This window comes from Mobula birostris, chromosome 1 (assembly GCF_030028105.1).
Source record: "Mobula birostris isolate sMobBir1 chromosome 1, sMobBir1.hap1, whole genome shotgun sequence".
Taxonomy (NCBI): Eukaryota; Metazoa; Chordata; class Chondrichthyes; order Myliobatiformes; family Myliobatidae; genus Mobula; species Mobula birostris.
Genome location: NC_092370.1, coordinates 64113943 through 64258121, shown reverse-complemented (window position 1 = coordinate 64258121; position 144179 = coordinate 64113943). Strand labels below are relative to the sequence as shown.

The following is a 144179-nucleotide window of genomic DNA, read 5'->3' as shown; positions in this document are numbered from 1 at the left end:
AACTTCCTCACACTTTCCAATTGTTTTATCTCTATGAACCCTCCAAGTAAGTCTTTCATCAAACCAGATGCCTAAAAACTTGAATACCTTGACTCGTTCTAATGGAGAGTCATAAAGATACAATTCACAATCAGGAATCTTTCTTCTAAAGCCAAAAATCATGTATTTGGACTTAGAAGCAGAAATCCTAAAACCCCATTTATTAGCCCAGTTTTCAACTGATCTTAAAACCCTTTGTACCTGCCTTAATATATACTTGATGTTTCTTCTTCTTTTCCAGATTGCACCATCATCTGCAAACAATGATTTGCCAAATCCTGTCCCTACCTAATCAAAGATATCGTTTATCATGACATGAAAAAGAACTGGACTAATGACACTTCCTTGAGGGGTATCATTACCTATTTTAACTGACTTGGAGCTTGTTCCACCTACTTGAATTATCCTTTCCTTAAGGAAATCTTTGATCCAATTAAACATTCTACCTCTAATTCCCACATCATAGAGTTTAATTAATAAGCCATCCTTCCATAGTGAGTCATATGCTCTTTCAATATCTAGAAATACACTTCTCTATTTTGAAACGCTTTTTTAATATCATGATCTAAAAGGGCAACAGATTCCATTGTTGATCTTCCAGTTCTAAAACCATTTTGATAGGCAGCAAAATGTCCCCTATTTTCCAAAAAATAAACAAGTCTGTTGGTGACCATTCGTTCCATAGCTTTACAAAGCACTGACGTTAAAGCTATAGGCCAATACGAACTAGGACTAGAGGCGTCCTGACCTGGCTTTAAAACTGGAACCACCACTGCATGCTTCCATTCTACTGGTAATTTTCCTTCTTTCCACACTGAATTAAACAATGCTAGAATTTCTATTAATACAGAGTCATCTAAATGCTTGAGCAATTCATAACATAGTCCATCCCTACCAGAAGTGTTTGAACCTGATTGGACAGCTTCCTGCAATTCCTGAAGGGAGAAAAACAAATTTATGGAGCTATTATCATCCAAACTCCTGTCCAATTTCCAACTTTCCTTTAACATAATTTCCTTTCTCAAATCACCTAACTCTCCAGAACTGTGTAACACTTGGAACACCTCTACAAACATATCAGCCTTTTCCTTATTGGTTACAGCTTCAATATCTCCTTCCAGCAAAGTTGCGATAGATGGTTTCCTATATATCCCTGACATTCTGTGAATGATCATCCATAGCTGCTTTATAGGTGTCTCAGGGCCCAGGGTTCCACAAAATCTTCTCCAACTATCCCTCTTTGCATTTTTAATTACTCTCCTTGCTACTGCTCTTTCCCTTTTATACTCCATAACATTATCTAACACTGGGTACTTTCTTAATCTCCTGTCAGCTCTATTTCTGTTTCTTACTGCTATATCACAATTGTTATTCCACCGTGGAACTAATGCTCGAACCTTAAGTACATTCCGTAGCGGAATAGTCAACCGAGCAACTTTATGAATTATAGAAGAGGGATTCATTCCAATCATCTATGGAGCCCTCGCTATTAATCTCTTCTATTATATCCACAGCTTTCTCCTGGTACTCATCCCAATGGGTCAACGAAAAAATTATACCTAGCAGACCTCTCCTCAACTTCTACTATCAAATTTCTACCAAATCGACATAATATAGGATAGTGATCACTTCCTAGTGTGTACCTGTTGTTACGTACCCCGTAACTGGGTTGCCAAACCAGCATAAATGGATCACTCAGTTGGAGTCTGGATTACTAGAACTAAGAAAGTTTTATTAAAGAAACAAGCAACACAGTACTCTAATCAAAAGGATAATGAATGCAACAGTTCAGCAATGATAAACACACATGTACACAGAATTAAGATAACAGGATCAATCAAGCTCTATCGTTGTCTAGGGGTAAATGACCAGTTTCAAAGTGACGCAAAGTTCAGTTCAATTTAGTTCATTTCAGTTCGCAGTAATCGCTGCCATGGGAGATGGACAGTGTGGGGGAAGGAGAGAGAGAGCAAAACAAATGAATATTCAAACGGCTTCCACACAGACCTTCGCAGTCAGCTTTCGTGCGAGCCCTTTATGATGTCATCTGAGGTCACCGACCGTGACCCCTCCTTTTCCAGATACGATCGTTTCTCTGCAGTGAACCAGGCACCCAGGCAAGAGTGGACACACACCAGGTTCCCGCCGATCGTGCCTTTCCACCCTGTGCGTCTATGGCTTGTCCCGCGACCAGCCGTCCAAAACTTCCCACCGACTTGTGGGAGACGCACCGCTTCCAGGGTCTCGTTACCTCGGGGTGTCGTGTGTGTCTTGCCTTAGCGAACTTGTCCCTTTTTATCCCCCTGCTGGGGTATCACCTGTCCATCACTTCAAACAGTTCAGGGTTCAAAGGGGGAGCCGATCTTGACAGCTCTCCTTCCGTTACTCTCTCCCGTCCCTTCATTAACATCTCCAAATGCTGCTCCATTGTTTTCCTTATCTCTCTCTCTCCTGAAGACAGGTGGCAGACCAACTGCTGATCCCACTGGTGCCAGCACAGGACAGCTAACATCTTAATCTATGTGTATTCTTGTCACACTGTCCATAACATCCCATTCCCAAACCCTAGCTAGGTTTAAGGAAGTGATAGATAAGTCTAAGTGACTACATGTATTCTTTACAATATTAAATCTTGTAGGCCTTCCGTCATTTAGCAGTACCATGTTGTATTTATCTAGAAACTCCTCTATTACCGCTCCATTACTATCTTTACTTTCACTACCCCATATAGGATTATGGGCATTGAAATCTCCAACCCAGATTACTGAGGATCTTACCTTATTCATAATTTCATTCAAATCTGATAACATCATATTACCTGGATTATAAAATTTAATCCAAGTTATTTGACCATGAGAGCTCCAAACCTCCACAGCCATAATTTCAAGGTTAGATTTAATATCAAGTCTTCTAAACTGGAGTCCTGTTTTTATGAAAGTTGCACACCCTCCACCAGATTTACCTGTTCTGTCAGCTCTCAAACTATCATATCCAGGGATCACAAAATCTAAATGAGGCTTTAACCATGTCTCCTGTATACAGATCAAATCAGGCTTGTCTTTAAAAGTTCCAACACATCTTTTTAATTCTTGACTATTTGCAGATAAGCTTCTTGCATTCCATTGTAATATTAAAAACATCGAAATACTAATTATTGGCCTCTTCGTCCACATAAAGCTCCTCCGTACCCTCTGACCCCGACAACTGGGAAGTATTCAGTGATTATTTGTCTGTCATACACTCATGTAATTTTTCCGGTGAAATCTGTTTTATACCAAGGAATCTCTCTGCAGCTCCAACAACTACTTTTATCATATCCGACCTCTTTGCTGTAGTTTTAGCCCCAACCAGTACGTCAACAACAAATGCCAAAAAAGACTCTTTAGTCATCAACAACATGCCTGAAGGAACCATAGTTGGAGGACTCGGAATGAACTGACTCCCCATCAAGCAACTGAAGCTGAACTCAGAAGCTGTTTATGTAGCCAGCCCAAAATGAGAATCATGTGCCTCAATTAAGGCACCAACAGAACAAGAAAAATCAGAAAACCTGGAATAAGGATCGATAGACTGGTCTGTGAACCGGAATGCGGACTTCATGGACTGGACCATGACAATGCTGGGGTAGATTCTGAGTCAAATTATTTTTATATGGATTCAGGCTACCAGGGTACATATCTAGCAAGCAAGACCCAAATGTGCTTCAACTATTTCCTATTTGACCCTACAACAGAGACCAAAAAAGCAAATTTCTTTGCTGCTAGATGCATTAGAGGTCCTATCAGTTTTACAAAACCTGAAACACCCTATGACCTGGGGTTCATGACTAAAGATGTGTCCAAGTAGCACCAGGTATTCTACAACTAACACAGTAACAACATATTGGAGACTTAAGAAACTGCAGAGGGTGGAATTTGGAACAATACACAAAATGTTGGAGGAAGTCAGCGGCTCAGGCAACACCTGTGGAAGAAAATGGACACTTAATTTTTTTTAGTGCAAGATGCTCCATCTGGATTCTATAAATCCAGATTAAAGATGACTGAAATGATTTTATTTGGGATAACGGGGAAGATCATTGATATACAAAATATGCCATTTTGTCTGTCTATGCTTTGTTGGTCTTCCATCACTATATTTACTGCCATACTTATTATTTCATTATATACTGTTTACTCTGTGAACTTCATTGGAGCAAGAAATTTCATCACACCCTGGTATTAGCTCTAATTTGATCCTTTAAATTATTGAATAATAGGATTTATCCCGATGAAGGGAAAATGTTTTAAAATATACAGAAATCCAAACTAGAGGTTATAAGTGCAAATTAGTAACTAATTAATTGAATATTACTATTCAGAAGAAAACTCTTCAAAAGAATGTCAAAAATATGTACGTACCCTTTAAGTAGTTGAGATGAACAGTGGATATTCATGAAGACAAGGTTATCACGGTTATGATAGGCGGGTTTGGAGGGCATTATCAGTGCGGGTGAAAGTCTGGGGTGTGTATTCACGGTTCATCAGGTGAGCCGGCGGAAGGAGGTTACCTCGACTCATGTAAACGGAAGGAAAATGATTAATTGAAGTGGCAAGAAGATAATCATGCAAAGCGTAATAAAGACATAAGTAAGTTACTCCAAAAGCTAGTTTCGTTGGTTTTAGTAATCTCATATACTTACTGCACTGCCTCTTAGCAGTACATTTGTGCAACACATGGCTATATTTTTGTTGTTAAGGAGATTCGGTTGTTAATTTATCACGAGCGATTGGATATATGCCCGGAGGTTTAATCACATGATCCTCTGTATGCCACACCACGCACCCAATTCTTTCCAACTATCTCCGAATAATCGCGAATAATAAAAAAAAAATGCCCTCACGATAGTCTTCAAAGTGTGCCAGTAGTAACGTCTGGGAGCATAATTTTAATCCGAGAGATTCCAGGAAAATACTGGAAGTTGATAAATAATTTTCCTGCCTGTATCCAATGGGCTGGCAGTGGGCGGTGACCCGCTCGCACACCTCTCTTCTGCTCTGGCAGAGTTTATTAATTTGTAACGAATGAGCTGGAGGCTTGTTGATTTTTTTTGGAGTAGGCAGGTCACACGATGAATGGAATCCCAAACTACCGGATGCAAATTTGGTGGCTGTGGTGACGCAGCAGGCGGTGACTGCGGGAGCTCGGTGAACCACTTGTTCTTATCAGTAAGTGTATGGTTTGGTGATCTGGAGTTCTCCTCGCTGGTAGCGGAGGTAATGGGGATTGGCCGTTGGTTGCTGGAGTTTGCCGCGACATTGCCGCTGGTGCCTGCAGCAGGCGGAGCGCGTGATGCCGTTTGTTTGGGCCATTTGTCACGCCCCGTTCCACAGCGCGAGCCGCGGCTCCCGGCCGACGTTGCAAACGGGCGGCCGCCAGTTCCCGCGGGCCCCTACTCCTCAGGTCGGCCGCAGTGAGCGGGGGACTGCTTCCGAAGGCTCTGTCAAGCGTTTGCATAAGCCTGGTTCCTGCCAACCCCGTACTCGATTACTATAGCGATGCACTGGACTAGAGGGTCTCCTGACCGGAGTGCAGCAATTGAGAAACGTAACGTGATTACATTATTAGACTCGCGGGGTTGTGGAGTGTATCGCACTTCGCATGACCGAACATGAACGCATTCGACGTGGGGAATGTATGGCATGTTAACACGTGTAATCTTACAAGTTTAGTTTGGTATTTTCGGGTATTCATGAAAAGATTTGCCCCCCCCCCTTAAAACGTGCGTGTGTTTTTCTAGTTTCCCCGACCTGGGACTTCACAAAAGCATTATGGGTTTGAAAGATGGCGTGTATTGACATATTTGAACGTCAGACAGGTAGCTTGGTGCAAGGGGATGAATAATGTCATCTATCTACCGCATCGTTTATACCCGGGTCAAGATGGGGTGTCAAAGATCTTGAAAGTTTACAATCCTGTTAGATGTACCCTCTATTGAGGTATTTTAAAACCAAGCCATAGATTTTGTCCTAGTTCCCCAAAAATACCTTGGATAGTGCATTCATAACTTCCCCATTCTTGTAAGCTATTCTCAATTGAGGCTTTTTGTCTGATTTCCATTATTATTTTGTTATTGGTTCTGTTTACACCTGCCTAGGTCTGGAGCTTTGTCATTAAAACAGGATACGGCAGAAGTACTCATTAGGTAGCAGCTGTGTGGTGAAGTGTGTTAGTTAACATTGTAGGTCTCTCATCAGTGAAGACTGCTGAGTATTTCCAGTATTTTCTGTCATGTCTTCATACTTTTTGCTTTTCAACTGCTAGTATTTGCTGTCACAGTACAAATGTCTTTAGTAATGTGATTATACTCCCTTTATTGGACCAGAAAGCAAAGGAGTGGAATTGGGCCATTTGGCCCAGTGAGTCTTCTCCACCATTTCTTCATGGCTGTTTTCCCTCTTAACTCCATTCTCCTGCCTTCTCTCCGTAACCTTTCACACACTGACTAATTAAGAACCTATCATTTTCCTCCTCAAGTATACTCAATGACATCCTTCACAGTCATCTGTGGCAATGAATTTCATAGATTCACGATCCTTTGACTAAAGGAATTCCTCCTCTTCTCCATTCTAAATGGATGTCCCTCTATTCTGAGACTGTATCCTCTGGTCCTAGACTCCCCCACTATAGGAAACATCCTGCCAACATCCACTCTATCTGGGTCTTTCAGCATTTGAAAGGTTTCAATGAGACTCCCCCCCCTCCCCCCCACACCCCACACTCTAATTTCCAGCGAGTACTGGCTCAAGCCATCAAATGCTCCTCATTTCATTCGCTAAATCATTCACATGAATCTCCTCTGAACCCTCTCCAATGTTGGCACATCCTTTCTTAGATAGGTGCCCTAAACTACTAGCAATGTTCCAAGTGAGGCCTCACCAGTGCCTTAAAGCCTAAGCATTACATTCTTGCTTTCGTATTCTAGTCCTCTCGAAGCTTTCTCACAGAGCCATGACTAAAAGGCTGATCCAGGAGATGAGCTTCATATTGCAGGTGATTTTTATATTTTCTTCCAAAGCTTTGGACTTCAACAGCAGAAGGCTCAAATGTGAATGGTGGGGCTTTTAAGTGTGTGTGTGTGTGTGTGTGTGTTTTTTTACAAAGATACAGTTGAGGAGGGTCTAGACAATTAAAGTCATTAGTTTTCAAAATAAGTAGACTTTAAGACTTGCACTTACTGAAAATATAAATTTAGGGAGAACAGAATTGAGTGTACTGAACTGTTTGCGGTGGAATTTTAACTAATCTCAGGCGTGAGTGAATGGTGGAAGGTTAGCATGGATCATATTGGAATAGTCAAGTTGATGGAATGCAATATAATTTGTACAGTGAATGTAGAGGAAGACGTGCATGTGTATATTATAAATAGTGCATCTTTGAACCAAAGCTTGGATAAGAATTTGGTGAGCAAGTGGATAATCTTGCAGCATGAATTTGTCTTGAGCAAAATTCTGAGCTACTTAGTTCAGAAAGGAAAATAATAACTTCGAAGAATTTGTAATTCTTGGTTGTAATATGCAGGTGGAGATTCCTTTTTGTCGATCACTGAGATAGAGCTGGGTGTTGGTCAGTAGTTTTGCAACAACTGAAATGATACCTGAATAACCAGCCAAAGACAAGTATATATAAAAAGTGTCAAAGATCTCCTGGGGGCATTTGAGGAAATGGAAAGAAAAGCCATTGTAGCTGATTCTGAATGCTGCTTCACAGAATAATAGAAATGGGAAACTAATTTCACACGCATTGAAAATCTACAAAGGAAGAGGGTAGTTTGACTTTAAAAGCTGCGCGGGGATTCAGAGGTTCCCACTAGTGCAGATGAATTAATGCCACCATGGACCTCGCATTCAAATGGGGTTGGTTACCTGAATTTTTGATTTTGGTGGCAGGGTTGAAGGATTCTGACTATCAAATAGACATTTGGAAGATTTTCCAGAGGAAAGAAATGTTCAAAAAGTTTTGATTCTGGTCAAGAGGGTGCCTGTGTACAACAGCAGGATAGACCATGAAACCATATTTCACCTTTGTCTTCTATGTTTTTCATCTTGAATTTGATTGTGGAATTGTTGGAACCTGAGATTTGCAGTTTGGAGATCATTTGGGTGTTTTCAGCACCCTGCAGTCTCCGAGAGGATTCCCAGAGACGGGGTTGGGGGGGGCGGTGTGGTGTTCGACTCCATTTTGCTGATTGAAACTTCCATTGTTCGATTAAAGTAATGAGGGAGATTGAAACATTGAGGCAAATGTAGAAGGTGAGTGCCAGCTGCCTGCCTTTTGATCACTGGTGCCAGAGAGGGAGGACCTTGCTGCTATGCCCGGAGAATGTTACCCAGGTTTTCTGCATTTTGGATATGGGCTTGGACTATAGACCTTTTTCATGTTTATAGTTAGTTTTTTTGTTGGATGTTTCTTGTTTTGTATTGTGGAGATGGGTGGTATTTGGGGGGGTGATGAATGTGCTGCCTTTTTTTGTTTCATGGCTATCTTGAGGAAGAATTTCAGAGTTGTATACTTTGATAATTAACCTTTGAACAAATGGAGTTGTGGAGCTTGGTTTACTTTCAAGCTCAGTGTCAGATAGAAGCAGGATTATTTCCCTGTGGCGGGGGTTGGGGGGGACGGCAGATATGAAGAATGAGAATAGAATATTTGAGAAGGAGAGCTGCTGGTGTACTGGAGACAAAGAGTGCAAGGTTTGAATAGGGCAGAGATCTTTTACAGCTGGCAGACACTAGGTGTCAGCTATTTTGTAAATATGTTTATTGAAAATGTATGAAGCATGCTATTCAGCCAAATGTCTGCCAGTTGCAAAAGAGGTCTTAACCATGTTTAAACCTTCAACATTTTGTCAAGGCTCTTAGTTATGCAATGTTCAATGTTACTCAAGGCTTCCAAACACCAACGGACATAGTTTACGCCTGCCAAGAATGTCTCAGCAAAAATATCCTCTTAAGGATTGGGCAGTTCACATTGAGGAACACTTGTATTGCATGTTGCCTGGATTAGGCCAGGAGCACACCAGTGAGTAGGTCCCTCCAAGAGGCTGAAGTACAGGCAGAACTTGAATAACCCTTTCAGATACTTCAGTTGTAACCTCGTGCATTTCATTTGTTCATTTGTCTACTTAACTAGGCTGCAGAAGCAGCTGGAAACCTGTTAGTCTGGTGGGCATTGCAGAGACCGGAGTGCTTCCTGGATGCAGTTCCCATGTGTTTATAGTTAAAACAAAAAAAGAACACGCACATTGCTGGAGGAATTGAGTGGATTGGCAACATTGATGAAGGGAAATGGAAGATAAATCTCTCAGGTTGAGACACTTCATCAGGATTCGAACATCAACTAACATTTCTGTTCGTGGATGTTGCCTGACCCAGCATTTTGTATGTCACTGCAGAGTTCCAGCATTTGCAGTCAGTCTTGTGCCTCTACAAGGAATTATAGTATGGGTGTTCAATTACACATCTAAAAATGGTTTAAATGTGAGGGGTTTCTACCTCAACTTCCTGTTTCCAACTTCTCTATCAATTGCTTTAAGTTTTTATAAAATCATTTACAGTGTAGACAAGGTGCATGGTCAACTTTCCCAGGGTAGTGAAGTCTAAAACTAGAGGACGTAGATTCGAGGTGAGAGCGGAAAGACCCAAGGATACACATTTTTTATGCCGAGGATGGTGAGTTAATCGACTGAGCTGCCAGGGGAAACTATTGAGGCAAGTGCCGATACATCTTTTAGCAGACACTTGGACTGGTAATTGGATTAAGAAAACAGTTTACAGTGATATAGCCCAAACACCGGCAAATACCTTGATGGACAAGGGCTGAAAGACCTGTTTCCATACTATGTCGTTCTGAGGCTGAGAGCTGTTAACGAGTAGACGGATTCAGAATTGGTGAGGAGAAGAGAAAGGGGAGTAAGAGTCCAGGATCATTGGCAAGATAAACTTCAAGGGTGCTGGAGATTTGGGCTTGCGTTAGGAAGTGACCTTTTCTGCCAAACAGCCATTGATTTAACTGAACTTTTATTCAGAGACATGAGACTGCGAATGGCAGAGCAAAAAATAAACTTCTGGAAGAACTCTGCGTTTAAGCAAAATCTGTGGAGGTAAATGAATGGTTGACAGATCTGGTTGAGATCCTGCACAAGACTTTTAGTCATTTGTCTTGATGTCATTTTTTTTTTTAATGCTCTGTAAAGTGCCTGAGGAAGTCTAGCTATGTAACTCAAGTTGACTTGATGGTCTATTTGGAATTATTTTGAAGGGGATTTTCCCCCAGCAATTTAAGTGCAGATCATTGATCTCGGGGAGGTTGCTTGCCCTTCCCTCTCCTGTCCAATAAGAGATTGCACTTATTTTTAGCAAATTCCCAAAGCTAGTTTGCTGGCCTTCCCCTCAGAGTACTTGGAGGTGCAAAGTCAACTGACCATGCCTCCAAATTAGTCCGCCTGTTAAACCAGTTTAAACAATATTACTGATGTGCAGAACTGATTAGGGGACTGCTTCATTGAGCACCTTCACTCCATTCACTGTGGCAGCCGGAGTATCCCCATTACTAGCCTTGTTACTTCTACCTCCCATTCCCATACAGATGTCTATCCATGGCTGCTTCCACTGCCAGGTCGAGGTTAAAAGTAAATTAGAAGAACAGCACCTCATATCCACCTGGTGTAGTCTCCAGAGTAGTAAATTCTGTAACTCCAAATAGCCACTTCCCTGTCCCTTTTCCTCCTTTATTCCCTTCAGTCCCACAGGGGACTGTCTTGTCTCCCTTTCTCTTCACCATTTACACCTCGGACTTCAACTACTGCACAGAGTCTTGTTATCTTCAGAAGTTTTTGGATGACTCTGCCATAGTTGGATGCATCAGCAAGGGAGATGAGGTTGAGTACAGGGCTACGGTAGGAAACTTTGTCACATGGTGTGAGCAGAATTATCTGCAGCTTAATGTGAAAAAGACTAAGGAGCTGGTGGTAGACCTGAGGGGAGCTAAGGTACTGGTGACCCCTGTTTCCATCCAGGGGGTCGGTGTGGACATGGTGGGGGATTACAAATACCTGGGGATACGAATTGACAATAAACTGGACTGGTCAAAGGAAACTGAGGCTGTCTACAAGAAGGGTCAGAGCCGTCTCTACTTCCTGAGGAGACTGAGGTCCTTTAATTCTGCCGGACGATGCTGAGAATGTTCTACGAGTCTGTGGTGGCCAGTGCTATCATGTTTGCTGTTGTGTGCTGGGGCAGCAGGCTGAGGGTAGCAGACACCAACAGAATCAACAAACTCTTTCGTAAGGCCAGTGATGTTGTGGGGATGGAACTGGACTCTCTGACGGTGGTGTCTGAAAAGAGGATCCTGTCTAAGTTGCATGCCATCTTGGTCAATGTCTCCCATCCACTACATAATGTACTGGGTGGGCACAGGAGTACATTCAGCCAGAGACTCATTCCACCGAGATGCAGCACAGAGCGTCACAGGAAGTCATTCCTGCCTGAGGCCATCAAACTTTACAACTCCCCCCTTGGAGGGTCAGACATCCCGAGCCAATAGGCTGGTCCTGGACTTATTTCATAATTTACATATTACTATTTAACTATTTATGGTTCTATTACTATTTATTATTGATGGTGCAACTGTAATGAAAACCAATTTCCCCCGGGATCAATAAAGTATGACTATGACTATCCTCTTCTCCCTCTTCCTGCTTCAAGCGCCCCCCCCCCATGTCCTATGCTTCCAGACTCCCTTCTCCATGTCCTTATCTTTATCTCGTGCTCCACTGTTCTCTCCTCTCAGATTACATCCTAAGCCCTTTGTCACTCCTCTACTACCTCCCTTCTGTCTTCTGCTCTTCTCCCTCTGACTTCTGCCCTTCTCTCTCCCTCATGTCATTCCCCCTCCCCCCCCATGTGGATCCACTTATCACCTGTTACCTCTCATTCCCCTATCCCCTCCACCTTTTCCTACTGACTATTTCCCCTCTATTACCTGTCGTAGGGTCTTGACTTAAAAATATTTGATCTGAGTATATCCTGGAAATGAGGACAGGTGAGGCAGAAAGAGAATTGTGCAATTAAAATTGTAGTGGATTTTTTTTTCATGTCCCTGAGGTGGTCCCTTGTTACCTTGAATTGCACCCCTTTATATTTGCTTTTTGATTTGTGTGCTAGATTAATGCTTGAAGACTTTGTTAAAAATAACAGTGCAGGTGCTACAAATATTTGGTCAGATAGCATCTGTGGATAGAGGAATGGGTTTGTGTGTAAAATTGGCATGCAGCAGATGTTGCCTGATCTGAGTATATCAAGCATGCTGTTTTTGACTAAAGTACAGGCTGTTTTCAGTCACATCTATTTGTGAATTGTAATAATCATTGACCTTATGACATGACTATAAACAATGCATCCCTTTTAACTTTTTTCCTGGTGAATGATCTGTCCCAATTTATGTTGAGATAGGCAATAGTTAAAAGCAATATAATATTTTACTACTTACTACATACATCAGTTCAGTGCTCTTTATTTAAACATTAAACTAGATTTCATTTGTAAAGGACTTTCACCTGATAATTTAAGGTTGTTGCAGCCATCTGTATGTGTAGAGTATGTGGGTGGCTCAGTAATGTAGCTAGTAGAGCCACTGCCTAGCTGGGTTCAAACTACATCTTGTGCTGTCTTTGTGGAGTTTTAACTGATTGCACAAGTTTTCCCTGCGTCCTAAAGCATGTATCGGTTGGTAGGTAATTGGTGACTATAAGTTGCCCTAGCAAGCAGATTAGTGATGGAATTGAGGGTGTCTGTAGTTAAGCAATTGGAATTAAGGTTGAGATTCGTGTAGGTGTATAGAAAATGTGGACTGAAGGTGCTGTTTCTCGTTAAGATCAATGACTATAATCTGCATGCTAATTTTATTCCGTTGTGGCATTTATAAACATGAATAGTGTTTGAAAGTGAAAATGCATGACCCCAGACTACCTTCTACATATTGAACATCTCAGACTGTAATCTCCCAGATCATTGATTTTTGGGTTTAAAAGTCCTTGTGTTTCATTATTAGTTGTAGAAGACCCATTGTTGCTTTTATCAAAAAATGGAAAAATATTACTTGTAAAAATTCTGTATGTTTTGACATTTAATGTTTTTGTAGTGCTTTGAGTTAAAAAGCTAAAGAAATTTGATATGTCATGTACAAAACTGTCAAAGTTGATTTTTTTTCAGTATGACAATTATATAAATTTATAAAGTTTTTATAAGTTGGTCTTTGTGTAATGGACATTATGCTTAAATTACATTTATGATTTTTTCCCTTTTTTTAATATACAGTTCAGAGGCCACTTTGATTTGCCTTCTGATGCCTGGTAGGGAGATACTGGTTGCAGAATACTGCTCGATAAAAGGATGACGACATCATTCGTACCTGTACCCTTGCCTCTGGGGAATCCCTCTGGTGGAACACCTACAAATCGAAGTCGGAGAAGTTCTTCCCTTCAGTCTTTGGACAGTGTATCCACCAGTTCAAACTCATCAAAAGGTCAAGGGGATTGTTTACACTCTGGTGGATTTAGAAAGACTGTCACTTCTGAGCACTTGGCTTCTACAAGCTTGATAAATAACAGTCCTTCATTAAGAACTAGACTCAATGGGTCAAACCCAACAATTGAATATTTATCAAGACCTGCGGATTCTGAGAGAGTGACTGATTCAGCAAATTGGGAAGAGAGACCTCCCACGCCTACTATGTTAGGATATGAGGTTATGGAAGAAAGAGCAAAGTTTACGGTAAGATTCTGAAAAACATAAGGATGTGCAAATTCCTGGGCCAAGACAGGATACACCCCAGGTGACTGAAAGAAGTAAAGGAAGTGATTGGAGGGGAGTTGACCATCTGTGTCCTTCCTGACTACAGGAGTAGTGCCACAGTGTTGTTCAAGAAAGATAATTGGATAATTCTGGGTATTATAGACCGATATGGCTTACATCAGTGGTGGGCAAACTGAAGCAGAGGACTCTCAAAGACAGAATTTACAAGCATTTGGAGAGGTATATTCTTATTAGGAATAGGCAGCATGGCTTTGGATGGCATGGATTTTTAGCAATGTGGGGTCCAAATCCATAGATCCTTCAAAGTTGCCACTCGAGTCAATAGGTCATTAAGAAGATGGTTGATGTGCTAGTCTTCATTAGTTGGGACATTGATTTTTTTTTTAAAGAGCTGCGGGCTTATGTTGCGGTTGATAAAACTTTGGTTCGACTTGGAGTATTGTGTTCTGGTTTCCTTGTTATAGGAAGGATGCTGAATTTTTAGAGAAGGTGCAGAGGAGACTTCCCAAGATGCTGCCTGGATTCATGAGCATGTATTTTGAGGAATAAGCTAGGGGTTTTCTCTTTGGGGTGAAGGATGTTGAGAGGCAGCTTGATAGAGGTGCATAAAGTTGAGATTCACAGAATAAATAAAGGGCCTTTTTCCCCAGGGTGGGATAACCAATATCAGTGGACGTCAGTATATGGTTAGTGCAGTAAAATTTAGAGGCGATGTCTTTTGTACTGCATACTAGGTACCTGGACACCACAACTGGGCATGTGGTAGAGGGTAATACAGTAGAAACATTTATTGTAAGAAACTCTTAAGATGGGTACATGGATGCAAGATAAATGGAGGGTTATGGACTGTGTAGAAGGGAAGGGTTAGATTGATAGTGGAGTAGCTTTATATAGGTCGGCACAATATCGTGTGTGGAAAGGCCTCTGTTCTATGTTCTGTGATGCATTTGACCATGTGGATGCTTATGGATAAGGAAGATTGTCTGAGGCTGCAGCTAGCTAAAAACTCAAATAGATTAACAAGTGGAGAATCTGCAGATGAAATTTAATCTGACAGCTGTAAGGTGATGCATTTGGGGAAGTTGTAAGGGGAGAACATTACAGCACAAAAGGTAGGGTCCTAGATGAACAGGGGGGACCTTGGGTTCAAATCCATATTTCCCTACAAATGGCCACATGGTTGTGAAGGCATATAGCAAGCATGACTTCACAGGTCAAGGCATAGAATATAAAAGCTGAGATGTTGAGTTTATACATCATTGGTTAGGTAGCATTGGACCTCTAAAGGAATGATTTTACTGTGGGTGATATTTGGAGCTCTTTGCTGGGAGTGGTAGAATTGAATATACAATGGATTCTAGTTAGTTTAGGCAGCAGTTTATTTGACCCAACTCTTAAAGAACAAACTAAATCAAGAAAATAACCGGGATTCTCTGGTTATTTCAGACATTTAGCTGCTTAATTGAGGCAGGAAAATGTTGCCAAACAGTTTCTAACTACAGTTAGTTGCGTGCATTTGTGCAGCCATTAAACACAGTACATCATGCTAAGAGCGATCAGTTTTTATATACCATCAGTTGTGTGTTTCTGTTCAAAAAGCAGTGATTTTTTTTCCCTACACTGATAGTTGGCGAGGAATAAGCAATAAGACATTTGGAACTGTTTTGCTCACCGTGGTTTCAAGCATGCAGGCTTGGAGATGCTAGAAACAGCTGCGAGTGAAAATGAAATGATTTCACTAGTTCAAGTTAAGAATTACAAACGTATTGACAATTATCTTGAATGTTACCGTGAAAATGAATATTAGGAGGATGCATTTGTTTATATCATTGTATCAAGGCAGTCCATTATCTGCACTAGGAGTCTGCACTGATTTTGTTCATTTACAGTTAATCAAGTGATCACGACCAAATTTCTCGGTCAATATCTATTAGGAACAAATATTTTTACAGTACTGTGGAGGTATTAGTAGTGTTCTAATTTGTTCTGTATTTCATTTAAATGCATAACTTGTTACTCAGTTAAATGGTAGCTAGTATTTTTATACCATTTTAAATAGAAACTTCAGCTAATTAGGACAACAACTTAATTGGGCCAAAATGTACTGATCCTTGTGTGTCCTAATTAACCAGAATCCACTGTAATTATTGTTTATTTGACATTAACACTGGTATTTAAATAGGCAGGTCAAAGAAAGATATAACCTCATGAGCACAAATGGGATTGTTGGATATGTCAGCATCTGCATATTCCAAAGGGTGAGGGGGTGGGAATATGTTAATTATACATTTCCTAATTGGGTGCTTCAGATGAAAATGCTTACTGTAATGTTTAAGCTTTCATATCCTGGTTTGGGTGCTTATATAATGTGTTATACCACCCACTTGTTTACAAAACCTGCTTGTTTTGTTTTCAATTGGTTGGCTCACAATTATTACCGTAGCTCTGGTTTCCTACTGATTTGGCTCAAAATGTGCTGCAGGTCCCTATGGCTCTCCACCTATTTTGATTGCTGGGAGGTGTAAGGAAGAAGGATTTAAAAAAAACAATAGTGCATCTGATAGCAGCTAGAAACTTGTTCTGTAGACATTTAGCACAACTGTGCCTTTTTCTTGAATTTGTTATTTTTGCTCTTGGTTTGATTTGGAAACCTGGCAAGAAGACAGCAGTGCTTTGAAGAGAATTTTTGCGTGTGGTGGAGTTTTGGATGTCTACAGGCTTTAAGATGTAGGCTGTTTGGGTTTCAGTAATCTTTGTACTAGGAAGTTTGTGAAGCCTTTAGAATTCCCTGTTTCTGCATAAATGACCTAAAATGTGATCGGATCTTCACACAAGCCCTAAAACTAATAAAGCAAACCCAATTAAAAATAACTTGAATCATACTTTTTATTGAGAAAAATGATCCTATATTACATGTATTTGTTAAATGTAGAAGTACAAACGTTCACTTTACGAAACCTCACTGTTACGAAAGGCCTACATTAGTACCCTGTTTTGGCTTTCAGAAGGTGTTTTCAGTGTTACGAAAAAAAAATCGCAGGAAAAAATCAACGTGCGATAAAAGGCAGTGCGCGCCCCGAGCAGCCGCTGTCCCCCGGATTCGGAACTGCATTCTCGCCGGCATTGCTTAAACACGTGCCTGTGAGCAGCCGTTAGTAAGATGAGTTCTAAGGTATCGGGAAAGCCTAAAAGAGCTCGTAAGGGTGTTACACTTAGCATAAAACTAGACATAATTGTGCGTTTTGATCGTGGTAAATGAAGTAAGGACTAAGTGAGTTTGGCTTGTGGAAGCTGACGAAGATGATGTTGAAGAGGTTTTGGCATCCCATGACCAAGAACTGATAGATGAAGGGCTGATGCAGTTGGAAGAGGAAAGGATAACAATGGAAACTGAATGCAGTAGCGAACGGACCGAAAGTGACTGCGTGAGATTTTCGCTGCAGTGATAACGTAGGACTTTAATTTTGAAAGGGTACATAGGTTTAGGGGATATTTGCAGGATGATTTGAGTCCTTATAAAGAACTGCATGATAGAAAAATGCGCGAGGCTCAGCAGTCAAGCAAGCCTTCCGCATCCACAGCAGACAACGAACCTCGACCTTCAACATCGAGGCAGGCAGTCATAGAAGGTGAGCTGCCTGCTCTAATGGAAACAGACGATGAGATGACACCCCAGTGTTCCACCACCCCGCGATTCGAGGAGAAATGTAGCGGTAGCCAGGAGGCACACAGCACATCTTTAAGAAAAAAGCTGAAATAAACATGCTAATTAATTAGGTGCTGCCCGACACGTAATTAATTAGCATGTTTATTTCGGCTTTTTTCTTAAAGATGTGCTGTGTGCCTCCCGGCTACCGCTGGACCCCTACAGGCTTCGCGGTTTGGTGTCTGTCGGTGGCCCGGAGGGTGGGGGCCACTGCACCACCCAACCTGCGATGACTCAGTCTAACACACCATCATCGGTGTGCTCGGCGCTGAACCAATTCCAGTAAGTGATACTACACTGTACATACATTATTTCTACTTTATATAAGTTGTGTATTTTTACGTGTTATTTGGTATGATTTGGCAGCTTCATAGCTTAAAGGTTACTGGAGAGCGCTTGCGCCGTGTTTTTGCCAACAGCGCTTGCGTGAGATTTTCGCTACGGAGAATAGTTCAGTAATGATTGTGGAAAAGTATTTCTACTTTATATAGGCTGTATGTTTATCATATCATTCCTGCTTTTACTATGTTTTACTGTTGTTTTAGGTTTTATGTATTATTTGGCATGATTTGGTAGGTTATTTTTGGGTCTGCAAACGCTCACAAATTTTTCCCATATAAATGGTAATTGCTTCTTCGCTTTACAACATTTTGGCTTACGAACCGTTTCATAGGAACGCTCTACCTTCAGATGGCGGGGGAAACCTGTATGTGAACCTTTGCTTTCATTAACTAGTGTGACCCCCCCACCCTCACCATACAGCAATAACTTCAACCATATGTTTCCAATAACTGATCAGTCCTGCAGATGGGCTTGGAGGAATTTTAGGCCGCTCCTCCTTACAAACCTGTTTCAACTCTGGGATGTTGGACTGTTTGCTTCAGGTCATTCCACAACATTTCTCTAAGATTAAGGTCAGGACTTTGACTCAGCCATTTCAAGACGCAGTTTTTTCTTTTTAAAACATTCTGATTTACTTATCTTTCAGATTATTGTCTGGTTGCATTATCCAACTGCTATTAAGTTTTAGGTGATGGACTGCTACCTTGATATTGGGTAATACCATTCCGCCTGACCAGAAGTGCACTGAGAGCGGTAAGCAGCATGAAGGAGTGGGGTGCTTACTGATCTGGCTAACAATGGATGGTGCAATCCGGGGTATATTGCGATCGAGGAACGTGTTTGCAGACTGGATATTGAACTTTTTACTTTTGGACTTCGGCCACATTCCACCATGATACAACACTTGGCGGCACGGGAGGTCGTTCCTGCTTGTGGCCATCGAGCATTCAGCTCCTCCCGTGGAGGGTCAGACACCCTGAGCCAATAGATTGGTCCTGGACTTATTTTCCATCTGGCATAGTTTTGCATTTTGTTGTTTGATTGTTGGAGTTTTTTGTATTGCTATATTTACGCTCTATACTTGGTTGGTGCGGCTGTAACGAAACCAAATTTCCCTCGGGATTAATAAAGTATATCTATTGTTACGTACCCCGTAACTGGGTTGCCAAACCAGCAGAAATGGACCACTTTGTTGGAGTCTGGATTACTGGAACTAAGAAAGTTTTATTAAAGAAATAAGTAACACAGTACTCTATTCGTAAGGATATGAATGCAACAGATTAGCAATGATAAAATACACATGTACACAGAACTAGGGTAATAGGAATCAATCAAGCTGTATCGCAGTCTAGGGGTAAAATGATCAGTCTCAAGTGACACGGAGTTCAGTTCAGCTTAGTACAGTTCGCAGTAATCGCTGTTGTGCCGTGAGAGAGAGAGAGAAAGATATGCAAATCTGATTCAGCAGACCTTGATGTTCTTCGCAGTTAGCTTTCGGGCGAACCCTTTTATGTCTTCCGTGGTCACCGACTATGACCCCATCCGTTCCGGATACGACCGTTCTTCCGCAGTGAACCCGGCACCCAGGCAAGGGCGGACACACACACCAGGTTCCCGCTGATCGTACCTTTTCACCCTGTGCGACTATGGTCGGTTCCCGCAACCAGACCTCCAGACTCTCACCAACTTGTGGGGGCACACCGCTCTTCCAGGGTCTTGTTATCTCGTGGTGTCTGTCGTGCCTTAGCGAACCTGTTCTTTTTATCCCCCTGCTGGGGTATCGCCTGTCCATCAAACTTCAAGCAGTTCAGGTTCAAAGCAACCGGTCTGTCAATACTCAGACTGGTGTCTCTTTCTGTTATCTCTCTCTCCTCTCTCATTAACACTTTGAACTTTTCTCCATTTGTCTCCGTTATCTCTTTCATCAGCATCAATCTTCTGATAACTTGGTTTGCCGTCACACTATCTATCTGTATTGTCCTGTAAAATGTCTTGATACAATTTTGAATGCATTGTTCCACCAACGATTGCAAGCTGTCCAGGCCCTGAGGCAGCAAAGCAACCCAAATCATGATGCTCCTTCCACTATGCTTCACAGTTGGAATGAGGTTTTGGTGTTGGTGTGCAGTACCCTTTTTCCTCCAAATATAGCAGTGTGCACTTCTGCCAGAACGTTTTTAACTTTTGTCTCATCTGTCCACAGGACATTGTCCCAGAATCATTGCAGAACATTCAGATCTTTTGCATACTTGAGATGTGCAGCAATGTTTTGTTTTGGAGAAGAGTGATTTCCTCCATGGTGTCCTTCCATGAACACCATTCTTGTTCAGTGTTTTTCTTATAGTGGACGTAGGAACAGAGACTTTAGCAACACTCACAACATGCTGGAGGAACTCAGCAGGTCGGGCAGCATCCGTGGAAATGATCAGTCAACATTTTGGACCGGAGCCCTTCGTTGGGACTGAAGAGGGAAGGGGCAGAGGCCCTGTAAAGGAGGTGGGGGGGGGGGTGGGAAGGAAAGGCTGGTAGGTTCCAGGTGAAAAACCAGTAAGGGGAAAGATAAAGGGGTGGGGGAGAGGAAGCAGGGAGGGGATAGGCAGGAAAGGTGAAGAAGGAATAGGGGAAAGCACAATTGGTAGTAGAAGGAGGCGGAACCATGAGGGAGGTGGTAGGCAGCTGGGGGAGGGGGCAGAGTGGAATGAGGATAGGGGAAGGAGGGAGGGAATTACCAGAAGTTGGAGAATTCAATGTTCATACCAAGGGGCTAGAGACTAACTAGACGGTATACGAGGTCAAGGTAGAGACTTCAGCAGGTTCTGGAGTTTTTATGCAGGTCTTTTGCTGTTATCTTTGGATTCTTTTTCACTTCAGCATTGTGCTGCTGGTGTGATCTTTGTAGGCTGCCCACTCCTAGGGAGAGTAGCAGCGAACTGAGTTTCCTCCATTTGTAGGCTCTGTCAGTAATGGACTTTGTGTATTTTTTTTAAAAGGACAGGGCACCTCTGCAACCCACACCTCCAATCTCAGCTCATTGTTTGGACCACCTAACTCCAAATGGCTTTTGTAGAAGGCATTGCCACAGAGGTTCACATTGGTTTTTTTAGGAAATGCATGTAATACTGGATCATTTTGCTCAATAAATGAACAAGCATAATGTTTTATATATTGGGTTTTTATGTAGTTTTAAGACTTGCATGAAGATCTGAATTTGGGCTTTAAAATCACATTTTCAGTCATATTTGTGCAGAAATGGATAAAATTCTACAGAGTTCACAAACTTTCTAAGGCTGCTGCATAGATCCAGATAGTATTATCAAATTAGTATTATCAGTACCCTTGTAATAAAGTTGCACTTCGAGTTTGAATTTGTGGACCTGAGCATCAAGATGCTTTGAAAATGTGTGTATATGTTCTCTTTCTGAGACAAACTGTGCAAACTAATAGTGCAGTCTATCAGGTGCGAGTACCAGTGCACAAGTTACTTGACACATTTGTCATAAAGAAACTTCTGAAGCATAACTGAGATTTGATTCTATTAAATTGGAAGTGTCAGTAGTAGCTAAGTGAATAGCAGACTTGTAGGTTGGTTTAGGTCCTCAACGTGGTGGCTGTAGGTAAGCTGTAATGTCATCCTACTGTGTAGAGCTTACTCATGCACTCAGCCAAGACAAGTAACTTTAGAAAACTAACATGCTGATTAAAATAGATGTTGAATGTGTTACTGTAGGAAGATGTATTATGCAAACGATTGACAGTTGGATCTCAAATTTGAGTAATGGATATCATACATTATTGTCTAGCTTGAAGTATTATTTAGTGTTTTTTTTCATTTGTAAGGCAGACTGGTGTAGACACAGTTTGAATTGTGTGTTTGAGTTACTTCTGCTGATAAAAGGGGGATGGTCTGACTTATTTGCAGATTGACTTTTGAAAACAGGCACTTGGTAAAAGAGAATTTTATGCTTAGATTATAAACCTTTGATGTGTTGGGAGGGGTGAATTTGTTAATGTGTGTTTCTAAAAGTGTTTTGAACTTGATTTTTGTTTTAACCTTGGTGCTTTCACAAAGAAACATAGCGGGATTTCATTGTTTTGAAACAATTGAGCAAGTTAATTTTGTGATATTTGGTGGAGTTAAACTCCTATGTATGTTGGAAATAATTATCAATGCTGCTTTATATTTAATAAATACTGGAATGAGCAAGTATACTTAAAAGTGATGAAGAAGTAAATATTCTTTTAATGGCATTTAATTAACAGATGCAAAAGTCTCCATGTGCACTGAATTTCCCAACTATTGGTAATACAGATGGCCAGATAAAGGATCTAGTGTTTCGTGGCATATGTGACAAATAAGCTTTTCTCAGGCTTCAAGTTGGGTACAGGTATTTATTATTTAAGCCTGAGAAGAGTGTATTCATCAGAATGTCAGTGATTTGTTTTCTATGCATTTATCACTCTGCAGTGTGTGCCATTGTAAATGTATACCATGTGGTGTGGAAGGCTGAGGCAAATCTAACTGAGTATTTCATAGATCAACCTATTGGGGTATTTTTATTCTTATCAACATTTTAGTGAAAACTTTCTGCCTGGAAGGTAGAAAGTGACACGCAGGTATGTTGAATGGCATTTAATGTACACTGTTTTGAAAATACTGTGAAGGGTGGAAGAGCCTAATATATGGAAGTGCTCTACCGAATAAGCAGAAAAATGGGAGTGAACCAATGCCAAGCACTATTATATTCAATTAATCTATTTCTGTTGTTGTATATCTGCATCTTTATTCCCAGTGACCATCATCCAATAGGGACATCAGAAGTTTTGAGAGGAAGGGATTTCATTTGGGTCCACTGCCCCGAGAAGGAAAGGGAGCAGCAGGTCGCTGCAGCTTCGATCAGTGGCCAATCTGCACCAGAAATTAATAGAGAAACATACAATACAGGCTGTGTTGCCCTTAAGGCATTTATTTGACTTTGTTGGGTCTACGCTTCAAATGATTTGTTTGTAACTATTTTCTAGTCAAAGGTTGATAATTAAGTTACAGCATAACAAAGATAAATTGATTGTCTATGGTATATCACGGCATGTGATAACGTCGCCTCCGGTTTCGCCGTGTCTTATGTGTAACCTCCGGTTCGGAGAAGGTGTGAAGGTGGGTGCCATGCAAGCAGCATGATTGAGAAGAGCTCAGTTTCTACCCACAAAGAACCATTATAGAAGCAATGTCGTAAGTTCATAAGAATGTATTTGAAGTAATAATATTAACGCGGTTTCTGTTAAGGAAGCGACGGTTGGGGCGGTGCACGTGTCGGCTTTTCAATATCAAACGCAGGGTCGGTTCAAGCCCAATGGCGGTTTGATGTGACCCCCCCCCCCCCCACCCGCCCACTACTTGGGGCAGCTGGAGACACTCGCTAAAAGAAGAGAGCGCACGTAGTCTCCAGAATGAAACAGACGCTGTATATGTTTGTATTTTTTTTTAATCAACAGTTTTCACATATGATGTCAATGTGGAAGAGTGCATAGTAAATGGTTAACCTTACTACGACTCTGTCTTCATTGGCTCCGGTTTAACTTGGTGTTTAGTCAGAGTTTCAACACACTGCATGAGAACACTACAGAGGCCCTTCGGCCCACAGTGCTCTGCGGAAAAAAGGTAAACGTCAGCTGCTGCTCACTGGACTTGCCATACGCTCAGAGACTGTTGCTTGGAAAACAAGACAGGTTGTCAACACCAATCTTGGACCTCTTTTCCCCCATCCTGAGGCCGCCACCACTTCCTGCTTCCCTGTGGGCCACCATCTTCTTGTGTGCACCAATCAATTGGCCAATTTTGCTGTTTTTTTATTACATGAGCAAGCTAACGAATATTTCTGAAGATTTTGTTGGAAACTTGCATCACAAAGACAAGAAAATGACAATGATCTCTGTTAACACACTGATAAATTCAAATCAACTGGTGTCTTCACATTAGTATTCAAATATGCAAATCCAAACATTGTTAGTTTCACTTTGGTCTTCTGTGGTGAGTGCTAGCTTTTTATTGTTAGTTGCAAAATCTATTTTATTGCTAATTAGTGCCTTTAAAAGTGATTTGAATTTTAAAATAAGTAGTTTTTAAGATGCTCAAGGGTGGTGTGGCTGTGTAGCAGTTTGTGTATCACTTTACAACACCAGTGACCCAGGTTCAATTCCTGCCACTATTTGTACGTTCTCCCATGACTGCGTGGGTTTCCTCTGGCTTCTTCAATTTCCTCTCATATTCCAAAGATATACAGGTTAGTAGGTTAATTGGTCACATTAGCAAAAATAAATTCAAGGAAGGCAGGGTCTAGTGGCGTCTGAGTGGACAGAGTCAGAGTGGTGATCTTCAGACCAACGAGGAGACTTCAGTCAGAGAAAGCAAAGACAGGAAAACTAGGTTAAGTTTTCTTTCTCTGTTCTTCCCCCCCCCTCCCCCCCAAAATATCTGCTTAGTTACAACAGTAGAGATGCCAGGCAGGATAGTTGAATGCTCCTCTTGAGGGGTGTGGGAAGGCAGTGAGACCTCTAGTGTCCCTGACAACTACAACTGAGAAGAGTATGCAGCTGCAGCTTCCAATTATTCACGTTAAGGAGCTAGAACTGGATGAACTCCGGATTATTTGGGATGCTCAAGAAGTGAAACATTGGACATGTATAAAGGTAGTGACACCCAAGGTGCAGGAAACTAGGTGACAGGAAAGAGGTTAAGGAGCCAGTGCAGAGTATCACTGTGGCCATTCCACCCCCCCCCCCTTAACCTAACAGAGGAAAGTCACAATGGTTGGGTCTCTAGCACTGTCCCCCTGTGACTTAGAAGGGACAGGGAAGTAGAGGTACACTGTGGTGATAGGATTTGTTAAAAGAATGGACGGGAGGTTCTGTGGGCAAGTACGAGATTCCTGATGGTATGTTGCTTCCTGGGTGCCGGGGTCCGGGACATTGCTGAGTGAGTTCTCGCATTCCTAAATGAGAGGGTGAACCTCCAGAAGTCATAGGGAGTTGGGTGCTAAGTTAAATGGCAGGAGCTCCAGGGTTACGATCTCAGGATTGCTACCTGTGCCACCCTAGTGAGACCAGAATGAGGAAGACTATACAGTTTAATACATGGCTAAGGAGTTGGTGTAGGAGGGAGGGCATAAGATTTTTGGATCATTGGGCTCTCTTCCAGGGAAAGTGGAACCTGTACAGAAGGGACAATTTGTACCTAAACTGAGGGGGACTAATATCCTAGCTGTTTGTTAATACTGTACAGTAGGGTTTAAATGGGAGTTGCAAAGGGATGGGAACCAGAATGCCAGAACAGTTAGAGGAGAGGTTTTGGTCAGACCGCGGACAAAATTGGGAATCAAAAGGTTGAGTATGGTGCAGCTAGTGTCCTGAGCTGCCTATATTTAAATGCAAGAAGTATCGTAGGAAATGTGGATAATGATGCTGAAAATGACATTGCTAATTTACAAAGAGGCAATATGTAGTAGATGCCAAATTGTAGTCACCAGAATAAGTTGCCACATAAAAGGCAGACAAAATTGAAAAGGGTGACTACAGGATCCAAGGTGCTATTTTTGAAAGTACACGGAATAAGGTAGATGAACTTCTTGTGAAGTGGCCTTTGCCCTGCCTTGTGTCGCTGGATCCTGGACTTGCTGTCAGATCACCGGTAGGTGCTAAGAGTGGGCTCCCTCACCTCTGACCCTCAACATAGGTGCCCTTCAGGGCCGTGTCCTAAGCCCCCTCTTTACTCTCTATATACCCATGACTGTGTCGCCACCCACAACTCCAATCTGCTAATGAAATTTGCTGATGATACTACACTAATTGACCTAATCTCAAATAATAATGAGCCAGCCTACAGAGAGGAAGTAATCACTCTGACACAGTGGTGTCAAGAAAACAACCTCTCCCTCAATATTGCAAAAACAAAAGAGCTGGTTGTGGACTACAGGAGGAATGGAGACAGGCTAACCCCTATTGATATCAATAGATCTGGGATTGAGAGAGTGAACAGCTTTAAGTTCCTTGGCATACACATCACTGAGGATTTCACGTGGTCTGTACATGCTAGCTGTGTGGTGGAAAAAGACAGGCAGTTGAAGTTTGGTATGGGTCCCAAATCCTAAGAACTTTCTACAGAGGCATGATTGAGAGCATCCTGACTGGCTGCATCACTGCCTGGTATGGGAACTACTTCCCTCAATTGCAAGACTTTACAGAGAGTGGTGTGGACAGCCAGTGTATCTGTAGATGTGAACTTCCCACTATTCAGGACATTTACAAAGACAGGTGTAAAAAGAGCCCAGAGGATCATTGGAGACTGGAGTCACCCCAACCACACTGTTCCAGCTGCTATCATCCGGGAAATGGTACTGCAGCATAAAAAGCCAGGACCAACAGGCTCCGGGACAGCTTCTTCCATCAGGTCATCGGACTGATTAATTCAAGCTGATACAATTCTATTTCTGCTTTATATTGACTGTCCTATTGTACATACTATTTATTATAAATTACTAGAAATTGTATGTTTAAATGGAGGTGTAAAGATTTTTGCTCATGTGTATGAGAGATGCAAGTAATAAAGTCAATTCTGATTGGCAGGTATGATGTAGGCATCACTTAATTGTGGCTTAAAGAAAATTATAGCTGGGAACTTAATGTCCAAGGATACACGTTGCATTGAAAGGACAGGCAGGAAGGCAACATAGTTTTTACTAACAGAACAGAAATCAAATCATTAGAAAGAGGTGGCATAGGGTCGGAAGCTTTTGAATCATTGTGGATGGAGTTAAGGATAAACAAGGGTAAAAAGATCCTGATGGGAGTTGTATGCAGATCTTCAAACAGAAGTAAGGATCTGGTTTGCAAATTACAGCAAAAGATAGAAAATGAATGTCAGAAGGCCAATATTACAATAGTTTTGGGGATTTCAGTATGCAGGTTGGGGAAAATCAGGTAGGGGGAATATTCTAAAATGCCTATGAGATGGCTTTCTAGAGCAGCTTGTGGTTGAGCCCATTAGGGGATCAGCTGTTCTAGATTGGGTGTAGTGCAACAAACTGGAATTGATTAGAGAGCTTCAGGTAAAAGAGCCCTTAGGGAAAGTGATCATAATCTGATTAAATTCATCTTGAAATTTGAGAAGTTAGTCAGATGTATCAGTATTACAGTGGTGTAAAGGGAATTAGAGGCACGAGAGGAGTTGGCTGGAATTGATTGGGAAAACAACGCTGGTAGGGATAACAGTGGAGCAACAATGGCTGGAATTTCTGGAAGCAATTCAGAAGGCACAGAATATACTATATCCCAAAGAGGAAGAAGTATTCTAACAGCAAGGTGACACAAGTGTGGCTAACAAGGGATGTCAAAGAGAGCAACAAAAAATAATATTATTAAATGGTGGAGCAGACCCATTGGGCCAAGGCCTAATTCTACTCCTATGTTTTGTGGTCTTATAATAGAGCAAAAATTAGTGGGAAGTTGGAGGATTAGGATGCTTTTAAAAACCAACAGAAAGTCATTAAGAAGGTAAAGATGGAATATGAAAGTAAACTAGCTAGTAATATTAGAGGATACCAAAAGTTTCTTCAGATATTTAAAGGAGAAGAGAGTGGATATCGGACCATGGAAATTAATGCTGGAGGGGTAGTAATGGGGGGGGGGGGTCAAGGAAATGGATGAACTGAATCAGTCTTCACTGTGGAAGACACTAGCACTTTGGGTGGATGTTCCAGGTGTCAGGATATGAAGTGGGTGAAGTTGCTATTGGAGAGGATTCTTCAAAAACTGAAAGGTCTGAACAGATGGGGTTCTGAAAGAGGTGGCTGAAGAGATTGTGGAAGCATTGGTATGATTTTTCAGGAATCACTGGATTCTGAAATGGTTCTGCAGAATGGAAAATTGCAAATGTCACTCCAGTCTTCAAGAAGGGAGAGAGGTAGAAAGGAAGCTATAGGCCAGTTAGTCTAACCTCAGTGTTTTGAAGATGTTGGAGTTGATCATTGGGGATGAGGTTTCAGTGTACTTGGAGGCACATGATAAAATGAGTTGTAGTCAGCATGGTTTCCTCAAGGGAAAATCTTACCTGACAAATTGTTTGAATTCTTTGAAGAAATAACAAGCAGGATAGACAAAGCAGAATCGGTTGATGTTGTGTACTTCATTTTCAGAAGGCCTTTGACAAGGTACCAAACAAGGCTGCTTAACAAGCTACAAGCCCGTGGTATTACAAGAAAATATCTAGCAGGTGGCTCATTGGCAGGAGGCAAAGAGTGGAAATAAAGGGAGCCTTTTCTGGTTGGCTACTAGTGACCAGTGTTGCACAGGGGTCTGTGTTGGGAGTGATTCTTTTTACACTGTACATCAATGATTTGGATGAAGGAATTGATGGCTTAATTGCAAGGTTTGCAGATGATACAGGGATGGGGGAACAGCAGGTCGTTTTGAGGAAATTAGGTTACAGATAGGCTTGGACAGATTAGCAGAATGAGTAAAGAAGTGGCAGATGGAATAGTGTTGAGAAGTGTATGGTTATGCACTTTGGTAGAACAAATGAAAGGGTTAATTATTTTCTAAATGGAGAGAAAATACAAAACCTGGGGCACAGAGGGACGTCAGCCCTTGTGCATATTCTCTAAAGGTTAATTTGGATATTGGTTCAGTGGTGAGGAAGGCAAATTCAAAGTTCACATTCATTACAAGAGGACTAGAATATAAAAGCAACGATGTGATGTTGAGACTTTATAATACACTGTTGGGACCTCAGTTGGTTATTGTGAGCAGTTTTGGGCCCCTTTAGAAAGGATGTGCTGAAACTGGAGAGGGCTCAAAGGAGGTTCATGAAAATGACTCCAGGATTGAATGGCTTGTCATATGAGGAGTGTTTGGCTCTTGGGCTGTTACTCACTGGAATTCAGAAGAATGAAGAGTGACCTAATTGAAACATAACAAATGATGAAAGGTCTTGATAAAGTGGATGTGGAGAGGATGTTTCCTCTGGTGGGAATGATTGGGACCAGAGGACACATACTCAGAATAGTGGAGTGTCCTTTTAGAATGGAGATGTTCCTTTAGAGTGGTGGGGGGGATTTCTTTAGCCAGAGTGAATCTGTGGAATTCTTTGCCACAGGCAGCTGTGGAGAGCAAATTTTTGTGTATATCTAAGGATAGAGGTTGATAGATTCTTGATTGGTCAGGGCATGAGAGGATACAGGGAGAGGGCAGAAGATCGGTGGTGGGGGGAAAGGGCAGAAGATTGGGGCTGAGAGGAAAATTGGATCAGCTTTGAGATGGCAGAGCAGGCTAAATGGACCTTGTGGCCTAATTCTGTTAATTTAAGCAGCTGGCTCTGAGAAATTCATGTGTAGTATAACTATTGAAATAATGAAAGACCAGTAAGTACAGTACTGAGCAGAAGTCTTGGGGGCATGCAACTTTTGCACAATACTGTTACAATTCTATGTATTGCACTGTACTTTGGCCATAACAAAAACAAATTTCTTTATGTGAGTGATGATAAACCTGATTCTGATGTGAGTTTCTATTGTATACCAAGTGGGAAGGGGATAGGGAGAGGGGAATCATGGTTGGGGAAGGGAGAGGGGAGGGAGCGAGAAGCACCTGAGAGATGTGCTGTGATGATCAAGAAACCAATTATTTGGAACGAAATGACTCCTCCTGGGGTCTCAGAGCTGGGTGTGCCTGCACCTGCGCCACTCCTGCCCCAGCACTCCCCTGCCACCTGTTCCACATTCCTCCCATGGTGTGCTACCCTTGATTTACAATCTCTCTGCACTACATTAACACCCTTGATATATACTTGCATCTAAAACTTCTGCACAGTACTGTATAATTTAACTTGCCATAATTGACTTCTAAAGAATGGTTTGAGGAAATATTAATTGCTACCTGCTAGCAGAAGCCAGGGGATAAAGGAGTTCTTTTCAGGATGATGGCTGGTGGAATTCCACGGGGCAATGTTGGGACTACAGTTTTTTTCACTTGATATGTTAATGATATGGATGAAAGAATTGATGGCATTGTGGCCAAGTTTGCAGATGATTCCAATACAGGTGGAGCAACTGGCAGTGTTGTGGAGATGGGGAATCTTTTGGAAGACTTGGAAAGTGAGCAAAGAAGTGGCTAGTGGAATACAGCATAAGGAATTGCGAGGTTGTGCACTTTATAGGAAGAGTGGCAGTGTAGTTTGTTTTCTAAAAAGGGAGAAAATTCAGAAATTGGCAGTGCAAAAGGGCTCAGATTCTTAAGTTAACAAACCCCTTGAGGTTAACTTGCAGGTTGAGTCAGTAGTAAAGGGAGGAAATGCAATGTTGGTATTCATTTTGAGAAGGCTAGAATATAAAAGCAAGGATGTGCTGAGGCCTAGAAGACATTGAGACTGCATTTGGGATAGTGAGCAATTTTGGGCCCTGTATCTGGGAAAGGATGTGCTGACCCTGGGGAGAGTCCAGAGAAGGTTCACAAGAATGTTCCTGGGAATGAAATGCTTAACATGTACGTGTTTGATGTCTCTATACCTCTAGTTGCTGGAGTCCAGAAGGATGTGGGGAGTCCTGGAACAAGTGGATGTAGAAATAATGTTAACATTTGTAGGAGAGTCTGTGATCAGAGGGCACAATCTCAGAATAAAGGGATATCCCTTTAGAACTGTGAAGAGAAACTTCTGTGTCAGAGGTTGGTAAATATGTGAAGTTTGGTACTACAGAGCTATGGATTTTAAGGTATTTGAGTATAAGTAAAGCTATGATTGACAGGTTTGTGATTAGCTAAAGGTTACATCTTCGGTCTCTCTTTGCCGCAGTCAGACATTCCTACATCCTTCATAGGGGCAATAATCATCAGTACTCAAGAAGAGCAGGGTGAGCTGCCTCAATGACTATTGCCCAGTGGCACTCACATCTACAGTGATGAAGTGCTTTGAGAGGTTGATCATAGCTAGAATCAACTCCTGCCTTAGCAAGAACATGGACCCACTGAAATTTGCCCATCACCACAAAAGGCTGACAGCAGATACAATCTCACTGGCTCTCCACTCGTCCTTGGATCACCTGGATTGTTGTAGCACCTATGACAGGCTGATGTTTATTGACTATAGTTTAGCTTTCATAATAATCATGTCCTCAGTTCTAATCAATGTGCTCAAAAACCTGGGCTTCCACTACCATCTGCAACTGGATACTTGACTTCCTGACCAAGAGACCACAGTCTGTGGATTGGAAGCAACATCTCGCTGACAGTCAACGCTGGCACATGTGTGCATAACTCACTGCTGTACTCTCTCTGCACACACAATTGTGTAGCTAGGCCAAGCTCAATGCCATCAGTAAATTTGTTGACAACATAACTATTGTTAGCGGAATTTTAGATGGTGGTCAGGAGGAATACAGGTGTGAGATAGATCAACTGGTTGAGTGGTACTGCAGCAGCAAACCTGAACTCAATGTCAGAAAGACCAAGAAATTGATTGTGGACTTCAGGAAGGGGCAGTTGAAAGAACACACACCAATTCTCATTGATGGATCAGCAGCAGAAAGGGTGAGCAGTTTTCAGTTCGTGGGAGTCAACCTCTCCAAGGATCTATCCTGGGCCCAATACTGATGCAATATCGAAGAAGGCATAACAGTAGCTATATTTCATTTAGAGTTTGAGGAGACGGTGTGCCATCAATGATAGTTTCTACGGATGTACAGTGCAGAGCATTCTGACTAGTTGCATTGCCTTCTGGTATGGAGGGGCCACAACACATGATCAGAGAAAGCTGTGGAAAGTTGGAAACTCAATTCGCTTTATTGTGGGCACTAACCTCCCCAGTATCCAGGACTCCTTCAAAACGTGATGCCTCAAAAAGCTGGCATCCATCATTAAGGGCCCACATCACCCAAGATGTGCCTTGTTTTCATTGCTACCACCAAGGAGGAGATGCAGGAGTCTAAAGGCACACACTCAACATTTCAGGAACAGTGTCTTTCCCTCTGCCATCAGATTTATGAAAGGAGGCCATGAACGCTTCCTCAGTGTTTTTGTTTCCTCTTCTTGCTCTACTTTATTTCATTTATTTTTTAAATACATAGTATATACTTATTGTAATGTATAGTTACTACAATGCATTGCAATGTATTGCTGCTGCAAACCAACAAATTTCACAATATATGCCATGATATTAAATCTGATTCTAATTCATGGAGAAGGTGGAATAATGGGGTTGAAAACAAAAATCAGGCATGCTTGAATAGAACAAACTTGATGGGGTGACTGGTCTGGTGCTGCTCCTAAGTTTGTGTTCTTGTATAGATTTTGAATTTAAATGGGTAAATGATGGAAGGAGGCTATGGAGATGAGATGCGGATGAGCCAAACATAGAATGGTAGTAAAAGCTAAGGTTGAAAGTTTTGCTTCTATTTTTTTTTTGCACACTTTCAGTTCCTGTTTGCATTTAAATTTTAGGACTGAATTTTAAAGGACCTTAATAGTATTTAGGAGCAGAAGTATTTTTTTATTACTGACATAAATGAAAGCAAGAGCCAAAGATTTGTTGCAAATGAAGATGCTCTTAAAAATGGATATGAAAGTGAGTTGGAAAACTTGGATTGCTCAGTTCATTCAAACCAGACTTTGTAGGTAGGTAAAAGTATTCGCTGTGGCCAACATGCTGGAATCAAATGTGTAAGAACTCTATGTACTGCTTAACTGGTTGAAGTTTGCTGTGGTTTCTATTCTGAAATTAGCCACGATCAATTTGTCATTTGATTTCCATTTGCATTGACAATAGTACATTTGGATTAAGGTAGATCCCAGTTAATTGGGACACATTGGGACCAGTGCGTTTTGGGCTAATTAAGCGGTTGCTCCAACTTGCCGAAGTTTTAGTGGAAATAGTTAAAAAGGTTTTTTAAAAAAAACTGAGTAACAAATTCTATATTTAAATGAAATAGAACAAATTAGAATACTACCAATGCTACTACAGTTCTGTAAACTATATTAGTTCCTGATACTTCATCCATGCCGCTTTCTTTTGACTGTAAATGAGCAAAATCAGCGTGAATACCCAGTGCAGATAATGGATTACCTTCAGACAATGCTGTTGACAATTGCATCCTCCAGATCATTGTTTTCACTGTAACATTCAAGTTGATTGTCAATACCTTATTCTTTGTAGTTCCTAACTTGAAATGAAATTTTTAGTTCCACTCCTGACTATTTCGGGCATCTCCAAGCCTGAAGTATCCTGGCCGCATGGAGTACCTAGCTGAGTACTGAAGACCTGTGCTGACCAACTGGCTGCTGTATTCACAGATAACTTCAACGTCTCGCTCTAGCAGTGTGTAGTACCCACCTGCTTCAAGCAGGCTTCGGTTGTACCAGTGCACAAGAAGAGCATGGTAACCTGTCTAAATGTCTATCATCCAGCGACACCTGCATCCACAGTGTTTTGAGAGGCTGGTGTTGAAGCATTTAAGCTCCTGTCTGAATGGTGATTTGGGTCTGCTCCAATTTGCCTACTGAAGCAACAGGTCTACAGCAGATGTGATCTCATTGGCTCTTCACCCAACCCTGCAACATCAGGATGCTCTTTACCGATCACGACTCAGCATTTAACACTATCCCCTCAAAATGAATGAGTAAAATCCAAGACTTAGGCCTCAATACCCCTTTTGCAATTGGATCCTGGATTTCCTCACTTACAGACAGCAGTCAGTTAAAATTGGCAAAAAAAATCTCCAGCACAGGAGCACCACAGGAATGTGTACTTGGCCCCCTGCTCTACTCACTCCACACCTATGACTGGCTCAGTACAGCTCCAACGCAATAAAAAAAAGTTTGCTGATGGTACCACTATTGTAGGCTGTACTGAAGGGAGTAATGAATCAGCATACAGGAGGGAGATTGAAAGCCTCTCACTCTTTCAGTAAGACCAAGGAACTGATTGTAGACTTCAGAGGGAAACCAGAGGTCTATTAGCTAGTGATCGGGGGTGAAGAGGGTCAGTAAGTTTAAATTCATGGGTGTCACTATCTCAGAGGACCTGTCCTGGACCCATCATGTAAATATTATTGTGGAGAAAACCCAATAGCACCTCTACTTCCTCTGTGGTGTTTGGCATATCATTGAAAACATGGCAAACTTTATGTGTGTGGTAGAAAGTGTGCTAACTGGTTGCATTACAACCTGGTATGGGAGCATCAATGCCTTTGAGTGGAAAATCTTACAAAATGTAGTGGATTTGGCCCAGTACGTTATAGTTAAAACCCTCCAACCATTGATGATTCACGCTAACGTTCCATGTAGATGTGCTCAAAGATCTTCATCCACCCAGGCCATGCTCTTTTCTTGCTGCTCCCATCAGGTAGGAGGTACCCAGCAGGACCAGCACCACAAGATTCAGGAACAGTTACTACCTCTCAACCATCAGCCCCTTGAACAAAAGGGGTAACTACACTCATTTAAGGACTCTATTTTGTTATTTCATGCTCATTATTTATACTTATTTATATCTTCATTGGCACAGTTTTTTTTTTACAGTTAACATTTCCTGATATTTACAGTTACTGTTCTATAAGATTTGCTAAGTCTGCCTGCAGAAATAGCATCTCTGGGTTGTATTGGTGACATGTATGTACTCTGATAAATTTTATTTTGAGCTTTCAAGCCACAGGAAAATCAGTTCTGAATTGTTTTGGACTGCTTATTCGTTGCCAACTATCAGTACCAAAAATCAACTGCTTTTGAACATGCACGGACATGTTTGTTCAAAGTACTGTGTTGACTAACAGCTGTGCAAGCACATGTGACTGACACTAGTTTAAAAACTATTTGGTAATTGTCTCCTGTCTCAATTAAGTGGCATAATAAAGGGAATCTCAGTTGTTTTCTCAGTTGAGATTTTATTCTTTAAGAGTTGTCCCAAGTAAGTGTCTGTCCCAATTAACCAATGGCTCAACTCTCAGAAAGTGTGCATTATAATTCTGTATGTTGATATATTTTTGAGATCAGTAGCAAAGCCTTTCTGTAAGTACACTGCACTTAAGTGGTAGAACTGCTACAAAATCTTTGTGCATATTATTTTATGTTGATGGGCTCCACCTCTGCCTTGGTTGTACTTTGTGCTTGATTTGGTTTTTGTTTGTAGTTTGTGACTCATTCAGATTGGTGTTGAAATGTTATTTTGCAGAAGTTGCAGAGTGCAGACCATAAGACAGCAGCCCATCAAGTTTGCTTTGCTATTCCATGGCTGGTTTATTAACCCTCTCAACCCTACTCTCCTGCCTTCTCCCTATAAACTTTGATGCCCTCACTAATCAAGAACCTATCACTGTCTGCTTTAAATATACTCAGTGTCTTGGCCTCCACAGCCTCCACTTTAGTGATCCCGGGGGAAATTGGTTTTCGTTACAGTTGCACCATAAATAATTAAATAGTAATATGTAAATTATGCCAGGAAATAAGTCCCAGGACCAGCCTATTGGCTCAGGGTGTCTGACCCTTCAAGGGAGGAGTTGTAAAGTTTGATGACCACAGGCAGGAATGACTTCCTTTGACGCTCTGTCCTGCATCTCGGAGGAATAAGTCTCTGGCTGAGTGTACTCCTGTGCCCACCCAGTACATTATGTAGTGGATGGGAGACATTGTCCAAGATGGCATACAACTTGGACAGCATCCTCTTTTCAGACACCACCATCAGAGAGTCCAGTTCCATCCCCGCAAAATCACTGGCCTTATGAATGAGTTTGTTGATTCTGTTGGTGTCTGCTACCTTCAGCCTGCTGCCCCAGCACACAACAGCAAACATGATCGCACTGGCCACCACAGACTCGTAGAACATCCTCAGCGTCGTCCGGCAGATGTTAAAAGACCTCAGTCTCCTCAGGAAATAGAGACGGCTCTGACCCTTCTTGTACACAGCCTCAGTGTTCTTTGACCAGTCCAGTTTATTGTCATTTCGTATCCCCAGGTATTTGTAATCCTCCACCATGTCCACACTGACCCCCTGGATGGAAACAGGAGTCACTGGTACCTTAGCTCACCTCAGGTCTACCACCAGTAGAGGTTACAAAGCTACAGCTTGAGGTCAAATACTCATAGTAAATGAGTACTCTGCTCACAAGAGGCTGCAGGTGCTTGAATCTTCTGCCTTGTGAGGGTTCACTGTCTTTAAAGACAGCCTAACATTGGTCTCTAAGACAGGAATCACAGGGTCATCAGGTGCAGCAGGGATCTTCACAGCTGTAGTTGTGTTCTGCCTTTCAAAGCGGGCATAGAAGGTGTTTAGTTCATCTGTTAGTGAAGCCTACAAGAGGAGAGGCTGTACTTGATCTGGTATTGGGAAATAAACCTGGTCAGGTGTCAGATCAGGTAGGAAAGCATTTTGGAGATAGTGATCACAATTCTATCTCCTTTACCATAGCATCGGAGAGGGATAGGAACAGACAAGTTAGGAAAGTGTTTAATTGGAGTAAGGGGAAATATGAGGCTATCAGGCAGTAACTTGGAAGCATAAATTGGGAACAAATTATCTCAGGGAAATGTAAGACAGAAATGTGGCAAACGTTCAGGGGATATTTTCGTGGCGTTCTACATAGGCTCGTTCCAGTGAGACGGGGAAAGGATGGTTGGGTGCAGGAACCGTGGTGTAGTCAGGCTTTTGTAAATCTAGTCAAGAAGAGCTTGCAAAAGGTTCGAAAAACTAGGTAATGATAGAGATCTAGAAGATAAGGCTAGCAAGAAGGAGCTTAAATAAATTGGAGAGCCAGAAGGAGCCTTGAGAAGGCCATGACGGACAGGATTAAGGAAAACCCTAAGGCATTCTACAAGTATGTGAAGAGCAAGAGGATAAGATTTGAGAGAATAGGACCAATCAAGTGTGACAGTGGAAAAATGTGTATGGAACTGGAGGAGACAGCAGAGATACTTAATGAATACTTTGCTTCACTATTCACTAGGAAAAGGCTCTTGGTGATTGGAGGGATGACTTGCAGGGGACTAAAAAGCTTGAGCATGTAAATATTAAGAGGATATGCTGGAGCTTTTGGAAAGCATCAAGTAGATAAGTCACCGGGACCAGACGAGATGTGCCCCAGGCTACTGTGGGAGGAGATTGCTGAGCCTCTGGCAATTATCGTTGCATCATCAATGGGGACGGGAGAGGTTCTGGAGGATTGGAAGGTTGCGGATGCTCCCTTATTCAAGAAGCGGAGTAGAGTTAGCCCAGGAAATTACAGACCAGTGAGTCTTACCTCCGTGGTTGGTAATTTGATGGAAATGAACTTGAGAGGCAGGATTTATGAACATTTGGAGAGGCATAATAAGATTAGGAATAGTCAGCATGGCTTTGTCAAAGGCAGGTTGTGCCTTATGAGTCTGATTGAATTTTTTTTGAGGATGTGACTAAACACACTGATGAAGGTAGAGCAGTAGCTATAGTGTATATGGATTTCAGCAAGGCATTTGCTGAGGTACCCCATACAAGGCTTATTGAGAAAATAAGGAGGCATGGGATCCAAGGGGACATTCCTTCGTGGATCCAAAACTGGCTTGCCCACAGAAGGCAAAGAGTGGTTGTAGATGGGTCATATTCTGCATGGAGATCAGTGACCAGTGGTGTGCCTCAGGGATCGGTTCTGGGACCCCTACTCTGTGATTTTTATAAATGACCTGGATGAAGAAGTAGAGGCATGGGTTAGTAAATTTGCTGATGACACAAAGATTGGAGAGGTGCATAGTGTGGAGGGCTGTCAGAGGTTACAGCGAGACATTGATAGGATGCAAAACTGGGCTGAGAAGTGGCAGATGGAATTCAACCCAGGTAAGCGTGAGGTGGTTTATTTTGGTAGGTCAAATATGATGTCAGAATATAGTATTAATGGTAAGAGCCTTGGCAGTGTGGGGGATCTTGGGGTCAGAGTCCATAGGTCACTCAAAGCTGCTGCTCAGGTTGACTCTGATTAAGAAAGCATACAGTGCACTGGCCGCCTTCAATCGTGGGATTGAGTTTAAGAGCCGAGAGGTAATGTTGCAGCTATATAGGACCCTGGTCAGAACCCACTTGGAGTACAGGTGTCCCCCGCTTTTCGAATTTTCGCTTTACGAAACCTCACTGTTACGAAAGACCTACATTAGTTACCTGTTTTCGCTAACAGACGGTGTTTTCACTGTTACAAAAAAAAGCAGCGCGCGCCCCATGCAGCCGCTGTCCCCCGATTCGGAATGGCATTCTCGCCGGCATTGCTTAAACACGTGCCTGTGAGCAGCCGTTAGCAAGATGAGTTCTACGGTATTGGAAAAGCCTAAAAGAGCTCGTAAGGGTGTTACACTTAGCATAAAACTAGACATAATTAAGCGTTTCCATCGTGGTGAATGAAGCAAGGACAAAGTGAGTTTGGCTTGTGGAAGTTAATGAAGATGATGTTAAAGAGGTTTTGGCATCCCATGACCAAGAACTGATAGATGAAGAGCTGATGCAATTGCAAGAGGAAAGCACAACAATCAAAGCCGAATGTAGTAGCGAACGGACCGAAAGTGAAGTCGTCCAGGAACTGAATGTGAAGCAACTGCGTGAGATTTTCACTGCAATGATAAAGTATGACTTTAATTTTGAAAGGGTGTGTCGGTTTAGGGCATATTTGCAAGATAGTTTGCTTACAAAGAACTGTATGATCTAAAAATGCGCGAGGCTAAGCGGTCAAGCAAGCCTTCCACATCAGCCACAGCAGACGACGAACCTCGACCTTCGACATCGAGGCAGGCAGACATAGAAGAAGATGACCTGCCTACCCTCATGGAAACAGACGACAAGATGACACCCCAGTGTCCCACCACCCCAAACCCCTGGCCGCAGATGGATACCGATCCGTGGAGGATGCAGCAGTAGCCAGGAGGCACCCAGCACATCTTTAAGAAAAAAAGCCAAAATAAACAAGTTAATTAATTAGGTGCCGCCCGGCACGTAAATGTCGGCCCAGATCAGAGACGATTGCCGATTGTGTCGCCTCGATCTGGGCCAACAATTACGTGCTGGGCGGCACCTAATTAATTAGCATGTTTATTTTGGCTTTTTTCTTAAGGATGTGTTGGGTGTGTCCCAGGCATCACTGGACCGCTGCATGCTTCGCAGATCAGTATCGGGTCGCTGCCTGGAGGGTGGGGGCCACTGCACCATCTCAACCTCCGACGACTCAGCCTAACACACCATCATCAGTTTCTTTGGCGCTGTCCCAATTCCGGTAAGTGATACTACTCTACATACATTATTTCTACTTTATATCGGCTGTGTATTTTTACGTGTTATTTGGTATGATTTGGCAGCTTCATAACTTAAAGGTTACTGGAGAGCGCTTGTGTGAGATTTTCGCTACAGAGAACAGTGCAGGCAATTATTGTGGAAAAGTATTTCTACTTTATATAGGCTGTGTATTCATCATATCATTCCTGCTTTTACTATATGTTACAGGTTTCCCCCGCCATCCGAAGGTAGAGCGTTCCTATGAAACGGTTCGTAAGCCGAAATGTCGTAAAGCGAAGAAGCAATTACCATTTATTTATATGGGAAAATTTTGTGAGCGTTTGCAGACCCAAAAATAACCTGCCAAATAACACACAAAACCTAAAATAACAGTAACATATAGTAAAAGCAGGAATGATATGATAAATACACAGCCTACATAAAGTAGAAATACTTTTGCACAATCATTACTGAACTGTTCCCTGTAGCGAAAATCTCACGCAAGTGTTGTTGGCAGAAACACGGCGCAAGCGCTGTCCAGTAACCTTTAAGCTATGACGCTGCCAAATCATACCAAATAACACGTAAAAATACACAGCCTATATAAAGTAGAAATAATGTATGTACAGTGTAGTATCACTTACCGGAATTGGTTCAGCGCCAAGCACACTGATGGTGGTGTGTTAGACTGAGTCGTTGGAGTTTGGATGGTGCAGTGGCCCCCCCCCCCCACCCTCCAGGCCGCTGAGCGATACATTGCCACGAAGAACGCAGGGGTCCAGCGGTAGCCGGAAGGTACACAGCACATCTTTAAGAAAAAAAGCCGAAACAAACATGCTAATTAATTAGATGGCGCCCGTAATTGTCGGCCCAGATCAGTGCCAATTTTCGATTGCGTCATTTCTGATCCGGGCGGACAGTTACGTGTCGGCGGCACCTAATTAATTAGCATGTTTATTTCTGCTTTTTTCTTTAAAGATGTGCTGTGTGCCTCCCGGCTACCTTTGCATTCTCCGCGAATCGGTATCTGTCCTTGGCCTAGGGGTCGGGGTGGTGGGACACTGGGGTGTCATCTCGTCGCCTGTTTCCATTACAGCAGGTAGCTCATCTTCTCCTATGACTGCCGGCCTCGATGTCGAAGGTCAAGGTTCATCGTCTGCTGTGGCTGATGTGGAAGGCTTGCTTGACTGCTGAGCCTCACGTATTTTTCTATCACACAGTTCTTTAATAAGGACTCAAACCATCCTGCAAATATCCCCTAAACCGACGTACCCTTTCAAAATTAAAGTCATACTTTATCATTACTCATTCAGTTTCCATTGTTATCCTTTTTTCTTCCAATTGCATCAGCTCTTCATCTGTCAATTCTTGGTGATGGGATACCAAAACCTCTTCAACATCATCTTCGTCAACTTCCACAAGCCAAACTCACATTGTCGTTACTTTGTTCACCATGATCAAAACGCTTAATTATGTCTAGTTTTACCGTAAGTGTAACATCCTTACGAGCTCTTTCAGGCTTTTCCAATACCATAGAACTCATCTTGCAAACGGCTGCTCACAGGCTCGTGTTTAAACAATGCCAGCGAGAATCCGGGGGAGAGCGGCTGCCTTTTATCGCGCGCTGGTTTTTTATCGCACGCTGAATTTTTTTTTCTTAACGGTGAAAACACCTTCTGAAAGCGAAATTAGGGTACTAATGTAGGCCTTACGTAACAGTGAGGTTTCGTAAAGCGAACATTCGAAAAGCGGGGGACACCTGTACTGTTATTTTAGGTTTTATGTGTTATTTGGCATGATTTGGTAGATAATTTTTGGGTCTGCGAACGCTCACAGATTTTTCCCATATAAATGGTAATTGCTTCTTCGCTTTACGACTTTCCCGCTTACGAACCGTTTCATAGGAACTCTCTACCTTCGGATAGCGGGGGAAACCTGTACTATGCTCAGTTCTGATTGCCTCACTATAAAAAGGATGTGGAAACCATAGATAGGGTGCAGAGGAGATCTACAAGGATGTTGCCTGGATGGGGGAGCATGCCCTAGAATAGGTTGAGTGAACTTGGCTTTTTCTCCTTGGAGTGACGGAGGATGAGAGGTAACCTGATAGAGGTGTATAAGATGATGAGAGGCATTGATTGTGTTGATAGTCAAGGGCTTTTCCCCAGGGCTGAAATGGCTTGCACGAGAGGCCACAGTTTTGAGGTGCTTGGAAGTAGGTACAGAGGAGATGTCAGGGTAAGTTTTTTTTTACGCAGTGTGGTTAGTGCGTGGAATGGGCTGCCGGTGACGGTGGTGGAGGTGGATACGATAGGGTCTTTTAAGAGACTCCTGGACAGGTACATGGATCTCAGAAAAATAAGAGGGCTACGGGTAACACTAGGTAATTTCTGAGGTAAGGACATGTTCGGCACAGCTTTGTGGGCCAAAGGGCCTGTATTGTGCTGTAAGTTTTCTATGTTTCTTTCGCTGCCATTCATGCAATTGGGCTTTGCTTTGTGGAAAGTAATGTCTTGTGAGCCCTGCCAGAGTTGTCATGCATCCGATGCCACCTCCATCCTCATTCAAAATTGTCTCTTTGCCCTTGAAATAGCCCTCTGCAAATCATACCTGGTTTTCTGATACAGGCCTGGATCGCTAGAGTTGAATGCCACAGATTTAGCCTTCAGCAGATGTCATATGTCCTGGTTCCTCAACTGCTTTTGGTTTGGGAATGTGCAGTAAGTCTTTGTAGGCACACACTCATCCACATAGGTTTTAATGAAGTTGGTAGCAACTGTAGCATACTCATCCAGATTCGAAGATGAATCCCTGAAAACAGTCCAGTGCACAGATTCAAAGCAGTCCTGTAAGCACTCCTGTGCTTCCTTTTGTCCCTTCCTTCTTGGTCCTCACTACTGGTGCTGCAGTCTTCAGTCTCTACCTATAATCGGACTAGAAGTATAGTCAAGTGATCAGACTTCCTGAAGTGAGGGCGTGGAATAGCATGGTAGGCATTCTTGGTGGTGTAGCAGTGGTCCAGCGTGTTGTTTCCTCTGGTATTGCAAGTGATCTGTTGATGGTAATTGCTTAGTAATTTTTTTTTTTCAGACTGGCCTGGTTAAAATCCCCCAGATTGAGGAAGGCATTAGGGTACGCTGTTTTGTGCATGTTGATCCTATTGCTCAGATTATCTGAAGCCTGATTGACATTGGCCTGCGGTGGAATATACCAAAATGACCCCGGAGAACTCCTGTGGTAGGTAAAAAGGACAGTGCTTAATTGCTAGATATTCCAGGTCTGGTGAGCAGAATTGGGAGAGCACTGGTATATTTGCACACACAGAGTTGATCGTGAGGCATACTCCTCCACCTCTGCTTTTGAGAGTCTATGGATCTATCCTGATGGTGTATGGTAAATTCGTCGATCTAAATTGCTGCATCTGGTATAGGGGTTAACCAGGATTCCGTGAAACAAAGGACATGTGATCCTAATGTTCCTCTGATTCAGCACCCTAGCTCTGAGATTATTGTTTTTTTTTTATTCACAAGAGACTGTACGTTTGCCAGCAAGATAGTCGGTATTGGGAGTTTAAAACCCTGTTTCCTTAAAACGCACTTGTATCCCTGACCTGCAGCTACATTTCCTGCGTGGAATCCTACGAGGATGAATCCGTCCCAAATCAGCATTGTTTCTGTCAGTTTCAAGCAGTGATACTTTGTTTAAATGCATTAAGACATCCTTGACTGTACTCACCTCTCCTAAAGGACATTTAATTCTGAACTTGCATTGCATTTCCCGTATCACAAATGTATCCTCTGGAGAGAAACCAAAATGATGCAAAATATACAGCATAATTTCAAGTTTCTCATACGATTAATCATGTTGCATTAAAGGCCAACAGGCCTTTCACCCTCTGAAAATCTGTACTCTACCTGTGTTCATTTTGATTTGTTTGGGACACAAGTGGCCTTGAACATACTTTTCAACTTAAGCATCGTAATGAAAAGGAGATTGGGTAGACCAGTTGGAAGCATTCACACTGAAGGTAGTGACAAGATTACATGTATAGGCAAAAGAACCCAGAGACAGTGTAAAGAAATGTGGCTGTGTAAGGAAATGTGGCTGTTGTGAATGGCCATATTTGGGTGGTGATTTACATAGCAAGAAAATAGAATTGATTGGCTGTCTCTGCCAGAGACTCGAGATACGTTAAATGACTCCCTGCATGCAAAGTCATATCTGGTAGAGTCATCCAAGATTGACCAAAGAACCTGAGGGTTGTAGGGGCAATGGCATAGAAGTGGAGTTAACCATGATATTATTGAATGGTGAGGTAGATTTACAGGGGAGGCCTACTCCCATTTTCTTGTATCCTTGTTCTATTTCTTTAATTCTGCTTGAATGTGAAGTATCATTGTGTAATGCGTTTATCTTGCACAGCAGTTGGAATGTATTTCAGCTGTTGTGCATGAGTGGGACATGTTTAGTCTTTGAAAGTTTTGCACTTAGAATATTTTAACTGTCTGAGCTTGTTTTATTTCCCTGAACTAAAATTAAAATTTTATTCTCTCTAGTATTGTTGAATACATATACAGAAAAGTGGATTTTGATTAAATAAGTCATAATTTTGAAAGTACCTTTAGTGAAAATGTAAGATGTGTTTGAGGATATTTTATACTTGCACAAAGATATTTGCCCCTCTGCTAATAAAACCATAAGATACGGGAGTAGAGTTGGACTGTTAAAGCTCTGTCTTACTGCAAATGCAAATTTTGATCTTTTAATACAAAATGATTTGCTTTTTCCTGAGTAACCAATGTATTTGTTGCCTATAAAGAAATGAATAAGTCTAAGGATTTGTTCAAAATCCGGATGCCCACCTTGTAGAGGATGGTGCTTGGTAATATATTTTCATTCCTGTATTTTACTTTCACTCAAGAGTGAATTAGACTTGCTTAATTTTGTTTAGCAATGATTTTGAGGTGACTGGGTGTTTGACATGTTATTAAATACTGCGGAGTTAATGCATTACACTTGTGTTATAGGTTTACAAAATACTTGTGAAAAATCATCTGGAAGAAAACTGGGTGGTTTTCAGGAGGTACACAGATTTTTCACGGCTAAATGATAAGGTTTGTACAACTATTTTCCTATTTTATCTACTATCAATAAAACAGAAATATTGATGGCTCTTAATTTCATTAGCAGCAGTTTTGCTGAGTAAGTGCTAGAAATCTTGTGAACCCTGTAAAACTTTCTAATTCTGTATAAAAATAACCTAAAATGTGATCAGATTTTCACGCGTCCTAAAACTAGAGAAAACCTAATTAAGGAAATAACACAGAACATTATACTTGTTTGTTTATTGAGAAAATGATCCAATATTACATATATTTATTGGAAAAGTGTGAACTTTTGCTTTTGATAATTGGTGTGGACCCCCCCCACCGTACAATAACTTCAGGCATATGTTTCTGGTAACTGTTGATCAGTCCTGCACATAGGCTTGGAGAAATTTTAGGCCGTTCCTCCTTTCAACTCTGGGATGTTGGTGAGCCTCCTTGCATGATTGGTGAACTGCTTGCTTCAGCTCCTTCCACAACATGTCTGTAGGATTAAGGTCAGGACTTTGATTTGGCCATTCCAAACGTGAAATTTCTTCTGCTTTAACCATTCTTTGGTAGACCTGTGTGTGTGCTTAGGATCGTTGTCTTGCTGCATAACCCATTTTCTCTTGACCTTCAGTTCACGGACAGATACCCTGATATTTTCCTGTAGAATTTGCTACTATAATTCAGAATTCGCAATTCCATTGATGATGGCAAGCTGTCCTGGTTCCAAGGCAGCAAAACAGGCTAAAACTATGACACTGCCACTGTTTGATCGTCACCAAACATAACACTTCTCATTTAAGCTAAAGTGTTGTATTTTGGGCTCTTATATCCACAGAATATTCTTCCTATAGCCCTTTGGCTTATCCATGTGCTCTTTAGCAAACTTTAGATAGGCAGCAATGTTCTTTTTGGAGGATAGTGGCTTTCTCTTTGCAATCCTGCCATGCACACCATTGTTCAGTGTTTTCCTGATGGTAGGCTCATGAACACTGACATTAGCCAATGCAAGTGAGGCCTGTAACCTATGTTCCCTCTAAGCTGTGCGCATGTGCGTGCACGTTTTTCAACCAGCGCACAAAGGAAATTAATGTGCGCACAAAAGGTTAGTTACCTAAAATGTAGTAATTAATAATTATACTTATTGAAAATAATCTTTTAGCTATATGTCCGCCATCTCAGGCGGACAGTGTTCATATCGTAAGGTTTACAAAGATCTGTTTCAAATCCTGTAGATGGCTTACTAAGTTTTTTATTGAAAAAGATCAGTCAAATGACCCTGTGGCTAAATACTGTCACAAGAAATTGACAAAATATCACAAACAAAATAGCTTTACAGGTTTTAAGTGATGTTTTTGATGAACTGGCTGCACTGTGCAAGATTCTGCAAAAGAGTGGCCTGACACCAATTGATTCACTTCATTTTGCACAAGGCAAAATTAACAAGATCTCCCTACCTTCTGTCCAAGACCTCTTTCAGAGTCGATGCCTCCAGAAGACACGGCACATCATTAAAGACCCCTCACACCCTCTCCATGAACTGTTTGTTGTTCTGCCATCAGGCAAACATTACAGGAGCATCAAAACTAAAACCACAAGGCTACTAAACAGCTTCCTCCCACAGGCAGTCAGACTGCTAAATAGCTGCTCCACCTGACTCTGCTTTGGACACTTTTAACTTGCACTGGACACTTATAACTCATTTTAACTGACATGTGGCTGTTGTGTTTTACTATTTATTGTTATGTTTATTATTTAGTGTTGCGTTTGTTATGTTATGATTGCACTGCCCCTGAGAAATGCTGTCTCATTCCGCCCTGCAGAGCTGATGTATGGTTAGAATGACAGTAAAGTTTTTTGAATCTTGAATCTTTGAATTGAAGCAGTATCTGGGAGACAATGTTTCGTGGAGTGACAAAAGTTAAATTTTTGCTAAGCCAACAACATGAAGAAAACATCACAGTACATAAAGTTCGCTGTTGTCTTATATAAATAGTCTTTGTGTTCATTTAGAAGAAAGGTTTCCTGAAGATGAGGTACAAGAATGGTCAGCTTTTGATTTCTTCGCAATTGCAGATTGTGACTTCACATTTGGCGATGAACAAGTTAATGCCTTGTATCTAAAATATCATGATTTTCTAACTGAAAATACTGTAATAGTTTTAATGATTTCAAATTTTCCATGCAAGAGAAAATTAAATCCAAACTGATTTCAAACTTGCTCAAATGGTGGCATTTGTACTTCAAAATGAACAGTTTTGCCACCCTGCACAGTTGATGGACATTGAGGGAGCCTTTCTTGCATCTAGTGCGGACTGTGAGCGAGGTTTTAGCCAATGAATCAACTTAAAAGCAAGCTGAGAAATCGTTTAGGTGAATGTCATTTGGATATGTTAATGAGAATCAAAAGCTATCAATTGGATGGAAGTTCTGTTAGTCTAGATAGTTTACAAAGAATGGGTAAATGCCAAAGACAGGAGAGAGAAAAAATAACTGAGTGACTTAAATATGTATGTTATTTTGTTATTCTGTGCAGTTTTATGTCAAATATTTTGTAAACCTACATAAACTGTGCCATGTGTGCATTCAGTTCGCACATACTTTTGTCACAGGAAAAAAAAATCTGCATAAAAGATTTTTGTGCACACTGACTACTAAAAATTAGAGGGAACATTGCCTGTAGCTCCTTAAATGTTACCCTGAAGTTCATTGTGACCTCATGGAATATTATATGCCATGCTCTTGGTGAGTTTTTTTTTTGGGTTGGTCAGCTGCTACTCAGGAGAGTAACAACACTGAATTTCATCCATTTGTATATCATCTGCCTGACTCTAAATTGGTGGAGCCCAAACTCTTTAGAAATGGTTTGGCATCTCTTTCTAGCCTGGTGAGTATCAAAACTTTTTTTTTCCCCAGAGGTCCTCAGAAATCTCCTTTGATTGAGGTGTGGCACAATTTGAAAAATCTTGTAGTGAAGATCAGACTTTGATAGTGAAGACCCAGGTTTATGTTCTTTAAATTGGGCAGGGCTTCCCATACGTGAATGTCATCCCATTGATTGAAACACCTGGCTCTAATTTCCCCTTTAAATCAACTGAATCCTAAAGGTTCCCATACTTTTTTTCTAACAAGTACATGTAATATTCGATCATTTTTCTGAAATGTTTTTGTATTATTTAATAGATTCTCCTTAGTTTTTGACTTGTAAGACCTGTACACATTTTAGGTAGTTTATGTGGAAATAGAGAAAATTCTAAAGGGTTCACAAACTTTCTAGTACCACTGTAGATTTACCATTCAGCCAACGAACAATTTTAATCCCAACTGAATTGACATTACCTAGCATGCATGTCAATAAATTTGAACGTTTAAAGTTAAATTTAATTTGACGATTAGAATTAGCTGTTTGGCAGATGCTTCTAAATACTTATTTCACCTAATATTACACAGTTCAAATATTTGAAGTATATGTGCAGTAATCTGTATAGGTATTAATCTATCTTAAAATAGTCAAGTAAATGTTGCATCAAGAGGAAAAGAAAGAAAGAGTAGTTATCATTGTCATCAAGATGCCTTAAAACTCATTGCATTCTAAATCCCCAGCAGAACTAAGCAAGTGAGAAAAAAGCCATTTGTCAGTCATGCCTGTCAAAGGAAGACTGGCTTGTGGAGTCCAGTGGCCTAGTGATGACCTGGTTTTTAGTTGTAGGATTGTCCTTAGCTCAAAAATCTTTGTCATGCATTTCGCAAAGCAGAGTTATTCACTGATTTTATTCCACTTATGTCCTTTAACATCTCTGATGACGAAGTAGCATATTTTGACCTGCAGCAAGATCTGGTTAGCGTTCAGGTTTGCTTCAAGAACGGCCAACAATGTTCCTGCAGCAAACATACCAGATAGGGATTTTAAAGAAACCCAAACTATCTTCCCTTGAAATACAACTGCAATTCTTAATCTACTAATCAACTGCCAGTATCTTCATAATTACTCTGACCTTGAGCTTAACTGCACTAAAATGTATTTGCAGCTTTATATTTGTGGGGAAAGGCTAGTTACTTTTGTAATCACCTGTTTCAAAATCTATTGACTATCCATGTAATTATGATTAATTCCAAGTTAACAGTGGGATTATAATCACCCAAATAGTTGATTGTCCATAATATCAAGAAGTTCAGCATCAATCAGGACTAAAATATTATTTGAAAATTATTGCGTATCGCTAATAGTGTTGTAAATATATTCATTTGTTATTTAAATTATTCTGCGAGCTTGCATTATTTTCTCCTGTCAAAAATACATGTAGCTTGTGTATCTACAAGGCTTTAAAATGGCATTTAATTTTCAGAAACTGACAGTCACGAACATTTGCTTTGAAGGCTTGTGACATTTGGCGGGTTAGTTTGATTCTACATGGCCTTCAAACCAAGTTTGTCAATTTGAGTTAACTTTTTCTGTACAGTTGAAAGTCTTATTAAGTGACCTCATTTATTAAATCACTCAGGCATTATGATTAATAGAAAAGTTGGAATGTTGCTAGCATTTATGAAATGGAGGTGATTCAAGAAATTTAAATACAAGCTATCTTTAAATTAAGTTCATTTTGTAGTCGTGCAAATCTTAGATTTAAGATCTAATATAAACTATTTTTCATAGGTTGTCAAAATGTTGCTCACCAAAGCAGCTTAAGTATTATAACAGAAACTATATAGTTTTATATATCGCACCTTTTTTGCATTTGGTAAGATATGCAAATAGCTTCATTGACCACAATTTGACAGAGGATATCAAGCAATATCTGGAATGAATGATAAAAGCTTGACCATTGAGTTGGGCTTTAAGGAACATTTGGAGAAGTAAAATTGTTCTTCAAATTTCTTTCAGTTGAAGGAGATGTTTCCTGGCTTTCGTCTCGCACTTCCTCCCAAACGTTGGTTCAAGGATAATTACGACCCTAATTTTCTTGAAGAACGTCAACTTGGCCTTCAAGCATTTCTGCAAAATCTAGTAGCTCACAAAGATATTGCTAATAGGTATGTGAGGTAGTTTAAGTTTGATGTGCACAATTGGATCTTTGGTTTTAACAGGACAAATTGTGGCGTGATACTTGTTCCTCTGAATAGATGAAAGGCATAACTTTGCCTTAATTTAATCAGCTCATTTGCCAATTTGCATTGCCAAGTGATAACAAATAATCAGCTCTGAAACCAGCATTAACAGGGAGTTCTGCCAGTTTGCAATAGTGTTTCAAGATGTTCAGAATCACTTGGAGATGGAAACATCAAGATGACAGACAAGTAGAAAATCAGTAATGTTCATTTCTTTCTACACCACATTTACAAATAAAGGCACAAAAACAAGCAACCTGTAAATGTGCATGATCTGGCACGTGCTGCTTTTAACCACAATTGCTTGACAGTGACCGTCTTGGTCCATTACAACAGTGGTCCCCAACCACCGGGCCGTGAGCATGTGCTACTGGGCCGCGCAGAAACGATATAAGTCAGCTGTACCTTTCCTCATTCCCTGTCACGCACTGTTGAACTTGAACACCACCACCACCCCTGAACTTGAACACCACCACCACCCCACCCCCCCCCAGGGTCGGGCGGTCTGCGGTGCGCAGAGGGTTGTAGACCCATAAGTTAATAAAATATTCAAAATGCATGTCGTGCTCAGCATAGAAAACAGTAAGCCTGTTCTCCAGTTGCTTTAGACTTGTTACTAGATCAAGATTTCAGAAAAACTCCTGTGGTAGCTAGTTTGCCCTGGCTATTCCGTGTAAAAGCACCCTACACACTGACATTTGGGACTTGTGGGCTTGTGCAGTCTGTTGCCCTCGCAGTTCGTTGCTTACAAAGCTAGGCAGGGAGTTAAACACCTCAAATCATCTGAGCCCGAAAGCTTTCTTCAAGGTTTTAAATGAGAGAACTTTGAAACTGTGGGCAGTTAAGTAAAATGCATATTAGATTCGGTACAGAATTGTCACGCACCTTAATATACAAATATTATCGATTCTTCTCATGGTCAGTGTTGAGCAAGGCAATGCACACATGTAACATTCTACAGCTATGCCATGGACTAGAGTGAACTTGTGGAGTAGTGATAGTTTAATAGCAATAAACATGATACTTCCTTGAATGTACATGTACTAATTGCTTACCAGTATTAAAGTTTAAGACTCAGATACTGCTGTTTCAAGGGCACATAAAGAGTGAATGGAGATTAATGTTTTTCTACCTTGTTTGCTCTAAATCAAAATCCAAATTAACCCGTGCAGGAAATGATCCCAATAAACAGCTTACAAACAGGAAGTGATTTTGACACAAAAAGAACTCCATGCAAAATGAACAGTACTTCTAGAGGTGGAACAGGTACTGAGTCCCATTATTTTGACCCAAGGGAAGGAACACTTCTATATTGTGATGGGGGAGAATTTGTCAGTATTGTGTTCTTGGATCATTCGAGGTGGTAGCCTTGAGATATGTTCAGAGTTAAAATCAAATGCTATCAAAACTAGATCTTGTAAAAGTTACTTTAATAAAATCAATTAACATTGTTTTTTGTTCTTCCAGCACTTCAGTGAGAGAGTTTTTGTGTCTAGATGATCCACCAGGTCCCTTTGACAGTTTAGAAGAGAGTAGGGTAAGTTTTTGTTTCATTATCAGGGTGTGTGAGTGGGCTTTGTACAAATGTCATTTTATTTTTTGTAGACATTGAAGATTGTTAGGAGAGGCTGATATTGATACAACTGGTTCTAATATAACATTGGGCAGGGTTATGCAAGTCACAAACATAGCCAGATTTTAGTGGAGAAGTAAGACTGAAGTTTTACTAAAAATGTTAACTGAGCTGTACTGTTATTTGATCTTAGTTCCATTGACAGTGCTTGGACGTTTTTTTTTACTAGTACTGTAGAAGTTGGTTGAAAATAGTGCATGGTTAAGTTTGGGAGTAAAAGGATTTTGTATTTATACTTGCATAACTGTCAATGTGGGTTCCAGATTTGTTAGTTTTGCTCGTGCTCTTTATGTGAATAAGTGGAGGTTAATGGGTATCAATTGTTTACATTTCAGACTTAAATTGTAGCTGTCTTTTGTGGAAATTTAAAACTAATGAAATCAAAATCTTGAATTATTTCAAAGTTAGATATAATTTAGTGCTTCCTATTAGAGTACCAACATCCTAATTGTAACTTACAAAGTTCTTTGTTCTTTCTAGGAGTGTATATACAGTAGACTGATCTATTTGAATTTCAGGAACCTTGATTGTATGATTTTTTTTTTGCTCTTTGTTACTTGTGCTGATTCCCTTAATAAAGTTTACAAAATGTTCTCCAGTGAAGCACAAATTTGTGCTCCTTTGACCATGTGGTAATGTTGCTATTAAAGTTCGAAATAAATTTATGTCACTATGTACATTCCTGAAATTTGTTTTTGTGGGCATACTCAATAACTCCAATAGCCGTAATAGAAGCAATGAAAGACTGCACCAACTGGTTATACAACCAGTGTGCAAAAGACAGTGAATTGTGCAAATACAAAAAAGAAAGAACTAATAAACAATTACTATCAAACAGGAGATGAAGAATCCTTGGAAGTGAGTCCTTAGATTGAGGGAGCATCTCAATGTTGGGGCAGATGAAGGTATTAATAGGGTAAATGCAAGCAGGCTGTTTCCACTGAAATTGGGTGAGACTACAACTAGAGGTCATGGGTTAAAGGGTGAAAGATAAAATGTTTAAGGAAAGCATAAGGGGAGAAACATCAGTGGTCAAAATATGGAATGAGCTGCCAGTGCAAGTAGTGAGTGTGATTTTAATTTCAACAATTAAGAGAAGTTTGGATAGGTACATGGATGGGAGGGATATGGAGGGTGATGGTCCGGGTTCAGGTCATGGGATTAAGCAGTTTAAATAGTTCAGCCTGGACTAGAGGGGCCAAAGGGCCTGTTTCTGTGCTGTAGTTTTCTATGACTCTATTGTTAAGGAGTTTTGTGTAGTTTTGATCACTTTGATATAGGAAAGATGTTAAACTAGAAAGAGTGCAAAATGATTGACCAGGATGTTGCCTGGACTTGGGGGTCCTGAGTTAGGAGGAGAGGGGGAGGTTGTGTAGACTAGCCTTGATTCCTGGAAGTGGAGAGGCTTGTTGGAGGTTTAAAGCATCTTCTGCCTGTGCTTTCACAGTGAGACGTGCTTCTTAACCTCTATCAGCTCCTGGGTGTGGTCGGGGAAGTAAAAGGCATAGGCTTAAATTCAGAGGCGTGCAATTTAAAGTGGGTATCAGGGAAGGCAGTTTCATGCAAAGTAATGTGCTGCCAGAAAATGGTTGATGTGGGCACATCAGCAATGCTAAAAGCCATCTAGATAAGTTCATGGATAGAAGCGCTTTCGTGGCCTGTAGTCCTAATGCAGTGAGCACGTTGGATAACACAGTCAGCATGGCTGAGTAGTGCTAAAGGGTTTGCTGGTATACTTAAGAATAGCTCAAGTCTATAGCATTTGTTAAAAGGTCCTTAATCCTCTAGATTAATCATTGTCCCTTTGACATATTTTCAAATTTTGTATTGCAGTTGTAATAAGAGCAGAATTTAATGAAAAATGTAGAATATTAAATGTTGCCCCTCCACAGGCATTTTGTGAAACCTTGGAAGAAACTAACTACAGACTACAAAAGGAACTTGCTGACAAACAGAAAGAAATTGAATCTTTGAAGAGATTATTGGAAGAAAAGCATCTTCATGTAGAATTTTTAGAAAATAGAGTAAGGTATTAAAACTTAATGGAGTCTGTTTATTTTTGTGAATTGTAAATGTTATAAGCAGCTGTCTTTTTTTAAATCACTACTTCAATAATGAGGTCATTCAGTTTTCATTCAATCATTAAATTATACAGCTGTGTACTTGGGTTTAGGGGTATCTGGTTGACTGCAAAAGTGTCAGAATTGGATTGAGGGGTGAATCTGAATTGTGATTTAACCAGATTATTGGAAGTAGTTTCTGGAACTTCAAGATCAAATCATGAAAACTACTGCTTTAGCATTTGATTTCCAATGGCTTTGTTTAAAAACTCTGGCAATAGTGTGAGGACATGGTTCACCTTCCTTTAATTCTACAATTACAGAAACTTTTTTTTAAAAAAAAAGCTTCATCATGTAGCCTCAGAATACCACTTCGTGTCATTTTAGGTTTCTGTTGCTTTGTTGTCTTAACCGGTTCTGAATCCTGAAACCTAACAGCATTGAGGGATCCCTTCACCAGGGAACTGTAGCAGTTCATAACCATCTTAAAGAAGATGGGAGGGGGGAGGGTAATAAAATGCTGGCCTTGCCTCTGATGCCTGAAAATGACAACTGGAATATGAGGAACCTTTTGAAGATCATTCCATTGCTGTACAATGATGCTGGATTGTACAACAGTTCAAGTGGGTTCTTGACAGCTTTTGAAAAGAATTGCAGAATCTTCAGCAATTGTTTAATTTTTATTTTGTATATTCTATGGTGAAAGCTTAGACTTTTTTCCTTTCCCTATCTGAGCATCAATAATTGAACAAGTGGCACTGTACACACGCTTCTCAAGTTCAGAGAAAAGCCATCCCTTGATAATTTAAAAATCCTTCTCAATCATTCTGGTTGGTTTGCAAGATCTTTTTATTTGAATTGATGTTCTGCTTTTTTGCTTCCTTTGTCATATTGTGCCAGACTCAATATAAAGTGCACCATATGCAGTAGAACTAGGTGCACAAATTCACAGTAGTACTTCTATATTGACATGTATTTTCTTTTATAGGGAATTAAGCTTGGAACAAGAAAACACCCGTAGGCCCTCTGGGCAGGACAGTGAATGTAGTGGGGAAGTTGAGTCCTCGGCTATAGAAGCTGACCAAGCTGTAATAGAGGATAACAGGTAGCAATATGCTTGATCTTCCTCCTTGGGTTTTATTTCCTTACACATGTATACTTAAAATGGCGTTCAACAATCTTTCACACAGATAAAATAGACTGTCCCAATAGCCTGGAAGTTGTAATAGAATATCTTAATGATTCCTGAGGGTTGGAAGAAACTGATGTCTGGAAACTATATTCTGCCACTTGCAGAGATTGGGCCAAGGGAATCTTTGAATATCAGGATAAGAGGTTGAAATCAGGATAAGAGGTTGGCCATTTAGAAATAAGATGCAAGATGCCTTGGGCTTAAATCTTTGAATTTCAAAGAGCTGTAGATGTTCAGATATTCAGAACATCTTAGCTAGGACTCTGGGCACACAGTGGATTCTGGTTAATTGAGCCATCAGTTTATCGGAGCATTCGTTTGTTTAGGACAACTCTTGAAGAACAAAAGCTAATCAAGAAAATTGCTAGGATTTTCTTCAATTATTTGGAACACTATACCACTTAATTGAGGCAGGAGACCGTTGCTGAACAGGTTCTAAATAGTGGCAGTCATTGGCACTTGTGTGGCGTTAGATGCTATGCCATGCTTAGAGCTATCAATTTTTAAATGGCGTCAGATGCGTGTTTGTGTTCAAAAAGCAGTTTTTTTTTTGCCACTGATATTTGGCAAGGGATAAGCAGTAAGCAAATTCAGAACTATTTGCTCATTACGGTTCCTAGCATTCAGACTTGGAAATGCCAGAAATGTCTCGGAGTGAAAATGAAACTATTTCACAACAAGTTAGGAACTACGAACAACTTAAAGGTATCAATAATCATATTGAATATTACAATGAAAATGAAGATCTGGAGGATACAATCATCAATAGTATTTTATGAAGGCATTGCTGATTTTGTTCATAGCGTACACTGGATGAATTTTTCCATTGATTACTGTTGGAAACTAATTAAGTTTTATGGTAATGTTCTAATTTCTGTATTTTAGAAATATGTTATTCAGTTTTCTATACCATTTTTTAACTATTTCACAATTCACTATAGAATACAATTTGCTCTGGGAATTTATTTGGGGAGGTGGGGGAAATGGGAAAGGATAAAACAATTCAGCTCTAACTCATTTCTTGACGTATCCACAAATTGACTTCACTTTGTATATTAAAAATAATCAGCTGGACTACCTGGAACACCTCCCCCAACACCCTGTAACACAAGTTGCCAGTAGTGAAATGGGTTATATATTGATTTCCTCCCTCTCCCTTCTCTACTGCTTGATGAGGGTAACTTTCTTGTGGATTCTGACTTGCTTCCAGCCAAGAGTATAGTACTGTACACTTCGAAGTGCACCAGTTCCACAAAGTACAAAACTCCAATTTCGTACTGTTCAGAAATTCAAATGATTTGACATGCTCACTTCTGACCTTACGGAGCCCCTGGGAAACTTGTCATGCTGTGTAACATCTTCTGAAAGTGAATTCAAATGAGCCATCCTATCAGTTCTTAGAATAATGATTGGTCCAGTGTCTTTCAAGTACTGTCACCTAAAAGTTCTAAGGTTGTGAATTCTCAGAAGCTTAAGATTATATAGTCATCAAAATAATGTGGTTGTTCAGACCCTTAACAATCATCCAGAGTGTTGTTTGAATTCTCATTTTAGTTTGGAATTTTTCACTTAGTTTTTCACCAGTGGAATTATTTTCAGTCTGATTCTCAAAGCCAAACTCATGATTTGACAGACTGCTGCCCCCTGTGAAGCAATATGACTTTTGCCCTATCTGTGCTGATTTTAATCTTTGCTCACTTGTGTATTATTTTTCTTGCAGACTATATTTGTCTCTTTGCCTAGATTTTGGTATGTGTGGAGAGATTGTAAACCAAGAATGACCATTTAACATTAACATGAAAGAAAATCCTGTCTGTTGAGTGAATTTTTGTTTACTGCATTTCCTACAAGTGCAACCTCATTTCAAAAAGTGTCTTTATCATTGGTTGTAAAGAGCTTTGTTCCTGCCAATGCAGTCTGTCCTCAATATTCTGCCTTGAAGTTTCAAGTAGTTGCTGAATAGGAACTGAATATGGAAAAAAGGCCCAAAGTAGTATATGTGGAGAGGAAAACATCTGTGAACTTTGTCTCATTCCATTTAATGCCACTTTTAGGGAAAGGTGCTGCTATTTGCATTTCTGCTCTCAATTTGTTTAATAATTTTTCAGTTTAGGGATGGAGTCTGATAAAGAACAATCCACAGCCTGCCAGAATAGTCCTATAACTGAAACTTCATCAGTAGAAGAAGCCCAAGCTGCTGAAGAAGACAAATAGAACACCAAGCATTAGTATTTGTTGACGCTGATGTTTAATCTTGCTGATAATATATTATAACAATAGCTGTAGCTGGAATACAGCAAAAGGCTTTGTCTCTTATTTGTTACCTGTGTACATTTTTAGGATTTGTTGTTCTACAATTAAATATTGAAATATTTTTGCTTGATGCAACAGATTTATTAATCTGCCCTGCTAGGCTACCTTGTGCAATTAAGAATAGCTCAATCATTTATTTACAAATTGAGCTATTGGTTCTTCTGCGGATGCATTCTGTCTTGTAGCATTTGAGTTTTCTGTAAGTTGCATTCAGTTTGCATCTGGAAATATGCAGGAATAAGTTTTGTTAACTTGCATTACACAGTGATGCAAAGTAATTGAAGCCATAGTTGCCCTGCAACATGCAGGCAAAGTAATTTTCCAAAACTAAATAAATAGACAAGTCTGAATGTTCTACATACGATGATATTGGGTTTCTTTAAAGCTAAAGTGCTGGATTTTAATGGGTCTCTGTAGAGTAGACTAATTTAAGCTGAATGCTTAAATGTTCTCAAGCAATGCAGTTTGTTTAAGCGAATGGACACAAGCACAGCGTGTAAATTTTTTTTAGTTATCTCAGTTAAACATTTTACATTTTTATTGTAAGCATACATTCAATTTTGTCACTTTTCCAAACTAGCTGGAATTAATCTAAAGATTTGATTTGACAATCCCAAAATGTATGGCTGTGTTTGCAAAGTTTTGACAAGGAAACAACATTCACAGGTCACATGGTGCATGTTGTCTTTCAGTGTCCAAGTGTCATTTGTAGAAGATGCTTTCAATATATGGTGCCTTTTAACTATTGTTAAAATCAAAGCAACGAGTTTTGCTTCACTAATGTTGGTTCATTAAACTGCATGTCTTGGTTATGCAAAGTGCCTTGTTTTACAGGATTTGCAGGAGTGGTGGCCACATTTGTCAATTGATTTTATTTCAGAATTCAGTGTAGTATGTCAGAACTGCCTTTTTTTTTTAAATAGGATGCATTTTTAATTTATGCTAGTAATTTGGATTCAGTTGCAAATCCCCTAAAGATGGACATTTAATTGGATTGTGGGTGTAATCTTCCACTGAAAATCTTGGGGTTATGTTTTGTTATACATCGTGTGCCAAATTTGTGAAGATTTTACTGCATGACTTAAAATACAGGCAACCATGTGGCTACCCACCATGTTAAGAACATTTTGTGTAGAAACAAAGCTTTCTGAAATTTGCATGTTTGAATTAAAGAAAATGCTGTTTCATTTTAAAATAAAGATTCTTTTGCCACTTGATATTTGGTGATCCTTGACTTTCAATAATCATGACTACTTCAGGTACCCTCTTAATACTACTAAAACTTAATTTTCTCAGACATTGTTAAGTGATAGTTTAGATTAATTATAGATGATCGTTTGATCTTGGATCATTATGATAACTAGGCTGCAAATGAAGAAGATGGGTGGAGAGAAATCCAAAAAGCTAGAATTTTTGAAATCCATTATGGATAAAGTTACAGAAACCACCACTTGTAAATATAAATAATCTGTTGAAATGAAATGAATATTATGGCCTATTGAGATACTTGGCCAATCTAATTCACCAATTAACATTAGTGTTTGAAGTTGCTAAGACAATTCGTAGTGGTTTGATTTTTGAAAACTTGATTTTCTTTCAGATGATCAAAACTTGTAACAATTATCCATTGCATATATAAAAAGTTTGGTGGTTATAAAATCAGCCTGGTGATGAGAGAAGAAAGGACCTTTCAGAGTAGCACAGCACCAAAACAAGCCCTTCAGTTCAACTAGTATATGGTGATGTGTCCTTCCTACTAGGTAGATACTTGCTTGATCCCAAAGGAAACTGGTGTTACAGTAGCAGCATTACAAGTGCACAGATGTAAATATTAGAAGAGAAATAGAAAGAATGAAAGTTGTTTCAAACAGTCTAATAGGTCTTACAGGAGGGGAACATCGCTTCCCCAGCTATAGATTGACTCATTATAGAGTCTAATGGCTGAGGATAATAAAGACCTTGGCACTCTTTGGAGCAGCGCAGTTTTAGTCTGTCACTGAAAGTGTTCCTCTGTTCAGCCAAGGTGGCATACAGAGGGTGAGAAACATTGTCTAGAATTGCCAGGATATTTCCATAGGGTCCTTTGTTCTACCACAGCCTCCAGTGTGTCTAGTTTGACTTATATAACAGAGCCAGCCTTTCTAATCAGTATATTGTGCCTGTTGGAATCACCTGTGATGCCATTGCCCCAGCACACCACAGCATAGGAGATAGCTCTGGTGCCAACGGACTGGTAGAACATGTGAAGGAGAGGCCTACATACTCCAAAGGGCCTCAGTCTCCTGAGGAAGTGGAGGTGACTCTGGCTCCTCTTGAATAAAGCCTCTGTTGGTTCTCTACTCAAGTCTGTCATCCAGGTGCTTGTAGGCCCTCACCACATCCATGTCTTCAACTCAGTAGTAACAAGAAGCAAGCAGGCTTAGTCTTCCTAAAGTCCATCACCATCTCCTTTTGTCTTACTGATGTTGAGCGGCAGCTGATTCAGCTTGCACCATTTGACAAAGTCCTCCACCAGGGCCCTATATTCATCATCCTGTCTTCCCTTTATACACCCAACAATTGCTGAGTCAGAGAATTTCTGGTTGACATGACTTGGTGTTGTCTCTAAAGTCTGTGATATACAGGGTAAACAGGAAGGGAGCCAATATAATCCTATGTGGAGCCCTGTTGCTGCTTATAGCCATGTCTGACACACAGCTCTGAAGCCACAAAAACTGTGGTCTGCCAGTCAGGTAGGCCATTATCCAGGATGTGATGGAAGTGCCATTCTTCATTGAACAGGGCTTTTCCTCCAGCAAAGAGGGCTGTATGGTATTGAAGGCACTTGAAAAATCAAGACATGATCGTCACAGTGCAGCCTTGCTTACCAAATAGGAGTAGGTTCTGTTCAGCAGATAGATGACAGCATCATTAACTCCAATGTGCTCTTGGTAAGCAAAAGACAGGGGCATCCAGGGCAGATCTGACCAGGGATCAGAGGTCAGCCAGCACCAGCCTCTCTAGGGTCTTCATGATGTGAGGTCAGGTCCACTGGAATTCAAGACTTTCGATTGGCCCTTGGCTACTGGGACCACACATGTTTTCCACACAGTCAGGACCCTTTCGAGGCTGTGAATCAGATTGAAAATGTGCTGGAGAACTCCACACAACTTAGGACCTTGGGGTTCACACCATCTGGTCCAAATGCTTTGCCGTGTCTGAGTTTCCCCTGAGCCCTTCTCACCTGCTCAGTAGTGAACCTGAGTCCATGATGACTGGGGAGTTGATGGAAGGTGGGGACGAGAGCAGTTGGTATATGGAGGTGTGGATTGTAGGTGCAGGGCAAGGATGTGATGCAGATGGTTGTAACCTGTGTTGTTCGTCCACACGTTAAATTGGAGGGGGGAGGGGGGGAAGAGTTGGTGCAGAGGGAGTATTGGTGCCTCTGCCCCTGGACTGATGTGCTGGTAGGGGCGTCGGTGTGAACTAGTTCCATTTGCCTGTTTTGGCCCATAACCCACCAAGCCCTCCCTCTCCATGTCAAACCAATTATCTCAAAAATGTTAGAAATATACCTGCTTTCTCTGGCAGCTCATTCTAGATACTTACTACCCTTTATGTAAAGAAGTTTCCCCTCAGATCCCTTATTTAAATTTTTCCCTTGTAGCTGTGTCCCCTGGCTTTGGATTCCCCACCCCTTGAGGAAAAGAGCTTATCAATACCCTGGATGATTTTATTAAGATCCATTATAGCCAACTTCTCGCTATAACACAGGCCTTCTAATCCAGATAGCATTATTCAATCCCTTTTGCACCTTCTCCATCTTGACAATGTCTTTTCTGTAACAGGCTGATCAAAACAGTACACTGCTCAAAGTGCAGCTTTACCAATAATGTATACTATATAACTGTAACATAATGTTCCTACTCCTAAACTCATCCTGACTGAAGGCCAGCATGCCAAATGCTGCTTTCACCACCTTGTTTACTTCTACAGCTGCTCTCTGAATTATTCACTTGGACTCACAGGGCCCTCTGTTGCACAACACTCATTAGTGCCCTGTCATTCATTCCAGAGGTATAAATATCCAAAATGCATCACTTCACACTTAACTAAATAGAAATCAATTTGCTATTCCTCAGCCCATCTTCCTAACTGTTCAAGGTATCTTGTAACCTCAATGAGACCCCCAAATTTTGCATTATCAACAAACTAACTAATCATGCCATGTACAGTTGCAAGAAAAAGTTTGTGAACACTTTGCAATTACCTGGTTTTCTGCATTAATTACTCATAAAATGTGGTCTAATCTTCATCTAAATCACAATATTAGACAAACACAATCTGCCTAAACTAACAGCATGCAACAATTGTACTATTTCTCGTCAATACTGAATACACCATTTAAACAAAGTGAACCTCGCGTAATGCCTTCTACAAAAACTATTTGGAGTCAGGTGCTCCAATCAATGTGCTGAGTTTGCAGGTGGGACCTGTCCTATCAAAAAAACAAAGTCAGGTTACTGACAGAACCTGCTCTTCTCAAGAAAGATCTGTTTATGTGCGCCATGCCGCAATCAAAACAACTTCTGGAGGACCTTAGAAAAAGAACTGTAGAGATACATCAAGCTGGAAAAGGCCACAGAAGTATTTCTAAAGACCTGAGTGTTCATCTGTCCACAGTAAGAGAAATTGTCTGCTAAGCGTCCTGTAAAGATCACACCAAAAGCAAAAATGTGCAATGTTGAAGTAGGTAAAAAAGAACCCAAGGGTAATTACTAAAGACCTGTACAAATCTCTAGAACTTTCTAAAGTCTGTTCGTGTGCCAAGAAAGACACTGAACACGAATGGTGTTCATGGAAAGACACCATGGAGGAAACACTGTTCTCCAAAATAAATATTGCTGTACATCCCAAGTTGCTAAAGACCACCTGGATGTACCACAACCCTTCTGGGACTATGTTCTGTGGACAGATGAGACAAAAGTTGAACTTTTGGCAGAAATACACACCGCTACATTTGGAGGAAAAAGGACAGTGCACACCAGCACCAAACCCTCATCCCAACAGCAAAGCATGGTGGGAGGATCATCTGCTTTGCTGCCTCAGGGCCTGGATAGCTTGCCATCGCTGAGGGAACAATGACTTCAAAATTGTATCAAGACATTTTACAGGAGAATGTTAGGGTAGTGGTCCATCACCTGAAGCGTAATAGAAGTTGGATGCTGTAATAGGACAATGATCCGAAACACAAGAGTAAATTGACAATAGAATGGTTTAAAAAGAAGATCCGTGTTTTGGAATGGCCAAGTCAGAGTCCAGACCTTAACCCAAGTGAGATGCTATGGCATGACCTGAAGAGGGCCGTTCATGCAAGGCATCCCAGAAATATTGATCAACTGTAACAGTTTTGTACAGAGGAATAGTCTAAAACTCCTCCTTGTCATTGTTCAAATCTGATCAGCAGCTACAGAAAATGTTTGGTAGAGACCATTCCTGCTAAAGGAGGTTCTACCAGTTACTAAATTCAAGAGTTCACATACTTTTTCCATCCTGGACTGTAAATGATTAAGCAATGTGTTCAATAAAAGCATGAAAAGTACAATTGTTTGTGTGTTATTTAAGCAGATTGTGTTTGACTATTATTGTGACTTAGATGGGGATCAGACCACATTTTATGAGTAATTAATGCAGAAAACCAGGTAACTGCAATGGGTTCACAAACCTAAAAGCAATGTATGCTTCCTTCTTTTCTCCTAACCAGAGCCTCAGCATCTCTCATCAGCCAGGGCTCCTTGAATTTGGTATGTCGAACCTTCATCCTGAGAGGAACGTGATTCCCCTGGACTCTTGGTATAATTTTTTAAAAGAGGCTCCCACTTGTCAGCTGTTCCTTTGCCTGTAAATAAAGTCACTTGGTTAACCATAGCCAGATTCTGACTACTTCCCTCAAAGTTGGCCCTGCTTCTGTTCAGGACTTTAACCTGTGGGCCTGTTCACTTTTTCTTTAACTATTCTAGAACCAATGGTCACAGAACCCAAAGTGCAACCCAGCTATCATTCAAGTTATTCAGTCTTCCTTATTCCCCAAGAGGTTGCTGCTTCCTGAGTAGATTCCTCTATATATTGCATGAGGAAACAGTCTTCAACAACACCACACTAATTCTGACCTGCCTAGGCTCTGACTCTGGATGGCCCAGTCAGTACTGGAAAAATTGAAATCTCCCACTAATACTCACCCACTATTCTCACAACTACGTGCAATTTCTTGACTCATCTGCTTCTCAAGTGCCTGCTGGTTATTGGTAAGTTTATAACATAGCCCTACCAAAGTGAACATCCCCTTCTCATTTCTAGGTTCTACCCAAAAGACCACTCAAAGATATCCTTTGTAAGCTCTGCTGTTATATCCTCCTTTATAAAGGCCAAACCACCACCCCCCCCACCCGCCCTGCCCTACACTCCTACCTGTTCCTCTGACATGCCTAAAGCATCAGTATCCTGAAACATTGGGCTGCTCTCTCTCTCTCAACAATGTTTCTATTATGGCCACGATATCTCAGTCCCTTGAGGCAATCCAGGCCAAATAATTACATCTGGTTGATATGAGTACTGACAAAAGTTAGTAGACAATGCAAATTTATTTAAGATATAAAATATAGAACGGTACAGGATGAATTGAAAAGATTTAATGACCCTGGTGTTATAAAAGGGACTACACATTTTGTTCGATCTCAGGAGTATATTTGTGGGTGCCAATATTAACAATGTTCTAAATACATTGCAAAAAAAAAAGTGACAACACTCTCAACATTTGCTTCCTGATTTATGTCTGTCATGGCATAAATGTTTGCCAAGCACAAATTTGCATAACTTAAGTCTAGTTGAAACTGCTTTGGACTTGGTCACTTGGCAAATACCTTTCTCCATCACATACTCGTGGCAAAGAACTGTACTCAATAGTTGCTACAATTGCTATCTTGCCTTTAAATTGTTGGTATTAAAGTGCTCATTTTAATGCACACTTCATTATCGCACTTATTTTCAGTACCTCATGATTGCATTCCAGCCTGCTGGGATAAAATACCTCTGCAGTCATCTTGAAAAAATTAGCATAACTGTGTTAGATATTTCTACTTTCCTGGCAGATTTAAAAACCACAGTTGGAAAAAAATGTGTGTTGGCTAGCTGAATGTATAGTACTGTAACCTCTTTCGTTGTGATATGGTGGTGGGACCCTCAGCTCCCTTTTACAATATCTTTTTTCATGGTTTGTACTGACACTCAATTGTTTCCAAAGATTTAAAAACAAACTCATCGGTGGTATTTTCAGAGATGACTGAAAACTTTGCTTGTTCTAGATGTGCCATTTATCTCTGTGTAAAATTTATACCCCACTCCCAAGAAAATTAGCTATCTACCATAGTTCCCTGAAAGTGACAGCACAAGTAGATAGGGTGGTGAAAGCATACTTGTCTTCATAAGTCAGGACATAGAGTGTAAAATTTGAGATATGTTGCAACTTGGATTATGGTGTGCAGTTCTGGTAGCCACACTGTGAAGGATGTGGTTATGTTAGACACAGAGGAAATTTACCAGAATGTTGCATGGAATGAGAGACTTCAAATTTGGAGAGAAATTGAATAGGCAGGGCTTGTTTTCCCTGCAGCGAAGGAGACTGATGGGTGACTTAGAGGCATAGCTAGGGTAGATGGCCAATCTTTATTCCCACAGCAGGTGGACAAGTAAGACATTCAGTAGGTTTTAATGTGAGAGCAATGTGTTTGAAGGAACCAAAGAGTTTTAAGTTTTTACACAGGTATGTGCTGCCAGAAGAAGTGGTGGAATTAGATGCAATTCCTATGCTTAAGATGCTTGTAGATATGCATTCTATTCGGTAAGGATAGAATTCTCGTGTTACTGACTGATTCTGAAGTTTTTCAAATAGATATTAAAGTCAATAGTTGTATAAGAAAGGTAGTTCTAAATCAGCATTTCTTTAAATCCAAGAAAAAGTCACTTATGAATTATACAGAAAAAAAATATTCCATTCCATTCTGGCTTCTTCCCTCGTCCTTTCTGGTCTGATGAAGGGTCTCAGCCCAAAACATTGACTGCCTATTTATTTCCATAGATGACTTGCTGAGTTCCTTCAGCATTTTGTGTGCATTGCTTTGGATTTCCAGCATCTGCAATCTCTTGTGTTTAAGATTACTTCCATTCCTACAATCTTTTTCAAAAAAACTTCAAGTACAAAGTAAAACCTTAACTTTGCCTTTCTAAAATTGCTACAATTAAGAGAAATGCAGCCTCTGTATAATTAATTGCAGACTACAGTCAGTTCAAATTGGCAACATCTCCTCCATGTTCTTTATCAGCACAGGTGCACCACAAGGCTGTGTGCTTAGCCCTCTGCTCTACTTGCTTTACACTTATGACTGTGTAGCTAAGAACAGCTTCAATGTCATATTCGATTTTGATAATGACACCAATGTCAAGGGCCAAATCAAGGATCCTGATAAATCAGCATATAGAAGGAAAATTGAAAATCTGGCTGAGAGGTGTTATAAAAATAACCTCTTACTCAGTGTTAGCAAGACCAAGGAACTGATAATAGATTTCAGGAAAAGGAAACCAGAGGTCCATGAGCCAGTCCTCATTGAAGGATCAGAGGTGGAGAGGGTTAGCAACTTTAAGTACCTAGGTATTATCATTTCAATTACCTGTTTTGGGCCCAGCATGTAAGTACAATTACAAAGACAGCACGGCAGCATCTCTACTGCCTTAGGAGTTCATGGAGATTTAGCATGGTATCTAAAACTTTGACAAACCCCTCTAAATATGTAGTGGAGAGTATATTAAACTGGCTACATCATGGCCTGGTATGGAAGCACCAACGGAAAATTCTACAAAAAGTAGTGGATATGGCCCGGTCCATTACAGGTAAATCCCCTTACCATTGAGCACATCTACATGAAACACTGTCGCAGAAAAGCAGCGTCCATCATAAGAGACTCTCACCACCCAAGACATGTTCTTTTCTTGCTGCTGCCATCAGGAAGAAGGTACAAGAGGCTTAGGATTTGCAAAACCAGGTTTAGAAACAGTTCCTACCCCTCAATCATTAGGCTTTTGAACAAAGGGGTTTGACTTCACCCAACTTCATTTGTCCCATCATTGAAATGTTCCCTCAACCAAAGGACTTACTTTCAAGGACCCTTCATCTCATTTTATCCATATTTATTGCTTATTTATTTATATTACTATTTCTTCTTTTCGCATTTGTACAATTTCTTGTATTCTTCACGCTGGTTGAAAGCTCTGGTGTGGTGTTCATTCATTCATTCGGTATTCAGCAGATTTGTTGAATATGCCCACAAGAAAATGAATCTCAGGATTGTATATTGTGATTATATGTGTACTTTGATATTAAAACTTATTTTGGACTTTGTAATTCTGGCTCTTCATCATATTGGGATCTAAAGTGAGTTGGTATATTAATCTGTTCAATGTATGCAAGGGAACCCTCAATTTTCTTATAGGAGCAGTTAAAGTTTCAGGAACATTAATTTTGACCAAATTTGCTGTTTAAAATGGATTAACCATCAGATAATACAGAATGGTAAATATTATTGCAATAATGAATTTAAATTTCCTCAAAGTATGTAAAAATAAAACAAAGCAATGCAGGTAAACCACCCCCGCCACCCCACAAGGTTATAGTGGGTCCATTTATTTTTGTCTGCTCAACATACTCTTTGTATGTGTCCTACTTCATTGCATTTTCTGCAAGTTTCACCTTTAAACCTGGTTTGGCCTGGTGTACGTGACGGCCTGCCACAACAATTTGTTTGGCCAGGCCATTTCTGTTTTGACATTACATTTTTGTCCATGCTCACATTTATTCCTGACTGTAATTCAATTGCATCTCTGTCTGCTTTTCCATTGATATAGCTATTTCAACTGCTTCTTAAAATACAAGTTGTGCTTCAATTCGGAGCTGCTTTTGAATGCTTTATTTTAAGATTCCACAAACTAAATGATCTCTCAGTGCATCACTAAGCCCATTTCCAAACTGACAATGCTTAGACAACTTCTTCAATTCAGCCACATACGCCTAAATAGACTTTCTTTCCTTTTGACTTAGATTATGGAACCTAAGGAATTCTATTACCAATAATGGTTTGATCCTAAATGTTCCTGCATTACTTTCACGATATCCGCAAAGGTCAATTTCAGCTGTTTTGGCTGGAGTAGTCAAACTTCTAAGCAAACTGTATGCCTTAATATCCAATGCACTCAGCAAAAACGGCACCTGCTTTATATTTGCATTTGCTTTACAATACTGGTCAATATCCTCAGTATACAATATCCAGTTATCTCTTACACTATCGAGCATATCTGTCTTTCTGATGTAGCCAGCCATTTCTTTTCTTTTTAAATGTATGATTATTAGTATCACCTGGCACTCACTGTTATGAACCAAGAATGTGTCCATTTTCTCCCTTATTTTAACTCTGCTATGACTTCCCTGCTATTTTGTTTTAAATGGAACACGTCGCTGCCTTTCAACTTGTAGCTAGTCGTCTCGAGTTTATTTAAAACCTACTTGTCGCCACCGTTATGATTTCCAATTCCAGAAGATAGAACTAATTGGTAGAAAAACAAGGAAGTCCAAAATGCTAGTTTTTTTAACTTTAAGTGAGGCGCATACATATGGCATGGCGGTGTAAGGACATATGCCATTTATGTACTTTTACATATAACCTGCATTGCATTATGTAAACAACAAAGGATGATTAATCAAACAGTATTTTTACAATATTACTCAAATAGTAAGTACACAACACTTCCATTAACAGCACAAGATGCAAGTTAATAACAAGGAACTCTGAGGGCACCATGTGCATTGAGGGCATTTAAGTCATATTGCAGCTGTATAAAACTTTAGTTACACCACATTCAAGGTACCATGTACACTTCTGATTGCTGCACTCCAGTCAGACTAGATGTGGAGACTTTGTAGAATGTGTAGTTCACCAGGATGTTGTAAGTATTGGCTATAACGAGAGGCTGGACAAACTTGGACTGTTTTCCCTGGGATATCAGAGAATGAGGGGTAATCTGATAGAAGTACAGTACATAACATTATGAAAAACAGAGATAGGGTAGATAGTCTTCCTTCCAGGTGAAAATGTCAAATATTCGAGGGCGTAGGTTTAAGCTAAGAGGGAAAAAATTTGTACACAAAGAGTGGTTAGTATTTTGAATGCACTGTCAGTTGAATTGGAAGAAGCAGATCCAAGAGTGATGTTAAGAGAAGTTTAGTAAACATATGAACTGGCAGGAACAAAAGGGCCTCCCAATCAGGGGTCTAGGGACCCCTCAGTTAGTGGCAAGGGTCCATGGCATAAAAAAGGTTAAAAACCCCTGAACTAGTAGGATATCGACCACATGAAGGCAGATGGGATTAGTTAGATTGCCTTCATGGTTAGTGCAGACATGGTGGGCTTCAGGACCTATTTTTATGCTGTTCTACAAACTATGCAGAAAGAAAAAATCAAGTTATGATCTCCACTTTGTACAAAATATTTTGGCAATCTTGCACATCCTGCTTCAGGAAATGGAAAACTGTCCAGAATTTTAGGACATTGTTATTATCCAACCACTCTACTGGAATGCTCTTCTCACTACTGCCATCAGGTGCTGAAAATACACACTCAGTGCTTTAAGAACAGCTTCTTGAGATTTCTGAACAGTCTATCAACCCATGAACACTACCTCACTATTTTGTCTCTTGTTGCACTACTTATTTTGTTACATTTCTTATTGCAAATTATAGTAACCCTTTTATGTATTGAATTGTACTAATGCCAGAAAACAACAAATTTCATGATATATGTCCATGATATTAAACCTCATTCTAAAGTGTGTGCAAAAAGCTTTCGATTTAGTGTTGTATCACTTCAATCAGTGAACTGATTCATATTCCAAAAACTATCTGTTACATTATTGTATAGCTAACCACAAAGCAATGAATAATGTAATATTCAATCTAAAGGTTTTAGAGAATAAGTATTTTTATTTACAAAATACATTTCTTTATTTTCCCAAATGTATACATTTAGATTCAATAAACAGCTACACAATCAAATCAATATATACATATATTCTACTTAAAGATTAGTTGTTTTGGACACTTTGTATCCTCTCTAGTACTCAAGCATTTATGATCAAGGAAAAAACTATTTTTAAATAGCAGATTTAATTGCTTGATTGCATCTTAACCGAAACAGAAAATTTTATTACAGTAGTAAGCAGATTACTAATAACATGAAAGTAATTTAGACCTCTGCAAATCTGATTTTTTCTCCATGGATTTTAATTATATTTTGCTTTGACTAAACAAATTAAGTAGTTTAACAAGAACAACCTACTCAGAGTAAATCACATAATTAATCTTCTCATGTATTAACTAAAATCAAATTTTTGTGATACAAAATACAATTGAAATCCAAAGAAAAGATTTATGTACATTTTCTTGGTAAGCCATGACATGAATTTTCTGCACAGCTATTCTGTTTCTAATGTGAAATCCAAGTTCTGATTTTCATCCGCTTTACATAGCCAAGATCCGGGTAGCAGCCAACTTAACTTGGAACAATAAACGAGGCAGTTCACCTCCACGAGGAATACAATAAAATCAAAGGATGCAATATTAGGCCTTGAAATACACAGCACTGATAAATTCCAGGGCCTGACCAGGTGTATCCTAGGATGTTATGAGGAGCAAGAGAGATTATTAGGATGTTTGTATCTTTGTTAGCCACAGGTACTGCAAGACAGGAGGATAAAAAATGTTGTACCTTTATTTAAAAGGGGCATCAACCATAAGCCAAGTAATTATAGGCCGGTAAGCTTTACATCAGGTAGGAAAGTAACTGATGGGATTATGAGGGACAGGAGCTATTTGCACTTGGAAAGGCAAGAACTAATTTGGGATAGCCAGCATGGCTTTGTACATGGGAATTGCATTTCATGGATTTCTGAAGGGGTGTTGTAGAGGATTGACAAGGACAGACCAATAGGCATTGCCTGTATGGTTTTTAGCAAAGCCTGTGACAAGTTCCCACATGTTAGCCTAGTCCAGGAGGTTAGAACACATGGGATCATGGATGAGTTAGCAAACTGGATACATGATTGGCTGGGCGGTAATGGAGGATTGTTTCTCATATCAAAAGCCTGTCACCAGTAGGGTGCTGTGGGGATCAGTGTCACGTCTTCTGTTGTTTGTCACATATATTAATGAACTGGATTAAAATATAGCTCTCGCGATTAGTAAGCTTACACCAAAATGTCCTATTATAACCTTAGATAATTGATCAACTAGGAAAATGAGGAAGGGATGATGGACAAATGGAATTTAGACAAATATTCTTTCTCATTAAAAAACTGTAACTTGCTGTTACCCCTTTCATTGCTTTCTTTTCAAAATAAAAAAAATCACTTTGCTTTTATTTTCCTTTTCCTTCTCTTTCAAATATAACTTCCCATTTTCCAGGTGGCAGAAGATGCTGATAGGAGATGCAAAACAGCAGTTTTAGGCAACTTTTCTATCTCTTATAGTAGAACTCAAGAGAAGATGAACATTTCAGTATCTCTCTGGTGAGATCAATTAACTATACATTATCTCATGTCTGCGGCTCTCAATTTAATTACAGTACACAGTTTTCAAATAGACAAAACAAGGGGGACTTAAAGCTGTGAAGTTATTCCTTTACAATAACCCTACTGAAATGTTCAAAATTATAAAAGAATCAACATGATTAATTCAACAAAATTATTTATTACACAGACTCAGGTATAAATTAAAAGAATAGAGAGTAACAGAAAAAAAGTAGAATTGGAATAAGTTACCTGGGAAGGCCTCTGAAGTGAAAAGTGCAAATAAAGGAGAAAGTTTCTAAAAGTAGTAAGGTTACTATCATACTCAAAGTGTAGGAATACAATCATAATCAAAATAACCACTATTTACTGACAGGGGCAATTAAAACGTAATTACAATTTTGTGGGTTTAGAGAGTGGAAGATTTTTAAAACTATGATTTAATATATTAGAATGAGTTAATTAATAAATCTACATAATCAGCAACCATTTATTCAGAACTATTTATAATTGAATGTATCCAAATTCAAAACAAAGCTAAACTATACTGGGTGGGGGTGGGTGTGGGGATGGTCCTGCAGGTGCTACTAGGGGTATAAAGCTGCAACAATGCAGCACTTGATGTTGCACTGTTGTTGTAATAAGTTGTTGGGGAGTTCAAAAGAAAATTTAAGAAAATTATTTCTTCTAACTATGACCAGAAATTGAAAGCATTACGTCACATAGTCCCAAGAAGGGAATTTCCCTGCCAAAGGGTTCCTGCTTCGACTGTACTCTTTTCTAGATGCTACCTAGTTCTTCCAGCATTTTGTGAGTGTGTTGCCTGTTTTCAGTCTGCACAAAGGTTTGTAACAGCTTATTGAAGGCCTTTTCAATCAGAATGGTTTGTTTACCCCTTTGCAATTAAGTCAGGTATGAATTAAAGAGCGTGATTACGTCCTCAGCAACATGATTGACAGCTGCTGAAATTTTAAAAAGTTACATATATACAAGGACATGATATTTACAAAGAAATAAATTCCAAACATACTTAAATTTTTATTAGAAATAGAGGAAAATGTGGTTAATTGGAAACCCTACAATGTAACAATACATCTTTTTTTAAATGTAACAATACATCTCATATTATCTGTATTATTGCTAAGTTTTGTTTCTATATTTTGAAATTAATAAAAAGATTGAAAAAGAAAGGAAACCCTACAATGTTGCTAAGAAAAACACATCAAAGTTGCTAGTGAACGCAGCAGGCCAGGTAGCATCTCTAGGAAGAGGAAAAATCTCTTACTAGCTCTTCCTTCAGTTAGTCCTGACGAAGGGTCTCGGCCCGAAACGTCGACTGTACCTCTTCCTAGAGATGCTGCCTGGCCTGCTGCATTCACCAGCAACTTTGATGTGTGTTGCTTGAATTTCCAGCATCTGCAGAATTCCTCACATTCCTAAGGAAGTTACCACAGTAACAAACTTTTAACTTTTATATGTAGGTAATTTGCTGGAACAAGCTGACCATGATAGGTCAAGATTGCAACAACTGATAAATGAAATCTTCTATGGGGAGAAAGAACAATGATATGAGATATGTTTTTGTTCTTTAAAAGAAAATTGCAGCTGGGCTGTCTGTGACCAAAACAAATTGGAGAAATGAGTTTTCAGAAATGTGATTGAATTAACTGTACAGAATACAGAAAGCACTCTAATGACTTAATAGCATAACATCAAATACTGCATCAATAACTGGGTGAGGTTGGGAGGAGACAGAGAGAAGACAGTGTTCATTGTCCTGTTTGATTTGGTTTGGTTAATTCATTTGACAATTTAGTTACAAAAGGTATCACTGACTGTAAATAAAATTTAAGCCAAATTTTAATTGAAGGAGGAGTGGATCAATTATGAAGAGAAAGTAAAAGTTTAAATGTTCTGCTTTCAAACGTAGAGGCAGAACAATTCTAATTATAAAACACCCACTTTGTTAAAAAATATAGCAACTCATAAGAAATAGTCTACCTTCTAGTCCTATGAATTTCAGGACAAAATATAAAAGAAGGATTATCAGAATAAAACCAAGTTAATTCAAATTAACCATCAAATTCTGTTGAGATCACTCAAAAAGTTCTTACATTAACTGACAATATCTTCATCAAATTTCAGGTTTTCATCAGCTCTTTCCTCAAAATATTCTATAGTTAAAGACTGGACAAAATAACTCAGTAGCTGTAAATCTCTAATTTTATATTGAGTGTACATACAAAAATTTGGAATTAACAATCACCATGTGCTTCAAGTCAGACTAAATGTATGGTAATGCACAAAACATAGATAATTTATTGACTCTTGACAGGAATTTTATGTGAATATTGAGAGCTTACCACACCTCAGATACTCTCTTAACTATATATACTGTGTTTCAATACCCTGTACCATCACACCCGGAACTACAAAGTCATCTTCATGTTGCTTTGTATAACTGGTTCTTCTGTCCCATTTTATGATGCCCAGGTGTCAAATGCTTTTTACTTGCATCTTCAGCAGGTGTTTTCATTTTAGGTTTAGCTGGAAAAAAAGTTTAATAGTTATTTTATGATGTCTGATAAGTATTTTTTCACCTCTCACATAATAAAAATAGTTCTTCCACCAGAGGTCTGAAGACCTCCTTCAGACCTCATAAGGTCATTTTCATAAGGTCCATATAAAATATAATAGTTGAAATACTGATCCCAATTGTCATAAAACTAATGGAAAATCACTTTAAAATTACATATAGTTGGTGATCCTCTATAGGAGAATCAAAATGGAAAACAAGATTATGCTCAATATTCAAAATGATGTTAGGAAATGCATATCATGCATATCATAAACAATTGTACATAAAATTGATGGGGGGAGAGAGAAAACGATTTTTTGCCAAAATTTTAACAAAATCATTAGCTAAAACCACTATACTTAAATGGTTTACCAGAAGTTTTCAGCTAGTGAATGGCTATCCCAAGCTATCCAGGGACTTTCACCTCATAATAGGGCAGTAACTCTATATATTACAACCATATTATGTTACGTACCCCGTAACTGGGTTGCCAAACCAGCAGAAATGGACCACTTAGTTGGAGTCTGGTTTAACAGAAACTAATAAAGTTTTATTAAAGAAATAAGTAACACAGTACTCTAATCGTAAGGATATAAATGCAACAGGTTAGCAATGATAAAACACACATGTACACAGAACTAGGGTAATAGGAATCAGCCAAGCTCTATTGCAGTCTAGGGGTAAAATGATCAGTCTCAAGTGACGCAGAGTTCAGTTCAGCTTAGTATAGTTTGCAGTAATCGCTGTTGTGCCGTTGGAGAGAGAGAGAGAATGCAAATTTTGTTTCAAACAGACCTTTGATGTTCTTCGCAGTTAGCTTTCGGGCGAACCCTTTTATGTCTTCTGTGGTCACCGACTGTGACCCTCTCCGTTCCGGATACGACCGTTCTTCCACGGTGAACCCGGCACCCAGGCAAGGGCGGACACACACACCAGGTTCCCGCCGATCGTACCTTTTCACCCTGTGCGTCTATGGTCGGTTCCCGCAATCAGACCTCCAAACTCCCACCAAATTGTGGGGGCACACCGATCTTCCAGGGTCTTGTTATCTCGTGATCTCGTGGTGGGTGCCGTGCCTTAGTGAACCTGTTCTTTTTATTCCCCTGCTGGGTATTGCCTGTCCATCAAACTTCAAACAGTTCAGGTTCAAAGCAATCGGTCTGTCGATATTCTGAAATGTGTTTCTTTCTCAACAATCTCTCTCTTCCCTCTTATTAGCATTTTGAATGTTTCTCCATTGTCTCACTTATCTCTCTCATTAGCATTAATCTTATGATAACTTGGTTTTTCGTCACAATTAGGACACCAAAAGATGTCACAAGCATTTTAATTATATTCCAGTTTTGCAAAACACAATATCCTACCCAAAAAAGATGAACCATTATCCAGTTCACATGTTTCTTAACAACCTAAATATATTTAAGTAAAGTTTTAAGTTTTCAGTTTTCATCTCCCATGTCACCACCCCCCCACCACTTCCAACACCTAATGTAGGAACAAATGTTTCTTTGCTTTAGTCTTTTAGCAAAAATAACTCAAGCTGGTAGCACCTTTAATATAGCAACAGATTTTCAGGCACAAATCAAAAATGTAATCAAACAAAATTTGTCACTAGCCCATCAAAGGACAATTGATGAAAGCTCGAAATTTGAGTAGGAATGCATCTTAAAACATGGAGATAGAAAGCTTTAAGGAGAGATGGGCAAAATTTATGATACTGAATGTTAAAGACTCCACTAACAATGGCAAGATTATTAACGTCAGGAATGTATGCAAGAAGTGATCACCAAAATAGGAAAGGGCAAGGCTGAGATCTGAAACAGGATTGTGTTGTATATCTGGGAGCCAATGTTGATAACCAGCATATGGATGGTGGATGAACAGGAAAGTGAAAGTTTGGGCATGGATAGTGTTATGTTTTGTAACTCCAAAGCATAAAATCTAATTGAAAGAAAAACAAGAGAGTCAGGAGATAAGTCATGTACTTCACTTTTACTTCAGGTGAGGTGGGCATTGATCACGTGGTAGCGTCATGACGTATGCAATTTTTACATTTAGCCCATAATGAATTATTTAAATAAACAAGAATGCTTAGTCAAACAATATATTTACAACATTACTCAAATATTAACTATTCAACACTCCTCCCTGTTTAGCCATAAACTCCAACTCAATAGAGAATGCATCTCAACTCTACATACTCTATACAGACAATTCACAGCATGGTAAATTTTAAATTGTCCCATTCAGGCCTGAAGATCAAATCATTACGGAGGCTTTCTTTCTCTTGAGAGACAATGTCTTTCCTGATAAGGGGAACCAGTCTGCTTGGCAGGTGAGGCTTGTGACTTTGAAAACAATCTCAGATTCTGGGGTCTCCTCCGTGGTGGTTGTAGGAGTTGATTCGGGGACTGCAGGAAATATTTCTGACAGTTCTGGCACCTTTCTTCTCATTCCTTTTTCTTCTTCTAGTTTGTGCATCTTGATCTTGGGAAGGTGCATTTAGTTCACTGAATAATTCTCTTATTAGTCCTTCTATTGTTCCCTTCACAATCTGATCTCTCCTTTAGCTTCCTCATCCGCAACATTATCTGACAAATCCTCTGTTTTTGTATCTACATTGACTCCTTTCTTTTTGGCCATTCAAACAGCTGGGCTTTGGTCTTTTCATCTACCTTTACAAGCAGCTTTCTGTCTTCCACTTGAAGTTCATGCAATACAGGTTTCCCCCGCCATCCGAAGGTACAGCGTTCCTATGAAACGGTTCGTAAGCCAAAATGTCATAAAGTGAAGAAGCAATTACCATTTATTTATATGGGAAAATTTTGTGAGCGTTCGCAGACCCAAAAATAACCTACCAAATCATGTCAAACAACACATAAAACCTAAAATAACTGTAACACATAGTAAAAGCAGGAATGATACGATAAATACACAGCCTGTATAAAGTAGAAATACATTTCCACAATCATTACTGCACTGCTCTCCGTAGCGAAAATCGCACGCAAGCGCTGTTGGCAGAAAATCTCACGCAAGCGCCGTCGGCAGAAAATCTCACGCAAGCGCCTTCGGCAGAAAATCTCACGCAAGCGCTCTCCAGTAACCTTTAAGCTATGAAGCTGCCAAATCATACCAAATAACACATAAAAATACACAGACTATATAAAGTAGAAATAATGTATGTACAGTGTAGTATCACTTACGGGAATCGGGAAGACAGCGAGCACAATGATAATGGTGTGTTAGACTGAGTCGTCGCAGGCTGGGGTGGTGCAGTGGCCCCCCATCCTCCAGGCTGCTGAGCGATACATTGCCGTGAAGAACACGGGGGTCCAGCGGTAGCCGGGAGGTACACAGCATATCTTTAAGAAAAAAGCCGAAACAAACATGCTAATTAATTAGGTGCCGCCCATAATTGTCGGCCCAGATCAGTGCCGATTTCCGATTGCGTCGTCTCTGATCTGGGCCAACAATTATGTGTCAGCGGCACCTAATTAATTAGCATGTTTATTTTGGCTTTTTTCTTAAAGATGTGCTGTGTGCCTCCCGGCTACCATTGCATTCTCCACAACTCGGTGTCTGTCCGTGGCCTGGGGGTTGGGGTGGTGGGACACTGGGGTGTCATCTCGTCGCCTGTTTCCATTAGAGCAGGCAGCTCATCTTCTTCTATCTCTGCCCACCTCAATGTCGAAGGTCGAGATTCGTCGTCTGCTGTGGCTGATGTGGAAGGCTTGCTTGACTGTTCAGCCTCGCGCATTTTTCTATCACACAGTTCTTTAATAAGGACTCACACCATCCTGCAAATATCCCCTAAACCGAAGTACCCTTTCAAAATTAAAGTCGTACTTTATCATTACTCATTCGGTTTCCATTGTTATCCTTTTTCTTTCCAATTGTATCAGCTCTTCATCTGTCAGTTCTTGGTCATGGGATGCCAAAACCTCTTCAACATCATGTTCGTCAGCTTCCACAAGCCAAACTCACGTTGTCCTTACTTCGTTCATCACGATCAAAACGCTTAATTATGTCTAGTTTTATCGTAAGTGTAACACCCTTACGACCTCTTTCAAGCTTTTCTGATACCATAGAACTCATCTTGCAAACGGCTGCTCACAGGCACGTGTTAAAGTAAAGCAGTTCTGAATCCGGAAGAGAGCGGCTGCTCGGGGCGCGCTGCCTTTTATCGCGCACTGATTTTTTCATGCGCTGATTTTTTATCGCGCGCTGAATTTTTTTTCGTAACAGTGAAAACACCTTCTGAAAGCGAAAACAGGGTACCAATGTAGGTCTTTCGTAACAGTGAGGTTTCGTAAAGTGAAAGTTCGAAAAGCGGGGGACACCTGGTACCCTGAATGCAAAGATCAATTCATTGTGGGGGCTTTCTTTCTCTTGTGAGACAACGTCCTTCCTGACAAGGGGAACCAGTCTGTTGGTTATACACAACAGACAGCAATTTTCAATAGCTTGAAGAGAGGATGTTTGTTAAGACATATGAGTAGCAAAATCCAAAGGCAATAAAGAGTAGGCAAGGAATTTAGCAAAAGGCAATCTGAGACTGTGATAGAAACATATGATACTATGAAGGCAAAGCCTGGAGGTCATACCGAAGGTGTGGATATGTGGTCCAATGTTCATTTTGTGTTAAGACTGACTTCACTGATACTTGGAAGAAATTTCTGTCTGTCCAGAACGGTTTGACAGACAAGCAATCTGACAATTTACTGTGAATCATGGGCACATCCAAAGGTCTCAAGAATTGAATAATGCCAACATGCATGTGAAATTTGATGCTTTGTTTTTGGACCATGTTGCCAAGGAATAATATGGAGTGTTTGGAGGGCAAGCACAGACTGTTGGGAGAAAAAAAAAAGAGAAGCCATCAAATGAGTGTGTTTTGATATGACTTTGACATACAAGAGTACAACCAGGAGAACCAAGCTGAGTAATTATGGACCAGCGGATGAGAAGGGTGATGTAGAAAATCATGTCAAGGACTGTAGCAATTAGAAATTGTAGATAATCTTTAGCTCAACTGTATAGGAGATCATAGTTTGCCTTCCAGGTGCCAGGGTCCAGGATGTTTCAGATCGCATCCCAGATATCCTGCAGTGGGAGGGAGAACAGCCAGAGGTCGTGGTACATATTGGTACCAATGACATAGGTAGGAAAAGGGAAGAGGTCCTGAAAAAAAAGACTACAGGGAGTTAGGAAGAAAGTTGAGAAGCAGGACTGCAAAGGTAGTAATCTCAGGATTACTGCCTGTGCCACGTGACAGTGAGAATAGGAGTAGGATGAGGTGGAGGATAAATGCATGGCTGAGGGATTGGAGCAGGGGGCAGGGATTCAGATTTCTGGATCATTGGGACCTCTTTTGGGGCAGGTGTGACCTGTACAAAAAGGACGGGTTGCTCTTGAATCCCAGGGGGACCAATATCCTGGCGGGGAGGTTTGCTAAGGCTACTGGGCAGAGTTTAAACTAGAACTGTCGGGGATGGGAACCGAACTGAAGAGATTGGGGAAGAGGAGATTGGCTCACAAATAGAGAAAGCTTGTAGACAGTGCGAGAGGAAGGATAGGTAGGTGATAGAGAAGGGACGCGCTCAGACTGAAGGTTTGAGATGTGTCTATTTTAACGCAAGGAGTGTTGTGAACAAAGCAGCTGAGCTTAGAGCGTGGATCAGTACTTGGAAGTATGATGTGGTGGCCATTATAGAGACTTGGATGGCTCAGGGACAGGAATGGTTACTTCAAGTGCCAGGTTTTAGATGTTTCAGAAAGGACAGGGAGGGAGGCAAAAGAGGTGGGGGCGTGGCACTGTTGATCAGAGATAGTGTCACGGCTGCAGAAAAGGTGGACATCGTGGAGGGATTGTCTACGGAGTCTCTGTGGGTGGAGGTTAGGAACAGGAAGGGGTCAATAACTTTACTGGGTATTTTTTATAGGCCACCCAATAGTAACAAGGATATTGAGGAGCAGATAGGGAAACAGATCCTGGAAAGGTGTACTCATAACAGAGTTGTCATGATGGGAGATTTTAATTTCCCAAATATCGATTGGCATCTCCCTAGAGCAAGGAGATAAGATGGGGTGGAGTTTGTAAGGTGTGTTCAGGAAGGTTTCTTGACACAATATTTAGATAAGCCTACAAGAGGAGTGGCTGTACTTGATTTGGTATTGGGAAATGAACCCGGTCAGGTGTCAGATCTCTCAGTGGGAGAGCATTTTGGAGATAGTGATCATAATTCTATCTCCTTTACAATAACATTGGAGAGAGATGAGAACAGACAAGTTAGAAAAGCGTTTAATTGGAGTGAGGGGAATTATGAGGCTATCAGGCAGGAAATTGGAAGCTTAAATTGGAAACAGATGTTCTCAGGGAAAAGTACGGAAGAAATGTAGAAAATGTTCAGGGGATATTTATGTGGAGTTCTGCATAGGTACGTTCCAATGGGACAGGGAAGTTATGGTAGGGTACAGGAACTGTGGCGTACAAAGGCTGTAATAAATCTAGTCAAGAAGGAAAGCTTACAAAAGGTTCAGAGCTAGGTAATGTTAGAGATCTAGAAGATTATAAGGCTAGTAGGAAGGAACTTAAGGAGGAAATTAGGAGAGCCAGTAGGGGCCATGAGAAGACCTTGGCGGGCAGGATTAAAGAAAACCCCAAGGCATTCTACAAGTATGTGAAGAGCAAGAGGATAAGATGTAAAAGAATAGGACCTATCAAGCGTGACAGTGGGAAAGTGTGTATGGAACCGGAGAAAATAGCAGAGGTACTTAATGAATACGTTACTTCAGTATTCACTGTGGAAGAGGATCTTGGTGATTGTAGTGATAACTTGCAGCAAACTGTAAAGCTTGAGCATATAGATATTAAGAAAGAGGATGTGCTGGAGCTTTTGGAAAGCATCAAGTTGGGTAAGTCGCCGGGACCGGACGAGATGTACCCCAGGCTACTGAGGGAGGTGAGAGAGGAGCTTGCTCAGCCTCTGGCGATGATTTTTGCATCATCAATGGGGATGGGAGAGGTTCCGGGGGATGGGAGAGGTTCCGGAGGATTGGAGGGTTGCAGATGTTGTGCCTTTATTCAAGAAAGGGAGTAGAGATAGCCCAGGAAATTATAGACCAGTGAGTCTTACCTCAGTGGTTGGTAAGTTGATGGAGAAGATTCTGAGAGGCAGGATTTATGAACATTTGGAGAGGCATAATATGATTAGGAATAGTCAGCATGGCTTTGTCAAGGGCAGGTTGTGCCTTACGAGCCTGACTGAATTTTTTGAGGATATGACTCAACACATTGATGAAGGAAGAGCCGTAGATGTAGTGTATATGGATTTCAGCAAGGCATTTGATAAGGTACCCCATGCAAGGCTTATTGAGAAAGTAAGAAAGCATGGGATCCAAGGGGACATTGCTTTGTGGATCCAGAACTGGCTTGCCCACAGAAGGCAAAGAGTGGTTGTAGACAGGTCATATTCTGCATGGAGATCAGTGACAAGTGCTGTGCCTCAGGGATCTGTTCTGGGACCCCGGCTCTTCGTGATTTTTATAAATGACCTGGACGAGGAAGTAGAGGGATGGGTTAGTAAGTTTGCTGATGACACAAAGGTTGGAGGTGTTGTGGATAGTGTGGAGGGCCGTCAGAGGTTACAGCTGGACATTGATAGGATGCAAAACTGGGCTGAGAAGTGACAGATGGAGTTCAACCCAGATTAGTGTGAAGTGGTATGAACTCAATATATAAGTTTGCTGATGACTCCACAATTGTAGGCCATATCTCGGGTAATGATGAGTTTGAGTACAGAGAGAAAATTAAGAACCTAGTGGCATGGTGCGAAGACAATAACCTATCCCTCAATGTCAGCAAGATGAAGGAATTGGTTGTTGACTTCAGAAGGAGTAGCGGACTGCACGACCCCATTTACATCGGTAGTTCTCAAGTGGAACAGGTCAAAAGCTTTAAGTTCCTCGGGGTCAATATCACAAATGACCTGACTTGGTCCAACCAAGCACAGTCCACTGCCAAGAAGGCCCACCAGCGCCTTTACTTCCTGAGAAAGCTAAAGAAATTTGGCCTGTCCCCTAAAACTCTCACTAATTTTTATAGATGCACCATAGAAAGCATTCTTCTAGGGTGCATCACAACCTGGTATGGAAGTTGTCCTGTCCAAGACTGGAAGAAGCTGCAGAAGGTCGTGAACACAGCCCAGCATATCACACAAACCAATCTTCCGTTCTTGGACTCACTTTATACCGCACACTGTTGGAGCAATGGTGCCAGGATAATCAAGGACACGACCCACCCAGCCAACACCCTTTTTGTCCCTCTTCCCTCTGGGAGAAGGCTCAGGAGCTTGAAGACTCGTACGGCCAGATCTGGGAACAGCTTCTTTCCAACTGTGATAAGACTGCTGAACGGATCCTGACCCGGATCTGGGCCGCACCATCCAAATATCTGGACCCGCCCCTCGGTTTTTTTGCACTACCTAACTTCCCTTTTTGTATTTTCTATTTATGATTTATAATTTAAATTTTTAATATTTACTATCCATTTGTACTCCAGGGAGCGTGAAGTGCAGAACCAAATATCGCTGTGATGATTGTACATTCTACTATCAATTGTTTGGCGACAATAAAGTACAAAGTATAAAGTGGTTCATTTTGGTAGGTCAAATATGATGGCAGAATATAGTATTAATGGTAAGACTCTTGGCAGTGTGGAGGATCAGAGGGATCTTGGAGTTCGACTCCATAGGACACTCAAAGCAGCTGAGCAGGGTGACTCTGTGGTTAAGAAGGCGTACGGTGTATTGGCCTTCATCAGTCATGGAATTGAATTTAGGAACCAAGAGGTAATGTTGCAGCTATATAGGACCCTGGTCAGACCCCACTTGGAGTACTGTGGTCAGTTCTGGTCGCCTCACTACAGGAAGGATGTGGAAGCCATAGAAAGGGTGCAGAGGAGATTTACAAGGATGTTGCCTGATTGGGAAGTATGCCTTATGAGAATAGGTTGAGTGAACTCGGCCTTTTCTCCTTGGAGCAACGGAGGAAGGCAGGTGACCTGATAGAGGTGTATAAGATGATGAGAGGCATCAATTGTGTGGATAGTCAAAGGCTTTTTCCCAGGGCTGAAATGGTTGCCAAAAGAGGCAACAGGTTTAAAGTGTTTGGGAGTAGGTACAGAAGAGATGTCAGGGGATGTCAGAGAGTGGTGAGTGCGTGGAATGGGCTGCCAGCAACGGTGGTGGAGGCAGATACGACAGGGTCTTTTAAGAGATTTTGGATAGGTACATGGAGCTTAGAAAAATAGACGGCTATAGGTAAGCGTAGTAATTTCTAAAGTAGGGACATGTTCGGCACAACTTTGTGGGCCAAAGGGCCTGTATTGTGCTGTAAGTCTTCTATGCTTCTATGTTTCTATCATTACTGAGCCTCAAAGGAAATGTTGAAAATGTATTTCATTTTGGATAAACAAATATAAATAATAATTCATAAAACTGATGTTTTCTGAATGGGAATAAATGTATGTTTCTTGTTAAACATAGAAGACATTTGTTTCAACAGTAAGAAAATATTTATATGTGGGAAAATAATTTATTCATTTTTTTCCAACCTGATTTTCACCAATCCTGTGGTGCATTATGGTAAATCACATTTTCTATGTTTTACTGATCCTAACTAAGCTCCAACAGGCTCACCTTGTCTGGATGGAAGATTGGTGGTTGGAACTTTTGGTAGTCCTTTAATCATTCTCTTATTTAATTCTTCCTGTTCCAACTCCTCTAATTCGGCTAGCAATTCATCCTGGAAACAACATATGTGAATAAATCCAGGATAGTATGAAGAAACTTTACCAACTATCAAAAAATAGCATGTTAACACATTGGAAAAATCAAACACATTTTTGAAACAAGTTTTGGAAGCAAATAATTTGCAGCATCACAACCATCTGTACACAGGTGACACTTTCATTACAGTGGGAAGCAACCAACAGACCACTTTGATGAACAAATTAGTTGGGTCAAGGCAATTAAAAGTTATTAATGAAACACACAGCTGAATTTATTTAAAACACTAAAGTTTCTTTCAGTGTCTTATTTTCTCCCACGTCACAATTCAATTTTAACTTTGTTTCTATATATTTGATGAAATAGTTTACTATGTACCTCATCAAATTCTGAACCAAATGCAGCTGGTCGGGATATTGCATCAGAGATTTCTTGCGCTATTTCCTGCTGTTCTGTAATATTTTGCATCATCTCATCGATTTTATCCAAATCTCTGGAAGAGAAAATAGTTAATTTTATCAATAGTTTACAAAGTTAGTTTCTCTTTGAACCATTTTTGACATTAACCTTATCGATACACATTTTATTCAAAATTTAATTTATTTATCAAGGAAGCAATTTTTAATGCAATGTTGATCTTTAATACACCTAACTAGTTTGTTACTGTTTAGGGTTCCTCAGAAAATGCCCCTCCCAGCTATTTAAAAGAACTACACCTGATTTGCCTTGAGTTTTCCCAATAATCATTTTAAAGATGATTACCATGAGTCATAAAATATTTCTAAATTTTCTATAAATAAAGTTCAAATAAGCGTTATTTGTTATCCAATGATACATGTAGTATTTTAGTGAACATGGAAAGTACATCAGTTATTTTGGACATATATTTGAATGTCTCACTGAGCAACATTACCCAAAATAAAGTGAGGGCTTAGAAGACTATCAGTGCGTCATCACATCATCGTTTCTGAGAACTCAGTGGGTATCCAATATTCCAAAATGGCAGGCAGAAAGAGCCCTCTCAGTTTAGATCAAGAAATCTTCCTCATGTTTTTCACAGAGGCAGTAAAAAAGCTCGCAGAATTCATACCCAGAAAGCATTAGCTGCTTTATGTAAACAAATCTGTTTCCTCATACTGAAGGTAGACTATGCTGAATACAGCTGGCACCTGAAATTCAGGCCTAGAGGAGGCTTGACATGTTGGTAAAGCAACAACTACAGACTGAATTTGAATCTGAGAAGAGCATACCCTGTTTTAAAACCATGGCCAATTAAAAGACATCAGAATGCCAAAATGATATTCCCCATTTATTCTCAACCCTTACTTGAAGGCAACATAACATCATGAAATTCAAAAGCTCATCAGGAACTTTACTGTCAATGCTCCAACCAATGAGATTGCAGTGCTTCCCAGGGATGCTTAGCAGGCAACTACTACAATTATTTTTATTTAAATGAGGTCCTAAATTCAATACATCTATCATATTAATCCATTTACTCTTAGGACAGAACAGCAGGATTGTCCTTCTTACCCAAGGACCTGTAGTAAAATGGTTAGGTCTTGTCAAACTGCAACAATATTACTTGACTCTGCTATACACTTAGAATCAACAGATTGTAACTAAGATTTTTTTAAAAATTCACAATAACTTAAATTCATACTGATTAAAACAGGCCACGTTTTATGGAACAAGTTGCCAGTTGGACATATTTGTACAGTCCTTTAAAACTTTTGTTCACCAAGCTGCAAGAAGTGGAAGCTAATAACTTTATGAAAATAATGGAAAGGTTAAATGGAGGATGCCTTTCAGCAGTGTGAAGGATTACAATTCAAAGAAAATCTCTTCCTCAATACTTCGCCAGCTAATTTGCACATCAATTATGGGGAATATAATTCAAACTCATCTTAGTTATAAAATTCTAATGCAATGATTGCTCGTTTTGGGAATAAACTCACTAGCACTCAACAAAAATGAATCACTTACATGTGCTCATGAGCAGTTTTCATGGCCTTTGCAGCATAGCCCATAGATTTCAATACTTCAGTATTTGTATTTGCATTTTCCAATGCTTCTCTCTGGAATTCAATTGTAGAAAGGGTTCCATCAATTTGTGCTAATTGCTTTTCCAACCTCTTCTTCCTTTTCAATGCCTGTAGCGAAACTGTGAAAGTAAAGAATGAAATGAATCAATTTAATTGATTACTGTTTGAGCATCTGAATAGAATGTAAGAATAGATCCACTATCAAGATTGCAGCAGGGAAATGCTATTACAAACACCAAGAGCTCACAGTTTACCCAACATGTAATATAGGGTGATTTTCCAGCAGTAACAGTAGATACAGCAAAACAGATGAAGGAAGATCCAATATTAACACAAGAAACCATTGAGTGGCTGCATTGATTTACATAGGTGGATGAATAAGGGTATAAAACACTCCCATTCCAGGTTTTACAGAAAAAAAATCTATTTCCTCTAAATAATCACAGGGAAATATGTAACAACATGCTATACAGAGTAGCTCACAATTCTTTCGACACAATGATATACTGCATCAGAACATCTGGCTGTTCTCCATTACTAGATTGGTCTCCTCCATGAGAAAATATAGGGGCTGTATGAACTCATCTTTTCTGTAGAAACAGAGGCATGTACTTTCCATTCACATAACTTTTCATTATGCTTGGATTGTAAAAACAGCTAACTCCAATCCAGCATGATGCCTCAGATATGAAAGAACTAGCAAAGAAGTAGACACAGTCGGTAAATCACAACCAATAAACATGCCATTCCTAACACAGAAACAACCCAGAAGGCCGTTCAGCATCTCTACATGGACGGCAGTGAAAAAGGTGTGATCCACTTCCTGGTATTGGTGGACGGCATTGAAAATAGACTGAGAAAAATGATGAAGGTCATCCACAACCCTGAATGCACTGAAGAACTTAAATCCAATTTTTGCAACGGGACATTAAATCAGACAGTAGTCTGCAAAGGCAGACACTTCAGACTGAACAATTTGTGAACTAAATTGCGATCAAATGTCACTTCTCCTTACCATTCACCCACAAACTCTTAAAAAAGGTGCAACTGATTCATACAACACAAAACTACACACACGTGATGAAACAGATAGGCACTGCCACATTTAATTACATGCTGTATACTATATAAACAAGTCTATTACTCTATTGTATATGCTTCCCTTGTAGTAAGAGAAATTGAATATTCAAACAATGTATATTGTCAGTTTGTTCCTAAGCTACAGCATATGCATACTTCGCAAATGTTGGAATTAGGCATCAACAAAACCTTTGCTTGTAATTATGACAAGACAGTGACTAGCATCAACTTTCACTTGTTTAGTGAAATCCAATCTATTACAATGCAGCTAACTTAGATTCTCAGTTATGTATGTAATAGTTCTTACAAAACTGCAGGTTGTCTCATGTTTAATGCAAGTTAAATAAAGTGATGTTCATTATCAGAATGTGCCGTACAGAGTAATATAATTAATGTAGTATTGCTTTATCATTTCCATACAAGTTTCATAATTTACAAGCATTATGTATAATCAAAATTACTTCTGAAGGATGTTGTTTAAAACAGACTTAAAGTACTACTGGACATAACATTCTCTAAATATCTTTTGGCTTAAGACTTCAAATTGTTCCAGATACCCAATTACTCAAAACTTAGGTGAATTTTACTGTAGCTTATTTGCATTAATGTGAATTTTCATTATATACTGAGTAAAAAGGATTTATTAAGTAACTTAAAGTTTGCAAACACAAAGTAATACATCCACAAGCAAAATGGAAATCAGTACAAAACCTGCTGGGTCATCTGCACAACAGCATTGTAATTGTTCAGTAAAAACAATACTTCCCACACATTTGACAAATAACTAATACAAATTCCTATGACAAAAGACCTATTTTGTCATATGGCTGAAAACAACCATAACTACACAAAGCGTCATTGTGAGTTAAACCAAAACAACTTTTGTTACGATTTGAACCTACACTCAAATCCCTCTCATTATTCTAAAACATGTTTAATATTTAAGAAAATTCAATTTAAGCAAAATGCTAAACTGTTATCTCATTATACATTGTTTTTATAAAAAAAGAAATCAAAGTTTCTAGAAAAGGGAAAAGAAAAAGCAGACCCAGAATTTCAGCCATTCACCATTTGAGACTTACAAGTTCCAAGATGATTTGATAGAGAGAAGATTACAAATTTACGTAGCATTTACCACAGATCAGCCCAGAGAAATTGAAAAGATTTGGAGATGTTCCTTTTGCAAGCATGAAGTAAGTGAGTAAACTTGAAATGATCTGTCAAGATAAAAGTAAGTATCAAATTAAAACCAGTGAAATAGAATCAGAAGGAAAACAAGCATAATTCCAAAATTCTTATTACTATTAAGAAACATAATGATATATTTGCCGACAGGAATGTCACTTGTGCAAGTTGCACATCTTGCAAAAATCGTGAGAAAGCTTAACAACTTAGAATTCAATGATAATAATTAACTTTGTCCATTGGCATCTCACCTTCTGTTTAATTTTTGTTATAAATAATAGTGAAAAGAAATCAGAGTTCTGGGGTCATACAATATGGAAACAAGCCTTTAGCCCAGTGAGTTTCAACTGACCTTCAAGCATCCGTTTGCACTAATGCTCTATTAATCCCATTTTATTCTTCCCACATAAGCATTATAAGCCAAATAACTTGCCAATCTGTACATCTTTGTGCAAAGAAACTGCAGCATCCAAGGAATACCCACGCAGTCATGGAGACTGTGTTAGATTTTACCTGGGCACCAGAGTTGTTTGGCAGCAGCTCTACCAACTGTACCATTGAACAGCCCTTAACTTTAAACCAAGTATACTGACGAGTGGTCTCCAACCTGAAAAATAAAGTCTTTCTTTTTCCATAGATGCTATTTGCCTGCTGAATGTTTCTAGCATTTACTAATTTTCAGCAATTATTATTATTTTATGTTCAAGCATGTGATGACCTTTAAGGGCAGAAACAAATCAAGATAAATGGTTTATAAAAATATCTTTAAAATACTTAGGAAGGATACACTGACTTTGGTGGTGCAGAAGAGGTTCACCAGGCTAATTCCAGAGATGAGGGGGGTTAGACTATGAGGAGAGATTGAGTCACCTGGGACTGTACTTGCTGGAATTCAGAAGAATGAGAGGAGATCATATCGAAATATATTAAATTATGAAAGGGATAGATAAGATAGAGGCAGGAAAGTTGTTTCCACTGGTAGGTGAGACTACAACTAGGGGACATAACCTCAAGATTCGGGGGAGTAGATTTAGGATGGAGATGAGAAGGAACTGCTTTTACCAAAGAGGGGTGAATCTGTGGAGTTCTCTGCCCAATGAAGCAGTGGAGGCTACCTCTGTTAATATATTTAAGACAAGGTTGGATAGATTTTTGCATAGTAGGGGAATTGAGCATTATGGGGAAAAGGCAGGTAGGTGGAGATGATTCTCTGGCCAGACCAGCCATGATCTTGTTGAACAGTGGAGCAGACTCGATAGGCCAGATGGCCTACTCCTGCTCCTATTTCTTATGTTCTTGTAAAGTTAATAAAATTTCTCTTTATATTAATAGGAACTATTTCATATTTATTAACTTTTTAATACAACACCAAATGTTGTTGATTTTAGGAAATGTTCATTCTAAAATTTTGCAATTACCTTATCCCACAATTTTCAAAAGATGTAGACAGCTAACAGCAACACTTCCACCAACAGTAAACTAGTTCACATATACCCCAATGATCACACCTTGTTAAATTTGCTTCCCGTAACCCTGACACCAAGATCAGTGCAAAACAACCAGAACCTGTAATATTTACTTCAAAGGTAGTATAGAAGTATTCTAGAAATAAATAGATTCATAAATGCATGATTAATTTCATGCTGAAAAATAACTATTGCATGCTGAAGAACTTTTTCTGGTATCTCATCAAAAAGTATTTAAACTTTTAATTATATTTGACACATTTTACAAAATATGCAAAATATACTATTTTATGTCTATTTATTTTGGTTTACACAGATACATTCTATGCAATTAAGTCACAAAAATGGAAGTTGCACAGTCCAGTAATTCCTGCCAAACACCATTAGTAGCTTCTAACTTAAAAGGGACTTTTTAAAGCTTGCCAAAAAAAGTTCATAAAAACTGCCCAGTCACAGCCAAAAAGTCTTAAGAATCTTGTATCTAAAGCCAACTATACCTTTCACATCTTTTGTTGCCCCTGTTATTTTATCTCTTCAGCTATTGCTAAGTCCTTTACTACATTTACATGTTTCTGTTACTCTTATGCAACAGGAAATTATTTACACAGGAGAAATTCTCACTCTTAAGTTTTGAGAATAAATTGGATAGGTACATGGATGGGAGAGGTCTGGAGGGTTATGGACTGGATGCAGATCAATGGGACTAGCGGAATAATGTTTCAGCACAGACAAGAAGGGCCAAACGGCCTGTTTTCTGTGCTGTAGTGTTCTATGGTTCTATGATTGAGACTGAAGTTTAGAAAAGATAAATGAGAGGAAAAGAAAGGAAAAATTAAAGAAATTTAAGAAGTAGTGGACATGTAATAATAAATGGTAACACCACTTTAACAAGCCAGATGAAATGGCTAGTTATTGTTTGACAATGTACTGTATGTTTTGGAGAGGAGGGCTCAGATAAAATCATTTGAAAGCATTATTCAATTCAGTTCACATTATAATCTGCTATTGTTAATGCTTCTGAGGTTTTCGAAATTTGATCAGGAACTTAAAGCTGATGAGGTGAATATCTAAAAATTGGAACATTGTGGATTAACAAACCCTTCAACATGATACAATTATCACACACATTTTTGCTTTCCTGATCATCAAAACAATTACCCTGCACAACAGCCTCATCCTATGCCTTTGTCCATAGACTCCCATGCAAGCTGCCTTTTTACCTTCTTATTTTTTTCTTTATCTAGTTATTTCAGCACTCTTTCTAAATGACATGGTAATATCTTAATACTTAATTCAATTTTAATACATGTTCAAAAACAAAGACATAGCACAAGTTGCCTTCTTTTTGCACTCAGTCTATATTAATCAAGCCAGAGATCATATGCACTTAACAGCGTTTTCAATGTTTTGCCACCTTCAAAGATTTACCTACATTCACAATCTATTCTTTCATCAATTTTAAAAGTTTACCATTTAATTCATATTGCTTCTTCTAATTCTTTCTATCAAAAAGCATTTTGCATTAAAGTTCATCTGTTGTGTGCCCACCCATCTTGAAAATTTATCGACACCTTCCTAATGATTTTTTTTGTCTAGCTAATTGTTCTTCTGATTTCCAAGTTTCACATCATCTGCAGACTTCTAAACTGTATCCTAGCCCAGCTTTTCAATTAATGAAAATGGATGCATGGTTCTCCTATTGACCTCTTGGTGAATATACCTCCTGTGAAAAACAATTATTCATCATGATTCTTTTATGGTCCTGGCTTATATTATATCCATGGTATCAGTGTCTCCCTCTATCCCATGGGCAATAATTGTGATAGTGTGTCTATGTCAAACACTTTTTGAAACTCTCATATGAAACACTAGTATTAGTCCTCTCCATTACTTAATTAAAAGTCCTGAACAAGTAATTCAATGACTATTCGCCTTTCACAAGTCAACAAATATTGCATTCATTAGTTTATCCACCCCCAAATCCAAATTTTGTTTTGTGTTATTGGTTCTTAAGATTTCTTCACCTTTGACAATAGGCTGGCTAGCCTGGACTTGGCTAGGTCTCTCTCTTGTTGTAAACAAGAATATAACATTTACAATCATCCAGTCTTCTGGCATCACCTTTAAAGGGAGAAATTCTATAATTTCATCCCTCTTTGTGATTATGTAATCAAGTATCTCAATACTTGTAAAACTTTGCCAAATACAAATTGGCTGCCATGCTTCCCCCTCTATAAATAAGACAAATAGCAGATTCCCTCTGGATTACTCAGTGTTTTGGGAGTTCTGAAGAATTAAGTACGGCTTCTACTTCCTTAAAAATAAGTAGAGAAAAAAATCATAAAAGTACTCATGTTTGGGTGGTGGACTTAGAAACATAAAAAGCATTAAGTATGTTTATAACGCAAACACAAGGAAATCTACAGATGCCAGAAATTCAAGCAACACACACACAAAATGCTGGTGAACGCAGCAGGCCAGGCAGCATCTATAGGAAGGCGTACAGTGGACGTTTCGGGCCGAGACCCTTTGTCAGATCAAAATAATTCAGTAATGGGATCTGGCAGTCATGATTAAAATCCAAAAGACATCAGACCAAAACTATCCTCTATCAAGAAAACAGGTGTTAAATTGTGCAAATAAGGGAACAACGTGCTAATCAGATGTTGATTAATATTTAAAGGACTATGTAATTGGTAAAAACATTAATGAAACAAAAAATTAAAGAATTTAAAAGCACACAGAATGATTACCCTAGTGAGCTATCAAGAAAATAACTTTTAACAAAATTGGAAGTTTAAAAAATTAGAAAAGCTGAAAGAATTATGGACAGTTGAGGAGGTAAACAATCACAAACAAGAGAAAATCTGTAGATACTGGAAATCCAAGCAACACACACACACACGCACACACACGCACACACACACACACACACACACACACACACACACACACACACACACACACACACAATGCTGGAGAAACCCAGGAGGCCAGGCAACATCTATGGAAAAGAGTACAGTCAACATTTCAGGCCAACATCCTTCAGCAGGACATGAATACAAGTCCTGCTGAAGGATCTTGGTCTGAAACATCAACTATACTCTTTTCCATAGATGCTGCCCGGCCTGCTGGGGTTCCTCCAGCAGTTTGTGTGCATTGTGAGGTGTTAACCTGTAGCTAGGTAGTTTATTGAAGTAAAATGTAAAACTGCATTAACTCCAACCAGTTCTTGCTCTTTGGTAGAATTCTATTTTCCTGCATTTTGAGCAATTGCATTTCTTATACTTCAGTGCTAATCAAAAATATAGTTCAAGTTGCAATGTACAATAACTAATATTCAGTAACTAGTAAATTGATGTATTATTATAGCCAATAAAAGCAAATATATGATAGCAGATTCAGAAGAATATAACAAATAGAAGTAGGAGTAGTCCAATCAGTTCTTCATGCCTGCGCTTCTATTCATTAGAATTATGGCTGATATTTTATCACAGTGCAGAGAGGTGGCTCTGATCCATTAATTTACACAAAACTCTATTTTTCTTTGTCTTAAGTTTACTCAGTGATTGATCCTCTTCTCTCTTGGGCAAAGCATTTTGAAGATTCATATATACTAGAGGAATTTCTTTTCATCTATATCCTGAATGGCCAGGCACTTACTGAGATAGTAAGCCTTGGTTCTAAACATCCAAATCCAAATCCCTGCACCCACACTTTCAAGAATTTCACCACAAATTCAATTTCAATAAAAAAAGTTACAGGCACAGGAGGTATAATCGTTCCTCTTATAACAAACTCACCATTCCAGAAGTCAAACTAGATCAATCTAGTAATATTTCCTCTGTTGCTTCTAAAACAAGTATGTTCTTCCTTTGGCAAGAAAGCCTAATATTCCCAGATGGTGTGTTACCAGCACCCTACATAATTAGAACACGGGGTCTCTACATGTGTACTCAAATTCTCTCATAATAATGGTCAACATACTTCTTGACTTCCTGTCTGCTCATTTTCAATTTGAATACCTAGGTATTATTAATAATATCTTATATTTTGTGCTTTTGCACATTCTGTTATAAATGTACATCATAGATTTATGAAAAATAATGATTGCTAATACAAGCACCTCAAGTCCAATCTCTTCAAAAAAAAAAACAAAATCTGAAATATTTATATTCCTTTACCAGTTAGCATTCTTCTCATGCTCATCCCCTTAATGCTGTTTTTGATGTACACAAATGTATCCTATCTGGCCAGAGCAATATTATCTATGGCTACTGATCTGAATGTTTCCTCTGTTAATTCATGATATCTGCTGTGGAACTTTTGTCATCCTAGCTCACTATTCGAAGGCTATTTTGCAAATATGGACAACTTTTCTCCTTCTCTAATGAGTTCTAATGCTTAATTACATGACTTATTCTTTGTCCAGAGTATAATCACAGCAGAAGGTATACGTTTGTAATATGTGCCATTCAGTTAGATTAAAGAAGTTAGAAAAAGTATTTAAATTAACAACCATATCTAACAAAATAGAAACATTAATGCCCAAGGTTAATGAAGGTGAGCATCTCCTCTACCATACACCTGAATACACCTTCCTTACTCAATGTGTTTTCCAGTTTCTGTTCTTCATTGTTTTGCATACCTTGCACAGAATAATGTTATAGTCATAGACTTGAACAGCACAGGAATGACCCCTTAGCCCAACACATGCACGCCAACCTTTATGCTCATCCTCTCTAATACCTTTTGCCTATTTAAAAGTATTTTAAAAGTTTCTTAAACATCGTGATTGTACGTGATTCCACCTCTTCCTCTGGCAGAGTTCCAAATATCAAATATTAGCCTTCATACGGTGTAAGGTGCAATGTTCCTGCTTCTATTACAGTGCATAGTGCAACATCCCAGATCCAGTGGTCTGGACATTACAATATCTCTGTCTCTGGTACCCTACTCTGTACGATATCTCTTCCCCGGTGCTGTGTATCGGCCATCACGTAAAGTATAGTGCAAAGGTTCAGTACAAATGTCGCTCTGTCTTATACCGTGTAGCAGGGCACGGCCCTGCTCATGTGTGGGGCGATCTTCCAGGCACTGTAGCCTGGCTACTGCCTACCTCGCTTGTTCTTGGTGCCGTTTTTCCGGGCGATCTCCAGTTCTTTCCCAATCCTGTTCTCCAGGTACTCCTGCTTCTTGGTCAACATCTCCTCGGTCTCCCGCAGACGCATCAAGGCCTCCTGCGGGCTTGGGCCCGGCTTTCTGGAACGGGACGACCTCGAGGAGCTCGAGCCGCCTCGAAAGAAGTTTGAAAGTTTACTCATAACGATCAACTGTCACCACACCGAACAGGGAAAGCGCCGCAGCTCGGGGGTGCCGGTAGCAGTCCACCTGTCACTCACCGTGGGGGCGTGGCGTGATGGCTGATACTTGACCTGCCACTCAGCGAGGGGGCGTGGCGTGACGGCCAATACACGACCTGTCTCTCACAGTGGGGGCGTGATGGTCGATACTTGACCTGTCACTCAATGAGGGGGCGTAGTGTAGCTGTCCCGTGACAAAATGGCGGAGTTGGAAATCGGAAAGCATTGCACTGTACAACATTGTCGGCAGTTAGGTAGGAATCTGGGAGGGTTAGGGATAGGAATTTTTACATAGGCGTGTTATTGTGTGTCTTTTTACGCTAAATGTGCAGCGCCTCAGCTTGAGAACGTCGATTGTGGTTCATGCATGATTGTGAAGGATGAGGAAGGAAAATGTCATTGATACAGAGGCCACAGAAACTTAATCTTTATCATTAGACAAAATGAGTACTAGACGAAACAATAGAATGAATGACCATCATGTCCCCTGCACATAATGGCCCACATCTTCTGTAGTAAAGTAAAAGTGATAGTGGAATGCACTGCCTGTAATTGATCATTTTCTGGTTTCTGTAGTAATACCAGAGAATTGGAAAACATTAAATAGAAAAACGCAGAAAACAGGAATTGTGGACCAGTTAGCTTGACGTTTGTGATTGGGAATATGTCTACTAATAACAGAACATTCCAATATTTATATGAAGAACTTAAATGATGGGACATCTACAGCTCTGGAGTAATGACTTCAAATATCCACCAGTGTCTGAGAGAAAACAAAATTTATCCTCCGTCATAAATTACCTGCTTCTTACTCTTAAGACACTGATTTCTGGTTCAATGGTCCCCAGTTAGAGGAAACATAAACAACACTGAGCCCTGTAAGGATCTTACGTTTCAGTAAGAATGTGACTGATGTGGTATTCAAGCTATGCTTCAATCCTGAAAATTAACATTTTGCTGGATTTCTTCATTTCCCTACTAAGATTAGGTCTTTTCAGTTCATCTTCAATGGTTTCACAGTCATTGTTACTCATTTTTCTTCTAATAAGTAATATTCAAATCTCATCTCCATTTTATTTCATTTGGCACTGTAGTGCCAACTTGCATATTTTTCCTAGCTGATTTTAAAATTTCTGCAGCAGCAACAGAAAGTCGAGCAGCAACTGGGCTGGGGGTGGGAGGGAGGTTGGGAAGAGGAATTGTCACCATTTTGTGTCAAAACACTGCAGCAAGATTCAGAGAAGACTGCCAGTATAAAGAGGGGAGATGGAAGGTGAGACAGGAACCTGAAGTGACAGGTGAACTTTCTGATTGGCTGTCCACTGTCCTTCCTTGTTGCATATTGAGTTTTTTATAGTTTTTATTAGATATTTTAATGATTGGAAACTTTAAAAATGATCTTTACTGTGATAATAGGAGGTCCTTGCTCAGAAAAATATCCTTTCTGCTGCACTGATTAAACTTTCTAAATTTTCCTCCTTTTTTAAAGCCATTCCTATCTTGCATTTTATGCTTAGTACCTTTTCACTAAGAGCTTTTGGGTTGGAGGATTGTGACTTCAAAACCCATACTAAGATTTCACAAAAAAACTTGCATATCATGCATTAGATGAGGTTAATGTAGTTATGTCTGTGCCATTGAATAATAAGTTTATCACTGAAATTATTATTATTCAGATTCTGTTGTTTTATACAGAATTGAAATCAAGTGAATAGTTCTGATGTTGATTGAGACTAGATTTGTTGGCTACTTTGAATATGGGTGCCACCCAGTTCAGTGCTGTTTTCCACATGTCTAATGACTTCCTAACATTTGAAATGCATTAAATTCCCTCCTCATCTTAAATATTTAGTGACTACCAGGAATAGGCAGGTTGGCAACTGGGAATAGTCCGGTGACAGTGTGGAGAGACAATGGACAGCCAGGAAAGACTGGCACCGGGAGTGTCAGGATTGGCAGTCCAGGCACCAGCTCAGAAGAGCACCCACCTCTTGAAGCTTTTAGTTTACATGGAGAAACATACCCTCGGGGTCCTCCGAGAGGGAAGGAGAATGATGGACCCAATCGGACGGATACAGTTAATTGCAGGGAATGACTACGACCAAGAGCTAGGATAAGAGGCTCTGAGTGTCCAGTGTGTTGGTGTGGGAGAGCGTTTTCCAGCATTAAAGGTTTACGAGTCCACCAAGCAAAGTTGAAGTGCTATTCCATCCCAGTGGATGAAGATGAGATTACTTCACCAAGCATGGATGATGTGGTCTTTTCAACCACTGATTCACAAGCCACAGTGATTCACTCTGGAGGGCGTCATCATACTCCAGGTCAGACGAGAGATAACCCAGGTCAGATTTCAGACCACAGTACCCAGGTGGATCCTTCGCATGATGGCGGTGGTGGGGAGGTAGAGAAGAAGAGGAAGGTCAAATGGCTAACAATGGCAGATGAGAAGGCTTGGCGTGTATTTGATGAGGATATCAGTATGATGTTGGAGAACACTCTCAGGGGAACATCAAAAAGAAGGTTGGAAGTGATGGGACCAAGTATGTCCAGAGGGGCAGATAGTCAGACAGTGTATACATCTTTTGCAAACCCTTCAGTAGTTGCATAGACACCTGAAGAGAAGACTTTCTGTTGGATGGAAGTGACCAACAACTCTGATAGAGGCAGATGCCAAGTTTTTAAGCTCACCAGTGGGAGGTGGTGCTTTAGCACTGCTGGTCCACCACCTCGAGGGAGTCTTGATCATAAGCGGGCCGAAACTCCTGAAGACAGGTGGCAAATCAACTGATGATCCCACTGGTGATAGCACAGGACAGTTAACATCTTAGTCCACGTGTATTTTGTAACTGTCAACAACTTTTGATGTTTACATAGCATTTTGTCATAGCAATATGTTATAGATACTTATGAGAAAATTTCTTGAATTTGGACACCTGAGAGCAGAAAATCGGTCTAGAGATGCTGAAGAGGGCAGAATCAGGGAAAAGTATATTTCCAAATTCATACTTTTTATGTTTTTATCAAGTTGAAAACTTCAAAAGTGATTTTAATTCTTCTGAGGTCATTATATTCCAAATATGAAACTCAGCTAGAAGTGAGAGAAGTGTTTTGATGTAATTTCCTCTATGTACAGTACACATGATCCCTAATAGGCTGTAAGATTGTGTGCTGTGGTCAGATCTTATTGTAATTTAATAAATGTTGAGTATATTTATTCAAATATATTAATAATTCTGCTCCACAACAAATTCATCATATGCTATCAAGTGATCTTTACATTTATTTTATCATTTGAGTGTCAATCTATCACTTCTGAGAAATAACATCTTTCTCAAAAGGTTGAGAATCATTCCAAGTAAACACTAATGTAATTTGAAATGTCAACATATGTATCAAAAAAATGTGAACAGAATAATTAAGTTCTACTCAACTAATTTTCTCCTTTACCAACTTCCAGATTTTCTACCATTTGTTTGTGATGCTTGTTCAGGAACCTACTGGTACAGTATAAATAAGTCATTTTTAGCTACATATTACAAATTGTTATCTCAATTTCCATATATGCAAGCTACTATAACTCTCCTTTTTCTTTAGCCTTGAACATAGAAATAAAGATGCTCATGGTTGTTCTGGGGTGAGTTATTGTGGTCCAAACCCATGTACATGTATGTTAACATGGGGTATGGAGGGGCTTCTTTTCTTCTTACAAAACTACTTAAATTATTTTCTGTGTCGCATTGTTTTGTTGGCTTCTGGAATGTGTTAAACAATTTTGAGTAGTAATTAGTTCAATAATTGTAAGTTGTCTATGTTATATAATTGCTCATTTTTTTGTTCAAAAAATGCTTTCAACTCTGTTAAGGCAATATGTTAAGCATCTTTTTTATTGTGAATCCTAATGCCCCAAATGTACCAATCAGAACTAAAATATGCAATAATTGGGAAGATTTTCTGGGAAACAAAAGGTAATATTTTATGAAGAACATCACGTTTTCTTGTAAAACTCTGTCTCCTTCAAATGACCTACTTATTTTCTAAACCATAAATGAATGGAGGTGAAAGGATCCCCTTGATATAATGCTAATAGGAAGGATCCAGTTTGTTTCACTTGTAAGTCCACTAATGGGAAACAGAAAACATTTAGTAGGAAGATAAGAAATTATTACCTAATCTCTCATTTGCTGACAAATGATGTGCATGCAAGAAACACGAAGTGGACTTTTTAGTATTGGAAAATTAAAAATGGGAACAACAAAATTGGTTGGTTGGCATCTGTCTGTCTTGAAGGACAATGGGTGATGATTATCATCATCACAAGCCTGGGTGGAAGGTACAACGATTCTAAGATGCCCAGTCATCAAGATCCCCCTCTTGGCCTCACCAGTATACAAGTTTCCCCCGCTATCCGAAAGTAGAGCGTTCCTATGAAACCTTTCGTAAGCTGAAATGGCGTAAAGCAAGGAAGCAATTACCATTAATTTATATGGGAAAATTTTTTGAGCGTTCCCAGACCCAAAATATAACCTACCAAATCATACCAAATGGCACATAAAACCTAAAATAACACTAACATATAGTAAAAGCAGGAATGATATGATAAATACACAGCCTATATAAGGTAGAAATAATGTATGTACAGTGTAGTTTCACTTAGCAGAATTGGGAAGATTTAACCAAAAACCGATTTGTAGGAAAAAAATCCGCATGTACATTCATGCACACGTACATGCATGCGCACACAGCTGCCCGCGCAAGGCTTCACGGTCATGGTAGTCTTGGGGTAAACACATGTTTAAAGCGGGTGACTTTTCTCGTAAAAGCAAAAATTCTCTTCGGATTTCTTTCCATTAGTGAAAACAGGTACTAAAGAAGGTCTTTCGTAAAAGCGAAATGGCGTAAAGCGAACTTTCGTAAAGCAGGGGACACCTGTAGTCCAAAGGAAAGCTTATGAAGCAATATGTTTGGCACCAACTTGGCTGCAGGAGCTACCAGTAGAATGTTTAATGACATTCAACTGCTTTGGGGGCTCCACTCAGGATTTGCTGTCTCGGTTTACTCCCACAGCCTTCGTCTCTTCAGAGGCTGCCCACAAGGCAGTGGGGCTATTTACTCATAGCTGGGGATCTGGTTCACAAGCATCAGGGTGTGTCCACGTGCTACGTGTGCAAGAGCCAGACCTCCTCCCTGTCCTCTATAGTTCAGCCTGAGCCCAAAAGGAGTTCAGTTTCCATTTGTTGCCAGCAAGGAGGCACTACACGAGCCTTGCCGTTGGCGAGTCTATATACTGGCAGGGAAAGACTTGCACATTCAGCTCTCCTTTTCACAAGACTGCTAGCCAGTGGTGGAAGCTGAAAGTGAGAACAACAAGCACGACCCGCTACACTACCGCACAATACATCACAACAACTGTTTTGATACCAACAAAAATAAGCAGCACATGATTGCTATGAATTGGCAATATTATACTGCTCTTAACATGTGACGTCACTTTGATTTGGTAATCTAAAATAAAATGTCTATGACGTTTGTGTATGGCCATTTACAGGATGCACTGCGGTAAATCACTTATTTTACTTTATGGTACTTTTGACGGTCACTGACAAAGTAAACCAGAACAAGATCATTCGATCACTTCCGAGCCACACTGAGATGTACAGTTCTATTTTTTTTTTATATATGGTTACTGGTCAGTATACTTCAATTTGCAGAGGCATCGTCAGCACAGGAGCAGGGAGGAATCAAGGAAAGTATTCATCACTGTCTCAAAGTCATTTGGAATGAAAATAAATGTTGACTCTGTTATTTTAAAATCAAATGAAATGAATAAATATTCTAAAGGCTGATTTCATTGTGGCAGATGCAGAATGACCATATCAAGGTACATCCAGATATGTACCTGAGTTGAGAAATTATGTAGCACCAAACTCTGTGATCGCATAGATCTTTTAGAAAGTTACAAACCAGTGTGGCTGGATATGCATGTAATTTCACTACAAATAAGTAACTACAATCGACCAGCGAGTTTGAGCATTAATCTTGTATTGTACCCCTTTCCTCCCAAAACCTTTGATCCTGACTCTTACAGGACCAAATAATATTCTACAATGGTGCAGAATTTCCAAGTATCATAATATAATGATGCCAAGCTTCATGACTTTATGCCTTGATTATATTAAATTTCTGTTCCATATAATTCACCACAAGGAAAACAAAGACTTTAAGAGAAAGATTCATCACCACCATCTCAAAATAAGGAAGCAAAATAAATATCGCATTACTGATTTAAAACAGGAGTTATTAAAGATTCTAATTGGTAATTTCATTTGATAGATTGTTGCTGCCAAAGTCTGATCCAATTGAACATTCTCCTTCTGGCTAATACTGTTAACCCAGAAGGAGAAACTTGCTGTAATATATTATTTCAGTTAGAAGACATGATTTTCAGAGGAATGGGTAAAATTGTGGAATGCAATTACCATAGCACCAGGAATAATGTCAGAATATGATTTTTTAAAAGTTTTATTATCAGCATTCATAATTGGAGAGATCATACTTTCAACCTCTTTGTTTTTCAATATGACATTGCTTTTCACATCTGCATTGAGCAGTATAGAAGTATGTAATGAAGTGGAGTCAGATGCTGCAAAGTGATGGAGTCAACACTTTTCAGCCAGTTTGTCAGCTTTAAGCCCACCATTACTGACGTGAAAGTGACAGTCCCTGAGGTTGCTTACTTTAATTACAGTGGCATGGTTGGATGATATTTCTTTCTTTATTTCAATGTATATTTTTAAATTGTATACTTTAATAAATTTATCCTCATTGCTTTCTTTTAAACTTTTATTATCCATTTCAACTGGCTTTAATTATGCCCAAATTTCAGAGATATTTAAAACTAAAAGGTGTCTTTGAAAGCAGTGAGCTGTCAAAGGCCCACGGGAATTTTGCTAAGGGAAGAGGCTTGGGCCTTGTCACTTGAGGCTAGTTGCCACTTGCTATCCATATTGTTTTATAGGAGGGACTCAGAATAGGGACACTTGGCATGGCCCGTGCTGATGTTCGTATCAAATAAGCACAGAAATAGGATTAGCATAGTGGGGTGAATTCTGATGTGGGTTGACTGGACCATAATCTAGCTCAATGTTATATAAATTTGCCTTTTTGCTGAGTCGTTCAATAGAAGGTCAGCTAGTTTAATGTAATACAGTGCAATAAATAAGGGATCTGAAATAATGAAGGTCTAAAATTCAAATTTCAGGTACTAATAAGAAAAGAACCAGTTCAGTCTGAAGGATCATCTTACAGTTGCAGTTTCAAAAGTTGTAAGGCAAATGAACTTGTGCCAATAATTTGCCCGGAATGCAATAAACACTTTTGTCTGAAGTAAGTATTTGCAGAAGCTGAATTTTGAAGAAGTTACTGATTATGATTTGCACTTCAGTATGTTGACTTTTTTTGCATAGGCATCGACACCAGTCAGACCATGATTGTGAAAAGCAACAGGTGTCTAAATCACACTTGTTTGTCGTTCAGCAATCAAAAGAAGAGGCTGTTGGCAAGTATTTACCATATTATAAATAAATGGCATTAAAATATGTACAGTACATAACCATTTTTATGGATAATGGATGGGTTTCTTTTTCAGCCAGTAACTCCATTAAAAAATGCTATCTATCTGAAGGATGCATCTATCCTTTTCCAGATTTATAATCTGCAGAATACAGTCTGGGGGTATGCATTGTACTGAATGTCAGGGGACAGTGCGTCTGACTTTCTACAGTATTTTCATAACATATTGAGCTAAAGGACCAGATGCACTTGGTATCTGGCTCCTCAGTAACTGAGAATTCCTCCAATCATGAAAAATATAATGTTCTCTTATAAATATTTATCTTTCTAAAATTATAAATTTACATAAGTAATTTTAATTGAATATTAATTCTATAAAAGTGGTCTAATGGTTTTTAATTAGTTAAATGTTTTTCAAATGTTTCCGATGATTGAAGATATTTCAGACAATGGAAAAGGCATTCTGACACCAAAAATCTGTCAGAATGCTGTCACGGTGGTCCAGGGCTGCAGTGCCACAATCCACGGCCTGTGCACTTCTTGCCATTTGTGGACTGACTGCAAATATTAGGCTATAAGTGGTTAATGCAAAAGTGATGTGTAGGTTGAATAAAGCACAATCCATCCCATTATTAAAATGCACACTGTGGACACAGCATGATTTGTATTGATTTGAAAGTGAAGGAAAATTTTTAGCTCACCCTTTGTTTATGACTTGTTTGATTTTGTTTTAAATCAAAAGCCAATAAAGCTATCCCAGTGAAGAAGGGAAGAACTGGAGCAAAGAATGATGCAACAGCAGCAAAAGTTGCTCTGATGAAGTTGAAGCTGCATGCTGTTGGTGACAAGTCCATTCCACAGGTATTGTCAATTAATCTATTTAAATGAAACCTCATTGAAGTTGTCATGTTCTATCTGTGGCAGAGAATTCCACAGATTCACAACTTCTTCACACAGCGAGTGGTGAATCTGTGGAATTCTCTGCCACAGGAAACAGTTGAGGCTGGTTCATTGGCTATATTTAAGAGGGAGTTAGATATGGCCCTTGTGGCTAGGGGGATCAGAGGGTATGGAGGGAAGGCTGGTGCAGGGTTCTGGGTTGGATGATCAGCCATGATCATAATCAATGGCGGTGCAGGCTCGAAGGGCCGAATGGCCTACTCTTGCACCTATTTTCTATGTTTTCTATGTCTATGTAGTTGTGTTGTTAATCGATTTTTGCAAACATGATTTTTTTAGTTTATTATTTTTCTTAAAACAGATACATAGTGTAAAAATAAGCAGTGGCAGTTGATTGTTGATCATTTTTTGTGTAAGTTGGGTATGCAGCAGATGTTCCTAAAACAGGTGAGAGTTTCACAATATTCAAATAAGACCATAAGACATAAGAGCAGAATTAGGCTATTTGGCCCATTGAGTCTGCTCGGCCATTCAGTCATGGGTGATCCTTTTTTTCCTTTCCTTAGCCCCACTCCCTGGCCTTCTTCCAGTAACCTTTGATGCTCTGTTCAATCAAGAACCTGTCAAGCTCTGCCTTAAAACACCCAACGACCTGGTCTCCACAGCTGCCTGTGGTAATGAATTCCACAATTTCACCACCCACTGGCTAAAGAATTTTCTCCACATCTCTGTTTTAAACGGATGGCCCTCTATCCTGAGGTTGTGCTCTCTTGTCCTAGACTCTCCCACCATGGGAAACATCCTTTTCACATCTACTCTGTCTCGGCCTTTCAACATTCGAAAGGTTTCAATGAGATCTCCCCTCATCCTTCTAAGTTCCAGTGAGTACAGACCTAGAGCCATTAAACATTCCTTGTATGATAACCTTTTCATTCCCAGAATCATCCTTGTAAACCTCTTCTGAACACTCCAATGCCAGCACATCTTTTCTTAGATGAGCAGCCAAAAACTGTTCACAATGCTCAAGGTGAGGCCCCAGCAGTGCCTTATAAAGCCTCAACATCACATCCCTGCTCTTTTATTCTAGACCTCTTGAAATGAATGCTAACATTACATCCTCACTACCGACTCAATCTGCAAATTAACCGTTAGGGTATTCTGCACAAGTACTCCCAACACCCTTGGCATCTCAGATTTGTGGATTTTCTATTTTAGAAAATAATCTGCACATTTATTTCTACTACCAAAATGCATGACCATGCATTTTCCAACATTATATTTCATTTGCAACTTACTTACCCATTTTCCTAATCTGTCCAAGTCCTTCTACAGCCTACGTGTTTCCTCAATACTACCTGTCACTCCATCAATCTCCGTATCATCTCCAAACTTGGCAAAAAAGCCATCTATTCCATCATATAAGTCATTGATATACAGCTTAAAAAGCAGCCCCAACACTGACACCTGCGGAACACCACTAGTCCCAGGCAGCCAATCAGAAAAGGATCCTTTTATTCCCACTCGCTGCCTCCTACCAATCAGCCAATGTCCTAACCATGCCATTAACTTCCCTGTAATACCATGGGCTCTTGACTTGGTAAGCAGTCTTTTAGTTGCTCTCTGTAGGTTTTTAAAAGCTTCCCAATCCTCTATCTTCCTGTTAATTTTTGCTTTGTTGTATGCCCTCTCTTTAGCTTTTACATTAGCTTTGACTTCCCTTGTCAGCCACAGTTGTACTACTTTGCCATTTGAGTATTTATTTGTTTTTGGAATAGATCTATCCTGCACTTTCCTCATTTTTCCCCAGAAACTCATGCTATTGCTGCTCTACTGTCATCCCTACCGGCAATTCTTTGCAATTTACTTTGACCAACTCTTCTCTCATACCACTGTAATTTCCTTTACACCACCGAAATTCTGCTTCATTAGACTTTACTATTCTCATCAAATTTCAAGTTGAACTCAATCATATTGTGATCACTGTCTCCTAAGGGTACTTTTATCTTAAGCTCCCAAATTGCCTCCAGTTCATTACATAACACCTAAACCAGTATAGCTAATACCCAAGTAAGCTCAACAACGATCTGTTCTAAAAGGCCAGCTTGTAGGCATTCAACAAAAACTCACTCTCTTGAGATTCATTACTCACCTGATTTTTCCAGTGGCTATCATAACATTGCCCTTTTGACATACTTTTTCTATTTCCTGTTCTAACCTGTGGTACACGTCCCAACTATTGTTGGGTTGCCTGTCTATAACTGCCATCAGGGTCCTTTTACCCTTGCAGTTTCTTAACTCAACCCGCAAGGATTCGACATCTTCTGATCTTATGTCATGTTTTTCTACTGAATTGATGCCATTCTTTGCCAGCAGTGCCATGCCATCCCCTCTGCCTTCCTTCCTCTTCCTCTGATACAACGTGTAACCTTGGACATTCAGCTCCCAACTACAGCATTTTTTAGCCATGTTTCAGTGATGTCCAGAACATCATACCTGACAATTTGTAATACTGCATCAAGATCATCCACCTTATTTCTTATACTCCATGCGTTGAGATATAATACTTGGAGTACTGTATTTGCTACCCTTTTTGATTCTGCATTCCTAAACACTGATACTCACTCTGCTTGCTGCAATTTTGTCCTGTCATCTGCTTGCCCTTTCTGACAGTCTGACTGCATGCTATTTTTGTTTTTTTTTTTAACCATCTGTCCCAAATAAATAGGGAAATACAGTCATTTTGAGAATACAAATTGCCTTAATTTTTAACATGATTAAAGTTCTTCACCAAACCAGTATTCTAGACATGCCATTTAAGTATCAAAATGTTTATAAATGTAAAAAGTATGATCTGAATTTATTGCCCTTTTTTTTCCACAATAATTGGTCCCTTCATGCTATATACAAATGGATTTTTTTTACGAATAAACATAGTTGTTGTTTAAAAATTCCTGGGTTGTTGGATGTTACCTGCCATTGTAGGGATTCTCTTTTGGTTTAAGAGAGCAGGAATATGTGGATTGTAAGTAATACAATGCGTAGTAAGAAGAATCACCAGCCTTGTATGAGGCCCCATGAACTTGCAGGATAAACTTAAAATTCAGGTTGAGCTGTGGACAAAGTAGCCAATATTGTAGAAAAATGATATTTATATACAGTGATGTTCAAAAGCTTACTGCAGAAAAAACATTGTCCTGGAATTATGTAGATGGATCACAAGTCCCTAGAGGGAGTTCAGAGGTTCAGGGAACAGGAATTATGTTGATCTCATGAAATACAAGATCACCTGATGTGATGAGTCAGCAATGTGTGATGGTGCTATTTCGGATGCTGCAATTTCCACAATATTGTAGTTTCAGCAGGACACTTGCAATGCATGTGAAGGCAGTGTTTCACCAGAATATAGTTATGTTGCAGATTGTAAAATACCCTTCATATCACCTGCACAATAGGGGCAATGCTACATGTTTGCAATAAAGGTCATTGCAACTCAGAATCTTTTGATTTGTGGATTCTTCTTCCCTGCCTTGAGTATAGTAATGACATTTTCCAATCTAGAACTCATAGAAGATAATAATGAATTTGCTTTGCTATTTGTGGAATTTATTTATTTCATATTAATTGATAAGTGCTAGAATTTGTTTAAATATTTTTCCTTTTTGCATTCGTAAGAGATTGCTTAACGGGTAAATTTTAAAAATAATTTTATCTTGCAATAATTTTTGTATAATTGAAGATGAAAATTTGAGCTGTGTAACAGAAGGTTATTTTCCACTTGCAGTAAGCTAAAACTCAAAACAGCTCAGTTGTCAAAGTGGTTTGGCAAAGGCTTTGTTTTATCTAATATAGTTTAATGTTCATGAACTGAGAAAATAGAATTTTAATTATAGGAGTTGAAGGTTAAGACAATCTGCATCTTTAAGTCACACAAATGGAGGTAAGGTGGTACAGGAAAATGTCTTGGTGTGTATCTAATGTGTTAGCTGTGCCATTTTAATTATTAATTTAAAAAAAAGACAAACCAAAAAAAAACTAACAGATTCATATGCCCTGCAATTCATATTGCAAGACTGCATCTCTATCCTCAATGTTTTCATACACCAAAATAAATATAAACTCTTGGGATACATGGAAAAAACATTCAAAATCAGCAGTTTGAGGAAAAAGAATAGTGAAATTTCCATTCTCTAAAGATGATCAAATCTAAGTTCCAGATGTTGCTACAAAGTTAATCATTTTAAATACCTACAGATATACAGGTTTCCCCTGCTTTTCGAACGTTCGCTTTACGAAACCTCACTGTTACGAAAGATCTACATTTGTACCCTGTTTTCGCTTTCAGAAGGTGTTTTCACTGTTACGAAAATAAAATCAGCGCGCGATAAAAGGCAGCGCACGCCCCGAGCAGCCGCTCTCCCCGGATTCGGAACAGCTTTGCTTTAACACGTGCTGTGAGCAGCCGTTTGCAAGATGAGTTCTGTGGAATCAGAAAAGCCTAAAAGAGCTCGTAACGGTGTTATACTTAGCGTAAAATTAGACATAATTAAGCGTTTTGATCGTGGTGAACGAAGTAAGGACAACGTGAGTTTGGCTTGTGGAAGCTGACGAACATGATGTTGAAGAGATTTTGGCATCCCGTGACCAAGAACTGACAGATGAAGAGCTGATGCAATTGTAAAAAAAAGGATAACAATCGAAACCGAATGAGTAATGATAAAGTACGACTTTAATTTTGAAAGGGTACGTCGGTTTAGGGGATATTTGCAGGATGGTTTGAGTCCTTACAAAGAACTGTGTGATAGAAAAATGCGTGAGGCTCAGCAGTCAAGCAAGCCTTCCACATCAGCCACAGCAGACGACGAAACTCGACCTTCGACATCGAGGCGAGCAGTCGTAGGAGAAGATGAGCTGCCTGCTCTAATGGAAACAGATGACGAGATGACACCCCAGTGTCCCACCACTCCGACCCCTAGGCCACAGACAGATGCCGATTTGCGGAGAATGCAACGGTAGCCGGGTGGCACACTGCACATCTTTAAGAAAAAAGCCAAAATAAACATGCCTATTAATTAGGTGCCACCCCACACGTAAATGTCAACTGAGATCAGAGACGACGCAAAGGGAAATTGGCACTGATCTGGGCCGACAATTGCGTGCCGGGCAGCACCTAATTAATTAGATTGTTTGTTTCGGCTTTTTTCTTAAAGATGTGCTGTGTGCCTTCCAGCTACCGCTGAACCCCTGCATGCTTCGCGGCAATGTATCGCTCAGTGGCCTGGAGGGTGGGGGCCACTGCACCACCCAACCTGCGACGACTCAGTCTAACACACCATCATCCGTGTGCTCGGTGTCTTCCCAATTCCAGTAAGTGATACTACACTGTATATACATTATTTCTACTTTCTATAGGCTGTGTATTTTTACGTGTTATTTGGTATGATTTGGCAGCTTCATAGCTTAAAGGTTACTGGAGAGCGCTTACGCCGTGATTTTGTCAACAGCACTTGCATGAGATTTTCGGTACGGAGAACAGTTCAGTAATGATTGTGGAAAACTATTTCTACTTTATCTAGGCTGTGTATTTATCATATCATTCCTGCTTTTACGATGTGTTACTGTTATTTTAGGTTTTATGTGTTATTTGGCATGATTTGGTAGGTTATTTTTGGGTCTGCGAACACTCACAAAATTTTCCCATATAAATAAATGGTAATTGCTTTTTCGCTTTATGACATTTCGGCTTACAAACTGTTTCATAGGAACGCTCTACCTTCGGATGGCGGGGGAAACCTGTACTACAATTTTGCATAAGGAAGAACTCATCCAGCTCCCATTTGAATATCTTCGTTGAATCTGCCAAACCAGAGATTTATTTTAATAGGGCACTCCCTTTTATTTAAAGAAAAGAATTCCTGACATTTAATTTGAGTTTGTGTTTGAATAACTTGTAGTCTAATTGCTATAGGCTCACAGCACAAGCAGAAGATAAGCTATGAATGTGACAATGCCATAATTCATGTTATTTGCAGAGTGAGCGAGTATATTTTCAAGTGTTTTTGCCGAAAGGAAGCAAAGAGAAAAGCAGACCAATGTTCTTCTGTTTGAAATGGAGTATTGGGAAAGTTGTGGATATAGCAGCTTCATTGTTGAACCTTAGGAATGACAACAATATTTTGGCATGCAAGGTAATATCTGATAAAAATACTAACTAGTTTTACATAACCTTATTCATACCAAACCATTTTTGCTTTCATTATCCATTATATAGTTAACATATTATGCAAATCTACTTCATATTAGTAAACCCAGTTTATCCAGTTTCTGACGGAAAACTGACGAAGTATGCAGTGTTGCAGGAGACAGTAAGGATGACATTCTTCTGTTCTGTTAAGGAATTTTGTGGTAATATAGTAAAGTATCACAGGATACAGTGAGAGTGCTAGTAAACAAAATCTGGCATTCAGCTGCATAAAACTCTACTAGGGAACTTGAACAAAAGCATAATCAAAGAATGTCACTTAAAAGTTGCTTCTTAAAGACTGAGACGTAGATGGAAAGATCTTGAGAAAGTAATTCCTGGGCTGGGCCTAGATAGCTGTAGGCGTAAGCACTATCAAAAGGGCAAAGGAGATCTAGGACAAATAAGTGCCAGTTCGTAGAGTGTTATGGTGTTGGACATCAATAGAGAAAGTTGACACCATGGAGAGATTGAAGAGTCAATTTTAAATCAGTAGTTTTGTTTAAAAATGAAAAAATCCAAAAACACAATGTTTATAGGTGAATGGGAATTGGTAGAAGGTAGGAAATAGTCAATGTTTTGGCTGATCTGATGTTTATGGAGGTTAAAAATAGCTGGGCAGCCAAAAAAAAAATATTGGAATAGTTAAGTCTAGATGGCCTTGAGTTTGAATAGTCTTTCTTGTTAAGGAAGTCAACTAAAAATATCCTTTTCAAGCTTGTCTTTTGACAAACTAATCCACTATCTAGGCTGTAGATCTTAGTGACAGGAAAAATCGATGCTAGCACCAAAGTAAACAAATATTAAGCAGTACTTTGGTTTAATGAAATATCATAGAATCATAAAATTCTTGGAAAATAGTACTATCTATCCTGCCCATGTATGTCCCTTATAAGACCATAAGACATAGGAGCAGAATTCAGCCCATTGAGTCTGCTGCTATTCCATCATGGCTGATTTATTATCTTTTTCAATCCCATTCTCCTGCCTCATAACCTTTAACACTCTGATTAATCAAGAACCTATCAACTGCAAATATACCCAATACACAGTTGTCTGTGGCAATGAATTCCACAGATTCACCACCCTTTGGCTAAAGAAACCTTTCCTCATCCCTGTTCTAAATGGTTGTGCCCTCTGGTCTTAGACCGCTCCATTATAGGAGCATCTTCTCCACATCCACCCCATTTAGGCCTTTCAATACCCAGTAGATTTCAATGAGATCCTCCCTACCCCCCACCCCCCCATTCTTCTAAACTCCAGCAAGTACAAGCTCAGATCCGTCAAATGCAACTCATATGTTAACCTTTTCATTCCTGGGGTTATTCTCATGAACTTCTCCAATGTCAGCACGTGTCTTCTTAGATAAGGAGCCCAAACTGCTCACAGTACTCTAAGTGCGATCTGACCAATGCCTTATAAAGCCTCAGCATTACACCCTTGCTTTTGTATTCTAGTCCTCTTGAAATGAATGCTAACATTGCATTTGCTTTCCTTACAACCGACTCAACCTGCAGGTTAACCTTTAGGGGATCCTACATGAGGACTCCCAAGTCTCCTTCTACCTCTGATTTCTGAATTTTCTCTCCATTTAGAATATAGAAACATAGAAAATAGGTGCAGGAGTAGGCCATTCGGCCCTTCGGCCCTTCGAGTCTGCACCGCCATTCAGTATGATCATGGCTGATCATCCAACTCAGAACCCTGCACCAGCCTTCCTTCCATACCCCCTGATCCCTTTAGCCACAAGGGCCATATCTAACTCCCTCTTAAATATAGCCAATGAACTGGCCTCAACTGTTTCCTGTGGCAGAGAATTCCACAGATTCACCACTCTCTGTGTGAAGAAGTTTTTTCCTAATCTCGGTCCTAAAAGGCTTCCCCTTTATCCTCAAACTGTGACCCCTTGTTCTGGACTTCCCCAACATCGGGAACAATCTTCCTGCATCTAGCCTGACCAATCCCTTTATGATTTTATACGTTTCAATCAGATCCCCCCTCAATCTTCTAAATTCCAACGAGTACAAGCCTAGTTCATCCAGTCTTTCATCATATGAAAGTTCTGCCATCCCAGGAATCAATCTGGTGAACCTTCTTCATACTCCCTCTATGGCAAGGATGTCTTTCCTCAGATTAGGGGACCAAAACTGCACACAATACTCCAGGTGTGGTCTCACCAAGACTCTGTACAACTGCAGTAGTACCTCCCTGCTCCTGTACTCGAATCCTCTAGCTATAAATGCCAGCATACCATTCGCCTTTTTCACCGCCTGCTGTACCTGCATGCCCACTTTCAATGACTGGTGTATAATGACACCCAGGTCTCGTTGCACCTCCTCTTTTCCTAATCAGCCACCATTCAGATAATAATCTGTGTTCCTGTTTTTGCCACCAAAGTGGATAACTTCACATTTATCCACATTAAATTTCATCTGCCATGAATTTGCCCACTCATCCAACCTATCCAAGTCACCCTGCATCCTCTTAGCATCCTCCTCACAGCTAACACTGCCACCCAGCTTCGCGTCATCCGCAAACTTGGAGATGCTGCATTTAATTCCCTCATCCAAGTCATTAATATATATTGTAAACAACTGGGGTCCCAGCACTGAGCCTTGCGGTACCCCAGTAGTCACTGCCTGCCATTCTGAAAAGGTCCCGTTTATTCCCACTCTTTGCTTCCTGTCTGCCAACCAATTCTCTATCCACATCAACACTTTACCCCCAATACCGTGTGCTTTAAGTTTGCACACTAATCTCCTGTGTGGGACCTTGTCAAAAGCCTTTTGAAAATCCAAATATACCACATCCACTGGTTCTCCCCTATCCACTCTACTAGTTACATCCTCAAAAAATTCTATGAGATTCATCAGACATGATTTTCCTTTCACAAATCCATGCTGACTTTGTCTGATGATTTCACCGCTTTCCAAATGTGCAGTTATCACATCTTTGATAACTGACTCTAGCAGTTTCCCCACCACCGATGTTAGGCTAACCAGTCTATAATTCCCTGGTTTCTCTCTCCCTCCTTTTTTAAAAAGTGGGGTTACATTAGCCACCCTCCAATCCTCAGGAACTAATCCAGAATCTGAAGAGTTTTGAAAAATTATCACTAATGCATCCACTATTTCTTGGGCTACTTCCTTAAGCACTCTAGTCCACACCTTTATTCTTTCAGCCAAAGTGCATGACCATACACTTTCCTACACTATATTCAATCTGCCACTTCTTTGCCCAATCTCCCAATCTGTTTACGTCCTTCTGCAAATGCCCTGCTTCCTCAACACTATCCACCCCTCCACCTATCTTCATATTGTCCGCAAACCTGGCCACAAAGCCATGAATTCCCTCATCTAAATCATTGACATATAACATGAAAAGAAATAGTCCCTCTCGTCTTTCAGGGCTTGTGAAGGTAGAGGGTAAAATAAATGCAGCAAAATGCAGGGGAATCCTGGAGGAAAACCTGATGCAATTTGCAAGAGAACTGTGACTTGGGAAAAGATTTGTTTTCCAGCAAGACAATGACCCCAAGGATAAAACCAAAGCTACACAGTAATGTCCTGGAGTGACCAAGTCAGAGCCCAGACCTCAATGTAATTGAGAATTTGTAGCTGAACTTGAAAAGGGCTGTTCACTCACGATGTCCAGAACTTGAGCAGTTTTGTAAAGAAGAATGGGGAAGAATAGCGTGTCCAGATGTGCAAAGTTGATAAAGACCTATCCACATAGACTCAAGGTTGTAATTGATGCCAAAGATGCATCTACTAAATACTGACTTGAAGGGCTGAATACTTATGCGATCAATTATTTTGTGGTTTATATTTGGAAGTTAATTTATATCACTTTGTAGAAATCTTTTCACTTTGACACAAAAGAGTCTTTTTCTGTTGATCAGTGTCAAAAAAAGCCAAATTAAATCCACTGTGATGCAATGTTGTAAAATAACAAAACCTGAAATCTTCTTGGTGCGGTGGGGGGGGGAATAAATACTTTTTATAGGCACTGTAAATCACTACATGTGGCACAAAGAGTAATCTTTTATAACTAAATCCATTTTTCTTTACGGGCAGGCTATCTTCTTACCTATCTCATTAGTACCAATGTAAACCGTAGTATCTGGTTGTTTATCCTCCCCTTTCCGAATGTACTGCACCAAAATATCCTTGACCCTAGTATCAGCAACACACCATCCTGGGGTCTGACTCACAGCCACAAAAATACCTGGCAATCTCCCTGATTATTGAGTTCCCCTTCACTGCTGCTTGACTAGACTTTGTCCTTCCCTGTTGCATATGCAGGCCATTCTCCAACAGCATCCACAGTGCTATACTTGTTAGAGGGGGTAATAGCCAGAGGTGACTCCTACGCTGCCTGCCTGTCTCTCTGCCTCTCCTAGTCACCCAATTCAGTTTTGCTGAATCTGCAGTGTGACCAACTCCCTGAAGCTCCTATCTATGACACCTTTAGCACCCAGTGTGATTCTCAGTGAATTCAGATGATTCATGCAGTCAGAGAGGAACTGAGTTCATCACCTTTCTTGGAAACATAGTCATCAAGGATATTTGAATTCTCGCTGATCTACATTTCACATGGGGAGCATATCAGTTCACTGCCTACCATTACTAATGCTCTAGTAACTACTGGGTTAAAAGAAGAGAAAGACCCTGTCTTGATTTGCCTATCATATTGCTGCTCTGCTTTCTTGCCAATACTTTCTTTGTCAAAGCCTCTGCACTTTGATAAAGTAAACAAAACATACATAAGCAGGAAGGAAAGCGAATATCCAAGAAGATTTAGATTTGTTACGAAAATGAGCAGATTAAATGAAATTGTAAAATTTGAAATAATATAAATTGATTAAAAGGCAAGGGAAAGGAAATTAAATATATAATGAGGTAGATTAAAATAGTAAATGATGAGTTGGAAAGGGGACATTAAAACTGTAGTAGAGAAATGACTGCCCATGTTGAAAGACAGACCACAAGTTTACAGAAATTACGTATTGCTTTTGCAAAGCAATATTTCCACTAAAGGAGCACTAGAATTCATTTAATGAGCAGAAATATTGAGGTAAATAGAAATATTAATGAAACTGAAGTGCTGTAATGTAGAAATAGATTGAGTCATATCAAAACATTCAATCCCAATATACAGTGTCATGCAAATGTTTGGGCACCCCTGGTCAATTTCCATTACTGTGAATAGTTAAATGAGTAGAAGATGAACTGATCTCCAAAAGTCATAAAGTTAAAGATGAAATGTTCTTTTCAACATTTTAAGCAAGATTAGTGTATTATTTTTGTTTTGTAACATTTTAGAATGAAAAACAGGAAAGGAGCACCATGCAAAAGTTTGGGCACCCCAAGAGATTTGAGCTCTCAGATAACTTTTACCAAGGTCTCTGACCTTAATTAGCTTGTTAGGGCTATGGCTTGTTCACAGTTGTCATTAGGAAAGGCCAGGTGATGCAAATTTCAAAGCTTTATAAATACCCTGACTCCTCAAATCTTGTCCCAACAATCAGCAGCCATGGGCTCCTCTAAGCAGCTGCCTAGCACTCTGAAAATTAAAGTAAATGCTGCCCACAAAGCAGGAGAAGGCTATAAGAAGATAGCAAAGCGTTTTCAAATAGCCATTTCCTCAGTTTGTAATGTAATTAAGGAACGGCAGAATGGCAGTTAACAGGATTGGTGGAGGTTAAGTTGAAGTCTTGGAAGACCAAGAAAACTTTCTGAGAGAACTGCTCGTAGGATTTCTAGAAAAGCAAATCAAAACCCCCGTTTGACTGCAGAAGACATTCAGGGAGATTTAGCAGACTCTGGAGTGGTGGTGCACTGTTCTGTGCAGTGACACCTGCACAAATATGACCTTCATGGAAGAGTCATCAGAGGAAAACCTTTCCTGTGTCCTTAACACAAAATTCAGCATCAAAAATTAGCAAAGGAACATCTAAACAAGCCTGATGCATTTTGGAAACAAGTCCCGTGGACTGATGAAGTTAAAATAGAACTTTTTGGCTACAATGTGTAAAAGTATGTTTGGAGAAAAAAGGGTGCAGAATTTCATGAAAAGAACCTCTTCAACTGTTAAGCACGGAGACGGATCAATCATGCTTTGGGCTTGTGTTGCAGCCAGTGGCACAGGGATCATTTCACTGATAGAGGGAAGAATAAATTCAATTAAATATCAGCAAATTCTGGAAGCAAACATCATACCATCTGTAAAAAAGCTAAAGATGAAAAGAGGATGGCTTCTACAACAAGATAATGATCCTAAATACACCTCAAAATCCTCAATGGACTACCTCAAGAGGCGCAAGCTTAAGGTTTTGCCATGGCCCTCACAGTCCCCTGACCTAAACATCATCGAGAATCTGTTGATAGACCTCAAAAGTGCAGTGCGTGCAAGATGGCCCAAGAATCTCACAGAACTAGAAGCCTTTTGCAAGGAAGAATGGGCGAAAATCCCCCAAACAAGAAGTGGAAAACTCTTAGTTGGCTACAGAAAGCGTTTACAAGCTGTGATACTTGCCAAAGGGGATGGAACTACATACTGACCATGTAGGGTGCCCAAACTTTTGCTTCGGGCCCTTTTCCTTTTTTGTTATTTTGAAACTGTAAAAGATGGAAATAAAAAAGTAATCTTGCTTAAAATATTAAAGAAATGTGTCATCTGTAACTTTATGCCTTTTGGAAACCAGGTCATCTTTTACTCGCTTAGCTATTCATAGTAACAGAAATTTTGACCACAGGTGCCCAAACTTTTGTATGCCACTGTATGTAAGGTAAACAGATTACTTCAAAGTATATCAGGAAGTACAGTTAAATGACATAGAAATTATTGAAAAAGGGAATTTGAAAGTTATTAAGTAAAACCCTTTGTTTGTTACTTGTGCTTGGAATAATGAAACAAAAGATAAAGTCTAAAATACAATGAGACTTTTTAATGACTGCTATGTTGAAACACGACATATGATGAGGACTAGCTTTAAAGGGATCAGTATTTTTCTTCTATCTTGCCTCATGTATATCTTTATATTTCCACAGAAATTGAAACTGTGTCATGGTGAATCTGGAAATGTACTCCCAATGGCAAATACTTTGGAATGGTGGATAACAAGTACTAACAGTCCACTAAAAAATGGTACAACAGTTATCCTGGAGTATTTAGACAATGATACTTTAATATTGGGAAACACAAGCTCATACATGGAATGACAACAAGTATAATGAACAAACTTAATCATTGTAATAGGAAAGAACTTGCTTCTGGTTATGTATACATTGATGTAATATAATCTTGTCAAAAATGCTGTGTATATAAAATAACATTTTATGGCCAAGACTCTGTCTTTTACTAAAAAAGAACCTTTAATCCATCCACAACCATTGGTAGCTTTATTAAGGGCAATTGTAACTGAAGTTGAACTGACTTTATTTGGAGCTGAAAATGGATTTTCAAAAATGATCTCTCATTTCTATTTTTATAAATGTTGGTGTACATCTTCAAATCTATTTGATAACAATTATTACAGGATATTGTAAATTGGCAATGGTGGTACCCTATCAAAAATACAGAAGTCTGTGCTTAAGTAACATCAAATTCTAAAACTGACATCAATGATTCTGATCATTTATAGTCCAGCACCTGATTGATCTTAAGCTTAATAGACATTTTAAAAATCAAACTTCTGTACCAATCTCCTCCACGGAAGTAAATCCACCACTCCTGTGAGATCTGAGCTTTACCTTGTACAGTTTGATATCAACTTAATATACATAAATACTGTCTTTGCCCCAAAGAACAGAGAAGAAATGAAACAATCTGAAGCAGACACTAGATAACCAGTGTACAGAAGGGGAAAAAACATGTTAGTTAAACAACCTCAAATCAAATCAAGTTTAATTGTCATTCAAACCATATATGCATACAGCTGAATGAAACAGCATTCCTCTGGGACCAGGGTGCAAAAATATACATGCACATTCAAAATAGCAAGGAAGGAAAAGAAGAACATAGTCACATAAGAAACCACATTTTTAGTCCAAGACCTTGAGCTACAAGTCCGGCAATTTGATGGTACCTAGCAGTCTGGCCTGTAATTCCACTGATCCAACACTGGAGGGCAGCGCTAACAGGCGAGGCCACAACCAATGGAGCCTGGACACCACGCTACAACACAACCCTGCTTCTTGAGGCCCAGTCCTTGCTACAACTGAAGCGACACTGCTGCCTTGCCGCCTGTCCCATCACCAAACATGGGAAGCAGGCCTATGGGAATCAATGTCCAACAGGGTCTTGCAATTGTAAAACAAACATCCAAGGCAATCACGGTTTCACTGCACACTACCTTTGTGCCATCTTGAAGGCACCAACTCCGCTGCCTCTGATTAGCAGGCAACAGCATAGTCTTTCAAACCCCATCTGGCTCCTGGAGCCAAATTGAATCCCTTGGTCCAATGGTCAGGCTCGAATCCCCCAGACCAAAGGCCCCAACTTGCCTCCTCTGGACTGCAGGCTGGCTCTGACCGGCTACTCCGAACAATGAGTGGCTCACTGATGCCCCAGAGAGGCCTCTGTGTGTATACGCACTGCCATCTTACCTGTATTCCCATGCTGTATTAATTCTTCCTTTGACATACTGTAGTACAATAGTTTATTACATGTTTCTCCAGCCTGCTTCAGATAGATTGTGATTACTGTGTTAATTTTAAATACTAACTTGATGAACAGTAAGAAACATTTTAAAGGGTTTTAGAGAGGCTCAGAGATTTGGGTAGAAACTTTCATGACACAACACCTAAGCAGCCTTGGGCATGGGTATCCACCGTAAATAAAGTCAAGGATGTACAGGGTTTGGAATTAGAGGAACATAGAGATTTTGGGTGGTTATAGAACTGGACAAAATTTTGAAAATACAATAACTAATCTATTCTGTGAATTGAGAAAACCTATGATAAATTTCAACTGTCAGTTTACCAGACCAGCAAGAGGGTGAATGAAACGATAAAAACAAAATAAAAATGCTCTAAGTATTTCCCAACACTCTCAAAATGCTGGAGGAACAAATGAATATACAGTCGACAATTCGGGCTGAGACCATTCAGACAGGCTAAACACTTAGTAGCTCAGGCCGCATCTGTGGAAACAAGAAATAAACAATGTTTCAGGACAAAGACACTTTGCAAGAACTAGAATGAGAAAAAAAGCAGAATGAGAGGGTAGGGGAGAGATAGCTAGGACCAAAGGAATATCTCTAATAGGGTAAGGCCAGGATTGTGAGAAAAACTTCTGAAATTGTGAAAAGGGCATGCCTTATTGATGATACCCTCCCCACCAACCTCTGTGCAACTTAAAAAACAACTTTTTTTTCTTTCCCAATTAACATAGTGACTTTTGATCTGAAACATTAACTCCATTTCCCTTTCTGCAGATGCAGTCTGACCTGCTGAATGTTTCCAGCATCTCCAACCTGATGGCATGAACATTGTCTTCTCAAACTTACGTTCATGCCCCACCTTTTATTTATTTATTTATATACACACTTTCTTTTCCTCTCTCTCCTTTTTCTCCCTCTGTCCCTCTCACTTGCCCATCCTCTGGGCTTCCCCCTCCCCCTTTTCTTTCTCCCCAGGCCTCCTGTCCTATGATCCTCTCATATCCCTTTTGCCAATCAACCGTCCAGCTCTTGGCTCCATCTCTCCACCTCCTGTCTTCTCCTATCATTTCAGATCTCGCCCTCCCCCTCCCACTTTCAAATCTCTTACTAGTTCTTCTTTCAGTTAGTCCTGACAAAGTGTCTTGGCCCGAAACATTGACTGTACCTCCTCCTAGAGATGCTGCCTGGCCTGCTGCGTTCACCAGCAACTTTTATGTGTGTTGCTTGAAATTCCAGCATCTGCAGATTTCCTCGTGTTTGCGGTTCCGGCATCTTCTGTTTTTATTTCACATTTTTGACCTCTACTGTTTCTTAAGTTTCAAGATTTGGTGTAGTCATGTTTGAAATAAGCTTATGATGTAAAACATTTAAAATATTTCTATTCCTGATTCTTGCCTAAAAATTGTATATTAATTTCATTGTTTTGGGTTTAATCTTTAAGCCTTTCCAGATTTGGAATATTTAAAACTTGCCTTTAATGTAAGTCCACTTTTTAAAAAAGGAGGGAGAGAGAAACCGGGGAATTATAGACCGGTTAGCCTAACGTCGGTGGTGGGGAAACTGCTGGAGTCAGTTATCAAGGATGTGATAACAGCACATTTGGAAAGCGGTGAAATGATCGGACAAAGTCAGCATGGATTTGTGAAAGGAAAATCATGTCTGACGAATCTCATAGAATTTTTTGAGGATGTAACTAGTAGAGTGGATAGGGGAGAACCAGTGGATGTGGTATATTTGGATTTTCAGAAGGCTTTTGACAAGGTCCCACACAGGAGATTAGTGTGCAAACTTAAAGCACACCGTATTGGGGGTAAGGTATTGGTGTGGGTGGAGAGTTGGTTGGCAGACAGGAAGCAAAGAGTGGGAATAAACGGGACCTTTTCAGAATGGCAGGTGGTGACTAGTGGGGTACCGCAAGGCTCAGTGCTGGGACCCCAGTTGTTTACAATATATATTAATGACTTGGATGATGGAATTAAATGCAGCATCTTCAAGTTTGCGGATGACACGAAGCTGGGTGGCAGTGTTAGCTGTGAGGAGGATGCTAAGAGGATGCAGGGTGACTTGGATAGGTTAGGTGAGTGGGCAAATTCATGGCAGATGCAATTTAATGTGGATAAATGTGAAGTTATCCACTTTGGTGGCAAAAATAGGAAAACAGATTATTATCTGAATGGTGGCCGATTAGGAAAAGGGGAGGTGCAACGAGTGTCATTATACACCAGTCATTGAAAGTGGGCATGCAGGTACATTGGGTGTCAACGAGTGTCATTATACACCAGTCATTGAAAGTGGGCATGCAGGTACAGCAGGCGGTGAAAAGGCGAGTGGTATGCTGGCATTTATAGCGAGAGGATTTGAGTACAGGAGCAGGGAGGTACTACTGCAGTTGTACAAGGCCTTGGTGAGACCACACCTGGAGTATTGTGTGCAGTTTTGCTCCCCTAATCTGAGGAAAGACATCCTTGCCATAGAGGGAGTACAGAGAAGGTTCACCAGATTGATTCCTGGGATGGCAGGACTTTCATATGAAGAAAGACTGGATGAACTGGGCTTGTACTCGTTGGAATTTAGAAGATTGAGGGGGGATCTGATTGAAACGTATAGGATCCTAAAGGGATTGGACAGGCTAGATGCAGGAAGATTGTTCCCGATGTTGGGGAAGTCCAGAACGAGGGGTCACAGTTTGAGGATAGAGGGGAAGCCTTTTAGGACCGAGATTAGGAAAAACTTCTTCACGCAGAGGGTGGTGAATCTGTGGAATTCTCTGCCACAGGAAACAGTTGAGGCCAGTTCATTGGCTATATTTAAGAGGGAGTTAGATATGGCCCTTGTGGCTACGGGGGTCAGGGGGTATGGAGGGAAGGCTGGGGCGGTGTTCTGAGTTGGATGATGAGCCATGATCATAATAAATGGCGGTGCAGGCTCGAAGGGCCGAATGGCCTACTCCTGCACCTATTTTCTATGTTTCTATGTTTAATGTGCTATTTATGGACTGGCATCATTTGGTAATGTACATTAATATTTGAATGGATGTCCAACAGTTCTTTCATTGACTGCTTAAGTTAATAAAGCGTTTGAGTTGGCAAAGAAGTCGTTTACAAGCTGCATGAAGCCTGATGGTGAAAGCTTTTTTAAAAATGGGAAGGATAGGATACGAGTAGCAAAATGTTATTTATTATTGTTGGTATCTCTACACATTTTGTTCAATTTCATTCCCTTAAATTTGTACATAGGACAAAATTTTATATGACAGCAGTAGAGGTTGGCAAATGAAGTAAACTTTAAAATAAGTGTTCAAAAATACGATTTAATTCGTTTAGCATAACATTGTGGACCGAAAGACCTGTTTGTTCCTGTGCTGTGCTGTACTTTTCAAATTCTATCATCAGCCCACGGGAAGGTAGATCTGGTACTTTTAAAAATTTATTTTGTTATGCATTCCATTGGAATTAGGTTTGTTTTGCTTTCACTTAGGTATTTTGGATTCAGCTTAAAGAAGGTTTTGTTTGCCAACGGCTTGCTTCCATCACAGAAACCCAATGCTTTCTCTGATGCACCTTCAATATTTTGACATATCACGGGCCAGGAATTGAGTTGATGATAATGTCATAATTTTCATGGGCACTTTGAGAACATTTCGTCCTGTTTTCTCTATCCTAGAACTCTTTGGATATGGATTTCGGAGTACAATGCTCCTTTCAAGGCACTCTGATCTTAACAGCATGGCAGGCAATAGTAGGGACTCTCTTAGAGCCAGAACAACAAACAAAATGAATTCACCAGGTCCGGCAGCATTTATAGAGGGGAATAAACAGTCGACATTTTGGGACGAGGTCCTGTTTGAGAGCGAGAAGCACCGTGTAAATCATTCGTGTGGTATGCAAAGAGGAACGGTTCTCGATGTGTGAGGTCAGGCTGCGGCGAAATTCCGTTTCCCATTTCGCTCCGGCACTGGCTGCCGATTTGGAGACGGTCCCTGGAAGCGCGCATGGGCAGTGAATGTCGCCGGAAGGGGTTGGTAATCGGGGGAAGAGCAGGGTAGGGACTGGTGGCGTTGTTGAGGTGAGTCGTAAGTGCGTCTGCTGCTTGGAATCGTCGGGTCTGACAGTAGAATTAGCCCGAGGGCCGGTGCCCCCTTTCCTCAGATCCCGAATGTTACTGGCATCCGTTGAACTGGAAAGAGTTCCGCTTCATCTTTTAGGAAGAGAATGGAGGGGATCAGGGTCGGTGAAGAACCTGAGCCTGACTACTGCTATCTACCATCTCACCTCCGGCGGGTGGCTGACCTTCACCCGCTTTGGGGCCAAAAGAGTAATCTTAGAGAAGATTAACTAGCGCTGTAAGAAAGAATTTGTATATTCACGCTTAGCGGTGCCCTTACTGTTGTAGGAGAACACAGTCACCAGCAGTCAGTTTGTGTGTTTGATAAAATTAACTAGATAAGATGATCAAAGTGTCATTGCATGGGGAAGAGGCATGAGGATAATTTACTTCAGATTAAAAGGATGTGGAACATCGCCTCCTCTCTGCGCTTTTGCTCTCTGGACTGTTAGGGATGATCGTAGAGGGGATTGCAGTTATCGATTTCAGTTGCTGGAGGCGGAATTCTGTTACTTAGTCACACAACCAATTGTGGAGGGATGCTGAGTAAAGCAAGGTGACTTGTGAATTTGTTTAGGTGCATGTGTAGAAACGCGTCCCAAACATTCGAAGAGTTATAATCAGATATTTAAAATCTTAAATTCCCTACTCGTGTTTGGGTTCCTCAAGTCTTTCTGGCGTCCAAATCCATTGATCCATCCAATCTTTGTGTTTTTTTTTGCTTTTTTATGGTATAGAAGCAAAGGAGCAGCCGGCCTAGAAGCCACTGTTTGGTGAATTAACATATTATAGATAATATATTTTTATGGCTTGTGATTTTTCAAAGATTGTTGACTTGGGGTTAATGCATTCGCAAGGTTAGCACAACACTTTACAGTACGAGGGACGCAGGTTCAATTCCCACCACGGTCTGTTAGGAATTTGTACGTCCTCCTGTGACCGTGTGGGTTTCCTCCAGCTGCTCCGTTTCCTCTGTGCCCGTTAGTAGGTTATTTAGTCATTGTAAATGGGTGGCGTGGCTTGAAGGGCCAGAAGGGTGTATTTTGCACCTCAATAAATAAATAAAAATCAAAGATCATTCACCTACCCATCAAATAATTTTCGTCTGCAAGGCTGCATGTGTTCTATATGGGTAACAAAGCCAAAGTAGTAAACAACAGACTCAGAGGAACTCAGTAGGTCAGAAAGGAAAAGGGATATAGTTGTCATTTTGGGTTGAGACCCTGCATCAAGACAGAGAGTATACAAGGGAGAGAGCTAGTTCAAAGAGGTGAAGTAGCAGCTGGCAAGCGGTAGGTGGATCCAGGTGAGGAGGAGCTGATGGACAGATAGAGCCAGGTGGAGGAGGAAAAGAGTTGAGATTGGGAGGTGATTATGGAAGTTGCTGTGAAAGCAAGATGGTAAGTGAAACCAGATAACAGGGATGATGGAAAAAATGGGATCCAGTGGGTTGAGTGTGTGGGTGGGGAAAGGAGACCGTGGGTTTGAAAAGAAGGGAAGGGGCTTGGGAGGATTATTAGATAAAAAGAGGATCTGTAGGTTACCTGAGTTGGAGAGTTTAATGTCTTTGTCACTGGATTGTAGACTATCGAGGTGGAATATGAGGTGCAGTTCCTCTAGTTTGCATTGGCTCATCCTAGCATTGAAGGAGGCCAAGGAGAGATAGTTTAGTGTGGGAATGGAGAGGGGGAGTAAAATAGCTTGCAACTGGGAGCTTAAGATGGCTGTTGAGGACAGAACATGGTTTTTTTTGGGAGAAGTTTGATCTCACTAGTATAGGGGAGGTCTCATCGATAGCACTGAATGCAGCAGGTGAGGTTGAAGAAGCTGCATGTGAATCTCTTCTTACCTGGAACAGCTGTTAGGTCCCTGGATATGATGAAGGAGGAGGTGTACAGAAAGGTGGTACATCTCCAGTTGCACGGGAAAGTGTTTGGGGATGAGACAGGATGGGTGAGGAGGGAATTAGCAAACGGAGATGAGTCATCAATGCAGAAAGGTATGTGGCATTGAAAGGCTGGCGAGTTCTTTCAACAAATCTTGCTCCAGATCCCAGCACTGCAATCTCTTGTGTGTCCATAACTGAAGTAGTTCTTGGTTATACCATAATCTTTCCTTATGTTGAGGTACATGAAAACAAACCTGTATACTGCAGTTCACACTAATTCCATTATGTGTCGATATGGAATGAGTCAAATTCACTGAATCATAGGAACAATAAACAAGTGCAAAGTGATGCATGGTATTGTTTCTTCACTTTTTGTGTTTTGGTTTAGTATTTAAGTCACCTTTAACTTGCCTGTGTATACATGATACAAAACTTAGAAGCAGTATAAACATTCAGTAAATCATGGCTGATCCTGAGATGCACTCTCTGTGTTTCTGAACATTTTTAACCAACCCTCTGATTCTATTAGGACCTAACTATCTTCTATTCTCCTCCTGAACGCACTCAGAAACAGAGGATCCACAGCTTTCTGTGGTCGAGAATTACGTAAAGTCATAACTCATTACTTTCTCATTCTTAAACTGCAGAATCCCTTATCCTGAGGTTCTTCTCAATCCAGCTGGATGTATCAGCCCCATGACATTTTACCATGTCAGTACCTCAGAATCCTTTGTCCTTATGACTTCACCTCTCATTCCAACAAGCTCCAATGAAACATTTAAATGCAAGATCAAGTAGTAATACAAATATAATGTGTTAATAATTTGATTCCATGCCACCTAAAGATTGCCTCACCTCAAAATGCAGAATACTGAGCCAGTGGATTTTGTCCTGCAGTTTTATATTCAATAGTAAGTCAGGGATTGGTGAACATGCACAAAGTCTGTCTGAGAGCATATCTATTAGAATTACATAGAACATTTAATAATGTATAATATGAGCATAAGGAGCACTAAAGGAGAATAAAATTGTGTGCTTTCTCCATTTACAAACATTATGAAAGAATAGGTGTTGAGTAACACGATATGGGCAAAGCTTTTAATATAGGCAATTATTTTATTTTACCCATCATAGAGTTGCTGAACTAAAATATTTGACAGTCACATTTTGCAACAATGCTTCCACGTTCAAGTCAGAAGTAGTTCTGCATACCTCGACACTGTTTTATCACCCCTTGTTCAATCCCTTCCAACCTATGTTCGTGACACTTCTCACGCTCTTAAACTTTTCGATGATTTTAAGTTCCCTGGCCCTCACCGCTTTATTTTCACCATGGATGTCCAGTCCTTATATACTTCCATCCCCCATCAGGAAGGTCTCAAAGCTCTACGCTTCTTTTTGGATTCCAGACCTAATCAGTTCCCCTCTAGCACCACTCTGCTCCATCTAGCGGAATTAGTCCTTACTCTTAATAATTTCTCCTTTGGCTCCTCCCACTTCCTCCAAACTAAAGGTGTAGCTATGGGCACCCGTATGGGTCCTAGCTATGCCTGCCTTTTTGTTGGGTTTGTGGAACAATCTATGTTCCGTGCCTATTCTGGTATCTGCCCCCCACTTTTCCTTCGCTACATCGACGACTGCATTGGCGCTGCTTCCTGCATGCATGCAGAACTCGTTGACTTTATTAACTTTGCCTCCAACTTTCACCCTGCCCTCAAGTTTACCTGGTCCATTTCCGGCACCTCCCTCCCCTTTCTAGATCTTTCTGTCTCTGTCTCTGGAGACAGCTTATCCACTGATGTCTACTATAAGCCTACTGACTCTCACAGCTATCTGGACTATTCCTCTTCTCACCTTGTCTCTTGCAAAAACGCCATCCCCTTCTCGCAATTCCTCCGTCTCCACCGCATCTGCTCTCAGGATGAGGCTTTTCATTCTAGGACGAGGGAGATGTCTTCATTTTTTAAAGAAAGGGGCTTCCCTTCCTCCACCATCAGCTCTGCTCTTAAACGCATCTCCCCCATTTCACGTACATCTGCTCTCACTCCATCCTCCCGCCACCCCACTAGGAATAGGGTTCCCCTGGTCCTCACCTACCACCCCACCAGCCTCCGGGTCCAACATATTATTCTCCGTAACTTCCGCCACCTCCAATGGGACCCCACCACTAAGCACATCTTTCCCTCCTCCCCCTCTCTCTGCATTCCGCAGGGATTGCTCCCTACACAACTCCCTTGTCCATTCGTCCCCCCCATCCCTCCCCACTGATCTCCCTCCTGGCACTTATCCGTGTAAGCGGAACAAGTGCTACACATGCCCTTACACTTCCTCCCTTACCACCATTCAGGGCCCCAAACAGTCCTTCCAGGTGAGGCAACACTTCACCTGTGAGTTGACTGGGGTGATATACTGCGTCCGGTGCTCCCGATGTGGCCTTTTATATATTGGTGAGACCCGACACAGACTGGGAGACCACTTTGCTGAACATCTACGCTCTGTCCGCCAGAGAAAGCAGGATCTCCCAGTTGCCACACATTTTAATTCCACATCCCATTCCCATTCTGACATGTCTATCCACGGCCTCCTCTACTGTAAAGATGAAGCCACACTCAGGTTAGAGGAACAACACCTTATATTCCGTCTGGGTATCCTCCAACCTGATGGCATGAACATCGACTTCTCTAACTTCCGCTAGGTCCCACCTCCCCCTCGTACCCCATCTGTTACTTATTTTTATGCACACATTCTTTCTCTCACTCTCCTTTTTCTCCCTCTGTCCCTCTGAATATACCTCTTGCCCCCCCCCCTTGTCTTTCTTCCCGGACCTCCTGTCCTATGATCCTCTCGTATCCCCTTTTGCCAATCACCTGTCCAGCTCTTGGCTCCATCCCTCCCCCTCCTGTCTTCTGCTATCATTTTGGATCTCCCCCTCCCCCTCCAACTTTCAAATCCCTTACTCACTCTTCCTTCAGTTAGTCCTGACGAAGGGTCTCGGCCTGAAACGTCGACTGCACCTCTTCCTAGAGATGCTGCCTGGCCTGCTGCGTTCACCAGCAACTTTGATGTGTGTTGCTTGAATTTCCAGCATCTGCAGAATTCCTGTTGTTTGTAGTAGTTCTGTTTCAATGGTTTTCATCACTTCATGAAGATCTAATATTCTGGAGCTGCATGAATGAATGAGGCAAAGAAATTCTTTCAAATGTCTGTGAAATTTAAAATTCCATTTCTACATAGGAATTTACAGTAGAAAGATGGCAAATAACTGTGGAGCCTCTGATCCATGGCAAGAGTGTATGGACGTGGCAGTTGCTGTTGCCCGGAAAGCTGGTGCGGTGAGTAAATAATGGAAATTGAATTTTGTTAACATTTTTATATTCATTTGACCATGCCCATTGTATATTTTGCATTTTAAAACACTAATTGTTCAGATGAAAAATTTGGTAGAAAAATTAATTTTAAACTCAAGCTTTTTCTTATTTTATATTTCTAATTGAGTACATGTCCTTGGAGAATACTGTGGGAAAAAGTCTATTGTTTTTGAATAATGATTTTTTAAAACCATAAATAAATAACCATGTGTGCAACAAAAATTATTGATTATATGTTTAAGCAACACACATAAAAGTTGCTGGTGAACACAGCAGGCCAGGCAGCATCTCTAGGAAGAGGTGCAGTCGACTTTTCAGGCCGAGACCCTTCGTCAGGACTAACCCTGGAGAGCCAGAAGGGACCTTGAGAAGGCCTTGGCGGTTAGGATTAAGGAAAACCCCAAGGCATTCTACAAGTATGTGAAGACAAAGAGGATAAGACGTGAAAGAATAGGACCTATCAAGTGTGACAGTGGGAAAGTATGTATGGAACCGGAGGAAATAGCAGTAGTACTTAATGAATACTTCAGAATTCACTATGGAAAAGGATCTTGATGATTGTGGTGATGACTTGCAGCAGACTGAAAAGCTTGAGCATGTAGATATTAAGAAAGAGGATGTGCTGGAGCTTTTGGTAAACATCACGTTGGATAAGTCGCCGGGACCGGATGAGATGTACCCCAGGCTACTGTGGGAGGTGAGGGAGGAGATTGCTGAGCCTCTGGCGATGATCTTTGCATCATCAAAGGGGACGGGAGAGGTTCCGGAGGATTGGAGGATTGTGAATGTTGTTCTTTTATTCAAGAAAGGGAGTAGAGATAGCCCAGGAAATTATAGACTAGTGAGTCTTACCTCAGTGGTTGGTAAGTTGATGGAGAAGATCCTGAGAGGTAGGATTTATAAACATTTGGAGAGGTATAATATGTTTAGGAATGGTCAGCATGGCTTTGTCAAGGGCAGGACGTGCCTGATTGAATTTTTTGCGGATGTGACTAAACACATTGATGAAGGAAGAGCAGTAGATGTAGTGTATATGGATTTCAGCAAGGCATTTTATAAGGTACCCCATGAAAGGCTTATTGAGAAAGTAAGGAGGCATGGGATCCAAGGGGACATTGCTTCATGGATCCAGAACTGGCTTGCCCAGAGAAGGCAAAGAGTGGTTGTAGACGTGTCATATTCTGCATGGAGTTCGGTGACCAGTCGTGTGCCTCAGGGATCTGTTCTGGGACCCTTATTCTTTGTGATTTTTATAAATGACCTGGATGAGGAAGTGGAGGGATGGGTTAGTAAGTTTGCTGATGACACAAAGGTTGGAGGTGTTGTGGATAGTGTGGAGGACTGTCAGAGGTTACAGCGGAACATTGATAGGATGCAAAACTGGGCTGAGAAGTGGCAGATGGAGTTCAACCCAGATAAGTGTGAGGTGGTTCATTTTGGTAGGTCAAATATGATGGCAGAATATAGTATTAATGGTAAGGCTCTTGGCAGTGTGGAGGATCAAAGGGATCTTGGGGTCTGAGTCCATAGGACGCTCAAAGCAGCTGCGCAGGTTGACTGGATAAGAAGGCGTACGGTGTATTGGCTTTCATCAATCATGGAACTGAATTTAGAAGCCAAGAGCTAATGTTGCTGCTATATAGGACCCCGGTCAGAGCCCACTTGGAGTACTGTGCTCAGTTCTGGTCGCCTCACTACAGGCAGATTGTGAAAACTATAGAAAAGGTGCAGAGGAGATTTACAAGAAGGTTGCCTGGATTGGGGAGCATGCCTTATGAGAATAGGTTGAGTGACAGAGGATGAGAGGTGACTTGATAGAGGTGTATAAGATGATGAGATGCATTGATTGTGTGGATAGTCAGCGGGTTTTCCCAGGGCTGAAATGGTTGCCACAAGAGGACACAGGTTTAAGGTGCTGGGGAGTAGGTCCAGAGGAGATGTCAGGGGTAAGTGTTTTACTCAGAGAGTGGTGAGTGCGTGGAATTGGCTGCCGGCAACAGTGGTGGAGGCGGATACTATAGGGTCTTTTAAGAGACCTTTGGATAGGTACATGGAGCTTAGAAAAATAGAGGGCTATAGGTAAGTCTAGTAATTTCTAAGGTAGGGACATGTTTAGCACAACTTTATGGGCCGAAGTGCCTGTATTGTGCTGTAGGTTTTCTATGTTCTATGTTCTAATAATCAGTGTGACTATGTTCCATCCATGAGCCTGAGTGTTTCATGAATGACAAGTTTCAGGTGACAAGCATCCTGCAATTGGAGTGCAGGCCAACAGGGAATGTGTGACTGCCAGAGAGATTAAAAGGGTAAGTGAGGATCCTAAGAGAATTATATTCACTGATCAGTATTCTTTCCAGACTAGATCCAGTGTTTCTGATGTAGCAGGTATGATTTCAGGATGTTGTTTTCGTTTTGTCAGCTGCAGAAAGTTATAGAGTTAAAGAGTGAACAACCAGAAATTTTAGTCCATTTTGGCGCTAATGGCATAATCAGAAAAAGATAAAATCTATGAGCATATCTTCAAGGAATTAGGAAAGAGGTTCAAAAACAGGTAGTGTTCTGTGAATTACTTAATGTATCAGCACTAGTGACAATAGCAATAATAAGGTAGCACAGCTAAATTTGCAGTTATGAGGTGGTACAGAGGGAGGGAGGGTTTTTGATTCCTAGTACATTTCAACTATTTCTGAGGAAGATGAAACTTGTGCGGGGCAGACAGATAGCACTGCAATTCTTAAAAGAGCTGGACAAAACTCCCAGTATGATTCACTTGTGCTTTCTGGGGGAGTCTTAAACTGATTTGTCTGGGGGACTTGGCACAGCAAAGCAGCGGAGAAAAGTAGTAAATAGATTATAAAAAGTAGGAAATGGTTATTTGCAAGATAAGCGGCATCAGAACACGAAAAGTGAAGGTAGCTCTATTGATAAGAGGAGATCATTACAGTGCTGGAGACAGTGTCCTGGAACAATCAAGAACAGAATCTGTTTCTAATCAGTCAACATTGAGTTAGGTCATGGGGGAAGTTAAATGTTTAAAGAAATATTCCATTGTTTTCAGTTCTGATTGTTAAATTGCCCTTTTCTCTTGTAGGTTATTTGCGAAGCTTTGAAAAATGAAAAAACTGTTCAGATTAAAAGTTCTCCCGCAGACTTAGTGACTGAGACTGATCAATATGTAGAGAAAATGATTCTGGGTACTTTAAAGGAAAAATTTCCTTCTCACAGGTAAAGGATTTTTGAAATAATGTGAAAACATTGTGCCCTTAAGTATAAGATTAATGACACAAAAATATATTTGTCAAGAAGTTTCCAAATGCGCTTTGATTGTTGATAGTTTACAAATCCCTTAAAACATTGACCTATATTTGGTTTACTCTATGTGACCTGGAAAAGATTTTGCTGTTATATTCATAAATTAAGGAAAGTGGTAGGAGAGTAAGAGAAGAGTTAAGGATTTGTTTCTCCATCCATAGTGTTGGGAATCTGTGTTTCAGTGCCTGAAAGTGTGATGGGAAAAGAAACTCATCATATTTACTCAGTACCTGAAGGCTATGGGACCAGAAGTGGGAATGGCTAAAAAAAAGTCTTTTTTCTAAACTTTGAAGTGTATGTGCCTGATGGGCAGATTGGGTCCCACCTCCCTATATTTACGCAGTATGAAGGAAAGGTTTATTTCCTATAAAATTGTTTTCCTATAAATCTATTGTCAGGAAGAGATAGTTGTTGAACTTTCTTCAACTTTATCAAAATATTTATCTAATAAAATTTGTCTATCCTTTTATTGTCAGATTAAGTAGATGCCAAATAATCACTCTTTTATGTAAAAGGGTTGGGGTTTTATTGTAAAAAGGTGGTTATTTGGCCTCTACTAAAACTGACAATGTCAGTAAAAAGAATAGGTTGGTTAATTTATTTTTTTGCTTCAATTGGGTTCTTTCAGGATTCATGCTTTGTGGCTACCTGTGAGCAAACAAATCTCAAAGTTGTATAATTTATATATTCTTTAATAAGAAATAAACTTGAATCTTGAATTCAATGTGGCTTCACTAAGGACCTCTAAAATGCTGGTTTCCTGGAGTGCAGTATTTGTGAAGTGCCAGATAACCAGAAATTTACAGTACAGGTTTCCCCTGCCATCCGAAGGTAGAGCGTTCTTATGAAACGGTTCGTAAGCCGAAATGTCGTAAAGCGAAGAAGCAATTACCATTTATTTATATGGGAAAATTTTGTGAGTGTTTGCAGACCGAAAAATAACCTACCAAATCATGCCAAATAACACATAAAACCTAAAATAACACTAACATTGAGTAAAAGCAGGAATGATATGATAAATACACATCCTATATAAAGTAGAAATACTTTTCCACAATCATTACTGAACTGTTCTCCGTAGCAAAAACCTCACGCAAGCGCTGTCGGCAGAAAATTTCTCGCAAGCGCTTTTGGCAAAAACACGGCGCAAGCTCTCTCCAGTAACCTTTAAGCTATGAAGCTGCCAAATCATACCAAATAACACGTAAAAATACACAGCCTATATAAAGTAGAAATAATGTATGTACAGTGTAGTTTCACTTACTGGAATCGGGATGACAGCGCCGAGCACACTGATGGTGGTGTGTTAGACTGAGTCATCGCAGGTTGGGTGGTGCAGTGGCCCCCATCCTCCAGGCTGCCAAGCGATACATTGCCGCGAAGCATGCAGGGGTACAGCGGTAGCTGGGAGGCATCCAGCACATCTTTAAGAAAAAAAGCCGAAATAAACATGCTAATTAATAACACAAACAACAGGAATTCTGCAGATGCTGGAAATTCAAGCAACACACATCAAAGTTGCTGATGAACGCAGCAGGCCAGGCAGCATCTCTAAGAAGAGGAACAGTCGATGTTTCAGGCCGAGACCCTTCATCAGGACTAACTGAAGGAAGAGTTAGTAAGAGATTTGAAAGTGGGAGGGGGAGGGGGAGATCCAAAATGATAGGAGAAGACAGGAGGGAGAGGGATGGAGCCAAGAGCTGAACAGGCGATTGGCAAAGGGGATATGAGACGATCATGGGACAGGAGGCACAGGGAGAAAGACAAGTGGGGTGGAACCCAGAGGATGGGCAAAGGGTATAGTCAGAGGGACAGAGGGAGAAAAAGGAGAGTGAGAGAAAGAATGTGTGCATAAAAATAAATAACAGATGGGGTACGAGGGAGAGGTGGGGCATTAGCGGAAGTTAGCGAAGTCAATGTTCATGCCATCAGGTTGGAGGCTACCCAGACGGAATATAAGGTGTTGTTCCTCCAACCTGAGTGTGGCTTCATCTTTACAGTAGAGGAGGCCGTGGATAGACATGTCAGAATGGGAATGGGATGTGGAATTAAAATGTGTGGCCACTGGGAGATGCTGCTTTCTCTGGCGGATAGAGCGTAGGTGTTCAGCAAAGCGGTCTCCCAGTCTGCGTCGGGTCTCGCCAATATATAGAAGGCCACATCGGGAGCATCGGACGCAGTATATCACCCCAGCCTCCTGTCCCATGATCCTCTCATATCCCCTTTGCCAATCACCTGTCCAGCTCTTGGCTCCATCCCTCCCCCTCCTGTCTTCTCCTATCATTTTGGATCTCCCCCTCCCCCTCCCCCTTTCAAATCTCTTACTAACTCTTCTTTCAGTTAGTCCTGACGAAGGGTCTCGGCCTGAAACGTCGACTGTACCTCTTCCTAGAGATGCTGCCTGGCCTGCTGCGTTCACCAGCAACTTTGATGTGTGATGCTAATTAAATAGGTGCTGCCCGGCACGTAATTAATTAGCATGTTTATTTCGGCTTTTTTCTTAAAGATGTGCTGTGTGCCTCCCGGCTACCGCTGCGTTCTCTGCGAATCGGTATCTGTCTGGGGGTTGGGGTGGTGAGACACTGGGGTGTCATCTCGTCGTCTATTTCCATTAGAGCAGGCAGCTCATCTTTTCCGGTGACTGCTCGCCTGGATGTCAAAGGTCGAGGTTCGTTGTCTGCTGTGGCTGATGTGGAAGGCTTGCTTGACTGCTGAGCCTCGCGCATTTTTCTATCACACAGTTCTTTGTAAGGACTCAAACCATCCTGCAAATAGCCCCTAAACTGACGTACCCTTTCAAAATTAAAGTTGTACTTTATCATTACTCATTCAGTTTCGATTGTTATCCTTTTTTCTTCCAATTGCATTGGCTGTTCATCTATCAGATCTTGGTCATGGGATGCCAAAACCTCTCCAACATCATGTTCATCAGCTTCCACAAGCCAAACTCACTTTGTCCTTAGTTCATTCACCACGATCGAAACGCTTAATTATGTCTAGTTTTACGCTAAGTGTAACACCCTTACGAGCTCTTTTAGGCTTTTCGGGTACCATAGAACTCATCTTGCAAACGGCTGCTCACAGGCACGTGTTTAAGCAATGCCGGTGAGAATCCGGGGAGAGCAGCTGCTCGGGGCGCACGCTGCCTTTTATCGCTGGCTGATTTTTTTGCGCGCTGCTTTTTTTCGTAACAGTGAAAACACCTGAAAGCTAAAACAGGGTACTAATGTAGGTCTTTCGTAACAGTGAGGTTTCGTAAAGCAAACGTTCGAAAAGCGGGGGACACCTTTATAAGAATAAATCAGAATTTGGATTAGGACTTCCTGGTTTTCCAGCCTGGGATTCATTGTAATGTGCTATCAAATAGTGAAATATTGGAAATCAGCAGAATCCAATGAAACTACAAAAGGATTAACTTTTAATATCAGACTGTATATTTTATTTCAGCTTTATTGGTGAAGAGTCAGTTGCAGATGGAGCAGCAAGTATACTTACAGACAATCCCACGTGGATAATTGATCCCGTTGATGGGACCACTAATTTTGTCCACAGGTATGATAATTTAGCTGCGATAGGTTTTATGTTTGTGGAGAAGTGTATATCATATGAGCAGTCTAGGACTGGTTTGTGTTGCTAAACATAACACAAATTGTTTTGGAATCACTGAAAAGACTGAAATTTGGAGAAATGGCAATTGGTTGCTCATTTCAGACTTCTGTTTTACAGATTTCCTTTTGTAGCAGTTTCTATTGGATTTTATGTGAATAAACAGGTAATGCAAATTTGATGAACAGAAATATTTACTTTGTAGTATTGCATTATTTAACATTGAGAAATATTTGTGAACAATGGGAGTGTTGTGAAGTTTGCATTCAGCTTGAGTAGGTGAAATTAGATTGTGGAATACATTCAGTTCTAGTCTTGAAAGTTGGCTGCTCCCCCTAACCTATGTCGTCTCACAGCCTAGCAATTACAGAAATTTAAATACCTATCCTCAATCTTGCACTGTTCTACTTTAAGTATAGTCTGCATTCATTCCAATGATAAACACGCTTGCTACTTCCTTTATTACTGCTGTTAACTATGCATCTACCCCTTTTGCCACTAAGCTGAAATTGTCTTTCTGAACTCACACATCCTGTGCGTTTCTTCCTTTTAAGATGCTGTCTAAATTCTATCTCTTTGACTATTAATTTCTCACAGTCCTTCATAATAAACAATGTATTTTGTATGATTAGATTCTTGTGAAGCATCTTGCAGCATTTAATTTTGCTAAAGTGGCTCTATGACTGCATGTCAATCTCTAATTTTGTTTCTTCAATTTAATACAAGCTATGAAGCTGATATATTTTATAGTGTACTGATCATCTTGTTTTCTGTATATCGCACAGAGTGAAATTGGTGTTATATATAGATGTGTGGAGGACAAGATGTACACAGCTCGAAGAGGGCAAGGAGCATTTTGCAATGGGCACCAGTTGTGTGTTTCTAAACAGGAAAGTATGTTAATGTTTTTCACTTGTTCTAAGATAGCGAGAATAGCAATCTTGGGGCTTTGGCAACAACTATAAAGCAAGACTTTAAGGCTCCCTTGCTTTGCAGGATTTCAAAATAAAACATTATAGAAGTAATAGATGACTGGTGATGAAGAGATAGTGAAGAGAAAATGAGATGTTTATACTGGTTACCCATAGCATATCTGAAAAAATGCCCAAATTTACTATTCAGTTGATTATAGTGGTCATCATAGTTAATTTTTTAAAAAATCACAATTTATGTATTGCTTTAAAACTGCTCATTTGAATTGAATTATTTGGAATTGGCACCCTAGATTGATTTTTTCCTAAGACACGTTGAATAAACAGGATGCTTAGCACGGTCTTATCATGTCGCTTTTGCAGTGGAAAGGAATATTTCCATTTGAAAATCTTAAATCTCCACACTGAAATTCAGACACTTGGATCTGATGTGCAATGATCATGAGTAAATTAGCTTTGCCAGGAAGTTGAAGGAGATGTATTTCTGTAGAATGAGGTCAGTGTGCATTTTTTTTCACTGGATTAAAGAAGTCTAATGTGTAAAGATGTTCCTTTTTTTTAAGATAACTGACTTTTTTGATAGTACTAAATACATAGTTGGGTTCCTGGTTGCAAAGTGATTAAATGTTCAATAGTATTGCTAAACTCTAGTGATTGGGATTTTGCAAACACTATTTTGCAAAATGACGAGTTAATCAGAAAACACACATGGAAGTTGCTGGTGAACGCAGCGGGCCAGGCAGCATCTCTAGGAAGAGGTACAGTTGACGTTTCGGGCCGAAACCCTTTGTCCTGAATGTGTGTTGCTTGAAATTCCAGCATCTGCAGATTTCCTCGTGTTTGCGTTAATCAGGAAGTTTATTTAATATTTTGCTTGTTAGATTAAACCACTGACAATGTCTTAATGTTCTATTTGTGCATTAAGTTTTATATGTTATTAGTATCATTTCTAGGTACATATTACTCCCCCCGTTTCTTTTTTGTTTTTTTAGTTTTTTGATGCTGAAATATAACACCATGAATATAGGCAATTCTTTAGTAACTTGTGCACATTTCAAGTTTTGGCAAACTCTTTGATAGCACAAATCGTGGTAGCCCAATCCATTCAGCTGAACCACTGTGTTTTTGTGCATGGTCAGCAGGTGGAGAATTCTGGTTAAAGTTTCCATATGGGTTTACTGTCAAATTGTAGTACTCTTGCTGAAATTTGATAACATAACATAAGGCAGGAACCTAGCTTAGTGCAACATTAGGTTATATATTTACCTTTTACCGCAAGAGGTGTGATTATAACATTTATGTTTGATCCTTACTGATTTTTCATTCATAATGGACAAATTTTGTAAACACAATGAGATAAAAACAGAAATTTTAGATGCAATTAATTGGCAGCATCATAGAATTGCAAGAACAGAAAATGTTTATAGTTATATATATTTGAATTCAGTGTTGTGGCACTACTTGAGCTTGTATTGAGTCTCATTGGAGTCTCAGGGGAGCTAAAAGTTAAAAATACAAATGAAATGGGGAATTAAAGTGTCAGGCAACTCGAGGTCTGTGGTTACTCTTACAGATTAAACAGGTGTGTACTATGAAGTGTTAACCAATTCTACATTTGGTTTCCCAATGTAGAGGAGATAACTAGTGAGCAGGTGAAATTGGAAAAAGTATATGTAAGTTGCTGCTTCACCTTGAAGAAATACCTGGGTGCCTGAATGGTGGGAAAGAGCGAAGGGTCTTTTAAGAGACTCTTCGAATAGGGTACATGGAGCTATGTGGTAGGGAAATTCGAGGCAGCTTCTAGAGTAGCTTACATGGTTGGCACAACATTGTGAGCCAAAGGGCCTGTAATGTGCTGTAGATTTTCTATGTTTCCATGTTTGTAAAAGGGTAGGTGTTGCAATTTGGATAAGATTTGGACAGTATTTTGAGTCTTGCTGTACTTGGATATGTGGTCATAAGCTTCTAATTCCAAATTGTTAACACCTGTAAAAATCTAATAATCCACAAATAATTTGAAGAAAATGAAAAGTAATCTGGTAGTATTTTCTTATTATTTTCCATTATTGTTGCATAACTGCCATTTATATATCCTAGCATGTCTTTCTGTGTAGTTGAATAATTACTTTAAATTTTATAGATATAAGCAAAGCTCTTATTGTAACTGAGCTTGGATCTAATCGCACACCAGAGATTGTGAAGACAGTACTTTCAAACATGGAGAAATTAATTTCTATTCCAAGCCATGGGTAGGTATCTTTCACAAGTGAAATATAAAACTAATTTATATTAAGGTGTGGTACAGTAGTGTTACACTTAGCATAACACACCACAGCAGCAGTGATATGGGTTCAATTCCCACCACTGTCTATAAGGAGTTTGTACATTCTCCCCATGATCGAGTAGGTTTCCTTCCATATTCCAAAGACCTGCGGGCTAGTAAGGGTTAATAAGTTGTGGGCATGCAATGTTGCTGCTGGAAGCATGGCGACTAGCGCTGCCCCCAGCACATCCTTGAACTGTGTTGGTTGTTGATGCAAATGACACTTTCACTCTATGCTTTGATGTATATTTAACAAATAAAGCAATAAAGCTAATCCCTCTAATGTGCTATTCAATAGGATAAGGCTTTTCTTAATAGCTAGCAAGCAATTGCTTTGTTTGAAACTCCCAGGATGATTTGAGAAGCTGTATCACTTTTGGATCCAGTTTTCAAGACTAGTCCCAAATCATTCGCTCTTGTTTATTGAGCCACTGACAGGAAAGATCCTCCTTTGAATTGCTTCAGCAGTATCAAATGCAATATTTTGTTCATGGATTTAAAAACAATGGGCTAGAGAGAACTGATATGTCAAGAAAAACTGAATAAATGACATCAAACTTTCAGATTATGAAAGGAATGTCAGATAGTCTTTAAATATGATTTCCAGAAAATGAACAGAGTAGAGGGCAATATCATTAGCAAGGACGTATCCAAGCGCAATTAACTGCTGAGATTAACTGTGGCATGAACTGAGCTTTCTGGTCCTGATTTTTGAGGCCTTGTTTGCCAACAAGACTTTGCATAACATAATGGAGTCATGTAAGCAAGCCCCATCCTTCAACAGTTCTCAGCTTTACTACCTGTCAAAACTCTTTCAATAATTCTGGAAGTTACCAAGATTCAGAAGGATTTAAAAACAGCTACTGATAATGGAAAAATAACTAAACAAATAACTTAACAAAAAGACCTTTAAGTAATATTATTCTGAACACTAAAATATTCTTTCTTGAAGCTTTAAAATCTCCACTCAGTTGATTGAGTATGCAAACTAATTCTTTCAAGTTCAGTTGTTGAATCCCATAAAAAATTCATTGCTGCATGTATTAATGGGTTTTCTGGCAAATATCTGTCCATAATTTTAGGCTTTTGCATTCAAATATGCATACTCTGCTGTCTCAAGATGGAATTTACACAGACAGATGTAAACACTTCATTTTTTGATTTCTTCAACTATTCCACAAAATCATAATTTTTATTAGCACTGAGGATGCTAGGGGCACATTTGGATTTTGCGAGACTACTGTAGGTAGTAGTTGGAGGAAAGGGAAAAATCATTTACAATATGGTATGGTACATAGGGTGAAGTGAATGGAGTGTGTGTACTGTGGACAAAAACAAATGTTCAAACCTTGGACAACTGGGAGTTTATAGTAATAGGTATAGCAGTAAGGTGATGTGGGAATCCTGTTTGGGATTATTACTGTTGGGTGAGGTCAATAATATCTTTAGATTTTACCTTAAAACTGACTGAATTTATCAATAGGGCAGGTAATTACTGGTTGAAGTTTACGAATATTGGGATCTCTTCTGGGGAAGGAATGACCTATACGAAAAGGATGGGTTACACCTAAATCCAAGGGGAACCCATATCCTTGTGTGCAGGTGTGCTAGAACTTTTGAGGAGGGTGTAATCTAATTTGGCAGGGGGATGGGAACTGGAGTGATAGGGCTAAGGATGGGGCAGTTGGTGTTCAAGTGGATGCAGTGAGACTGAGGAAGGACAGGCAGATGATAGGGCAAAATTTCAGTCAATGGGATGAGTTGCAGTATAACATGGCAAAATTGAAAAGGGTGGTGAACACAGGACTGAAGGTGTTACATTTGAATGCATGCAGTATATGGAATAAGGGAGATGATCTTGGAGTGCAATTAGGCATTGGCGGGTATGACATTGTGGCATCACTGAGTTGTGACTGAAAGAATATAGTTGGGAGCTTAACATTCAAGGATACATATTGTATCAAAAAGTCAGGCAGATAGGCAGAGGGGATGGGGTGGCTCTGTTGGTAAAAAATAAAATTAAATCCTTAGAAAGAGTTGACATAGGATTGAAAGATGTAGAATCCTTGTGGATAGAGTTGAGAAACTGCAAGGCAAAATGACACTGAAGGAAGTTATATACAGGCCTGGAAACAGTAGACAGGATGTGGGATATAAATTACAATGGGAGATAGAAAAGGCATTAGTGTTGAGGAAGAAGGGAGTTAGACGGACTTAGACATTTTGAGAGAATGGGCAAAGAAATGGCAGATGAAATACATATTTGGGAAGTGTACGCTCATTCATTTTTATAGAAGGAATAAAAGCAAAGACTATTTTCTAAACAGAAGTTTTTTAAAAATTGAGATGCAAAGGGACTTGGAAGTCCTTGTGCAAAATTCTCTAAAGGTTAACTTGCAGGTTGAGGTAATGGCAAGGAAGGCAAATATAATATTAGCATTCATTTTGAGAAGGCTAGAATATAAGAGCAAGGATGTAATGCTGAGGCTTTATAATGCATTGGTTAGACCGTACTTGGAATATTGTGAGCAGTTTTGGGCCCCTTATCTAACAAAAGATGTGCTGGGATGGGAGGGTTCCAGAGGTGGTTTACGAGAATGCTTCTGGGAATGGAAGGGTTAATGTATGAGGAGTGTTTGATGGCTCTGGGCCTGTACTCACGGGAGTTTAGAAGAATGAGAGGAATCTCATTGAAATCTATCGAATATTGAAAGGCCTAGATTCAGTGGATGTGCAGAGGAAGTTTCCTATGATAGGTGAGTCTCGGACCAGAGGGCACAACCTCAGAAAAGATGGATGCCCATTTAGAACACAGATAAGGAGAATTTCTTTAGCTAGAAAGAAATGTGGTGGTGAATCTGTGGAATTCATTGCCGTGGACAGCTGTGATGACCAAATCATTGAGTTTATTTAAAGTGGACGTTGATAGTTTCTTGATTAGACAGTGTGTCAAAGGTTATGGGGAATAGGCAGAAGAATGAGGTTAAAGGGGATAATCAGATATGATGGAATGGCCTGCTTCTGCTTGTGTCTTATGATATCAAAAATAATTAAGGGAAGATGCTTCACTGCATGGGACATATTAACCTTTTACCAGGGGAACAATTTCACTGTGCACTTTAAAGGAGTTGGGGGAGGGAAAATTTTGTGAGGAGAGTTTATATTAAGCTTAAATTATTTCTTGAATATTTTTCAGAATTCGAGCTTTAGGATCTGCAGCAATAAACATGTGCATGGTGGCATCTGGTGGTGCGGACGCCTACTATGAAATGGGTATTCACTGCTGGGATATGGCAGCAGCTGCACTCATTGTCACAGAGGCTGGTGGTGTTGTGGTGGATATATCAGGTAGCCTTGAATATTCTGTTTTGTAAATGTAACATAGTATTTTTTAGATCATAGTTTTCCTAGTAAAAGAGTATCTTGTTACATCTACAATCCCAATTCACAATCTTTTCAACTCTAATCTTCTTAATCCACGTGTTCTTTGCTACCAGCATTACTTTTTCCTCAGTACAGGATCTCGGCCCAAAACATTGACTATCTCATTGCCTCCACCAATTCCACTTGACCTGCTGAGTTTGCTTTTTGGCCAGATTTCAGCACCTATAGTTTCTTGTGTGCCAGCATTTTGTATTGTGTCTTTCAGTTTACTTTGTTACCTTTCTAATTGTGTTGTTGTATACATCCAATATCCACTCTCTGGCCATCTGCAATTTCTTACTGTAACAAACTGAATTACTTTTTGCTCCGACACCAGACTCATTACCGTTGTCACCATTTCCACTTTGCTCCCCTGCACTGTTGCCATCTGAGGCAGATCATTAGCATCTTTGCATCCTTTTCTGATTCCATCTGTGTTTTTTTTATCTAACCCAAGGAACCACAAGTTTTAAATTCTTATCCACATGGATTCAATGCTCCTATCTGTCAAATTAATTTTAATTGTACACCATCTATATTGTCTCCATATTCCTGGCTCTGGTCCTTTATGTATCCTTTTAACTCATTGCCCACAATTTTCATCTGTGATTTTGGCTTTTAGGGTCTACTATCTGCAATTCCCTTCCAGAATTACTGTTGCTCTCCACTTCCCAACTGCCTTTTCCTTTAATTTGCTTCAAACATTCATCATTATAAATATTTCTGTTCACTTCTAAGTATTACTTGGTTTAGTGTCAGTTTTATTTTGCTAGTCTCTGAAGTGTATTAAAGCCCCTGATTTTAAAAGTGTTGTTTAATTGGATGTTGCTTGCCTATCAAATTCAACAAAATTAAGTTTCATGCTAATGGTACAAGATTTATTGTCTGATTTGTTTCCACACTGTCTGTAGAACAAAGGTAGAAATCCTGGAGCTACTTTATGTGCCAGGCAACACTTGTGCTTTCTCTATAGATACTATCTGAATTCCTGAGTATTTCCAGCAAATCTTTTTATTTTGGAATTCTAGCACTGGTTTGTTTTACCTTTTACTATTAATATTTATTTTCTTTGATATATTTTATTTTAGGGGGCACATTTGATCTGATGTCACGCAGAGTGATTGCTGCAAGTACCAAGGCAATTGCAGAAAGGATTGCACAGGAAATTCAAATAATCCCTTATCAGAGGGATGATCAGGAATAATGATAATGAAATGTATTTCTTAAAAGTTTATTATATGTAATCCAATTTAAATAGATGTTCATATTGTCTGCATATGTACTAAGAATACTTGAACCCGGTAAGTGAAAATAATAAATTGGTCAGGTTCAGTATCTGATATGAATGTGCTTGTAGCACAGTTTCATTGAATATTATAAATGTTATCAATGTTCTACCAAAAAAAAAATCGTGCTTCTGCTGAAGTTGATGGATTAGAGTAATATAATTAAAATTTGGATCTTTACTATCATTCGTTGTATGGGATATTTCCTTGTAATTGAATGGTATACAAAAGCTTATCTTCTTTATATTTAATGAGTGGAAGTAAGTACATAAGTGAAATGCAATTTATACATATATGTAATAATAAAAGGGGTTGATATCAGTTGAATATTGTTATGCCATGCACTTTTCATGTGGAAAGACTTGGTATTTTTATCAGATACATCCAGAAATTTTTTTAACAGATTTTTTAAAAATTCTATCCATTCTTGCTTGCAGGACATCTGTTATCCTTGGTCAGTGAGCTTCAGATCTAATTCCTAAATTAATCTTTTTGTCTTTTTCAGCTTTACTTAATTTTCCTCGCTGAGCAATTTTAAAATGCTGTGCTCCTTTGAGACTGTTCAGTCATATTATTTAAATTATGTGCTTCAATTAGGAAACTGCTTTGCCGAGCACCTATGCCCTGTCTGCAAGAATAGGCGGGATCTTCCAGTGGCCACCCATTTCAATTCTAACTCTCCTGTTGCTTACAAGTGAACAGGTTAATTAGGTGTTGTAAGATCCTCAAATTTTAGAAATTATTAGGCTATTTTTGTGGGTAATCATCTGTTGTAAATTATGAAAAGTAACACAACTTCATGTATACCAAGAAAGGTTAACAAATGGTGGAACACACATAGTATGCTGGAGAAACTCAGCAGGCCAGGCAGCATCAATGGAGAAGAATAAACAGTCAGTGTTTTAGGCTGATACCTTTCATCAGGACTGGAGAAAAGCTGAGAAGTTAGAGCAAGAAGGTGGACGGTGAGGAGGAAGTACTAGGTGAATGGTGAAACCGGGAAGGGGAGAGGGGTGAAGTAAAGAGTTGGGAAGCTGATAGATGAAAGAGGTAAAGGGTTGGGGAAGGGGGAATGTGATAGGACAGGGTAGTAGACCATGGAAGAAAGGGAAGGGGGAGGAGCACCAGAGGGAGGTGATGGGCAGGTAAGGAGATGAGGTGAGAGAGGGGAATGGGAATGAGGAAGGAGAGAAATTACTGGATGTTCGAGAAATCACTGTTCACGGCATCAGGTTGGAGGCCTGAGGCCTATAGGAGGACTATAAGGTGTTGCTGCTCTAAAGTAGAGGAAGTCATGGACTAACATGTCGGGATATGACTGAGAAGTAGAATTAAAATTGGTGGCCACTGGGAGATCCCACTTTTTCTAGCAGATGGAGCATAGGTGCTGGGCAAAGCGGTCTCCTAATCTACATCGGGTCTCACCGATATACAGGCAGCTGCACTGGGAGCACCTGACCCCAACAGACTCACAGATGAAGTGTTGCCTCATCTGCAAGGACTGTTTGGACCCTGAATGGTAGTGAGGGAGGAGATGTAGGGGCAGGTGTATTTTGATGCCAGCTATTTATTCTTAGAAGATATGGACTAGAATTAAGAACAGAGCAACTAAAACTAATTCAAATCAAATAAACAATTCCCACTAATGTAATTGTTCCCACCTATTGCACAGTTCAGTTTTGACCTTAACCTTCTGGTTGGTTGTATATTCATGGAGCCATCCTTCGCTACTGTTTCAAAAGGGGTATACTTTGGGTGGCTGAAATTTGTATTCAGAGGTTTTTGGAACAAGGGGTTCTGCTAGCTGGGATTTCCTACCATTGTAAATATGTATTGCTGTAAATTTACCTATGTTCAAAATGTTAAAGTTAAGTAAGTGATTATAGCAATTAATTGTTTATTGTTATCTTTGATTTGAAGCAGAAAACATCCTGTCAAAAGTGAGGTTCTCCTAGACACTCTCACCTGGAAGTTTGCTGTGTAAATGAAGACTTTTATATTTCCCAGTTACAGATTCTGTGTGGCTCAGTTTTAGTTGGGCACATTTGGGTGCTTGTCTGGGACATATTCATGACCCATTAAGTGGCCTGACCTCAGCAGTTTAAGGGTTGGAATTTCTTTTTAAGAATAGCATCCCACACTTAGATCTGTTCGGGTCAACAGCCACAGGATCACAAAATATCAAAGAATATGGCAGAGAACTTAACTGGTAAATATGAAAGTGTGGTGTATGTTTGTCTAAGAATGAGATTCTCTTGGACTATCTCCTGGAGGTTTACTGTGTGAATAAAGGCTTTTATATTCGCAGTCAAAACTTCTGTATGGCTCAGCTTTAGTTAGCCATAACAGGAGAAACATTTTATGAAGGCTCAGCTTACTTCCACGGATCATGGTTTTCTAGAAAGCTACTGCAGACATAGTAAAATCCGGAATCAGCAAGCATTGGGATTTGTTCACTTGCAGGGTTTCCGTACATATTAGGGGCAACCTATTTCACATTCACTTAACTATATACCAGCTCAGGAAGTGATTTTACAGTCCACGAGGAATAGTCTTACATCAGTGTGTACCTGATGTACAACCATTTGGAAGAATTTCATGTAGAATGGCTTCACCTACCAAGGCCTCAAGGTCCAGAATTCCTTCAGACATGTCTCTTTGATTCAATAAACCCTTCACCATGTTGCAGGCAGCCAAACAATCCATCTCTCACATCTGTGGAGGCCTTCTCTTTGAACAATCAGTTTCCATCATGAACCTATAGTCTGCTTGGAATATTGAATGGCCTCTGCCTAAGTGAAATCCCAGAAAGGAGTTCATTCTGGCACT

General features: G+C 40.0%; 4 protein-coding genes across 8 annotated transcripts; 3 read left to right on the top strand and 1 right to left on the bottom strand.

The window, feature by feature from the left end:
* Nucleotides 1-4648: 4648 nt before the first annotated feature.
* snx16 (sorting nexin 16) lies at nucleotides 4649-57804 on the top strand. 4 transcript variants are annotated; one of them, XM_072256242.1, is made up of 8 exons: nucleotides 4649-4667; nucleotides 13395-13850; nucleotides 44218-44304; nucleotides 49166-49314; nucleotides 50857-50926; nucleotides 52915-53051; nucleotides 54071-54187; nucleotides 56383-57804. In XM_072256242.1, the coding sequence occupies exons 2-8, from the start codon at nucleotides 13470-13472 to the stop codon at nucleotides 56486-56488; spliced, it is 1047 nt and encodes a 348-aa protein (XP_072112343.1). In that variant the 5' UTR covers nucleotides 4649-4667; nucleotides 13395-13469; the 3' UTR covers nucleotides 56489-57804. The 4 variants fall into 4 exon arrangements, with proteins under 4 accessions (XP_072112343.1, XP_072112351.1, XP_072112323.1 ...); XM_072256222.1 differs by lacking the exon at nucleotides 4649-4667 and adding an exon at nucleotides 5053-5246; XM_072256232.1 differs by lacking the exon at nucleotides 4649-4667 and adding an exon at nucleotides 5365-5625.
* Nucleotides 57805-68671: 10867 nt separating this feature from the next.
* On the bottom strand, nucleotides 68672-93761 carry LOC140196652 (charged multivesicular body protein 4b-like). The gene is made up of 5 exons (XM_072256208.1): nucleotides 93493-93761; nucleotides 84584-84761; nucleotides 82976-83090; nucleotides 82508-82613; nucleotides 68672-72778 (listed from the first exon to the last, which is right to left on the bottom strand). The coding sequence occupies exons 1-5, from the start codon at nucleotides 93695-93697 to the stop codon at nucleotides 72675-72677; spliced, it is 708 nt and encodes a 235-aa protein (XP_072112309.1). The 5' UTR covers nucleotides 93698-93761; the 3' UTR covers nucleotides 68672-72674.
* Nucleotides 93762-93908: 147 nt separating this feature from the next.
* Nucleotides 93909-115785, top strand: zfand1 (zinc finger, AN1-type domain 1). Of its 2 annotated transcripts, XM_072256188.1 has the most exons (8): nucleotides 93909-93990; nucleotides 97194-97236; nucleotides 97331-97370; nucleotides 100995-101119; nucleotides 101200-101291; nucleotides 102048-102166; nucleotides 108235-108390; nucleotides 115496-115785. In XM_072256188.1, exons 1-8 carry the CDS (start codon nucleotides 93936-93938, stop codon nucleotides 115664-115666), a joined length of 801 nt encoding a protein of 266 aa, XP_072112289.1. In that variant the 5' UTR covers nucleotides 93909-93935; the 3' UTR covers nucleotides 115667-115785. The 2 variants fall into 2 exon arrangements, with proteins under 2 accessions (XP_072112289.1, XP_072112298.1); XM_072256197.1 differs by lacking the exon at nucleotides 108235-108390.
* A 5329-nt stretch (nucleotides 115786-121114) lies between these two features.
* impa1 (inositol monophosphatase 1) lies at nucleotides 121115-141677 on the top strand. The gene is made up of 9 exons (XM_072256172.1): nucleotides 121115-121173; nucleotides 126335-126432; nucleotides 129560-129693; nucleotides 133228-133332; nucleotides 133507-133552; nucleotides 134172-134280; nucleotides 136459-136567; nucleotides 139838-139989; nucleotides 141153-141677. Exons 2-9 carry the CDS (start codon nucleotides 126352-126354, stop codon nucleotides 141266-141268), a joined length of 852 nt encoding a protein of 283 aa, XP_072112273.1. The 5' UTR covers nucleotides 121115-121173; nucleotides 126335-126351; the 3' UTR covers nucleotides 141269-141677.
* Nucleotides 141678-144179: the final 2502 nt, after the last annotated feature.

Coding starts and splice junctions, on each gene's coding strand:
- snx16 (XM_072256242.1), top strand. CDS start 13,470: ATGACGACATCATTCGTACCTGTACCCTTGCCTCTGGGGAATCCCTCT. Junction 13,851..44,217: donor AAGAAAGAGCAAAGTTTACG/GTAAGATTCTGA, acceptor CTTGTGTTATAG/GTTTACAAAATACTTGTGAA. Junction 54,188..56,382: donor GCTGTAATAGAGGATAACAG/GTAGCAATATGC, acceptor ATAATTTTTCAG/TTTAGGGATGGAGTCTGATA.
- LOC140196652 (XM_072256208.1), bottom strand. CDS start 93,697: ATGAGTAAACTTTCAAACTTCTTTCGAGGCGGCTCGAGCTCCTCGAGG. Junction 83,091..84,583: donor AAAACTGCTCATGAGCACAT/GTAAGTGATTCA, acceptor TTTCTCTTCCAG/AGATTTGGATAAAATCGATG. Junction 72,779..82,507: donor CAATCTTCCATCCAGACAAG/GTGAGCCTGTTG, acceptor CTTTTTTTCCAG/CTAAACCTAAAATGAAAACA.
- zfand1 (XM_072256188.1), top strand. CDS start 93,936: ATGGCGGAGTTGGAAATCGGAAAGCATTGCACTGTACAACATTGTCGG. Junction 97,237..97,330: donor GCTTGTTCAGGAACCTACTG/GTACAGTATAAA, acceptor CTTTTTCTTTAG/CCTTGAACATAGAAATAAAG. Junction 101,292..102,047: donor ATCAAAAGAAGAGGCTGTTG/GCAAGTATTTAC, acceptor TTAAATCAAAAG/CCAATAAAGCTATCCCAGTG.
- impa1 (XM_072256172.1), top strand. CDS start 126,352: ATGGCAAATAACTGTGGAGCCTCTGATCCATGGCAAGAGTGTATGGAC. Junction 126,433..129,559: donor TTGCCCGGAAAGCTGGTGCG/GTGAGTAAATAA, acceptor TTTCTCTTGTAG/GTTATTTGCGAAGCTTTGAA. Junction 129,694..133,227: donor GAAAAATTTCCTTCTCACAG/GTAAAGGATTTT, acceptor ATTTTATTTCAG/CTTTATTGGTGAAGAGTCAG.